At 39.2% G+C, this 144179-nt stretch overlaps 3 pseudogenes; 2 read left to right on the top strand and 1 right to left on the bottom strand.

The window, feature by feature from the left end:
- Window positions 1-941: 941 nt before the first annotated feature.
- On the top strand, window positions 942-8741 carry LOC142456097 (E3 ubiquitin-protein ligase RNF138 pseudogene; annotated as a pseudogene).
- Window positions 8742-34327: 25586 nt separating this feature from the next.
- Window positions 34328-104130, bottom strand: LOC142456098 (T-complex protein 1 subunit zeta-like; annotated as a pseudogene).
- Window positions 104131-140700: 36570 nt separating this feature from the next.
- On the top strand, window positions 140701-141254 carry LOC142456099 (AP-3 complex subunit sigma-1-like; annotated as a pseudogene).
- The last annotated feature ends 2925 nt before the right edge of the window (window positions 141255-144179 follow it).

A 144179-nucleotide genomic window follows, 5' to 3' on the forward strand; every position in this document is an offset into this window, starting at 1 on the left:
ATGAGCAATTGGTGGTCTGTTCCACAATAAGTCCATGCCCTGGAGATGGGAGACTCTCTCTCTGCTCACTCCCTGGGAGACATTGCAGCTGAGAAGATACATGAAACTATGCTAGTGCCTGAGCTGGAGAAGCAATGAGGAGACCCTGCCACTGCTGAGATGCTTACGATGCCACTGGATCCAAAAGACTTCTCACCCACTGGCCTGTGATCTTCCATCGTGTTTTTCCTGAGTCTGAAGAGGACTTTATAGTTTGCACTTTATAGTTTATATGTGGGCTAATATCAGACATATGGACTTGATCTGGACTGTGCTGGGATTTTTTTCTCAATATTCAATTGCTCTTGTATATAAACCTCTTTCTTATATACACGAGTGTCTATGAATTTTTTTCTGTAGCCTACCCTGACTTAACACAGATACTAACTGATTTAAAATTAGGAAAATGTATGTCAAGGTTCTATCTCTTCACCATACTTATTTATACTGTATGCTGAAAAAATTACTCAAGAAGCTGCACAATATGAAGAGGAACACAGCAGCTGAATTGTAGGAAGATCATTAACAACCTGTGATAGGAGATAATGTAACCTTGCTTTCTGAAAGTGATCAGTACTTGAAGCTCTTTCTGAGGCTTACAGCTTTCAGTGTAGAACACAATTCAACATGAAGAAAACCCAGACTCTCAAAACTGGGCCAGTAGAACACATCGTTGTGAGAGGAGAGAAGCAAATTTGCAGCACGCATCCTCTTTACAGTGTTGAAGAGCATGGAGGTCACTGTAAGGATTAAGGCAAGTCTGAACCCAAGCCATATTTTTTCAATTGCCTCATCTGCATGTGAAAATTGGACCATGTGTAATAAAGACCATGTGTAATAAAGCATTAACGTATTTGAGGGTTGGTGAAGAGAAACAAACGGGTACATCTTGGACAGCCAGAATGCTCTTTAGACGTGAGCTCGCCAAGACGTTGTCACCTGTGCTTCGGATAGGTTACCAACTTAGTAAAGAGTCAGTGAAATCGGAAGACCCCAGACAGGATGGATCAACAAAGTGTTCACAACAGTAGGCCCAAGCCTAGCACTGATGAAGATGACAACGACAGGGAGGGCAGTGTTTCTTTCGGTTGTACATTGGGTCCTTAGTACTCAGAGCCTACGCTATGAAACCTCACAACAACAACAAACAACAAAGCCCACAGTACAAATCTGCGTATCTTCCATTTTTCTTAACCTTCCACTAGAACAGGCCAGCAAACTCAAGAGTCATATGTGGCTCTGTCAGTACATACATATGGCTCTAAAGTAAAATTGAAAAAAGTAAAATTGAAAAAACAATTTAAAGGCTATTATTCAGGTAGTGGTGATTTCATTTGTTTGTAAATAGATATATTTTTGCTTTGGAATAATTTTTAAATTGCTGTGAAGGACTGGGTTGGCTCTTTTGTCTCAAAAGTTTATCCACACTTGCTCTAGAGGAACTGTCAGTCACCTGCTTTTCTCACTCTTCAATCCGCATCGCCAGGAATAGCTCCTGGCATATAAAACATTTTGTTTGATTTCACTTATTGATAGAGACTCCTGGAAATGCCAAGACTATTCGGACCTTACCCACCCTTCAGGTCTGGAAAGAAATTGACCCCATGTTATATAATCAACCACTTACGGTCAAAAGGGAAGCATTTAAGCAAGGACAAAATTCAGAGGGGGAGAAAGAAAGAAGAAATAGAAAAGAGAAACAGGGAGGAAATGGGATCAGGATGGTGCACGGAAGGAATCACAATAGATTGAGTGAAACAAATTTGTAGGAATTGTTGGATATAAAATTGATGATCTGCTTTGTCAACTTTTACCCAATTCCCAATAAAAGAAAAAAAATGTTAATTTCTGTGTCAGAAAAAATAGAATTTATAGAAGATCTAAAGATATTAAATATTTGTATCTGCTCAACAGTGTAAAGAACTTTGCAAAGTTTCTAGGAGAAATATATCACTGCCGGCAAAGATGGAATGCCAGGCATGGTGCCAAGCAGGTTCTGGAGTACTTGGGAGAAGCTGATCCTCTCGGTCCTTTCCAAACCAAGGGGCTATACTTTTCTCTCACAGAAAGAATTTCAATTCTTGGTGTCTGTTTCTCAACATTAGGATTAATAGGAACACTCAGAAATAAATTTGGATCATTGGGAACTATAAGATAGGCACATAGATGACTAAACATTGATTTTCTTTCCTAAAGTAAAAGTGTTTTCATAAAAGAATAAATAAAATCCTTTGAGAATAATTTAGAGATGAAATTGTGAAACTGGCTTGTTCTAAACCATATATTGATTTGATGCTTATAAACATTTTTGCTTGTCAATGCAGTGTGGTCACTACTCAATCTTTATGAAACTACTAAAGAACATAACTAAGCAATTAAATTTAAGTGGAATCCTGTTTGTGCTTGATAAGCGTTGTGAGGCAGGCATTTTTGTAAAGTGGGAATTCAGAAGTCATGTCTAGACATTTATTCTAGCGCTAGCTCAGATAAATCTCATGAAAGTGGAAGGATTTGATATTACACAAGTTAATCAATTTTATTAATTTTACCAAGGCTGATGTTAGTTATAGTATGAGAAAAAATTGGCTTATATAAAGACAATCTAAATTTAGCACAAGCAAGAGGGAAATAATATTAAACACATTTGGGATTTATGTAAAACAATTGCTTTATGGAACACACTCCTTGAAGTGTTTCTATATACCTTATTTGAAACATAAATTTAATGAGAACTTATATTTAATTTTATAAAGTCAATAATTTTACTCTTAAGAGCATATTCCATACATCTCAAGTCATAGAAAAATTTAAAGTTCATTTAAAAGTTAACGATAGAGTAGAATATAATACTATAATACTGTAGTGTGCTTTCTGTCCTTCCTTTACACCCTATGTAACTGATGGATAGATTTCTCTGAAACTTTTAAACTTTGTTTCTCTGCTGCCCACTGCATGTTCTTAGCTGGAAAGGAAAGGCTCTCAGGAAGCTCATCTTGATAATCCTCCTCTCATCCGTTGTCGAAGGATGCTCACAGATATATGGACCCAAACTCCACAGAGTCTTTGCCACTGTGTCGAATCTGACTCCTCGTGGCCGCTATAGGATAGAACAGAACTGCCACTGTGGGTGTGGTGGGACTGTAAATAACAGATGGGAGGAGAAAGCCTGATCTTTCCAGTGAACAGTTGTTGCTTTCAAATTGCTAACCTTGCACATCCCATTATGCCACCATGGATTTGTGGACATCTGCATTTATTCTTTAGGCAGTAACTCAGAGATCTATGATGCCTTTCAGTCCTTTCTGGTATGTCTAACAGACCCAATCATGTTATTAAAACTAGACTCTGAAACAAGGAGGTTTAGTGAAAAGAACCACGTCTAAGAGATTAAGAGTGGGCTAAGCTCGGAAGTATTTCATACTGAAGATAAGTCACTTGAACTTTATCCATAATGAAATTATCGAAGATAATTGGAACTAATGTAAATAAATTTAAGAAAACACCAGATCAGACCTACTTTTAGAATTAATTAGAAATATAATTCAGGAATATTTACTTGGATATCTTCTTTGAAAGTGCACATTGAAACTGAGATGGTTTTACAATGTAATTATATGTGAATGTATTCCTAGGGTCATAGAAATATTTAAATAGGAAGTATAATGTTGGTTATGATATTCATGAAAATATAAATTTTAATTTAATATGTGAAGCAGATATAAAACATGACACACTCGCATTATATATTGCATAAGTATAATCTTCAGAAATGGCAAGACATTTCAAACCATTAGCAAGGATAGTTTTAGTATGAAGGTTTGAAGTAATGAAGGGAAAAACACTTTACATGTATTTCCAACCATTTCTTGTGCCTTTAAGTAGTTTTGTGATATTAAAGACATGCATACTCCTACTAAGTAATTTACATCATGGTCCCTGTATAAATTGTAGTTATTCATAGAAGGCAATAAAAAAATTCACTAGAAAAAGTGAGAACAGTAAAAAAGACATTTTAAGAAAAGAATGTTTTATGTGTAGTAGGGAATCTTGGTGACACAGTGGTTACATGCTTGTTTACTAACCAGAAGGCCAGCGGGTCAAACCCACCAACCACTCCATGGGAGAAAGACGTGGCAGTCTTGACGCCCTATGGAATGGCTCTGCTCTATTCTGTAAGGTTGTTTGGAGTCAGAATCCACATATGGGCAACAAACTTGATTTGAGATTTTTATATATTTAGGTTACATAATTACTTTTTATAACAAACACATATGCAGAAACAATTAAAAATTTCAATGACAATACATTAAAAGCATTTCTTTTCCTTTATTAAAATCATTTATTGGGCTCTTACATTTCTTATTACAATCCATACATACATATAGTGTGTCAACACCTTTGTACATATTTTGCCATAATCATTTTGAAAGCATTTTCTTTCTACTTCAGCCCTTGTTATCAGCTAATTTCCCCCACCCCTTCCCTCATGAGCCCTTGATAATTTATAAATTATTATTGTTTTCATGTCTTACACTGACCTCTGTCTCCCTTCACCTGATTTTCTGTTTTCCATCCCCCCAAAAGGGGTTACATGTCCATCATTGTGATTGGTTTCCTGACCTCAGTTTCCCCTCCTGGTATCACTACTCTCATTATTGGTCCTGAGAGGTTTATCTGTTCTGGATTCCCTGTGTTGTAAGCTCTTATCTGTTCCAGTGTGCATGCTGTGGTCTAGCTGGATTTGTAAGGTAGAATTGGAGTCATGATAGTGATGGTGGGTTGTGTGTGTGGGGGAGCATTAAAGAACTAGAGGAAAGTTGTATGTTTCATTGGTGCTATACTGAACCCTGACTAGCTCATCTCTTCCTTGTGACCTTTCTGTTAGGGGATGTCAGATTGTCTACAATGGGTTTTGGATCTCCACTAAATACTCCTCTCATTCACATTGATATGATCTTTTCTTCTGGAACTCTGATGCCTAATACCTGATCCCATGACTCCCTGTGATCACACAGGCAGATATGATTCTTCCATGTGGCCTTTGTTGCTTCTCAACTACATGGCCACTTGTTTATCTTCAAGCTTTTAAGACCCTAGATGCTATATCTTTTGATAGCCAGGTACCATCAGTTTCTTTACCACATTTGCTTATGCATCCAGTTTGTCTTCAGTGACCATGTCAGGGAAGATGAGCATTTAAGAGTGGTGGGTCACAGAGCACACAGAAGCAAATGAAGAGGGAAGGAAAGAGTGGATCACATCCTGGTCCCCCAAATCCTGAGGATGATATTCCAGCTCAGAGCAGTCAATGCACAGAGAGTACAATAGGGCCAGCCCCACCGTGAGACACAGTGTCCCTCACTGACCCATAACACTATGAGGAACAACACTGGAGATACAGTGAGGGAATTGTGCCAAATCTGACCCCACCACACCAGGGCAAAACACTAAGGGCAAGCAACAGAGCAGCAAGGTGAACAAAGCAATGAAGACTGAGGAATACCAAAAATGGACTTTGGGGCCAGGGCATGGCACCCATCTGACTCAACCGGAACACTCTTAAAAGGATAACAACCGGAACACTCTTAAAGGATGGGGCCAGGGCATGGCACCCACCTAACTCAACTGGAACACTCTTAAAGGAACTATTTATAGGCTTTTATTTTGTTGTTGTTGTTTTGTTTAATAACAACAGACCTGATGAGCTGTGGGAGGCCATCAAGACCATCATCCATGAGAAAGTAGAAGATCATTAAAAAGACAGTAAAGATAGAAAGACATCCGAAGAGACTGTGAAATCTGCCCTCAATCATAGAGTAGCTAAAGCAAATGGAAGAAAGGATGAAATCAAGGAGCTGAATAGCAGATTTCAAAGGTAGCTCAAGAAAACAAAGCCATGTATTATAATGAAATGTACAAAGATCTAGAATTAGAAAACCAAGAAGGGAAGAACACACACAGCATATCTGAAACGGAAAGAACTCAAGAAAATATTTAAGCCTTGAATAGCAATTTAAAAATATTCTATAAGCAAGCTATTGAATGATTCAGGAAACATCAAAGAAAGATGGAAAGAATACACTGTACCAAAAGGAGCTATCTGCCAGTCCCACATTCCAGGGGGTAGCATGTGAGAAAGAACCAATGAAGCAGAGGAAGAAGGTCAGCATACACTGGAATATAAGGCAAAAACAAGGCTCCAGGACATGAGAGAAACCCCACTGAGATGCTTCAGAAAGCCGAAAAGCACTGGAGGCACTCACTCCGTTTTGCCGGAAAATTTGGAAGCAGCTACTTGACCAACAACTGGAAGAAATCCAAAGAAAGGTGACCCATAAGAAGGCTCAAGCTGTAGAATGTTATCACTGATCTTGCACAAAGGTAATATCTGCTTAAGATCAACCAACAACTGTTGCAGTGGCATAGGGCACTGTCAGAAGTCCAACATTCAGGATTCAGAAGAGGACATGGAACAAGGGATATCCTTGCTGATTTCAGATGGATCTTGGTTCAGAGCAGAGAATACCAGAAAGGCACTTCCTTGCGTTTCATTGACTATGCCAAGGCATTCGACTAAGCCCACTACAGTGAACTGTGGAAAACATTGACAAGAATGAGAATTCCAGAACAAATCATTGTGCTCATTCAAAATGTTTACATGCTTCAAGAGGCAATTGTGCTAAGAAAACACATGAATGCGATATGTGTTAAAATCAGGAAAGGTGTGTCAGGGTTACATGCTCTCACCATACTTGATCAGTCTACATGTAGACAATTCATCAGAGGAGTTGGCTTATATGAAGAAGTGTGCGGCATCAGGATTCAAGGAAGGCTTGAAAATGACCTGTGGTATGCAGATGACATAATCTTGCTTACTGAAAGTGAGGAAGACTTGAGGAACTTGCTGATGAGGGTCAGGGGTTATAGACTTCAGTATGACTTACTACTCAAGGTGAATAAGACCAAAATCCACACAAGGTAATATCATGATACATGGAGAGAATGCTCGTATTATCAAGGATATTTATCTTACTTGGATCCACAATCAATGCTCATGGACACAGCAGTCAAGAGATCAAAAGACATGTTACAGACATAGAAGCCAAATGATAACCGATACAAGGTATTACAGAGAATGTAAGGGAGAGGGATGGGCAATAGGAGGGGAAAGGGAGTTTGGGAGTAAATAATGAAAGTGGGAGGTGAGAGGGAGCACTAGAGCTGATGTGATTGTTGATCATGATCAGGATTGGGGGAGAAAATAAACCATGGGGGCAGGAATACTCTAGGATGGATGTGGTGGTGATTGTACACTCCCCCCTTGATATGTTTGAAAGATTGGATTATTCAATTTTAGGATATGTAAATTATGTGCCAATAAAATTGTTGAAAAAATAATTTGCAATATTATTGGAGATGCTTTTTTTCAATAACACAAATGGCATTTATACATGTGTATCCCATAAAATAGAAATGCACAAAAATCAATTTTGTTACATCTGTTTAAAGATATGATGGAGAAACTCAATAGCATCAGTCAGAACAAGATCATTGCTCTCTGAAATTGCTTACATTCAACTTCAAATTAAAGCTGAAGAACAATAAATATAAACCTTCCAGTGTCAAAGTACACCCTTGAATACATCTCACCTTAATTCAGAAACTGTCTTGAAAATTGATTTGATACATCCAACAATGACGACTAAAGACCAGCCAAGATGTGGAATGATATCAAAGACACACAATGAAAGCAAAAGGTCATTCAAAAGTTGAGAAAGAAAGAAAATGCCAAAATGAAATCAAAAGAGACTCTGGACCACTGTCACTTTGGAGGCAGCAGCCATAGCCTTAACCCCTCCCCCCCCTCCCCCCCACCCCCCAGTGGGAGGAAGCTCTTCCTGGCCACATCCTGCACTAAATTCCTGCCACATCAGGAGGTGACAAAAATGCCTGTGAGGACCAACTGCGCCTGTCAGCATGCTTGCTGCGGACAATGTTTCCTGACTGCAATGGGAGAAAGTGGAATTCATGATCCCCTCTGTCATGGAACCGTGATTAGGAGAGAGAGAGAGAGAGAGAGAGAGAGAGAGAGAGAGAGAGAGAGAGAGAGAGAGAGAGAGAGAGAGAGAGAGAGAGAGAGAGAGAGAGAGAGAGAGACTGACTTTCTGGAATGAGCTTTTGACCTTGAAGAGATCAGGAGGAAAGGAAGCCCCTGGTAGGTGTTGATGCTGTGCAAACCAGATTAGATTCCATCCCCTGAGACATCATTACAAACCTTGAAAGAAGTATCAGGATAAATATGGTGCTTCTTCTAACCCTCCAAACTTTCAGATCCCCCAAGATTCAGTAGGGACAGTAATAGGAGTGCAATATCCACATCTGATAACACAGAAACCTCCCACGAGAACACCAGTTCTCCCCCCCACCCCCACCTTTAAGTGCCCATTGGGTCAAGAATCACATTTTACCAGACAGTGTTTACTAGATCCCTGACACAGTAATCACATGTTTCCCATCGTTGCTGCCACATGTCCTATTTGTGTGTCTCTTCCTTAGGGTGATCATAAGCAGATTACTAGAAACTGTGTTAGTCGTCTCAATCAGAGGTGCAGTCTGACTATAGAGAATTTGTGAATCTTCAGCTAGCTGAGGAAACCTGATATCAAGCTGCCGTTGAAGAAACTTTTGAAGTGAGTTCATGAACTCCGTAGCCCTCTGGGCATCTCTGTACCTCCGAGTGCAATCTTCAAGGGGAAAACACATGTAGGCTTGTTTTCAATAACTTGTTATATATATTAATAAAAGTGATTCAGTCTACTGTTTTAGTTTAATTGAAACATAATTGTGGGTCATCTAAATACTTCATCTTACTAAATTAAAAAATGAAAGTTATGACAGTTTTAGAAACCTAAAACAGAATCTACTTCACAAATGTAATCTTGAAGAGGAAATTCCTGTTGCACCTCTTTTATGTTTCATTTTGAATTTTTCAATATTATGTTGCTTTTGAAATTTGATGCTGTCTCTTTCATTTGCTTTATTGTACACGGGTGCTAATAACACAGCAGCAGTACTTTCTACAGGTGTGTTTGAAAATAAAACAGAGCAGCACTTTCTACAGGTATGAGGATTGATAACAACCTAACAAATTGGTGACAGTTGTCACATTACAGAGTGGAAGTTTGAAGCACTAAATGGAACCATCCCAAGCACACTTTTAAAGTACAGTTTCTAGCTGAAGATTTCCTTTTGCAGAAAATTGTATTTATATAACTTCTGGTATTTTTGAAGGCTAGTGATATTCCTTTAATAATTTAACTCCTTAAAAGCAAAAGATCATTGTAAAGATGCTTCCTTTTTATTTTAGAAGGACATGACAAAAAAAAAGTTGTATGCAAAGATAAAGCTCTGCACTTTCTGTGTGCATACAGTTTGCCAGATCACTTAAAATTTCTAGTAAGGATTTTACAAATGGTAAATGTAGGATTTAAAGGTTTGTCTCATTTGATTAAATTTTGTATGTCACTAAATAAAAACAACAATCAAATAAGTCCTCAATTGGCTGCTATTATTCCTTAAAAGTTGAGTTTATGCGTGCAGACACATATGTTTATCTGGTGCTCATTTGTTCTCAAAAATAATGTGTGAGTGTGAAATGGTAGGGCAGATTCTACTGGCCAATCATGTTCAACTACTTTTTAGTCAACCCTGGCTTCTTAGTATTCATTAAGGAGAATGGCAACGTTCCCAAGTAGCAGAACAAAGGATGAAGAACGGATTAGCTGACATTCCATGCCAAATGGACATCATGTATGCTTTCTTTAAAGGAAAGAATTAAAAGAACATGAGAGGAAATCTCAGACGTAGTTTGCTGCTAAATATGTGCATATAGTGTGTATAAGGCTGGACTGGTTTTCTGAAAACCCTTGTTGACTTTTCTAAAGTGAGAATGTTTTAACTTGATTTAATAAAAGTGTTAATTTTGGAAGTAGTGTGTTGTAAAAATCTTTTAAAAATCTAACACTAAAGACTTTAGTTAGGGGTGTTAATAATCATACAAAAAGCTGTACATCTAAGTGAACATATGCCTTTGGGTTGTCATTCTTAAGTGGTATTTTCTATGTTGAACCTTTTTTCTGAAGTAATATGAATTAATTTTTAAGAATAATTAATAAATTTAAAAAAATAGTTTGACCATAATTTTTGGTATAAAACAATAGCATTAATAGTTTTAATTCCAATATTTAATACTTTCAATATGTCAAGTCAAGTCATTCTGGGAGGTGAGAACTTGTTGAAAAAATAACTTACCTATGGTAAAACTCACATTAATGGTGTTGTGCTTTGAAATATTGTGAATAAGTTTAATATCATTATTGTTTTTTTACTGTGAGACTCTGAAACATTCTCTGGATTATAGACTTGTTAAAGAAAATGAAAGACATGATGAATAAAAGAGCTCACAGCAGTGTGAAAAGACCTGGAGTTAGAAATCAAAGGGCATGAAAATGCTTGACTGAAAAAAAAATGAAGAAAAATTCAAGTATTGACTTGAAAAATTAAAGGATTTTATTTCAAAACTTCTCTGGTATCAAGTTGATTCTCATTTGTAGTGACCTTATAGGACAGAGTAGACCTGTCCCGTGAGTTTCTGGGATTGTAAATCTTGCCGGAACTAGAGAGCCTTGTGTTTCTCCCGCAGAGGGACTAGAGGTTTCAAACTGCTGAAATCACAGATGGCAGCCAAATGTGCAAAGACCTGAAGTTGGAAAATCACAAATGAAGAACAGCTCTGTATTTAGCAAGCTAAAATAACTGAATAAAAAAAATCAAGGTTTAATTGAATAGTGATAGATTCTATGGGGAAAACAGTAAATGATGAAGGAAATTTTTTTTTAAGATGGAAAGAATGCAGTCATCATACCAACAATAACGGGTAGAGATTCAACCATTTTATAAGATAGCTTAGCATCAAGAACCAATGATATTGAATGAAGAATTCTAAGTCAAACTGAAGTCATTAGTGTAAAATAAGACCCCAGATACTGACAGAATATTAATTGAAATGTTTCAACAAGCTGATAAAGCACAAGAAACACTCATCTAAGCCAAGAAAATGTGAACGCCAAACAAACTTGCCAAACAACTGAAGAGATCCATCTTTACACCCATTTCATAGGAAGATGACCCTACAGAAGATTGAAATTATGGAACAATATTCTCAATATCACATGCAAGTAAAAATTTGCTGAAGATCAATACAGACAGGGAATTGTCCACAATTCAGGACAGATTCAGAAGAGGACCTGGCACTGTGAGTACAGTCTGAAAGCAAAGAATACCAGAAAGATGTCTGCTTCTGTTTGTTGACTATACAAAGGCATCCAACTGTATGAACCCTACCAAACTATTGATAGTCTTGAGAAGAACGGGAATTTCAGAACATTTCATTGTGTTCATTGAGAATATTTAGATGGATCAAGAAACCATTCAAGAACATACAGCATGGTTTAAAATCAGGAAAGGTGTACGTCAGCGTTACATCGTCTCACCATACTCGTTCAATCCTCATGCTGACAAATCATCAGACAAGCTGGCTTCTATGAAGAAGAGTGTGGCATCAAGATTGGAGGAAGGTTTATTAATGACCTGCAGTAGGCAGATGACACAATCTTGCTTGCTGAAAGTCAGGAGGACTTGCAGCCCTTGCTGATGAAGACTGAAGGACTGCAGCCTTCCGTAAAGACTACAACTCCATCTTAAAAACACGCAAAAATCAAGCTCATTACAACTTGACATAAAGATAGCACCAAGCGAATAAAGAAAGGATCGAAGCAGTCAAGGCTTTCATCTTTCTTGGATTAACAATCAATGCTCATGGAAGCAGCAGTCAGAGAATCCAATCACACATTGCATGACGTAAATCCATTGCCCTAGACCTCATTACGTTTTCAAGAACAAGGATGTAACTTTGAGTGAGGACTAAGGTGTGCTTAACCAAAGCCATGCTATAGCCATTCACCTCATGTGCATGTGTAAGTTGGACATTGAATAAGGAAGATGGCAGAATAATAAATGCATTTAATTATGCTGCTGGCAAAAATATTGATTGTATCATGGACTGGCCGAACAATACATCTGATATTGAAGAAGTACAGCCAGAATGCTCCTTAGAAACAAGGATGGTGAAACTTCATCTCATGTACCTTGGTCATATTATCAACAGAGAGCACTCCCTAGAAAGAGACAGCATGCTTGATAAAGTAGAAGAGCAGTGAAAGAGAGAGGCGGTTACTAGATGGACTGAAACAGTGGCTGCCCCGATGGGCTCCACTGTGTAGCAATGACTCCAGGATGCCAGAGGACAGGGCCGTGCTTCCTTCTGTTGTCATAGGTTCCTGGGAGTAAAAACAGACTTGACAGAATCTAACAACAACGTGTGTGGAAAAGTGCAACATGTAGGAAGCAACAATTGCAGATACAGTCACCGAATCAAGAAGATCTAGGCAAGATGAAAACATTTTGGGAGTTAGCATACAACTCAGATCTGATGCTATTTGAGACAGGAGTTCACCTTGAACTGACAGTATTGGCTGAAAACAAGAATCTAGTAAAAGATATTATATCATTTGGAACATTTCAACAAAGAGATGTGGACCCAGCAAAGGAAGTATTCAATGTGTATGCCAAGACATTTGGAAGATGCTAACCGGAAATCTGACCAACCTCCTGGAAATGATCCATATACATGCCTATTACAAAGAAATTATCAAACAGGATCATCAATAATACATGTAAACAAATTTACACTGAATAATGAGAATCAGTGGCTGCGGTCAGAGACTTAGTCATGGAAAATGGCACCTACGGCAAGCACTGCTAATGGCGCCTTCTAAATGTAAGACATCGCTTTCAAGTCACTTCATCCTCCGAGCATCACCGTGGCCCTGTAGGACAGGGTAGAACTGCCATGGTGCGTTCCCAAGAGGGAATTGAAGGCAGAGCAGCCAGTGGTTGGAGCTGCGGCAGACCTCGCAGGTGAAGCCCAGTGCTCACTGTGCCACCAGGATTTCTCAAGTCACCATTGACTCAATGGCAGTGAATTTGGCACTTAAAAAAAAACACCATAACGTTAGTTCAAAACTACATGTAAAACTCATTAATCTGTTACCTAACACATGAAGGTGCCGCACTGAAATTGTAAGGGTACCTCCTTTCTTTTCACTGATGAAAATTGAGGGGTGACATGCTTGGTAATTTGTTTTTCAGTTTCTTCTCTTACTACCCTCAGCAGAGCATTATCACAGTGCCTGCCAGGATCCATGGACAATTTCAAATATACAAGTTGATTTCTCTTTGTGTATAATTGGTTTCTCACAGTTGGCTATGGAGACTGCCAGGGTTAATACACCCAGGTCAGTGTTGTCCACCTTCATGCAACAGTTGTCAAGGCTGCCATGGCATGGCTTCTCCTCTGGAAGCAGAACATCCAGAGGAAGCTGTGGCCGTCAAGTCTAGCCAGAGTTAGTAGATAACTTGAACAGGAGCAAACCCTTGCCGATGTCTGGTGGACATTGGCTGAAGTCAGAGAATATGAGAAAGATGTGTACCTGTATGTATGTTATTGACCAAACAAAGACATAATATTGCTAAAAATGGGAATTTCAGACACTTGATTTATGTGGAATCTGTACACAGACCAAGAGATATTTGTTCAAATGGAAGCTTAAAGCCAAAAAGGCATACATCAAGATGTTATCCATTTACTACACTTGTATGCTGCATAAGTGATCTCTCTGTTTACTTTTCATAATTACATACGAAAATTTTAAAATTAAGAAGTAAATACAGGATTTTTACCTTAAAGCAAGCAATTTAGACTCATGTAAAACATTAATAATGATGTTATCCTTTAAATGAAGAACTTTTTCATTGAGAACTTGGTAGAGAAGATCAACTGGCTTTACATACTCAGCTTGAGGTGTATTTACATTATAGTTAGTTTCAGCTGTGTGATAAGCGTCAATTAGAACTTTTCAATTAATCTTCCTCTTAGAATTTTAAACTTTAAAATTTCACTTGAAAAAAAAAAGTGTGCTTAATCACAGGAAGAAGAAATCAGAATTAAAAGTAGTTAGCTTATCTGCTGGAAACATTCAGTAGAACTTTTCAATTCTAAAAGAACACTAACTGCAAAAATGAAAAGAGAAAATGTGCATGGTTTAACAATCATTTTTTAGAAACAAATTTGAGATATTAAAAGGGTATAAAGGAAAATATTGAGTCAAAAATTTATTACACTTTTTAGTGTGTGTGCTCTCAGTTAAGCTCTTTCTGTAAATTTATGTTGAAATTTACTTTTTCATTTTGCTTATAACGTGACACCTTACACGTGTAATCTATTTCATATTCAATAATTTAAAGGTCAAATCCCTGTATCTCATGAACAAATTGCTTAATTCAACTCCTCCTAGTTCAACATCAAAGTCTGCTTGAAATAAGAGCCTGTGATATGTTTGAAAGCAACTTGAAAGCTCTCATTATTTTAGCATGATGTTCTTCACCTGTATATTCATAACTTTGAAAAGTATATATGCTGATATTACAAAAGAGAAAATTAATATTCTACGGCTTTTATGAGAGTTTAAAATCCCAAGTTAATCTGGTTTTCTTTTTTCCTCAATGACGGTTTTGAAAATAAATTTTACCCTTAAAACATGCTATTAGGTTCTGTCTAGCCAGTTCTGCCTCACAATAGAAGGAAATATGTACCTGCTCCCACAACGTCCTCACAATTTTTTTGTAACTGTGCACATTTTATTGCAATATTTTCCTCTCTTCTTGAGCTGACCGTTGCAATTTTCTGTTCCCCTCTCTGACTTCATCACTTCTTATGTTTAAGAGCAAGAGTCAGAGTTTCTCCTGGTACCTGCTTTGACCTTTTCTTTCTCCCCGGACGTTTTGCTTTCACCTATGATGTTCTTGATGTCACCTCCCTATTTATCAGCTCTGTCACTAATGTTCAGTGCGCCAAAGCTGTTCTTCAGATTGATTTTTCCTAATTAATGTCTTCTTCAATGACTACCGAGAACTCAGAGTAAAACTTCATGATGAAAAGTTTTATGAAGGAAGTTAAGTCCTAACGTTAGTGAGAAATGCTCCAGACTGAGTTCTTTAATCAGGACAAATGAAAAGCTCTTCCAAGTCTGCTAGCACGTCTAAAGGGCTTAAAAGTACTATGCTATAAACCTCAATCTGAGGGAATTCAGTTTAAGCTCCTTCGGTTAGCAAACTCAGCTCCCTGAATTAAGGGCTCAGAGGCACCGGCTCCAATAAGCCTGAGTCCCAGAGCACTCAGCTCCACTTCCATAGGTCAGCACGTCCCACTCTGGAAGGTGCCAGAGGCTCCTCATTCACAAGTCAGTGTCCTGCACCAAAGGACTCCACCTTACTAGCTCCATGAGGTTGAAAGCCTGTCATGCTCTTCGGTGCTCTGGCTCCTCATCCTGCTGTTGCCCCTCTGATGCTACCGCTCTCTGCTGGATCCAGGAGTTTCATTAGGCAAGTCTTTCAGTTGCTAAGGAGATGCTCCATCCACTACTGGCCCTTGCTGGTAAGGAGATCCCTCCTCCTGCTTCTCTGAGGGTCCCTTTGCTACACAGCAGAATGTCACACTAGCACATCCAAGTCACCGTTACTCACAGGTGAATCCCATCAGTATTTCCCCCCACCTTTTTAGGAGACCCATGCAGGGAAAGGTCCTTTGGTGGGAATTAAAGACTTTGGCTAGAAGAGTCACATTAAATAATTCATTGTCCCTGCCCAGATGTTCTTGAAATTCAGATAGGATATACTCAAGGTTGTAATTTAACTCATAGATTTATTGTAATTTTCTTCCACTTCAACCTGAACTTGTATGTGAGCAATCACCCATTCAACAGTTGGCCTCTGTCCTGGTTTTAACTAACATTGACCTTCACAATCATCCTTTCCCAAAGATGTAATAAGTTTGATTTCTGTGAATTCCATCTGGAAAAATCCATGTTTTATAATCTGCTTTCGTGTTGTTGAAAACAGACTTGCAATGAAGAAATTGTCTACCTTGCAAAATGTATGCGATCTCGTGCTTTGGCTACGGCCTTCCATCCCCAAGGCTGCATTTTCCTACCACTGAACTTTGTTTCCCTCCACTTCAAATGCATTGCCGTCGTGTCAATGATGATTCACAGTGAACCTCTCAGGCCGAGTAGAACTGCCTCTGTGGGTTTCTAAGACTGCACCTCTTCAGGGGACTTGACAATCTCGTTTTTCTCTTATGGAGCACCTGGCGGGTTCAAACTGCTGACCTTGCAATTAGTGGCCCAAAGCAGAACCCCTACACCCTCAGGTCATCTCTTTCGCCCCACTTGCCAACAATTACCAATACATCTTGATTGCATGCTTGGTCCATTTCAAATTGAAGACTTGGGTAAAGTTCTTCAATTTCTTCATCACTATGTGTAATGTCTAGTGCATCAATTTGAAAAATAGTTACATTGACTGGATTGCCCTGTATTTGCATAGATATTATCCTATCACAGATAGAATTGCACTTCAAGATAGATCTTGAAACGTCCTTTTGGGTGATTAGTGAGAAGCCATTCCTCTTGAATTAGTGAATTATTCATTACTGCCATCATAGCCTGTATGGTTACCTGCTTCAGAACAGCACATACCAGTCCATTTCAGCTCACGGGTGCCTCGGATATTCTGTTTCCTGTGACCCATTTGATTTTCATGACTTCTAATTATTCTACATTCGTGATACACATGTCCCAAGTTCCAGACAGAAGAATTGTTCGCAGCTCTTTCTTCTCAGTTTGCATCATGCCCCCGCAGCAAATGGAGGTCCCAAGCCTTCACGCCAACCATGGCATTAGGTGGACTTGACTTTGAGAAGGCACCTTTGCCTCAGTTATATTCTGAGATCCTCCCAACCTGTGGGCTTCACCTTCTGGTATTACATCTGACAATGTCCTGCTGCTGTGGGTGAGGTTTTTCAGCATCTGACAATGTTTTGCTGACATTCAGAGGTTTTCATTTATTAATTCCTCAGAAGTAGACATCCTATTCCTTCTTTGTAGTTTGTTTTCAGTCTAGAAGCTCTGCTGAAACCTGTTCACTTTGTGTGAGCCTGCTGATATTTGAATTCCCTTGACATTGCTTATTGCATTACAAGTCCCCACAGAATAATGAACAGACAAGTGGTGGCCCTTAAAATATATTAATATTAAAAATAAGAATAAGTAAAATCCAACTAGAGTATGGAGTTCTTTCTCTGCCCTTTAAACTAGAGTAGATCCACTTAATACATTATCATCCACTAAGCAAAGCTGAAGGTCAGGGGCTAAAAAAGATTGTGGTACCATTAAATGTTTCACTGGGGTGTTAGAAGCTTGAAAAATATTACAAAGCATTATGTTCACCATTATCCATAATAATGTATAGTCATTCTGTTCTATAAGAATAAATCTTTACTGTAATTGAATGGCCACTGTCCTTCTACCTAGATTTATAGTATCTCCTTGCAACACAGGTGATCTTGTTTGAAACCACATTGCCTCTTTCAAATTGGTAGGTGTGTCGCTAGAATTTAAACTTTTCTGGGTGCAAAGCTAAGGGTGTGTTCATTTTGTGATTGTAGAAAACCAAAGGGCAATCTCATTTCTCATTCTGTATTTCTGGAAATACAAATACTGATACAGGTGGGTGTCTAAGAATAAATTGTCTAGAGAAAGAAAATGACAACGGTACTAGGAAAACTCTTACATAAGTTTAGTTTTCAAAGTGGAAAATTCTAATAGAAACAAGGTGTCTTCTTCCACGGATTGTATTTCATGAGTAAAAAGTACAAGCAGCTATGACATGTGGTAAAGTGGAGTAGTCTGGTATTACTTACAAACCTGGTGATTTGTCTTTGAGATCTGGACACATGTCTATAGATTGTAAGGGCTGTAGTAAAGCCACCCATCCTTAAGAAATAACATCCTAAGAATGAATCAGAAGTCAGACTACTTGGCCTTAAATCCTAGCGCTAGCCTACTTTTACATCAGTGACTTCATGTGTAAAAGAAGGATAATATTAATAGCTATCTGACAAGGTATTGAGAAGATTACGTCAATAGATACTAGAGAGTCAAATAAAGGATCTGAAAGTAAAACTCCCTGAAACTATCGTGATTTTATTTTGATATTATCTTACTATCTGAATAAATTTGTGTACTGACATCTATCCACCTCAGCTAATAGAATACATGTGAAAGTATTTTTCACACTATAAAACATTCTTGAGATATAAACGAGCTGGCAGAGGAAAGGTCGGGGACGACAGAGGAAAGTACGAAGATAATTAGTCTAGCTTAGAAGCGGCCTCTCTTAAAGAATAATAGCAGTCGGGAAAGTAAAATGGAGATGGACGTAGCGACACAGTGGACCCTGACTGCGTGGTCAGCAGTTCCAGACCGCTGGCTGCTCTGTGAAGAACGGCGGGGCTTTGGATTCAGGTAAAATTAGACTCTGACACAGGGTCAGTTCGACGCTGCCCTATAAGGTTGTTATGAGTCTGCATTGACTCAGTAATAGTGAATTTGTTTTGTTTTTTAATGTCTGTAGGAGAACAGCTCAAAGCCTCCACGTTGCCAAAGCGGGAACATTAGTAACTACCATGCAAGAGTGAAAAAATTAGTCACTGACACTCTTATGAAAGCAATGGAGCCTGCCCGGGGGTCGTGGGGAAGATAAGCCCCTCTGAATGAAAGACACTCAAAATATGACTGGAAAGAGCCGCCTCCTCAAAGCAGGGTTTGCTGTAATGAGATGACATGAACAAACCTTTTGGGACCTTTGCTGACGTGGCACAGCTCAAAATGAAAAATATACTGCGGGTGGGAATGTAATTATGCGAACCTACTGTAGAAAACTATATGGTACAATTTCAAACAACTGGGAATCAAAATTGCATACGATCCAGCAACCCCCCTGCTTGGCATATGTCTGCAACAAGTAGGAGTGATAGCAAGAACATATATATGAACATGGATACACACACACAATGAAACCCTACTGTGAATGCGGTTGCTCGATGCCTTTGCGTCTGTTCCGACCCATAGCAATTCCATGCACACGGTACAAAACCCTGCATGGTCCTGACATAATCCCAATTGTTCTCATTGGAGCCCAGAGAGGGGTTGCTGTGTCAACTCATTTTCACTTCTTTTTGAAAAGATAGGGCTCCTATTTGATGCAAAGACACAGCTAAACTGACTAAAGATCCCATTTAAATACCAGTCCTCTCAAACACCAGATTTTCTTTTAGTACCAATTCTTAATTTAAAAGGATACCTGTACCAAATATTACTCATTATAAAATACACTTTAACTTTTTATTGCAACTGTAGAACTGTATGCATTGGGGCATTTAATTTAATTTATGTTAAAAGAATTACAATAATCAGCTAGGAATCGGTTAAGGAACAAAAGATAGATATGATCATATGTAGCTATAACTTTATCAAGAATTATTAATGAAAAACAAATCCCAATTTTTTTCCAGGACAAAACAGAAAGGTCTCAATCATTGAAATACTTGAGGAATTATGTTTGACAATATTTGAAGGAGGGGAATAGAATAAGATATACTTAATTTTTGAGATATTAAAAAAAGTTATATTTGTAGGGATGTGATGTCCTAGAGCTTCATACTAATGAGGTGTTACTTAAGTTTGATTTAAGTGAATGCTGAAAGAAGAGGGTGAACATTTAAGTATTTTGTTTTCTTTAAGTTACCCTTGAATAGCCAGAAATTTTTATTTCTTTCTTCCCCAGAAATCAAATTAGAAAATCTGTTCATTTCTAAATATAGCTTCAGTAGGTATCTTTCCTGTTCTCTGAAAGATGGAAATTGGGGCGGGGGGTGGCTGGGATAGAACAACAACTCACATATTTTCTCGTGTAGGTGTATATACTACATCATTTAAGACTTTGATATGTGTTATTGTGCAATAAGGAGGCTGCCTTGGAGTATGTGGATGTGATATGAGAAGCAGATTTGGAGAAATAATTGGAGAAAGTAATATGCAAAGCAGATCTGAATCGCTGGCTTTGTGGTTAGCGCACCAGACAGTGTTGCCAGAGCTCGAGCACATAGGGTGGTGCTTACTGCTGCTGCCAGATGTCATCGAGCTGACTTCTGTCGATAATAGCCATGGGTGACATTGCGGAACAGGCCCCCTTGGGGTTTCTAGGCTGGAAATCTTTTGGAAGTAGATCGACTGGACTTTCCCCTGGGGAGCCACTGGGTAGATTTGAACCACGGACTCTTTAGTTAGCAGTTGTCCTACAAGGGTTCCTTATATAGGAGGTTCTTTATATTTTATAAATAACTTATAAAGGTTTTGTGGGTTTTTTCCGACAAGGACATTGCTTGAGTCCAATCATGGCAACTGTGCCGTGGACTATTAAATCTAAAGTGCCCAAGCCTAAATGCCTCTGCTGTTTCTAAGTTAATAGAGATACTAACTCAACAATTCTCAAACGCACATATGTGTAAAAATGATTTGCCGTGTCTATTTAAAAACCATATTTCTGTGCTCCACCTCCAGAGATTGTAACTTTTAAATCTATAGAGGGCTCCAAGAATCTGCACTTTTAAAAGCGGCCCAGATTATTCCGGTACAAGTGGGCTACAAGTCACAGTTTTAATAACACTGGCACAGGGGATATGGCTTTTCTCTGGCATAAGTGTCATTTATTTTTATTAGTTCTATTTCATGTTTTTATATAAGTAATCTATATCGAACTCTTCCAATTATCTCTTCCCGGTGGGTCCTTAGTTGAAAGAGCACTGATAAGATTCAAAGCCTTTTACACATAATTATGAGTTAATATATTTAATTCATATTTGAATATGAATGCCTGGTATTTAAGATGTATGTTTCCAATGTTATCTGCTATTGGCTCCTAGCATATGCTCTTAAAAGGAAGGGTGCCGTGATTAAACAGGTTTGGATGTAATAAGCCTTTATCTTCCATCACACACGCATGCACAGCCCCCACACTTGCTCAGCTTGTCTAAGCAGGATCTGCATAAGGTCCTGGCTCTGGAATCCCCATAATAAGAGACAGCTGTTAATATCTTGTTGTTGCTGTTGTTAGATGCTATCGAGTTGATTCTGACTCAAAGTGATCTTCTGCATAACAAAAAGAAGCACTGCCCAGCCCGGCACCACCCTCCCAATTGTATTTATGTGTGAGCCCTTAGTTGAAGCTACTGTATCAATCCAGCTAAGGTTGTCAAGTGGCTAACACCTCAGAAGTAGACAACCTTCTGTAGTCTGCTCATCGCCTGGAAGCTCTACTGTAATCTGTTCAGCGTGGAAGGCCCTGCTGGTGTGTAAAATAGCACTAACCCAGTTTCCAGCATCACGGCAACATGCAATCCAACACAGTGCGACAAACTGGCAGTAAGTGGTGGGCTGTTATCTTGCTCTCTTCCTAAAACCAGTGTCTTTTCAAGAATCCACAATTCTGCTTTGTTCTAAATGTTCTTTCATTGACATGCTTAAAGACTATTTGGAGTAAGATGAGTTAGTTACCAGAGTCAACAGCAGTTGAGAGGACAATGGCTTCCAAACCAAATCCCTTTACAGTGCCTGAAGGATTTCATACGGCTAAAGATCCCTCCGTGACAGGTACAGGCAGGGGAGGATGCTTCTCTCAAACCTCTTCTTTTCAAATAAATAATCCAACACACTGGAGAAAACTAGCAATATGTAAAGCAAGATTTCATCATTTCTAAGAAGTACTTCTCATCATAAGGAAAGCAAAACACAAATCATTGATGTCGAACCTATCTGAACTCTTAGCGACCCTATTGGACAGAACAGAACCAGAGGGTTTCCGCGCCTGTAACCTTTGGAAGTGAACCGCCGCGTCTTTCCCCCGTGGGGCTGCAGGAGGGAACAAGGGCCACATTTTCACAATTAAGCTGAAGGCTTAATTACTGTGCTACCAGGCCTTGAATTTTCATCATAGAGGTCTAGGTATTAACGATCAGGAGACACGTCTGAATGCACACAGCACTGGACAGGACTCAGATATCTGATGGCATATCAAGTACAAAACCGCGTTGCAAGGAGATATTCTTTATGGGCAAGAGTGTATCGGCCTGAGAAGCAGGTGGAAGGACCGGAGTCCCTGGCAGTGGTGTTTGGATGATAAGCAAGCTTCCTGTTTCTTTTCCACGACCTCTACCTTGGAGAAACCATGCCTTGAACATGGAAAGTGTGCGTTCTAGTTAGAAGAAAGTCATAATTTTCCAAAATATATGAAAGAATCCAGTAGTATTCGATTCTACATTTCAGTTTTTCTTGAATTTCCTTTAGAGTAGGTTAGCATTCCTGACTGAGTCTAGTAGAATTCTAGGACACGTGTGACATTTTTGTGTGTGAGGAGTTGTTGTTATTAGGTACCATCAACATGTTGTTGTTAGATTTCAACCCATAGCGACCCTCTGCACAACAGAAGGGCACTCCTCACGGTCCTGCTCCATCATCACAGCTGTTCCTCTACCTGATCCCATCGTTGCAGCCACAGTGATAACCCATCCCATTGAGGCCCTTCTTTGACCCTGACACTCCACTTTACCATGCATGACATCCTTTGAAAAGAATTGATGGATCTGAATTGTGGTGCTGGAGAAGAATATTGAAATTACCATGGACCGCTAAGAGGACAGATCAATCTGTCCTGGAAGAAGTGAGGCCAGAGTGCTCCTTAGAGCCAAGGATGGCAAGACTTCATCCTACATACCTTGGACATTTTGTGAGGAAAGAGTATTCCCTGGAAAGGGACATGATGCTTGTGGGGAGGAGCGGCAAAAAAGTTCAAGACAAACCCTAGAATGTAATGAAGTTACCACATAAATAGTTACATTGGAAAACAGTTTCTAGCAATCAAACAAAATATATTGTAATCAAAATCCTATTTGTTCTCTTAAAAATGCAACCCATTAAGAAAAATATTTGCATGAAAACAGTATCATTGTTTCTAATGAACATATTCTTGTAGTTTGAGAAGAAACACATTTTTATTTCACACCACCCTCTGGTAGATTAGCAGGTCCTACAGAAGGAATGAACAGACTGATAGTGCTGTCAGGTATTGCTAGACACAAGGTCTGTAGTCCAAACCCACCAGTTGCTCCTATGGAGAGAGATGAGGCTATAGTTTACGTAAAGATTTAGTTTCAGAAATGCTATGTAGGGTTGCTATAAGTCAGAATCAACTCCATGGCAGCTAGTTTCTTCTCCCTACCCCCTTTCTCCTCCTCCTCCTTCTTCTTCCTCTTGTTTATAGAAGGAATTATGAAGTCCTTGTCATGCCGTCGACTAGATATTGGGTGTTTAAGCAGCAAACCCGAGCCACTCCAAGGGAGAACTAGGAGCGACTCTGCTCCTACAGAGATTTTCAGTCTTGGAAAGCCTAGGTAGGGCGCTGTGAGTTGAAATCAATGTGATGACACGGAGTTGTTGTTGTTGACGTTTACAGGATTATTCACTTGAGAATTCGTGTTTTCCTTTTTAGACTTTTCTCAGAACAATAGTAAGAGAATGAGAACAAAAATACTTGAATTTAGCAAATATCTTCTGTTGTATTCTTATATCTAGTAAATAGAATTCCCAGTTCTCCTTATCTGTAACCACTGGATAAACGGGGCTCATTCACGCAGGTTCAGCTGACCCTGTTGGGACGTCGCATAGCCGTGTGACTAATTGAGAAGTTCTTCATTCTCTGCTTTTCATTCAGGGCAAAGGGATGCAGTTATTACAGACTATTTTAATGTGAATTAAATTGTGCATAATTTTAATATCTTCAATAGCTATCTCTTCCATGGTGATTTCCTAAGTGAGTTCAGAGGCTTTTCCCACATTTTCCCTCTATCCCATTATTTCATATATTAGAATTTTTAACACATGTCTCAAAATATTAACCCTTTATGTCTTGTGCGGATTAATGAAAACTCCTCATGTAGAACTATGTAACAATCTAAAGTCTGTCTTTATCCTCTTGAAGGAATGGCATGGGGGGAGGTGTCTCCCTCCTCTGACTACATAAGCAGAAAAGATAATTGAAATGCACGCTTGTCCCCACCCTCTATCTTTCTGTATTCTGACACCAGTCGTCTCTCCCCTGGGACTCTGCTTCATTGCTGGTTTTGATCATCTGTCTCAATGGCCACAAGAATTCAAGAGCATGGGGTTTATTCAGGAGATTAACAGGTTACATGTAGGGATCAAAAAGCATTATGGTTCGAAACCTTGAAGCTGAAGGTCACTCCTTTGATGGGCTGGGAAACCTGCTGCTCTGCCACCTTGGCTCCTTCCTTGTTGCCTCTGCTGCCTCTGCTTCTCCAAATAGGGAACTTGGCTGAGCCTGACCCCTCTTTTTCGCCAGTTATGAGAATTCTCCCTGCTTCTGGGAAGCCTCACTTTATACCAGGCAGCATGGGAAGCCTGTCCAATCCCTTGCTAGAGTCCCCCACACCTTATTGCATGATCCCACCAGTTATTTCGTGGGAATTACAAAGCAATTTTATTTCAACACACCTCTAGTTTATTTCCATTCGACTGTCTCACAGTTCATTGGTCAGGGGCCATGCAATTCATATTGTGGCTCTTCTAGCCAAAGTCTCTAATCCCAATCAAATGACCTTTCCTGCGTGGTCTGGTTATAAGAGGGGGGGGGGAGGCGGAGAGTGACTGTGAATTGGTTCCCTGCAATGCTATCCTGCTGCCTTAAAATGAACCTTCTCAGCAGCAGGAGGAGGGGTCATATTGCCTGCAAGAGCCAGGGGTTAAGCATGTTCTCTGGCCCCGAGGTCCCTGTCCAGCGAACCTCCACATCCAGAAGGCGGCTATACCCTGAGAGGCGCAGCAGCAGAACCAGAAGTCAACGTGTGGAGCAGAGTTGGGACTTCACACCCCCTGGAACCAGTAAAGCTCAGTGCTCTTGGACAGCAGGGTGGTTTGTGGAGTGGGGTGTCTCTGGGCAGTTATTGGGGCAAGTTGGGCTTGCTGACTCACAGGACTGACAGGGCTTACTGACCAGGGTGCCTCTGGGCAGTTAATTTAGGGATCTGAGGATGCTGGCCCATGTAGCCTGAGCTGATTGCCTTCCCGTTGAGGCTTCCAACAGTTTGGTGTGCCCCTTTGGGTATTAATTGGTAGACCTGAAAGAACTTTGTCGTGAGTCCTGATAAACAATGCAACCCTGAATATTTCTCACTGGCATTACAATGTGTTGACTTCCTTAATAAACACTTTAATCATGGATTTTGTGAATTCATTGTGGTCATTGCAATGAATATTAGAACCCAGAGAGGTGAAATTGAGAACACTAATTAAGCCAACATGCAGTTATATATACTTAATCTTTCTTTTCTCCATATTTTATATTGCATTCTGAATACAATTGGAAATAAATTTTAGATATCAAAAATTAGGGGCAATGGATTCTATGTTCTCTATATTACCTGAGTTCAAGGTAAATGTTGTGGAGTGCTAATTAGTATGAAGAGCAGTGACATTTTTCTACCGAGTATTCTGAATGCACTTGTGTCCTGTAAGTCGTTCTCATGTGATCATTAGAAGAACTTGCAGTCACTAGCATGCAGGAACCCTGCCCATTTCCTTCTACTCTCTTCTTATTTTCTGGGAAAATACTTTGCTTTATTTCGGGTCAAAATGAAGATTCATTGTTTTTTTTAAATGCCATATTATAATCAACTGAATTTGAGTGATAAATGGAAATTGATGTTTCATGAGGTCACACCTACTTAAGTACTTATTCACAAACAGATGAAGGAAAAACAGACAACACAGAAATGGATAAGGAGCCATCTGCTACCTTCAAAGTGCAAGGCCAGGCTTGCAGATGGAAACGGGGCTGCCACTTCAAGGTGGCTGCTGAGTTTTCCTTCCATTTGATTGATTCAACCTGGTTTGGGAGGCTGAGAATTATCACCAGAGTTCTGACAGCGTTAGCTGGCCCTCTTGTGCGTGGATATTTCTTTGTAGGGGGTAGGTCCACGGGACTGCCTCCTCTGTTGTCTCGGTAATGCCTCTCCTGTTGTTCCACATACATTCTTATATGAGACTTCTTGTAGACGTAGTTCTATCTTCTTTCAGTTCAACTTTTCATTCTTGAGAGTCAATGTGTCAGTCTGATACCAAAATAGCTGTGTCGTCAACTGATATTTGAATATAGAATCAACTAAAAATAGATAAAAGTAGTTGAGGGAGGACAAATTGTAATGCATGGACTTTATCGCAGTGATGGAAACAGAGCAAAGTAAATATAATTGTGGAATACTAGAGGAGGAAATCAACTGCAGTTGAGGGGAGGGAGATAAACTCATTGTGCTTCAGGCATGAGTAAATGGATGACAGTGGTATGATTTACTCAGGTGTAGGGTACTGTAGGACCACCAGGTTTAGGGGGAAATTCACCCGATTTTGGCTATATTCAATTGATGTAACTTTTCTTTCTCTTGCTACTGATTTGTGATGATTCCTATAATGTCAGGATCAAATGCAGGATCATTTTCCTAAGCATCAGATCTGACTTACAGTTCTCCGTTTATACTCTTCACCCTTTCCTTGAATTAAATTTATAAACAGACATCTGCACTTAGAGTTTACTCTTAAAATGACATCTTAGACCAACATTGATATTTCTTTAAAGTGCTACTGAATATTGAAAATATACCATGAAATCATACTTATCTACGTATATGCAATTTATGGCCTGTGAAAGAGGTCATGACACTTTTAAGGCACAAGAAAATGAATTATTGTAATGAGATGATATAAGACATAATTAGGATAAATGAGGGATGTAATATACTGAAATATTTCCACAGATGATATCACTTTGGGAAATGCTTGAGTTCAGGTCCATCCATTTAAGATAGTTAATGTAATGTAGTCACCAGTACTAAACTTTTAATCAAACACGAACAATAATTACAAATTCATGTTGATGTTTGTATAGATTAAAATGTTTCATGCAATACAGTAACATTGTTTTTAAAATACTTTTTAAAGGTTTTCTAATTTGAATTTTACTTTAAAATAATATGGTTATTTAATATCAATGAGGATTCTAATCCAGCTGATTTTAGGCATGACTTTGGCCAGCAAAGCCATTGCAAGTTGGCAATCTTTCAGTCAAGACAACAGTATTTTAAACAATGATGCGTATGTTATGATAACAAAAGGAATTAAGATGCTCTCTCTCTATGTACATGTGTCTGAAAGGGACCCATACAAGCCATTTAATCTTTTAAACATGATTTTGTTACCTGAAGTTTTATAAATACTGAGGAAAAACAATTCAGAGTCTCGTTGGTAATCCCTAATCTCATGTTATATTAGCTAACATGGTTCTGTAAAATAATACGGGCTGTCATTAAAATGTAGTTAAAGATTCACAGTTCGTGCTAAGCTGTCAACAAGCCTCATTTTCCTTAATTACGTGCAGGTTTCCAGACCACCTGTGTTCAGGAGGGTTTTGCATTTCCAGGAGGCCAACGAAGGGACAAACAAACTGGAGATTTTGCCAGCTGCCTTTCCTAGAGTTCTTGGATTAGGGATTCCTGTCTGGCCATGGGGGGGTTTGGCTGTCAGTTGCAAAATTTAGCCTATATAGAAGAAGGGCAGGATAAAAAAGGAGATTTATTTTTAAAGTATGATTTAAATAGCTTATATGTGCTAATAGTAATTTCATCTTTCAGCCCACTCAGGCTCTATAAGTCCTTCTTAACTAAGTTAAATGGAGCATTTATTCACTATTGACTCATTGTTTCCTACTTATTAATGCTAAATTCAGGAATATATAAATTTTTATTAGAAAGATTATATTAATTTTCTAATAGAACTTATGGCTATATTTATATAAAATGATTTTAAATATAAAGAATATTAAATGGATTATTATTATTTACAAATTATTACATCGAAAGATGGTATCTGGCTTACATAAAAATATTTATTCTTTCAGGACTGAGTAGTTTGAAGGTATTTTTGATTTTGCTTTTTAGTGCATTTAGAGATTCACTGGTATTCAGAATGTAAATATTTATAAAATATTAAATTATGCATTATAATTTTTCTTTTAATGTTAAAAAATGTGTTCACTTTTTATGAAGATTCATTTTAGGAAAGTGATTAAGATTCAGGCTCTAGAGTCAAGATGCCCGGGTTTGAATCCTAACATTATCATTTACTGAAATGACGTTGGGCAAGTTTCTACTCTCTGTGATACAATTTCCTCATCAAAACAAATAAAGAGAAGAACACCAGCTATTTTATAAAGTTGTTATGAAGATTATGGCAAAATATTACTTCTGATAAGAGATGTAGTCTTGAACTAAGACAGTAAATTAGGAATAAAAGAAATCAGATATTTGTACACTGGTACAGATAGGAACTGGAAACGCAGGGAACCCAGGGTGGATGATCCCTTCAGAGCCAGTGGTGTGAGTGGCGATATTGGAAGCGTAGAGGGAGGGTGGTTTGGAAAGAGGAAACCGATTACAAGGATCTACATGTGACCTCCTCCCTGGTGGACAGACAGCAGAAAAGTGGGTGAAGGAAGACGTAGGACAGGGCAAGATATGACAAAATAATAATTTATAAATTATCAAGGATTCATGAGGGAGAGGGTAGGGGAAAATGAGGAACTGATGCCAGGGGCTTAGGTGGAGAGCAAATGTTTTGAGAATGATGAGGACAATGAATGTACAAATGTGCTTCACACATTGATGTATGTATGGATTGTGTTAAGAGTTGCATGAGCCCCTAATAAAATGATTTTAAAAAAGAAATCAGATACTGTAGCAATTTATGTTTTATGAGAGAAATTGACAGGTCTTCCTGAAGTATTAAGATCAGATTAATTTCAGCTGTCAGTTAATTGAAGCTCCGTATCATGACACCTTCCCATTCGACTTGGGGATATATATGATATCACTGACAATACAGACCCGTAGCACATCACAACCTGTTGTCTTCATCGACACGCGTGGTAAAGTAACCTATGTTCACTTCCTTCATGCCGTCTCTATGGAATTTTTATAACTCACTGCATTGCTCAGAGGCAAATATGGTGGATTCTGATGTTCCTCAGAAGTCCAGATAACCTGAGAATATTCTCTTATTTGCCTGTCCGTGACCAAAAAGCTAGTTCCTGCCATTTGGTTGATCAGTAGAGCTATCCTGAGGATGTCCAAGACTGAAAGAGCCCTAATGTTCAGTTAGCTTGCCTGTAGTCAACGACTGTTTCTCATGATCATCCTGAAAGCTGAGTTAATATAAGACATCTGTATGTGACTCCCCAGTGTGTGAATTTCAAAGTAAAAGTATATATATTCTCTATTGACTCTCATTTAAAATGGGATGCCATTAAGACGGCCTAGATTTCTGTCAGTGTCCCTGGTTGGCTAAAATTTGTAAAATAAACTTCTCTTTTTCTAATTTGACCCAAACCTCTAGTTCTCCGTTGTGCATTTGCTTAAGTCTCACAGGCGTGTCTGCACAGTTGCCCTTGATCCATGTGTAAGATCCATGTGAGCACAATGAAGTGTTCTGGAGTTCCCGTTCTGCTCAAGGTCCTCCCCAACTTATGATGACCCCCACGGGGAATGCCTTTGTATCGTAAGCAACCTTCCAGTGTTCCTTGCTTTGAGCCGGTCGCCATTGAACACCAGCAGCTATGGCTCTGATTCCACATCCTCTCGGAAACCGGCCTGAACTCCCAGGAGTTCCCTGTCCATACCCTGCTGCGACTGTTGTCGGATGATCTTACGCAAAATTTTGCTTGTGTGATATCAATGATATGGTTCTTTAGTTTGAGCATTCTATTAGGTCTCCTTCCTTTGAAATAAACACTAATATGGAGAATATGTGGAAAACTAGGATAAACTAAGCCTTATAATTTTTAAGACTACAGTTCAGAGACCTTAACTACATTCACAACTCAGTGCAACCATCACCACCATCTAGTTGCAAACTTGTATCCCTGAAGTTCACCTTGACTCCATTAAGAAGTCCCTCCTGGTTTTCTCCTTCTTGCACACCTGGACATCACAAATTTGCATTTTGTTTCTGTTGATTTGTCTTTCTTGGATAGTTAATATCAGTGGAATATTTTTATATGTGGTGTTTGGATTTGGTCTCTCTTCTTCTCATAATGTTTTTAAGATCCATTCATTTTGTAGCATGTTTCAATACTCCTCTGCTTTTTTATGGCTGGCTAATATTTCACTGTATAGATTGGATGGTGCATGTTTTCTCTCTCCACGTATCCACTGATGAACACTGGGTTATTTTCACACTTGGGCTCTTGAGCATGATGTCGGTTTCATCTGTGTCCAAATTTGTGTGGTTTTTAAAAAAAATAGACATTTGCTTTGAATGCTTTTGATTCAGTGCCTGTGAGTAGAAGTTCTAAAAAAAGAAGAAAGAAATGCTGAGCCTCACCACAATTCTGTTCAACTTTGAATAACTCCCAAACTCTCCCACAGCTACTAGACACAAATATGCAGATATTGGTAAAACACATATTTTATCATTTTATTTCTCTACATTAAATCTTTCAGTGGCTCTCTACTGTGGTTAGAATAAAGTGTACTTTCCTATTCAAACCTATAAAACATGCTCTGTCCACCCAACAGTAAAATATGTATTTTTATAATCTAATTTCTTTCTCCCTGTCTTTTTGTTTTCAATTCTCCTTGATTTATATGTGATAGCCTGGCTGTTATTTTAATTTCTAAAGTCGTTTGTACAAATTCCTTCCCAGCTCACTTATCCTCACCCCCTTCTTCATTGCAGCCCTGGAATTTATATAGCAGCGGCTGAGATTGCTCCCTCAGCCCTCTTTAAACCCATTTCCCCACCCATATGTTCCACTACAGAAAACGGTGATTTTCTTCATATCCTTAATCATGATTATAGGGTCACTGTGAGTCAGAATGAACCCAGAGGCACTGCGATTGCTTTTGTTGTGGCTATCTGGTTTGTAACTTTCCCCCTGTATCTTATTTGTTTGTTATCTGTATTCTTCAGAAGGCTAAATTTCTGCAAACTTAAGACAGTACCCCCTTCACATTGTCCCCTGCTGCCTAGCATTTGAGATGCTCAATCACATTTACTGACAGAGTTAATGCTCTCATCACAAATCTATTTCTAGCTTTGTGTGGGTGAATTTTTGTATGTGTTAGTGATCTAAGTGGAGTGCTACTTAAAGAGAAACATCCATCAGAATGTTCGTCCTGCTTCTATTGTGTTCATCAGAGTCGCTATAAGCCAAGCATTGTCTCGATTCTAAAATGCCATATGCTTTTAGTGTTCTTTAAATACTGTACCTAACTCAAGTTCTATTGAGAGTATATTTTGTAAAACTACCGAGTGAATGTAAGTGTCCACGCAATGGCCTGAGTCTGGCTGCTATTCGATCCTAAGAAGACTTTCACTGTACTTGAAATCACTTGGGATGTACATTCAAAGTCACAGCCATTCAGGGCTTGCTGTGGCAGTATTTAAAACTGTAAACAATACGGAGAACAGAATCACAGCCAGAAACAAGAAACTTCAAATCCACCCCGCCAGCATAACTTTTGGAAATTGTGCCCCTGAAGAAAGCAGATGCTCAGGAACAGAAATTGGTTATCAGAACAGATTTGTTGTAAAACACATGTACAAGTGTATTTGCATACACTTAGATGTACAAACAAACATAAACAAATTAACCAGCTTAAATATGTCAGAAACCAATTTCTGTAGATATTCAACATTTTAATATAATATGATGAAATTTCTAGTGCCATAAAGATATAATGTTTGCAGGCCATTTTTTCATATATTGCACAAAGGTGAAATGGAATAATTTTCTCTTAAATCAATTCACCAAAACAACTGGCTCATCTGGAGAGTGCTTCCTTCTCAATGAATCGAGTTAATGATGACTCCTTGTGACCTGCCCTGTGGGTTCCAAGGCTGTAACTCTTTATTAGAATAGACAGCCTCATCTTTCTCTTCTGAAGTGGTTGGTGGTTTTGAACCTCTGGCCTGGGTTCCTGGACAATACAGTACAATAAATAATATCTTAAAATACTAATAAAGATTAACCAACAATGGATATCTGTTGTTGTTAGGTACTACTAAAGCTGTTTAACCCATAACAAGCTTACACACAACCGAAGGCAACACTCCCTAGCGCTGCTCCATCTTTATAATCACTGCTGTTTGAGCCTGTTGTTGCAGCCGCTGTGCCAGTCAACATATTGCTTTCCCATGTGTTGCTGACTGTCTACTTTAACAAGCATAATTCCCTTCCCCAGGGATTGGTCCTTTCTGATAGCATATTCAAACTTTCTGAGTTGGAGTCCCACCCTCTTTACTGCTAAAGTTCATTCTGACTACACTTCACCAGGACAAATTCGTTCTTGAAAGTTCTGTTCCTGAACTGTTCTGGCATCCCAGGTATATTCAGTATTCTTCTCCCACACTGTAATACAAATGCTCTGATAGTCTTTATTTATTGTTCAGCTTTAGCATGGCCATCAAGTTTTCAATATGTCTGGGAAGCAAAAAAGGGAATGCACTTATTTTGATTTAAATTTTTATCCACATATTTTTAGTGTGTGGCCTGGTGAATATATATGAGCCAAAAGTGAAAAAAGTTGTCTGCATTTGGTTCAATATTCTTTCCTTCAAATAAATATTGCTCACAAACTAGTTTGCAATACTCCTGTGGTCTTAAATCTATCTTGTAAACTCAGAATAAATCTCCTATAGTGTATAATGCTTTCTTGAAATTCCAGTGCAGAGTTAGCATTCATATCTCTGGATCTCAATATAATTTTTGAAGGCTTATTTGTTAACAAGGTAGATAACGTGTGCATATCTGACTTGTACTTCAGGCTCCTGCCAGCTAAAGGAAAACCACACTTTCCGAGTAAAAAGGAAGAACTCTGTATGTCAATGCTATAACCATTATTTAAATAATACTGTCAGTCACAAATTAAGAACTGCCAGAACTTAGGTGATCGTGATCTCCTACTTCAATATGGGAACAGAACATCTTTGAGCATCATGTTTAGCCTGGACAAAAACCCATTGGCATGTTCTTAGGATCACTCTGTAGAATGTTCCGTGGTTCAGGGTACAGGAGGCATGCTGCAATCAGTCCTCGGAGAAGACCTCCATCTCGCATGATGTCAGCCACCAGAAGCAGGTTGGTGGGAGTCCCAGGGCAGGGGTGTCGACGCTGTTTCTTTGCACGGTACTTGTCCTAGATGCTGGCTTTTGCTCCTCCCATCGGCTCACTTGTGTTTCAGTTTGCGCCTGCACACTTTCCCGATTCTGAATGCTTGGCTTGAATCTCTGCTCATGTTTCTTGAATGTCAACTCCGTCGTTCTGAGCAAGAACCTTGGTTATGGCAAGCAGCACATGTTTGGATGCCAAATGGGGCCCTGCCCTTGATGTTTGGCTTGCATTTCAACAGAGCCTCCATCATGGCTACATCCACTTTCCCAGCCCCTAGAACCACACAGCCACCACAGTGTCATGAGCGGCGCGATCAATAATTACTTAACGCTCTTAGACATTTTCGAATGCTCAGTTTATTCACTGCAAACACATGAAACAATCTAAAAATAACTCAAACCACTAAGGATAAGAGTATTTGGGCAAGCATGAGCATAAGGGCATACTAACAGCACTCTTCACACATATGATTCTAGCATCAAAGTCCCAACATGTATTGCCTGCAGTGGTGCACTCACCCCGGGTAGAGTTGGAGAGAGCAGGAGTGGACGTCCTTGGTTCCTAGCTCTCTGCAAAGTCAACGTCTCTACCAGGTTTAAGTGACAGCTTGGCTGGCTCTTTGACGTCTTCACAGTCCCAGTCAAGTCCTATCGGGTTTCTCCACATTTTAGGTGGCTTGGCTGGCTTTTGGGCATCAGTCAGGTTCAGCTAAGTCTTATCAGGGTTCCCCACACTTTTGCGATGGATCCTTGAATCAGCTGTTGATTCTTGGCAATGGTCCAATTTCTTGGCTGGGCCCTGATGTCACACTTTATTTCTTCTCTAAAGTGGAGTTTCTTGTGCTTGTTTCTTTGAGGTGGCTCAAACATCTTGCAAGGTCAACATCTTGCAAGGAAGTTCAACATCTTGCAAGGAAGTTCTATGGTACACTCATCACATAGATATCAGTTTTGATGAACTTCAAGCCCTCTCAATTGGCGTCTTTCATTTGAGTGAGGATGGGTTTATCTGGTCCTTCAGACAGCAGCATGGTTGAGGTGGGTTACTGCTCTTCTCGATGAAGGTGAACTCTATGACCAAGGCATCCCCAGAGGCGAGGCCTGTGTATCCCAGACAGCCAGATGTAGGTTTTCTACAGAACTGGACACTACACAGCCCCAGGCAAGCGTCAGCCTCTCCATGTTTCTCTGCTTGGCTCAGCACAGGGTCACGATGCAGATGTCTTCCTTGGCCGTAAATGCCATACTTGTCTAAACAAAAGGGATCAATTCCCTTTCATTTAATAGCCACAAATCCTATATTGGAATCGCCATTAACTTTCTTCTTCAGTTCTATTCTTTTCTTCACTCGGTCTTCAGTGAATTTTCTTTCAGCTTTTATAATATTCTCCCTCTTTACACTTGTAAAATAAGCCTCTGTTTCTGCATATTTCAAAAATACATTGCAGGAGCTCAGGTAGCATCATTGCTAGTGCTGGGCTGCTCACCTCAAGAGCCACAGAAAGACAAGGCTCTCTATTCCATGACAAATTCATCTTGGGAAACTCTCAGGGCCAGTTCTACCTTGTCTGTCCTTCGGGTCTCTATCAAGCATTGACTTGACGGCAGTACGAAGGCCGCACTGCTAGTGTGGACCTTCACATCTTCTATTCCTTTCTTCCCGTCAGGATCCCAACCACATGGTTCAAAACCAGCCCTCGGATTAAGTTTGTATCCACTTCTGATTTCTCTCTCATCTCTATGCTTTTGACCGAGAAGAGGTCAAAGGGCTCATCTCGCCTTTTAATGGCAAGAACGGCGCTCACTACAACCTCTGTGAGAGTTCACGTGGACTTTCCTGTGCAGCGAAATCCTGTCCCCATCTGTCAGGGCTTCTTTGTCCATCGCTTTGCTGACTTTGCTGTGTCCACAAATTGAAGGCCCTTTTTCTTCATGACTTCCAAGTCTGTCATTCTTAAGTGGGGAGACAGGCCTTCAAAACTACAGAAGGTGACCTGCTGAAGGATCGGGACCTAGACAGGATGCCATCTCCAGTTATGTCATCCATGGCTGTTGTAACTTTCGATATTAAGGAGGCTCTGGGGGTTGACTTCGCATTTCATGGAAGAGCACTCTGCCATCTTTGATAAGCTCAATGTCTCCAGCACCAGAAACAAGCATTTGCATGGTGCTCCTGGACCCAACATTGGTCCTCAGAACATCCTGTAGCCCCTGGGATGTGTGGACATTGACCAACAGAGCTGCCTGGGCTTGGAACACCTGACCTTGTGTTTCGGGGTCTTCACAGCTGACATGGTGTGGGCAACAGAGGGAGGATGAGAGCTGGCTGACAGAAACCTACAGAACAGTCCAGCATGGCCGGGGCCCAACCCCTCAAGAGGATGTTGAGGTCTCATTTTGATCGGGAGTCACTGGAAGGCTTGGTGCTCGACAGCTAGTCAAAAAGTTGGCAGTTTGAAGTCACCAGTGAGCACAGAGGACACACCTGAAGATCATTGAAAAGTCGCAGACTTGACACCTCTGGGGTCACCGTGAGCGGAATCGACTCAACAGTTTCACTACCTTTGTTAGCCTTTTCTTTCCTTCAAAAAACTCAACACTGAGAAAACGATGTTTTAATCAGGAATTGTTGTCAGGGGCAGGTGGGGGGTTGTTTTCTTTTTCCCTGCAGGGCATTCCACATCTAGGATAATACAGGTACCAACATTTAAAATTGTGATGTAATGAATGGACAAATAGCATTTCCACTAACATGTGTTTTACTTTAAAATATTTCCTTTTCCCCATCAACATATAAAATTTATATAAGTGTACTATATTTATGAATTAGGCAAGACATTGAAATTGGGAAACTCTAAATAGGTGAGTCAGTCAGTCACAATGAAGCATTGGTTTCGTAGTGGTTATGCTTGGGACTCTGAGAATCTATGAGCCTCTGGGAGAGAAAGATGAGGCTTTCTGTTCCTATAAAGGTGTCCAGCCATGGAATCTCATGGGGGCAGGTTCCACTCTGTCCTAAAGGGTCACTATGAATCAGAGTCCACTGGATGACTGTCAGTTTAGAGTAAAAAGCACCAAGGATGAGAAAATTCATAAAATGAAGACAATAAAATATAGAGTAATGAGTGCATATATGTGCATGCCTGTGTGTATGTTGCATATGTATTATCTACCAAAGGGTTAGTTTGATCTTTTTTGATAAAAATATATGTAAGGGGGAATATAGTGAAAGTAGCATTTCCATAGCCTGTTAGAAGGATTATAGATTTTTTTTACCCATTTTGATAGTAATTGGAGTCATGGAATAAATAGTAGTCAGAGATAAAGCCCCAAAGCAAAGTGTTGGAGGACAGCCGTAGTGGTGGTAAAATTTTCTTTAGTAAGAATGACAAAGAATCAGAGATTGAAGATGTCCCAAATATTCAACTCTTCCAAGATGCTGCTGTGCTCCATCTCCATCTCCCCCGATTCTGCAGTTCTCAGCAACACCCCACAGAAACTCAGGAAATGTTGAGAAAAGGCCTCACTTGGTGGTGATGTAGTTCAGTTCAAAAGCCAAGGGTCTGGCAGAGACTAATCAAATAGAGCCACAAGCGAAAAATGTCTGACTGCCACAGCAGGTATGCCTGCTTCCCCCAACGCTGTCTGCAAAGAGAGGTTTGGCTTTTCCTGTGAGGTAACATGTGCTAAAACCAGCATTTATACACCACAAAAGATGGTGTTTCAAGTTACACCCTCTGGCAAGGTAAAATTCAAAATGCCCCCAAGGAACCAAAGGGTGTGGCTGGGTTCAGACTCTACCAATGTGAGGTCTTAAAGATGTCCCAAGGTAACAAAGATGTGGCTTGGCCCACACACTCCACCAAATGCAAATCTCAACCCCACTCCGTTTGCTGATAGGACATGCCTCCAAATGAGAAGAAGCAGTTGTAAACATGAGTTAATAAGTGGAATTTGAAACACTGGAAGCCATGAAAATGAAATGGAACTCATAAGGACCCATTTCCTGGCATCCGTGAGCTGAACGGACTGGTATTTGCCACATTGAAGGAAACAGTCATGAGATTGGCTAGCCTGAGAATGACACTTCCAGGAGAACGGTGTCGAATTCATGGAGAAAATGGACAATTGGGGATTTATGTGGAAGTACAATACTGTCTATCACAGGCTATTTACTCAATCTGTATGCTGGCAAACAGAAAGCAGATTATATAGTGTGGAATGCCGCATCAGGATTGGAGGAAAGCGTGTTAGCAAACTTCGGTATCCAGACCAAACAACCTGGCTTGTCTACAGTGAGGAGGACTTGAAGCACTTGCTGATGAAACTCAAGGATTGCATCTTTCAATATGGATTACAACTCAGTTTAAAGAGAATCAAAGTCCGCACAACTGTACCAAGAGGTAATATATCCTAATAAATGGAAAATATATTGATGATGGCAAGGATTTCACCTAGCTTTGATCCCCAATCAGTGCTTTTGGAAGCAGCAGTCAAGAAATTAGACAAACTGCTTTGGCTAACTACGGTGTGCTGGGTCTTTTAAAGTGTCGAAGAGTAAGGATATTGTTTTGAGGAATAAGGAGAGCCTGATCCAAGTCACGGTGTTTGCACCCGTGCTCTTTTGAACCACATCTTATGTGTGTGAAAGTTGAGCATCCAATGAGGAAGACTGAACCAGAATCTAAGGGATGTACTTGATTTATGGCGCTGGTGAAGACTACAGAAAGTACCACAGAGGGCCAAGAACCATCACAAACCACACAAACCGATCTGTCTTGAAGAGGTACAGACAGCAAGGCTCCACCTCAGGCACTGCGGGCAGGTTGTCAGGGCGATCGGTGCCTGGGTAGGACACTGGGCGAGGTAAAGCAGAAGAGCAGCAAGAAAGAGGAAATGTCCTGATGAGATGGGTGGACACAGTGGTTGCAGCAACAGCATTAAACGTAACAACAATGGCGCACGTGGCGCACAACCCGCAGCGCTTTTCTTCCATTCTATTAGGGTTGTTATGGTCTTGAACTCTCTGAATGGCACTTCCCCACAGCAAACAGCAGACTTCTCATGGTCCCACTATTGAGTTGTGTTCCAAGAAGTAGTGTTCTTTCATCACATTATTACAAGGAGGCGTAATAGCAAATTATTTATGATTGCTAATATTGAACTTGCTCACAAGGCTGAGATACTCTATGCCACGTGTCTACACCATTCAATTCAATTCCCTCTTGTTCTCGGAAGACTCCGCCCTGTACAGGGACCACTGTGGTCTGTGTTGGGGAAACTTGCCAGTGGAAAGGTATGCTCACCTTCCAATAGGTGGTGCACCCAAGTTCCTTCAGCAATTAGAAATGATTTGACCTTTCCTTTGTGATCTAAACTATGATTAATACTGTGACCAATAATGTACTGATTTTCAATGTATGTGTGTGTGTGCATTTGTGTGTGTGTCTGTTTTGCTGCTTTATAAAATCTGGAGCTCATTTGGCTTCTTACTCCTTTATTAGAAGCAAACCTAATCTTCATGGTTGCTATAGATGTCGTTGCTAATGCTCCTTTGATCTTTCTGCAACGTTTCTTTCACTCCTCGAACCTGGCCTTCTACTCTTGTTATGACAGTGGGTGAATTTAATTACATTAAATTATGATTGATATCTTACCACTTTTCATTGATTCTGGCTTCTATGTTTTCTCATCAATTATTATTCACAAAAAAGTCGATGCTCATTGTTGCTGCACTTTTGGAATTTTTGTGTACTTGAAATTGCTAACACTCGTTTAAGGGCAATGTAGAATGAGTTTAGAATTGCATTCATCACAGTTTCTCTATCTACTGCCTTAAGCCTCCTGCCTGGCCTGTGATGTGCCCACAATAACAATGTTCTGAGAAAGAAAGGTAGCTCTTTTCACAAGGAGCATCTAGCAGGTCTTTTGGAAAATAATAACATTTCCCCTAGCTCTTGCTACCCAACTGTATTTTGGGTGTCATTGATTGAAATTGTGTCACATACCCATTTCTGAACCAGTAGGTGTTGCCAGAAGGGGACCAGGTGCGAATTGCCTATAACTGATTTACTGAAGTGATTACCGATTACTGAGAAGTAATAACATTGGCTTCCACTGGTGCTTGGGGGAAGTGATGTCTTTGGAGAAATTCAGATACCATTTGGAAATGGGAGAAAGGAGCAATAACACACGTGGTATGAATTTTCTTTTTATTATAACCGTTTTGAAAGAGGCCCATTGGCTCCATGCCTGCTATACTCAAAATAGATTGCTAGAGGCCCGGGGACTCTGCAGTCAACATGCAGTGACATCTAAATTGAGTGTCCTAATCGTGTTGCTTTTGCTGGGTACGCTGCCTGACAAACTCTCTCGCCTTTTTTTAGCCCTTTGAGTTCGGTGTCAATTTTATTGGCACCCTGTGGAGTGATGGTATGTATACATGTGCGTTTTGCTCCAGCATTAATTTCTATTCAGTCACTGTCATTTCCAACAGAATTGGTTGCCACTTTGGTCTTGCTGGTCACCTCTGTCATATGAACACTGTGCTCCTGAAAGGGGGTGTGTCCTAATCTCTGTTCAGCTTCAAGCCTCTGCCTGCCTCTCATGAGGAATTTGGTCAGGGATAGTCCTAAGCCTGCACTGTATGCTAAGATCTTGGTCTTGAAAGTAAATAATTGCTGGCTTGGCAATTCTTTTAGGTACAAAGTTGAGAATGGGACTATCATTTTGACAATTAAGCCTTGTACGGCATTCCCCCAGCCCCTGGGAGTTTATGTTGTCACTAAGAAACCCAGTTACCTCTATTAAGTCCAATTTAAATGATGAGCATACCGTTACTAAATTATGACTCTCCCACATTTCCTGTAATCACAACCTAACACATCTAAGTCAGACCAGTGCATCTACAATAGTGGCACATGGACACGGCCCAGCTGCTTTCTGTTTCACGTAGGGAAACTTGATTGCAGACACTACAGAGGATGTGTTCTATGGGATGACATACTGATTTCTGCTAAACACCAAGTATTTCCAAAGGAGATTATAAAAATATATTTCATAGTCTAATAAAAATCTTAAAAAGTAAATAATTATGCATGTAATAATTCAGGTGTTTTTCCAAAAGTGAAATGAGCCAATTGGGAGTAACTAAAGGAAATTAATTTTTTAAAATGCTTCGTGAAAATAACTCTAGGAAAAACCAGATATATCAAACCATATTTTTAAGTGATAGTGTTAGAAGTGTATGAGAAGAGGTGTAAAAATAAAGGAAGGGTTATTTTATAAAATTTGGATGGCTTTTACTAAGGGATAATATTATCTTATATAAATGTTAAATTTTGAAATTTTAAAGGCATTTGACTATATTATATTATAAAATGGTACACATGATTAACAAAGGAGGTCTTAACTATGTCATTCTGTTTTGCTCTTTTCTTTAGTAGCTTCATCTACCAGAACTTGCATATTTTCTTAGATAAATATTTATCAAGAAAAAACTTAGGGAACATACTTGGATTAGATGATGTTAAATAGTCATGCCATGTACTCTGTCGAATCAAACACGTGTGTCATTAAAGACAAGACACTGTTTAAACTGAGGGTAAACTGGAGCTGTTCTGGAGTTCCCCGGATCCAGAACCAGCAAGAGAACATGCTGGTTGGTTTACCAATAATTTGTTAAAGTCAAAGGTGGGTGAGCAAAAATGGGGAGTTTACTGGGCAAGCACAACATATGTGGGTTATCTGCTGAGTTCAGTGTACATAAACGCAAGTACACTTGCTCTGGTCACAAGACAAGCACAGAAAAGCTCCTCTGGGATCATGGTACACAGTTGCTTTTCAAATGTGTCTTTCCCCAGAGGCCCATTGTGAAGATGTTTTGAGAATGCTGGGCATCAAGACCCTCCAGGCATAGGTGACTGACTCCTTGCATCTGCTTGGCCAGAAAGCAAAGACCCTCAGGGAACAAGCTGCCAACACCCTGCATCACGAGAAACAAAACAAGACAAACATGTCCTTTGGGGTATGAAATACAGGAGAGAAATATCACTGTTAGAAAAGGCAATCTTGAAATTTCACCTGGATTCCAGACTCATGTCAAGACTGACGATGGAGTTAAACCTGTGGTTTCATTGCATGCAATGACTTACATGAGACTGTCTGTCAGGGTCACAGAATGGAAAATTTACTGCCAAAGTTCACATTGAAAACACACACACAAGCTAATATTTGATCAACATAAATATTAAAGACACAAGGCGGCACATTTATTCTAGAATTTGGCTTTGCTGAAGCACATAGGACATGGTAGAACTGCCTCAGTTCCCGAGACTGTAGCTGGTGATGTGAATAGAAAGCCTTGTCTGTGTCCCATGAAGCGGCTGGGCGGGTGGTGTCCACCTGATGGTCTTGGGGATCCCAGCCCAACATATAAACACTAGAGTGGGCTTTCTACTCCCTTAAGCAGTTCCAGTTTCGGAAACCCACGGGGTCACCATGACTCAGCATGCTTCAGTAACTAACTGACGCTTCCTTAGGGCCTTCTACTGCAGGCATAAAATAGCTTTAGGTACAAAGGCTACGTAATAACAAGTTAAATGCCAAGGCCTTATATACACGGTGAGGCATATTTCTCATTTAAGTATGACAACAAATGATTCATGTCTTGTTAGATCTTTCTATAATAATTCATTTGTAGCGTCATGATAAAGAGTGTGGGTGTACATATGTGTTTAGATTCTTGGTAATATATTACTTTTCAAGTCAACATAAATAGAAGAAGATATGTTCTATAAGCACACATGTTTTGTGACTTTGAAAAGTTCATAATTGCTGTTATTTTATATTTGTGGTATTTTATTGCAGCAGATTTTTCTCATAAATGAGTTAAGCATTAATGATATTCTAATTTTCCCAAAGAATTGCCAGTTATTGATACATAAATGATCACTTAAGTCTATAAGTAGATTGTCGGTCATACCTTTCTATGGTGGAGTTGTATGGACATGTTATTTTAAGAAAAGTAAAAGGTAGAAACTCCTTTGTGTTCTACAATTTTATTTTCTAAGAAAATGCGGGCCTAGACTCTGAATGAAAGTCTATTTAACAGTGCTTCATGAATGGCAACAAAACAGATGCATTCTGTTTTTCGTCGTCTCTCTAAATTGTCATTATTAGAAACCTGTTTTTTTTCTGTTTCAAGAACAGGTTTGCAGTCACCTACACGTTCCTGAATATAGTCAGAGAATAATTTTCCTGAACCTTTGACCAAAAGAAAATGCCTGAACTACACCCGTGTTTCCACCACGTTCAGCAGAATTGAAACTGAAGTTCACAATGCCAGGCCTTTAGGTTCATTATCTGGCTAGCAACCATGGGTAACTAGGGAGATATTTTCCCTGCAGTCAAGCTGAAAGAATGTCAATAAACTATTTCTCAAGGTCTACCAATACCTTTGTTATCAGATGGCCTGAGAAAATCTTTAGTTCATGATAAAGATGCAGAAACAATGTCTCAGGCAGGTCTGCATCATCCTTATCTGAGTTGTTTCCCTGGCTCCACTGACAAGGGACGTTTCACTTGAGAAAACTAAATAAGAGAAACATGCTCTGGGACCAGATTCCTCTAAGAAGCCACCTTATGTTGATCTAAATTTGTTGCCTCTAATCCAGTGGTTCTCAGCCCAGGGGTCGCATCCCCTTTGGAGGTCAAACGACCTTTGCATAGGGGTCACCTAAGACCATATTTCGGATGGTCTTTGGAACCAACACACTGCATCTCTATCCATCTCCTGGCTGGTCTGCCCACGTGCACATATGCACGCATGTGGGGTCACCACAACAGGAGGAACTGTATTAAAGGGTCACGGTATTAGGAAAGTTGAGAACCACAGGCAAATGCTATAACTTAAGTTCTTTGTTTAACTGCTTACATAGGTGTCCATGGCGCCTCCATTTTGTATTCATTGATTTTACTTTGGTTTTACTATGGTGCGGCCCACGGCCCCTGTTTAAACAGCACTTACGGCCAGAATCAGTCTTCTGGATTATCATTTGAAGGTGTGTGTGGTTTCTTACTACATTATCTTTGGTGCTTGTCTGGGATCTGAATGCTGCTCTTCTCTTCAGTAAACTTTGAAGGATTGGTGAGTTCAAGTTGGCCACCAAGGTAATGATCTATGGTTGCGTTTTGGTTGTTCTCCTCTGCAAGACCTTGGGACCACGGTTTCGGAGGAGCGACTCGCTTGGTTTGCAGCTTTCACTACCCTATGCTGAGCTTCTCTGAAGACGTAGTTGGTTTCTGTATTATTATCTTCACCTTTACAATGCTGTGCTCTAAGCCTGTGGATGGTTTTATGTTCATTGCCTCGAATTGATAAATTAAGTAGCTACCTTTGGTTATCCTCTACTGGATTTTTAGAAGGTAATCGGGTTGGTCTATTTTTCTTCTCTTTCTTTAAAACACATTAGTCTTCAACCCTCTGTTTTATATGCATGTTATTTCCTTAGTGAAATGAAGCAGGGCTTTTCAGAAGACTGTCAGAACACCTGACACTAGAAGAGGGATGCTTTCATCCCGCATGTCTGGAAGGGGTCTCAGCGCTGGCGCAGTTGGTATCTAGGTAGAAGAACAGATCGTAAATTAGAATTGGTGGTCTTCTCAACTAAAACCACCTCAGTTAAATGCCAGTCTTTGATTTTATGTATCTGAATTTTTGTGTGAACTAACACACCTGTGTTAAAACAGTTACCACTTGCCTAAACTCCTCTTGCAGTGCGCCCCTATGGACTGAGTGTCTGGCGACTCCCCTCTGCCCCCAGTCTAGGGATGTGACCAGTCTTGGGGGACACTGAGAGCATGGGACGCACATTTTAACAGCTGCAGGCAGGGTGGAAGGCAGCACCTTGTCATTTTGTTTCTCTTCAGATGAAACAAATTAGTCTACTTTTAAAATATTTTCTGCTTCCTTTCCGATTGAGATTTTTCTCTGTTTTATTTGGTAATTAATGTTGGGTCCCTTTTGGTTTTCTAACTTTGTACATTTTTCTGTATGGGGAAATCAGGATGGATGGATATATGGAAAATAGTAACTGGATTAATAATTCCCTAGGGTTATTAGAAGTCGAGGGGTTTGGTGGGAATAAGGGGTTGACAGCAATGGATATAAGAAGGAGTCAAATATTATAATTAAATGTTATCTATTAAATATTATAGAAATATTAACGTATCCTAATTAGTATACAGTTATTGACGACATAACCTCTGATGGGACAATATAATATGACACAGGTGCCCATGGTCCACTAAGTCCCCAAGATTTTGCGCCCCTCAACCTATTCCCACTTAGCATTCAGAAAAGAATTATGGGTGTGCAGAGCTGGACAGCTTTATTGAAGTGTGGATCGGCAGTCGCCCTCCCTCTGGAGCCGTACCTTACACTGATACCCCCTCCAGCCCTGCTCAGGCGTCCTATCCACTTCCACTAGGCCAGGGAGCCTCTGGTGCAGAAGGAGCTGTGACTTGTGCTCAGAAACCTTGCCACGGGTACTGCAGGCAAAGGACATCTCACTCCGGTGAGTTTATAGGTTCCAGGAGGAGGGGGCGTGCTGCACGTATTTTACCACACAAAGGGCACTAGTTGGGCTTCTTGCTTTTGTGAAAGTTTCATGTGCAACGAGCACAAAGCTCCAGATGAAGGTCATACCACACTGGCTATAGGTTTAGTGTTTCTTACCTATGTGCCGCAGCTGGTGCCACGCTCTTGTTCTGAGGCGACACGGAGTCCACTCTGACTCATGGCAATGGAATGAAACACTGCCCAACTCCAAACCTGCCTCATAATGGTTCTTATCTTTGGGCCTGTTCTTGGAGCCACGAGGTCAATCCATCCCAAGGACCATCCTCTTTTTCACTGCTATACCTTCTCCAGGGACTAGTTTCTCCTGATGGCATCTCCAAAATAAGTGAGAAGTGTCCACATCCTTGCCTCTGAGGAGCATCTTGGCTGGACTACTTCCAAGCTATATGTGTTTGTTTTTTTGGTAGTCCTTGACACCTTCAGTATTCTTTGCCAGCATCAAAATTCAAATCCATCTATTTTTCTTTGGTCTTTCATATTTAATGTCTAATTTTCACATGCACACGAGGAAGCTAAAAATACCGTAGCTTTGTCAGACACAACTCCATCCTCAAAGTAGCACCCTTGCTTTACAGCGCTTCAAAGAGCGGGGGCTTTTGTAGCAGATTTGCTCAATGCAATGTTTTATTGCTTGATATCCTGACTACTGCTTCCATGAATACTGATTGTGGATACAAGCAACACAAACTTCTTGACATGTCAAATTTTCTCCATTCATCATTGCATTACCGAATGGCACAGTCGTGAGGCTGTGGTTTTCTTTGTGTTGAATTGTGATCCCAGTAAAAGCTGCAATCTTTGGTCTGCATCAGTGAGTACTGCAGGTCCTTCTTACATTTAGCAAGAAAGGCTGTGTCTTCTGCATAGAGAACACTGGCAGTGAGCCTTCCTCCAATTCCAATGCCACGTTCTTCTTCATATAACCCAGCTTCTCTGATTACTTGTTCAGCATACACATTGAATAAGTATGGTGAGAGGATATAAACCTTTCGTGAATTTAAACCATGCAATATTCACCTCCCCGCCGTTTCTATAACTGTCTCCTGATTGATGTACAAGTCTGACATGAACACAATGAAGTGTTCTGGAATTCCCATTCTTGCCAGGATTGGTTTTGATCCACATAGTCAAAGTCTTGTCATAGTCAATATAGCACAAGTAAACATCTTCTGATGATCTCTTATTAGACCCAAGATCCAGCTGACATCAGCAATGATATCCCTTGCTATGGGTCCCCTTCGGCATCTGACCTCAAATTCTGGTGTTTCCCTCTGGCATGTCAACATATTGCTGATGAAGCACTGGAGGTGCCCACTTGAATATGCCAAGAAACTTGGAAGACAGCTACCTGGCCAACCAACTGAAAGAGATTCAAATATGTACCCGTTCCACAAGAAGGTAACCCAACAGAATGTGGAAATTATTAGACAATATCATGAATCTCATAATCAAATAAAAATGTGTTGTTGATCTTTCAACAATGGCCCCTGCAGTACAATGCCAGGAAGATGCCATAAATCCAAGCTGGCCTCAAAAGAAGAATAGAAAAAGGGTGATCATCGGTAGAAGATAACAGAGAGTAGAAAATAAGAGGAAACCTGCTTCCCTGTGGTGAGCTGACTATGCAAAGGCGTTTGGCTGTGTGGTTGATAATGAACTAGAAGATTGGGAATTCCAGAACACTTGGTTGTGCTCATGTGGAAGCTGTACGTGGATCAAGAGACAGTTGTGTGAACAATATAAATCTTAAAAAGCAAGAACAGAACGTTGTGACCACTGTGCATCCTCTCATCATACATATTCAGTCTGTGTGATGCACCAGCAACCACAGAAGCTGGACTATATGAAGAATAACAGCATCAGGACTGGAGGGCAGCTTACTAACAACCTGAGATACGCAATGAATGCAGCCTCGTTTGCTGATAGTGAGGACGACTTGAAGCATTTACTGGTATAGAGCAAGGGTTACAGCCTTCAGTGAGTATTGCAGCTTAATAGAATGAACACCCAAACCCTCACACCTGAACTCTTAAATAACATCATGATAAATCGCTAACATATTGATGTTGTCAGTTGTGTGTGGCTCCATAATAAATACTCACAGAAGCAGTCAAAAACTCAAAGGACACATTGTATTGGATAAATCTGCCACACAAGAGCTCTCTAAAGGGTGGAAGCACAAGGATGTCATTTTCAGGACTAAGGTGTTCCTGATCTAAGCCATATTATTTTTAATTACTTCATATACTTGTGAAAGTTGGACATTGAATAAGGAAGACTCAAGAAAAATCAAGGCATTTGAATCATGTTCAGGTGAGAAATATTACAAGTACTATTGACTTCCAAAAGAGCAAACAAATCTGTGCTAGAAGAAGTACAGCCAGAAGGATCCTTGGAAATTAGGCCAGCAAGACTTCATCTCAAATAATTTGGACGTGTAATCAGGAGAGTCGGTTAGAAAAAGCCATCGTACTTGGTAAAGTAGAAGGGTAGTGAAAAATAGAGAGACCCTCAGTGATGTAGACTGACAATATAGCAACCATCTTGAGGATGGTGGACTGGACAGTGTTTCCTTCTGTTTTACATTGAGCTTCTATGACTGACCTGACTGAATTAACAACTACATAACAATGTCTTGTGTTCATTCATGCATACATATACAGATACAAATTAAGTCTGCTGACAAGTCTTTTCAGAATCATTAAAGAGTTATACAAAAGACAAAGTTAAAAATATTTATTCAAATAAGGATATATTTAATATGCTCTAATTTTCTTTTCTATCTGGCTAAAAGTCTAGATTAACTTATAAAGCTGTTAAAACATTGAGTGTCAAGTAAAGAGCTTGTATTAGTCCAGGTAGACTAGAAAAACAAATCCATGGGCACTCATATGTGTGTAAGATAGTGTTTTATATCAAAGTGTACTTGTACAATAAGAAAACATCCCAGCCCAGTCCACAACAAGTCCATAAATTTGATATTACCCCATATATCTGATATCAATGTATAAAGTCCTCTTCAGACTCATGAAACTTACGCAATGACACCAAATGCAGGAAGATCACAGGCCAGTGGGTGGGAAGTCCTGTGGATCCAGTGGCATTGTAAGCATCTCAGCGCTGGCACGGGTCTCCATGTGGCTTCTTTAGCTATAAAACTCTGATTGCCTCAGGGTAGCTTCATGTGAATTCTCCTCAGAAATGTCTCGAAGGGGAGGGTGGGCTGGAAAGGGGGAACTGATTGCAAGGATCTACATGTAACCTCCTCCTTGAGGGACAGTCAGCAGAGGAGTGGGTGAGGGGAGATGTCGGACGGTGCAGGATGTGACAAAATAATAATAATTTATACATTATCAAGGGTTCATGAGGGAGGCGGGGGAGTATGGAGGGAGGGGAAATTGAGGAGCTGATGCCAAGAGCTTAAGCGGAGAGTGGATGTTTTGAGAATGATGAAGGCAATGAATGTACAAGTGTGCTTTACACAATTGACATTATGTATGTATTCTGATAAGAGTTGTATGAGCCCCTAAGAAAATGATTTTTAAAAAAAGAAAAGAAATGTCTTGAAGGGAGTGAGCTGAGAGAGAGAGAAAGAGAGAGAGAGAGAGAGAGAGAGAGAGAGAGAGAGAGAGAGAGAGAGAGAGACCTCACTCCATGGAGGAAATACTGCAGTTCCCAGAATCCTTAGGAGGCCATACCCACACAGAAGCCTCATTGACAGGCTAAACCCCACCCCTACTCTCTTAATCCTCCAATTGACACCAGATTATGTAACTACCACAGAACTCAGCATTTATTAGCTAAGAGAATAACCTCGTATGAAGTTCTCCTCATTGCAGCATCTCAGGTTCCCCTGCACATATCCAACACTTCCTTGCACACACTACAAAACATAAAAAACATAAAAACTTTGTTAGAACACATGAGGTTTATTAATTTCTGGGAAGGAGCCCGGGCAGGGATCCACAAAGTCAACATTTGAGACCACTAGCCTTCTCTGAGGGCGAAAGATGGGGCCTTCTTCTGTCGTAAACCATAATCTCAGAAACTCCCCGGGCAGTTCGTTCTACCCTGCTCACGATGAGTTACATTCGCTGGATGGCAGTTTGTTTCTTAGTTTTTATTAATGTCTGGTAACTCTTTACGTCACATTACACTACAGCTCTTCATGACTATATTTATTTGATGGATCAGCTATTTACCTCAAAGCAAAATTTTTAGCACAATCTTCATGAACCTAATGTAATTCTATTTGTACAGAGGTCATACTTAAAGCCAAATCCTTCTGCTTCTCATTATCAGAGCGAAAGTCTCTTCCCTGATTGCTTTGTGACTTCTGCTCGACATGTTGAACTGTTTGCTCATGAAGGGCTTGCAACTGGCCTCAGGCCAATCAGAACCAGATACATGGACACAAGTTAATGGATTTTAATTGTTCTGGTTTTAGAATGTTATATAAACGGAAAGTGTTCCTGACATCTTCAGGGACATGCATTAAAAATGGCCTTTGCTCTCCAACATTCTAAGGGCGTTCTTGCTCCTTTCGGCTGTCCCGGTAGTCAAAGACTCAGATGCACCAGCATGATTCCCAGATGCAGGAAGTCAAGGGTAATGCTTTAGCTGATATGAATGATAAACAGACTACATCACAATTCATTTGAAACATCTTCCACCATGAGCAGAATGAAGAGGGTATAAAGCAAGTATGCCCTTTGAAATCGCCAAATTATAATGCTAATTTTCAAAGACATCAGGGCATATTAAATTAAAGCAAGATAAACTGAGTTTATGCAGCTTTAATTTCTTTTTATCCAAATTTCTGACTTCTTCATAACTTTCTAACCACTTGACTCTGAGGAAAGGGTGAGCAACTGGGTATAGAATGACTGTGGCCATCTAGCTTGGAAGCAACAAAGCCCACAGAGAAGGAGCACACAGCCTAAGTGAATACAAGGTGTTGAACGGACCAGGTAGCAGACACCAAAGAACAAAAACCATCATTGTTTGATCACCTTCCTCACATAAACGCTAAAGATGAATGTGTACATAAGCAAGTGTGGCGAAGAAGGCTGATGGTGCCCGGCTATTGAGAGATATAGTGTCTGGGGACTTAAAGGCTGAAAGGTAAACAAGCGGCCATCTAGCCCAGAAACAACAAAGTCCACATGGTAGCAGCAAACCAACATGTGTGATCATGAAGGGCAGAGGGGACCAGGTTTCAAGCAACAAAGGCGGGGGGTGTGGGGGAATCACATCACTATGAATGAGGGGAGTGTGTGATGGGGACCCAATGCCCATCTGTAGACAGCTGGACATCCATTGCAGAGGGTTAGCAGGGAGGAGACGAGTCACTCAGGGTTCAGTGTAGCAACAATGAAACTCAAAACCTTCCTCTAGTTCTTGAACGCTTCCTCCCCTCCAAATTATAATGATCCCTTACAAACCTGGTTAGACCAGAGGATGCACAGTGGTGCAGTAGGGATCTGGAAACACTGGGAATCTAGGACGGATGAAACCTTCAGGACCAGAGGTGAGAGTGGCAACACCGGGAGGGAAGGGGGTGTAGAAAGGGAGAACTGATCCTGGGGATCTATATGCAACCTCCTCTCTGGGGGATGGGCAACAGGAAGGTGGGTGAGGGGAGACTCCGGGCAGGTAAGGTAAGATAAAATAATAATTTATAAACTATTAAGGGTTCATGAGGGAGAGGGAGCAGGGAGGGAGAGGGACGGGGAGGGAAAAAAGGAAAATGAGCTGATTCCAGGAACCCAAGTGGAAGGTGAATTTTGAGAATGACAGACCAATGAATGTATAAGGATGCTTTACTCAATCGATGTATGTATGGATTATGATAAGAGTTGTATGAGCCCCAATAAAATGATTTATTTAAAACAAAAAAGAATGAATGTGGCCAGGACCATTTTACACATTTATTGATGGGCCTGAGTAATAAGCCCATTTTTCTTGTTGGTTTTCATGGTCCCCTGTTTAAAAATGACAAGATCTAGCTATTTATCTAGAATAGTGCTTGATTCCCCTTCTGATAGCATGGCTCCAACAGAACCTCTGCGGCCAGTGCCATCTTTGCCACGGTTGCCTATCAGACTTATATTACATGAACTAATGATTGATAAACATCAGGAATTACCCTATGATCTAGCATGATGAGACTGAAACTCCTGAATTCAAGAAGGAGGTAGAGACAAGAAAAAGCTATATTTTAACAAAGATTTTTATGGGAAGGGCCTGATACCCCCGAACATGTCCCTTTTTTTATCGTATTTCAAGAGGAGAGACACTTGTTTAGAAATATGATCATAAGCATAGTTGAAAAATATTTGGGGGACACTTTTGGAATTTGCAGGTCACACAGTCAGGCAATGTTCAATCTGTTCAGAATTTGAAACAAGCAAACCTTATTAATCCTCACCTGCAAAGTATCGCTTGCCAACTTTTCTTACCAGGAAATTAGGTTTTATTGAGTTAACACCTACCAATGACTATAAATTTATTTTGTTATTATTTATAGGTATTCATATTGGATTAACATTATTATTGCCATAAATCTATGGCTGCCGTTTTAACTAAAACGTTTAAATTATTATTCTCATGTGTGGAGTTTTAGACAACCTCTGTAGCAACATTTTATGAGCCAAGTAAACACCACTAGAATTTCCCCCATTTTTAGAGAATCCATTTCCCTTATTCTCCCCCGTGTTCTGGGCTTGGGGAAACATCTAATGGAATTATAAAGCTTCAGTTGGCAGCACTCACACAATACTTGGATTAATTTGGCTACAAGCCTTCCCCTTATTTTTGACAAATTTAAGAATTACTGTTTGGGGCCCTCATGAGTTAACTCTTCTGATGTTTTAAAAGATAAACCATGAACTTACCCTGTCCATTACCTTTTGCTGACAAAACTCTAATGCACAAAATTAAAATATTGTCAATATTGATTCACTATGCTAAAGAACAGATTAATTTTCAAAGAAGACGTCAGACGTGAAGTGACCGAAGGGTTTCTTGTTTGACCCCTCTTGCCTAGGGATTATGTCCAGTGGAAAAATACAGAATTGCCTTAAAACTCTACAGAAGGAATATTACTTGATCTTGCTCATTAATCCATGTGCTGCAAATTTTCAAGGATTAAAGCTTAGACCCATATGTTCATTTTGAAGAAAACTCCAATTCCTGAATGCATTGTGGAACCTGCTGAAGGAGTTACGTGCAAATTTAAATGTTGCAAGAGTGAGGAATAAGCCCACATCTAGGCAAATGACATCTGTCTAAAGCTTAAAGACCTGATTTGAAATGCCTGTGCAAGTCGAAGTAACATTGAAATGATTTGGGTCTAGAAAACTGCTATCTTGAACATTTCTATATCTAATTAGATAGGATTTCTGAAATAAGTAGTTAAATAAAACCTTTAACCCTTTTCAATTTTTCCTAGTTACTCTGAATCATGATCTTCAGTTAGGGGTATTTCTATGATTTTGATGTTTTAAATATTATTTGAGTTATTGTTATCCAAATTATTTGAATTTCATTATTCCAATTTAATGATTGAACTTATCTGTGGTACCAGCTTTAGATAGTCATTTGAATGTATAACTTGTAAGGGGTCCTGCTGGTACTGTGCATTCGGTATTGGGCTGCTAACCTCAATGTTGGTAATTCAATTATCCACGGGGGCGAGATAAGGCTGCCTGCTCTCAGAAAGATTTACAATCTTGGGAGCACTGCACAGGGCCACCATGAGCTCAAATAGACTCAATAAAATGAGTATAGACATTTTAGAATTAGTAGCTCTTTGTATAATTCCTTTGGCTTTGAAGTAGCTTTTGTTTTGTAAACTTGAATTTCTACACTGGTAAAATGGTGAACATAGATGTCTTTACATACATACTACTTTTAGAGAATAAGTATATCCCTTATGATCCACCTAAGTTTAGAATTCATTTAGCTCTCTTGTTTCAAGGTTGTATGCATTTTTGTAATTACTTCCACCTTTCATGTTTTATTAATCCTGTGCTACTAATTCCTGCCATAGATTAAAACACATACATTTTGAAATAACTTTATAAAATTTTTGGTCTTAACATTTTCATTATATTTATTCTTTTTTGGTTAGTTGCTTTCTTACTATCTTTTATGACCTTTGTGAACACGGTCTGTTTAGCAATCATTTGTCAATATTGTTGTTAAGTGTTACTGAGTCTGATTTGTAGGACCCTGTATAAAACAGAAGGACACACTGCCTGGTCCTGCACTGTCCTCGCCAACATTCTTATGTGTAAGCCCAACGTTGCAGTGATTGTGTCAATCCATCTCATTGAGGGTCTTCTATTTTTTTTCCAGACCCTCTGCTCTACCAAAGACAATGTTCTTCTCCAGAGACCATCCCCCAAGGATCACATATCCAAGGTACGTGAGACTAAGTCTCTCCACCCTCACTTTTAAGGAGCCTTCTTGTACTTATTTCTTCTGGCAGTCTATAGTATATTTAATATTCTTCTCCATCACCATAATTTAAACATAAATTCTACTGTAGTCTTCCTTATTCATTGTTGAGCAATCACATGAGTATGAAGCAACTGAAAATATCATAGTTGGAATATTTCTTCTGGCCCGTGTTACTCTGTTATGATGCTTTTGTTGCGCGTTCTATTTCTGCTACTGCTCCTTCAGCCTTTATGAACTCCACGAGTAAAACTTCGTTTGTTGCACAAGCTCAAGCAGTCACTAGAGCAACAACGTTGCCGATTGCTGGATATTCCAGATAGTCCTTTGATATGTTCCCCAAACTCAGAACCAGTGGGACCTCGTGCATGTGATTATTCCCATGAACTCCTTACTGGGATCAACCAAATGGTTTTTCTTATGAAGGCCATTTGTGAAAGTCTGTGGCACCCCTCTGGCCTTAAAGTGGAAACCATAGATTCTCTGTTTTCATTTAAACCAGACTGAAGTTGAGGTTATGGATAAATTCATCTGGATAAGAGACAACTTACATATGAAAAAGTATCTTACATAATTCCCACGACTACCTTGGTAGGTCTGGAAACATTATGACTCAATTACTGTGGTCACAAAAAGAGAACCTGTTTGATGGAGTCCAAAGTCAGTGGTTTGTACAATATCTCCTCACCTCAGGACAAAACTCTAGAATCCATTTAAGAAAGGGCAAAAACCCACCTATTATAATCATCTAACAGATGTGGCTTGAACAAGCCAATCAAGCCATCCAATTTTCTCATAATTATACAGGGAAGAAAATTTTCATGTTCCATTTGGTTATAGTTTCTTTAGTGGCAGATAAGGGTACTCCAAAGAAAAGAAAACCGTATTGTCATTCGGATGTCACTCCTGCATTCTGCTTTTCTAAGGTGGCTGGAGGATGGTGGGACAGTGCACCCTTGACAACATTGAAGTCTCTTAGATATCCTTAGATATGTTGGCCTTCATTGCCATTCAGCACCGGACTGGAATGTATGGCTAGAAAGACTGGACAGAAAGAGGATGAAAGGAGGCTTAGGTTATGGATAGAAAACTATAACTATATAATGTTAGAGTGAGATTAACATTTGTAATAGCTAGTATGATGTTAATTTTTTAATTTAAATCGCAGTATTAGAAACCTGTCAGACATAATGGAATAAATCAGCAATGGTATTTGTTTATGCCTTGATTGCCCATGAAAAATCTCTAAATGAGTTAGGAAAGATGATCACTGATACGACTATTGCTTTAGACTGCATTCTTCTCAAGGAAGGTGGCATCTACTTCATTCCCAATATCTTTTGCTGCTTCTGGATAAATATCTCTGAGGAAGTTGAACATGACGTAGATAAAATTCACCTGCTTACATGTATCCAAATAGAGCATTGAAACACTTCACAATTTTTTCAGCTAGTTGCCTAATGGAATATTTTTGTAGTTAGGTGCCATTGGGCCAGTTCCGACTCATAGTGACCCTATGTCCAATGGAAAAACCACTACCCGCTCCTGCTCCATCCTCATCAGTGTTATTACATTGGAGCCCAGCTTGCAGGCACTGTGTTAATCCATCTGGACTAGGCCTTCCCTCTATGTGATGTCCCTCTACTCTTCCAAGCATGATGTTCCTCTCACCATCTTTGCTTTTAAGGAGCATTTGGCTGGACTTCTAAGACATAATTTTTTGTTCTTTTAGTAGTATATAGTACTTTAAATATCCTTTACCACCACCATAATTTACTGCATTGATTTTTCCTCATGCTTCTTTATCCACTGTCCAGTTTTCACATACATATGGGGCAATAAAAATTCCACAGATTGATTCAGGCGCTCCATAGTCCACAAAGTAACATCCTTTCAACACTTCAAAGAGGTCTTATACAGCAGATTTATTTAATGCACTGCATCATTTCATTCCTTGACTTCTGCTTCCATGAACATTGATTCTGGGTTCAAGCAAGTGAAAATCCTTGGCAAAATCAATCTTTTCTCCATCTATCATGATATCACCTGTGGGTTCAGCTGGGAAGATTTTGATCATCTTTACAGTGAACTGCAATCTAAACTATCCTTAGTTTACTTTAGCAAGTGCTTCAAGACCTCCTCGCTTTCAGCAAGCCAGATTGTGTCCACTGTATATTGTAGGTTATTAATAAACCTTTCTGTAAACCTGATGATGCAGTATTCTTCATATAATCCATCTTCTGGGGTGATTTGTTAAGCATACAAACTGCATAAGTATGCTGAGAAGATGCAACCTTGATTCACAGCTTTCTTGCTTTTAAATCCTGCAGCTTTCCCTTGTTCTGTTAACACAACTGCCTCTTGATTCGTGGACAGGTTCTGCATGAGTAAATGGATGTGTTCTAGAATTCCCATTCTGCTCAAGGCTAGCCACAGTTTCTGGTGGTACACGCAGTTGAGTACCTTTCCAGAGCCAATAAAGCACAAGCAAACATCTTGCTGGTATTCTCTGCTTTCAGTTAAGATCCATTTATAATTAGCAATGTAGACTCCTGGATATGATTTATTTTTGCTTAATGGAATTAGGTCATAGTGGTCACAGTCATTAAAATTATAATAATTGAATTTTATATGCAGAATACCATTAACGCCAGAGAAACAACATGCTTCCCATGCAGATGTTGGTATATGTGCAAGTTGTATTCATTCCCAACAAATTTCAGAAGAACTCAAAATTTTTCATTTGAAATGGTCAATAGATATTCAAGGCCATGTCACCCTCCCATTCATCCTTGAAAAAGACAGTAATAATATGGTGAAGCAACATGAAGCCATCCTATTGCCAGAAACACCTTGCAGGAGTGGAATGGATCCTTTGTGGGTGACATGTGAACACCTTACCCTGAGGATAAGAATTCCCTTAATGTAAGGCAACAAGACGTAGTGGTGTTTCTGCCACAGGGCATTAGGGATCGTACATACTTGCTGGTTGCAGCAGCACCTACAGAGCCAAGCCCACAAAAAATAAACTGGAATGTTCAATATACTCTTGATCAAAAGGAGGAAATTATAAGAAAAAAAATTTCTTGAACCTTGTACCAAAATAAAATGACTGAACTAAACACTGATGCTCCATTCAGCACAATTGCAACCAAAGTGAACACTGTCCAATCTTGAGACTAATTACATGGCTAGCAACTATGAGTAACTAGGGACATAGTTTCTCTCAGACCAACCTGAAAGAACGTCAATAAATATCTTCCTTGACTTTGTCTCAGGGAATCTCTCCTCCATGATAAAGAGGGAGAAACCAGGTCTGAGTTTTCCTGGGATCCAGTACAAGAGAGACTTCAGTTGCGCAAACTCAATACGGTTTCACGTGAATGAGCTATTTCTAAGAGAAGAATGTCCTGTAACTTCTTAGTCCTGCTGTATCTTGACCCAAGTTGTAACCTCCAAGTTGTGTAACTTTTGTTCTTTGCTGGGCTTATTAAATATGTGCTCACGCTTCCTCTTTTTGTAGTCACCAGTTTCACATTGGTCAAACCCAGGCTCAGAATTCAAATAGATTATTTAAGCTGAGTAAATCCTCCAAGTTTTATTTTAAGGTTTGAGTTTTGTCACACATTAGACTTGCTGATGTAATAGGCAATGAGTCGGACTGCCAACCCCAAGGCCAGCAGTGTGTGTGTTTGTGTGTGTGTGTGTGTGTGTACATATAGCCACATATGTGTGCATACTTATATAGGTATATATCTTTGTATCTGTATAGATCAAGAAATTGGCTTTTGTGGCTGTGAAATCTGACAAGTTTCAAGTCCTGGGTCAGATTTCAAGCTGGAGTCTTGTCTTGACCCCCTTGCTGTAGGGATTGCTGAATCCAAGATATGAAACCCAGAAGGTCGGCAGCTGGTGGGGGCGGGGGGGGGGTCCAGTGAGTCTCAGGTCAGCAAAGAAAATGGTAGGCTGCTGGCTCACAGGCACTGAGACTAATGAATCCGACAGTCAGCAGGCTACAGAGAAACTGGTGACACAACTCTTACGAACCAGAGGGAAGAAGATTATGAGCCAGATGTAGGATCCAGATCCAGTGAAAAGCAAAAGTGCTTTGCCAGAACACCCATGTAAGGAGAGGGTTACCCACCTCCTGACAAAAACAAAAAACAAAAACAGATTTTTTTCCAAAGTTTTGTAATTAAGATTTTTTTTGTTTTTACAAAACAATCTTGTCACCTTCAAAGTACTCTCCATTATTCTCAATACATTTGTCAAATCTGCAATTCCATTCTTGGAAACATGTTTCAAACTCACCTGTTTGGATGACTGACAGCACCTCAGTGGTTGTTTTTTTCCCCCCGTTCACCTCTTCTACATCATCAAATTGCTGCCCTTTCATGTCCCTCTTCATTTGCAGAAACAAAAAGAAGTCTCACAGAGTGAGGCCAGGTGAATAAGGTGCATGGGGCAAGAGATAAATGCTGTGTTTTGCCAAAAACTGGCGCACCGAGACAGCTACATGAGAAGGTAGGTGCATTGTCATGGTGGCAAAACCAGTCCCTCCTCTGCCACAAATCAGGCCTCTTTTTGTGGCACACTGTTGCACAATCTCTTCAGAACCTCTAAATAGAAAGCTTGACTAACAGTCTAACCTGGTCAGACCTTGTGGAACAAACTAAAAATGCACTAGGACAATGACCATGTGTTAGCAAGCAGCATGTTAGGTGTGGTATGTAATATGGGGGACAACCTGTGGACTAAACTTCCTGTATCCCAATGCATGGCCCTTTAATACAGTTCTTCATGTTGTGGTGCACTCCCAACCATAGAGGCAAGAATGATGGGACTGTTGTAAAGATGGCATACTTCTGGGCAGTGTTCTGTCCTGCTGTACATAGCGAGGCTATGAGTTGGAACAAACTCTAAGACACTTAAAATATAGGAATCTGAAGGTTTTATTCTCATGTAGAAGTAAATGTTATTTTTGTGACCTCACATCTTGAGTAAAACCCAGTCTGAGTTGTATAGAAAACATATCAGAGTTCAGTGTTAGGACATTGTTCTGAAACTCATGGTAATTGAAGAAATATGAATAGACAGATAGTTCCAACATGAAATAAACTTTGGAGTGGGTGACCACCCCTGTCACAGGAAACCTGTTTTGTCGTGTTAAAGCTGCCAAGAGGAATCGAAGGGGTCGTGCCCGCTAAGCAATGCTGAATACTGCTTTGCAAACACAAGGACAAAAGCCTCCGGAAACAATGGAGGCTGGACTAATTGCTGGACAATCTCCATGGTTGCTGTGTACGCTTTATCCTTCCAGCCACTGTAACTGACTGCTCACCCTCAGATACATTCTGATCATTCATCCCTGTGGAAGTGCAATAGGCTACCGAGTGTCAAAGCTACAATTTCTATGACTTTGTTACGCTTGCAGTCTTGGATGAATGGTCACAGAACTCTTGGGACTATTTCAATAGAAAAGCTCACTAGAATTGAAGAAATCATTATTCAATATCAAACTGATATAGATTTAAGTGGACCACTGGTGGGATGGGGCCAACGTGATCATGGCATGGTAGATCAGAAGATTTTATTTTAGACTAGATTGAAAATCCTGGTTTCTGAACCCATATTATATTCTCTTCCCAAAATCTGTTCTTTTCTCGTCTGTGCAGCTCTTACGTGTCAGGTGAAACTGTTTCCATCCTGCATTCTGAGAAAAACCTTGCCATTGAGTGGATTCTCACACATAGTGACTCTATAGATCAGAGTAGAACTACACCATTCAGTCTCTGGCACTTTAAATCTTTACAACTATAAATAGCTTCATATTTTCCTGGGGAGCAGTTGGTTGTTTTGAACAGCTGGCCTTTCAGTCAGCAGCCCTGTAAGTAACCCTCTGTGCCACCAGCTCTCAGAGTGGGCTGACTGTGAGTGTCTGCCTAGTGACTGACTGGGGCAATTGGGCTGAAGGAGGTACATGTGGCAATGCCCCATGGCTGTGTGGCCCATTGGAGAACAGGAAAAACTGACAGTGCAGAGGGGCTTTTGAGAAAAGATTTTCTTCCTTTTAAGAGAGAATGTGCGGAAGAGGTGACTCCCTGGCTCAGCCTCGGCTTGCGTGGTCATTGTTGAGGAATAAGAAACGCGTCAAAGACAGAGAAGCTGCGGTTCAGCAATTTCTCAGGGCCTCACATGCCCGTGTCTGAGCCAGCCACGGGAGCTCCTGGTTGATGGGGCCATGTTGAATCAGATTTTTGTGGTACTTTAGGAAACCAGAATTTTTCCTTTGTAAAACTGGGTTTTTAAAATTATTTGATTTTTATTGTTAAGATTAAGTTGTTATGGTCAATTCATAAGGCCTGCCTAGCCACAATTCCTTATATGATCTAATTCGGGACTTCATACAGTGGTGGCTCTAGTCACATTTTTTAGGGAATTCTCTACTAAGGAATGGGAAGAGGATGGGATTAAGACTTGACCTCAGTAAAGGGTGTGAATTGGGCCATACTCCTTATTTCCTTGAGGACATCTATAAGATCCTACTTATGAACCAAGACATGTGCTTTGGTTCCTTGTTGATAGCTTTCAGATTCCACCTCAGGACCCGGCATGAACCAGTCTATATTTGTATTCCTTGGTGCTGCCATACAATTCCATATAATCATTACCTTACTGGAAAAGCCAAATCTGTTCTCCTGACTGAGCTTTGGCAGAAGCAAGAAGACCCGCTATAGCTTTGGAACGTTTTTGGATTCTGGCTCTGGACCCTTCATTTGGCTTGCTTCCACCTGACTCGGATTTTAGACCCCATAGCATCCACCATGACGTGAGATATATCCCCAAAGCTTGTGGGTTTCTGTGGTACATTGCAGTGAATTACAGAACACAGGGAACTGGGGGAATATATTCAAGAAGGAGTGGGGACAAATGGAGCAAAGTAGGACTTGGGAAGAACTGTACATTTGTGACATCTTGAATCTCCTACTCCTTAGAACTAGTCTGGCATCAGTTCTCACAAAGGAAATTATTGCCCCAAAGATATGCAGCACTACAGACAGCAATTCAACAATCTCTGCATGCACAGTCCAGGGACACTGATTACATCGTCCGAGTTGTCCAACATTCTGAGCTGATTCTCTCATATTGATATAAACTCACTGCTCCAAAAGTTTCCCATAGTATGTTCCATGTCCTTCCTGTCACTTTGATCACATACAGATCATTTATAAAAGCATGATGATCCAAGGTAGACATTAAAAAAAAACTAAGCTAAATTATTATTTGATTTCAAGAAGAATTCAGGGGATAATTCTGGATTTATATCTAAAAATTACTATGACACAGTAATTTCAGGGGTTGATATAGCTTCTATAACTCCAGAAACTCAGAGTCTTTGAAGAATAGAAATTCTCTTATCTTTCACCTACTCCTTTTGATTAAGTTTCTTCTGTGGAAGGTTTAGTGGAAATCCTCAGTAATGGTAGCCAGATCTCACTCGTTTATTCTGGCCTCATGGCAGGGAAAGCAGTTGATCATGCAAGCCAACAGCAGGTTATTACTTCTCCTCCCACACTTGGTCCTCCTCTGTTAATCCAAATATGTAGTGACTAGTTGTTAGATATTCCATTTCACCTTATTTTCAAATTATATTTAGTTTATTTTATTAAAAATACATAGTGGAGGGGTGTCATAAATGTTATTTTTAATTAAAATGTTAAAAAGTTCCTTTTACCAATTCTTGAATTTTTTTCTCATATAATTTTTCTCTTAAAACCCCTTTTGAAAATATTATGCTCCTTGGCATATTGATAGAATATCTATCCATACTTGTATTATGCTGGGTTTACTAGAGAAACAAATTCATAGACATTCATATGTGTATAAGAAAGAGCTTTATATAACAGAGTAATTGTATGTTAAGAAAGCATCCCAGCCTAGCCTGGATCAAGTCCGTATGTCTGATAGTAGCCCACATGTCCAATACCAGTCTGTCAATCCTCCACATGTCCAATACCAGTCTGTCAATCCTCTTCAGACCCACTCCATACATGCAATGATGCTGAACGCAGGAAGAGCACAGAACAGTGCTTGTGGATCCAGTGGCATCTCAGCACTGATGAGTCTCCATGTGGCTCCTCCAGAACCAAGGGTCTGGCTGCCATCAGCGTAACTTCATGTGTCTTGTCAGCAGGAATGTCTCACAGGGAGAGGAAACAGAGAGTCTCTCTAACCTCCATTGAGCTATTTAGCTCCTTCACACCTCCAAATGAGGTCATCAAGCTGCAACCTGATTGACTGCTAGACTCCACTCCTTCACAAGTTGAAAGGAGATTATAAAATGGCCACAATATTGAAAAATGGAAATTTACCTTTTCTATTTGGTATAGTTATTTGGTTTATAATTTAACTCTGATTATTTTCCCAAGGTTCTTCCATTTCCCATTTTGTATTCTCTTATTCTAAATTTTGTATTTTTATTTTTCATATTTTTAACACTTTGTTTTGTTAATATATCATATCTACCATTTCTTTTAAAATTATCTTTTGGAGTGTGTGTGCAGAAATCCTGATTCGTGGCAGGCTTTTTCTTTGCCAGTATTTGATTTCTGGAAAACGTTTGGTCTTCAAATTTAGTTTTTAATATTTCTAGTGTGGATGCTGTGGCTTGGGTTTTTGTTCATGTTCAAATTGGTATTATATCCTGAAATTAACCCTAGGGGATGTTCCTCTTTTGGGAGGTGGAGATATGTTTGGCAGATGGCTTTTCTGATTCCTCATTTTAAGGGTTCTGCTTCTGTTGCCATAGTAAATAGCATCTTAAAATATATATGAAATTTTATTTGGTAATAGTGAGCTAGTTTGCATTTGTTTCATATTTTATTCTGCTTCAGTAGAATGCTTGTCATCTGCTTCAGTTTTTCCTTCCTTTAAAATTGAATGTTGAATCTAAATAAAATTATTGCTTCCCAAATAACAAAAATAATTGCTGGATCTAATCAGATTCCAAGAGGATAGTCAGGTCAAGCTGGATAAAGGTAACAGTTATGCTGAAGCTAGAATCTTTTTAAAAGGTTGGCATTCATTGAGAGGTCCTACACTTAAAAGTTCAGGTACTAGATATGTATCTCAGTCACACTGGACATGCTTCATGTCAGATTTTGATCCGCAAAACCTATGCACTGTATGGCTTCACCACAACCAAGATATGTTTACTGGTTGACTTTTTAAATCCCATTAGCCGAGTAGTTGAATTTAGGTTTTGAAACTAGTTAAACCAGGTGTTACCAAGATTTTCCACATTTTCATTGACTCAATAAGCTAGCGTAGCACATCTCCACGAGAGTTTCAGAGTTGTATACAGTAGACTGTGCACTGATGGGCACTGGGACCCAGACAAGCTTCAAATCATTCCTGTCCTTCCACAACTTTCTTCAAGAAGGCTCTTCATTTTGTTCCTGTGATCTACAAGCATAACTGCTTCCGGTAGTTTCCACTATAGTCTGAGTTCTCTCCTTAAGTAGGATGTGTCGTTAACCTTCCTGATACTTTCTGAAACGATCACTGCTGTCCACAGGCATACTAGTGTGCAGCTGCCTCAAGAAGCCACCGACACGTATGGGTATTGGTAGAAATGTGGTCTCGATTGCTTATTTCGTATTTTATTTATAAAAAGGGATTTATGATACATGCTGTTCTCTGGCTATGTTGTGTGATAGGTGTTTGAATACAACCTTTATTTTAATTTTTATCATGTTACGGATGAGCTAGAGAGAGATTGGAATCTTTGGAAACTTCATGAACCTAAGGAGGCCCTCTGCATAACATTTTTAAAGCCTTCAGGACCACATGCTAACTCAGTGACAGGAGAAGTATTCTTTTGTGGCATATTTTTCCTGTTGCAGTGGGATATGCCAGTCATACTTATTTCCTCCTACTTTTGCTACTTTATTGAGCTGGTTCAGAAAATGTTAAAATTGAAAGTGCTTTCTTAATGGTTTCTTTTCTATCACCACCCATTCAGGTCTAGACTACTATATTTACTCCCTATATTTAATTTTAGGCTCTACTATTAGTTTTCCTAAAATGTACTCTCAGATTCTACACTGGATGTTTTCTATGGGAAAACATATTAATTTGATGGATCTATTTTCTTGTGTAAATTATCCATTAATTGACCAAAAGATGACAAGTCAGTGTGCCAGCCAGAAGCCACCTTCTAGATCAACATCTCATCGAGATAATTTTGAACATGAATGGTCTGCCATGATTCCCATAATGGCCTCTCTTAGCTTTCTTCTAACTTCTCTTAGAAAAGTAACTCCACAAATGCCCGCACCTATTACCTCAAGCTACAAGCCCTACTTGCCCCTTGTTCTACAGAGGCTCCCTTGCTTTGAAGTTAAAAAAAAGTGATGTTACAGTGTCCTATGCCTCTCTTTGAATACCTTAAAATGGGTTTAGATCAGCAGTTCTCAGCCTGTGGGTCGTGACCCCTTGAATAGTTTCTCAATTCAACTGTAATTCTGCTACTGTTATGAATTGGATGACCTTGTGAAAGGTTTGTTTGACCCCCAAAGATTGATGTAATTCAGTTTGGATGAATTTTAAGGGGTTGGAAATATCACAGTATTAAACATTATATTAACAACTCTCATTTCTGGTCTAACCTGCTAAATAACTTATGAAACTATCCAAGTACTATCTTTCCTAATTACTCAAGGAAGGTCTCCTCCAAACTGCTTTCAGTTTTCTCAAAGGCATCTTGTTTCATTTCCTGTTTTCAAACTAGCATGGCTAAAGTTGAGACTATGAGGTCTTTCCATTTTTAGTCTCTTAAAATGATAGTGTAGTCACTCATTGTCCTGCCCCCCCCCAGTTTTAACCAATTTGTGCTAGCCAATTGGATAGAAATATTCCTCCTAAAAACTCCCATTTCCCAGAATGTCCTCCATTATAATCAACTTTGCTTCTGTCATAACACCTGTATTAACTATAAATAATGTGTTTAAAATCAATCTCGTCTCTGCCTTAGAAATATTCAGGGCTAGCAAAAAATTGTCTGACATTTTAATATTTCCTTCATAGCATTATCATAATTCCACCTTTTAAAATCTCAATCCAAGATTACTTACCTAATATATTTTAAGGGTCAAGAGATCTGTTTAGTTGTTCATTGATTAAAGATTTACATCTCATGCATGGTTAACCTATGGTCCCTATTTCTGAAATTTACAATGATGGTCAAGGTTTACGGGCAGAGTTCATTTGAATGGAGATATTGAGTAATAGGCAAGGTTAACTCTAGGAATTTGAGGACAGCCCTCATGAATCAAAGAAGTACATTGAACTACATTCACTCCTTAGTCTTGGATAGTATTTAAAGCCTGATAGAGAAAAATGGGCTTCTGATCACATGTAATATTAAAAAGGTAGTGTGGCAATTTAATTCTCTTCTGAATTCCCCAGCCTCTTGTCCTGGCTAGTTTAAAAATGGGGGCAATGTTCCCTTGTCTCAGAAAACGACAGAAAGAGCCTACAGAATGAAGCTCGAGTTGGTGAAACTATGGCTGGCTTTATCGTGACCCCTAAATGCTCAGTGTAGAGGTTTAAAGTCCCTTGAGAAAGCAAGCTACTACTTTTAAGTATCTTAGTTCTTACTAATTGGGTGATCTGTTGAAGACTAGAAGTCTCAGAAAAGTCTGTTTGTTTTTAATCCCTATGATAAGCCTTTTACTCATTATTTTGTTTTACCTGCTAAGTGAAAGTTAGTCTCTCATTTGAATACCAGAAAAAATATTGCTTAGTACTCCAGAAAAGTACACCTCTCTTGCTAAATTTTGTCTCTATTTAAATTAGATTGTATGACTACATTAAGAAAGACTCAGGGTCTTCAGATGTACTTTGGTCTCTACATCTCCTCTTGGGCCTTTCTCATGCTGCAGGATACGTGTTACACTGCTGAGTGCCAGGCGAATGACTCCAGCCCACAAGCTGCTCCTCATGAAGCTGTCTGCTCCCGTAAAGATGTACAGCATCGGAAACCCTAAACAGTGTCTCTGTGAGGCAGGATCAACTTGATGCCAGTAGAGTTTAGAACCTACAAAAACATAAGGGCTATTTGGTCATTGTTGTTCCCATAGCACCTAAAACAGGGATTGACATATTAGACGTTCTGTGAATGAATAGTCAAAGAATTACCGTATATACTCGTGTATAAGCTGAGTTTTTCAGCACAAAAAAATGTGCTCAAAAAACTGGGGTTCAGCTTATACATGGGTCAGTGGTACCCCAGTGAGGTGTAACATCTCACTGCCCCCCCCAAGGTAACGGAACGAGTGCCCGTTATCTCGAGGGTGATTGCCATTTCTCTGCTGTTCATTCAAAGCCCCACTGACAATGCAGGGCTTTGAATGCTTGTTTACTCACATCTAACCAATCAGAGCCATCCTATGACATGTATCTTTGAATAAGCCTTTCAAAGACCATGTGCAAAGGATGTGGCATGAATGGATGTCATCTGGTCAAGCCTGACTAACAAAAGGAGGAAATCTCATGAAGCCTGACATGGAGCTAATAGCAAATTGGAGTCGAGATGCATGGGAAGACATTCCAGAAGACATGGTGCGACGTGCCTACCAGAAATGTAGTATTAGTAATGCTATGGATGGCAGTGAAGACTGCACTTTGTATGAAATGACAGCAGTGATGGTGATGATGGCGATCTCAGTGAGGACAGCATCTATGATGACCTCACACCAACTGACGCTCTGCATTGGGATATGGATGATGATGAGGAATCCAGTTTTAAAGGATTTTAACGCTTTACATGTTAGCTTGGTTGCTGACTGAGCTCAGGGAATAATACTCTTAAGGTATCATTGTTGATACCTTATTGTTTTTATTGAACCCATTTTCCACTTACTGTGCTGATTTGCTAATGTTATATGACTTGTCCTTTTATTTATGTTTTTTATTTAAAATAAATACTAATTACATTACCCCACTGATGTCTCAAATTTTAGTAATTTTATTTTCATTTGTTTTGATTATTGAAACTCACCTATAGCTTCTGTATTTTCCACCCAAGACTTATACTCGAGTCAATCAATTTTTCTAGTTTCCCAAGTAATAATTAGGTGCCTCGGCTTATACTCGGGTTGGCTTATTCGAGTATATACCAGTGTGTCCCTTGATGCATTAATTATAGTTGAATATATAGTTTTTATTGTAAGTAAAGTTACTTTGATGAAAGCTGAGCAATGTAGGAAGAGTGACCTTTAAAACTAGACTGATGACTGTTAGTCACCATCTCAACAAGCAGGTGATTTCCTTCTTCTTTCATAGGAAAAGTTCATGATTGCGGTGGGGGATAGGACCAGACACGATTGTATTTCGTTAGAGGTAATGGAACAAAAGTTTTTATTTCTCTATTTAAATCAACAAACAAACAGAAGCTGGGAAGTAGTATGCTAACTCTTGTCAGATACATTTTAAACTTTCAAATAGACTAGTCACATGCAGTTATTTGGCGGGTTAGACTATAGTGAGAGTTTTTAGTATAATCTTTAACGCTGTGATATTTCCAACCCCTTAAAATTTATCCCCAAAAATTTCATCCAAACTGAATTATATCAATATGATTAAACAGATTTTAAAAATAGGTTTTTTTAAACATTAAATTAGGGGCTCATACAACTCTTATCATAATCCATACATATACATACATCAATTATATAAAGCACATCTGTACATTCTTTGCCCTAATCATTTTCAAAGCATTTGCTCTCCACTTAAGCCCTTTGCATCAAGTCCTCTTTTCCCCTCCCTCCCTGCTCCCCCCTCCCTCATGAGCCCTTGATAATTTATAGATTATTATTTTGTCATATCTTGCCCTATCCAGCGTCTCTCTTCACCCCCTTCTCTGTTGTTTGTCCCCCAGGGAGGAGGTCACATGTAGATCCTTGTAATCGGTTCCCCTTTTCCAACCCACTCCCCCTCTACTCTCCCAGTATCGCCCCTCACACCCCTGGTCCTGAAGGTATCATCCACCCTGGATTCCCTGTGCCTCCAGCTCCTATCTGCACCAGTGTACAACCTCTGCTCTATCCAGTCTTGCAAGGTAGAATTCAGATTGACATATATTTAATATATCACGAAATTCATAAGCTTAGAATTTTTATAACAAAGTTATAGCACTATTTCCTCTGTTTAAAAAGAATAATTTCTTAAAATGAAACAAGGCTATAAATGGTTTTTAAGAGAATATAATATTTTGGTATAACAACATAAATTTCTAAACCCAAACATCTCTGTTCTTTTGTTAAATACTATTTTATTGGCATATCTTACTCCTCCCAACATATCCATTCACATGTAGTTCGATGTTCAGTCCCATCAAGTGGGGTAGTACAATCATTAGTGTTATCAACTGCCCCCACCCCCACCCCGCCCCTCACTTCCCGTGCCCTCAGGGAGTCATTATTTCTGTCCCTGGCTCTGAGGGTCATCTATCTTGACTGCCATGTGCTTAGCAATCTTAAATATACAAATGAACAAATGCAAATCTAACGTATTAATGAGGCATAACACATAAAGACCTCACTAGGAATCTGAGGAAACCTTACAGGACTAGAGGCTGCTTATTTGGTTTATCAGTGCCGGACCGCACATCAGATTTATCATCTGTTCAGTGTGGTCCTTCTGAGAGGGACTATTCGATTGTCTTGCCTCTCTCTCTTTGATGTAAGGAAAAATAACAGGTAAAAGACCATAGCTATTAAAGGAAAACATCATTTTAAATCTGCATATACTCATATAAATAAAGGTTCCATTTTTAGTTATGAAAATGGAATTAAAATTATGTGCTCAGTATTACACCTCCTGCTACTGAAAGGACAACAACACTTTTTCCCCCGTGTGTCAGCCTCAGATGGCTTCGCCTTCCTCCTGCTCCTGCCATTATCTGTCACTTCCACTGTATTCCTTAGAATTTCCTGCTCCGAACCTGGCAATAGTCATTTCCCTAAAATGCCTCCTTGTTTTAGTAGTAAATATTATTTAAATAATAAAGTACAAAGTGTAGAGGAGTTATTGTTCCTGGTATTATCCTAAATTTCACTACGTTTCATAGAGTAGACCCAGAAAATGACTCATACTGACTGAATAACTTCCCGAATCAAAATCAGAACTACTTGATTCACTTCAAATCACATTAATTTATTTTCATCTATGCTAAAAATATCTATTCCCAACTATTCTACCATACTACCGTTCTATCATTCTGATTTATTTGATTTACCTGACATTACACAAAAGGTAGGTTCAGAATAACTATACCAATATGATCCCAGTAGCCATTATAATAATTACAGAAATAAATCTGTGATTTTTGTAGCTGTTCTTTGCTTCCCGTTAGATTACAGCCCCACCAGGGATGCACAAAAACATTGAAATGTTTTAAACTCAAGAATAAAGCTCTCTGTGATTTTCATAACATATTTATGATTATGTGCTTGATGTTGCTTATGATTTTTGGAATTTCTTTTTAAATTTTAATTTATTTTTATAACTAAGTAAAATGCTTATAAGTGCCCTCAAAACTAATAGTCAATGTAATCTTATTTCTGACCTTATATCCTCCCTACTGTCTTCTTTGCGTAGAGCACAATTAGAAATGTATTTTATTCTACGACATCTGCATTTCTTGTCTCTACATCGTCAGGTCATGTTGCTGCTAGATGCCCTTATGTGGGTTCCACAGAGGGAAGCGGTGTCCGGCTCTGTTCTATTTTCACAACTGCTGCTCTCTGCGCCCATTGTTATAACCACTATGTCAGTTTATCTCCTTGAAGGTGTCACTCCGCTTATACCAAGTCTGATATCCGCTTCCAGGAACAAGTCTCCCCTGAGAACATGGCCAACGTATGTCTGACAAACTCTTGCCATCACAGATTTTCTTAGGGGCTTCTGGCTGTACTTCTTCCAAGATTTCTTATCCAAGAAAAATGGTAGCCCATGGCACTTTCAATATTCTTAGCCGAAGCTATGATTTAAATTCATCAGTTCTTTTGCAGTCAATTCTTATTCATTGTCCAACTTTCACGTGCATATGAGGAGGTTAAAAATACCATGGTTTGTATAACGAACACCTTAGATTTCGTGTCCTTCAAAATTTTAAAGAAGCTTTGTTCAATACATTTTCCCAATGAAAGATATCATATTTTCTTGACTGCTGCTTCCATGAACTTTAATTTTTGATCCAAGAAAAATTAAATCCTTGACAAAGGCTTGCTGTTTTCTATTGGTCCAGTTGTGAAGGTTTTGATTTCTTAACACTGAGTTGCAATCCATACGGAAGGCTTCAGTCTCTGATTTTCATCAGCAAGTACTTTAAGTCCTTCTAGCTTTAAGTAAGGAAGGTTGTTTCATCTGCATACTAAAAAGCCTTATTAAAAAGTCTTCCTCCAGTCCCAATGTTGAATTTTTCTTCATTTAGTCCAATGTACTGGTTTACTTGCTCAACGTACAGATGGAATAATGATAGTGAAAAGATACAATCCAACACAAACATTTTCTGATTTTAAGCCATGAAGATTTCCTTTGTTCTAATGGAATAAGTGTCTTTTGTCCATATATTGGTTCCATATGCGAGGGGGTATCCCCCCCCAAAACAGAATTGTGCTGGGCAGAGCTGAGCTTGTGTAGTATGAATATTCCCTGCTAGGTGAGCATCTAGCAACTCGCTCTGAGTTCTTGCACCCAGTGGCATCCCCTGGGAAGGTTCTTTCTGGCCATAATGAATTTTTTTCGTAAAAGTAGTTTTACTCATTTATTTGTGAGGACTGATATAAGAGAACTGCATGCAGTTGTGAAATTTTGTTTCCTGCTCAAGAAATATGCTACAGAAACTATTATGATGTTGAACACAGCTTACAAGGACAAGGCTATGGGAAAAATTCAAGTGTATGAGTGGTTTTCTTGTTTCAAAAAAGGTGAAATGTCAATGGTTGACAAACCTCATTCTGGACTTCTGTCCACTTCCTGAATGGACGAAAATGTCAGTTCAGCATGCATTTGAAGTTCGTTTCCCCAGGTCGGACTGTTAGTCAAGCTTTCTATCTGGATTGTAAAACCATGTGCAGCAGAAGTGGCCTGAAAATGCACCTGCTCACGCAGCCATCTCAGTGCGCCAGCTTTTGGCAAAAAAAACAGCATGCCTCTCTTGCCCCATGCACCTTACTTACATGACCTCACTCTGAGACTTCTGTTTTTGCAAATGAAGAGGGACATGAAAGGACAGTAATTTGACAACATAGAAGAGGTGAGGAAGAAAAAATTGAGGGAGGTGCTGTCAGCCATCCAAACTGATGAGTTCAAAAAATGTTTCCAGTAATTGCAGATTTAAGTGTAATGGGGAGTACTTTGAAGGTAATAAGGTTATTTTGTAAAAAAAAATTAAATTAAATACATAGTTTTGAAAAAAATTCTGGTTTTCAGGGGGTGGTATCTTCTTGTAGATATGTCAGGATTACAACTATTGCATTCTATTCTTCTTTCATTTATATCATTAATTCTGACATGACTAGGTAATTATTTTTCCTCCTTAACACTAGTCTTTATCCTTATTAGTAGCCATATTATTTGCCTGAGTTTTTTCCTTCAATAGATTCATTGGAAAGGGCTTATTTATGAAAACATTTTCCTGATTTGTTCCATACGCTAATGCATAGCTTACAACCTTTAATCTTGAGCCTCAATTTGGCTAAGTCTGAAACTTGGCTACATGGTGTTTTTTGGTATCTTGAGCTTATTGCTCTATTATTTTGGCATAATGCGTAGATGAAGGTTATATTTTCTTACCATTAATAGGTGATTGTGTTATTTTACTTAGTGGCCCAGAGTCTCTTTGTCTGGAAACACCATAGTTAGAACATTTTTCTGACTGATTTGCGGATTTATTTTCCCAGGAACACAGTATTTCTCTCAATGTGCACTTTCAAAATGTTTTAAAATGATGTTTACATGAATTATAATTTTTAATATTTTTCCTTTCCATTCTTTGACTATTTTATATATATCACTTTCTATCACATTCCTATAACTTTCTTCATCCTTTTGTATTTATAAATGTCCATCAATCTTATGATAATATAATTTCTAAGAACTTTTCTGAATTAAACATGTTTCCTTTGCTGCATCATTCTAGTTTTTGTGTCAGCTGTTGAAGTAAACCTCAATATTTCTCTTTGTATTTATTCTGTGGGGAAAAATATCACTTCCTCCTTCACTGAATACTAATAGTCATTGAACCACCTGAGGGAATCCTCTCAGAAAAGGCAAAGTTAAGAGGACTATAATATCTCTCTCTGTTAAATTTAGTATTTCTGATGATTATGTATTAGGTTTTGTGCTTTAAAATATATAAAACATTAAAAAATATAAAGTTGATATTAATAAATTAGAAATATTTGACCAAATGCTGTTTTAAGACATGCTATATTTTCCCTACTATAGCTATTGGAGCAATTAAATATATATATATATTAAATAGTGTTGATTTCTTAATTCCAAAATGTTTTAATATTTTGTAAAATCAACTGATAGAATATATTTGTTATGGAAGTTAAATAGATTTTCCCTCACAAGTGAAATAATGTAAGCTTGCATCAGTAATCTTGCCTTGGTGTCAGGTACCAGCCCCACAATCCAATAGGTCCAAGGGGCAGTTGTGTAATTGAGGGGTAAAATTAAAGAGACATCCAACAAGATAAAGCATGCAGTTGCTCACCTCTAGGATGGCCATGATCTCAGCAGCCGATGTGCACAAGGAGAGAAAATATATTTTCAATCACAGCTTAAATACACTTGGGGGACATGCAAGCCGCTGCAATTACATCACAACAGGAAGTGGTTGTACCATAGGCATAGGTGCAGTGGCGGGGGGTGTGAGCTAGGGGTGTATAAGCATTAGGAAGGGAAGGCACTGGGGTATCCATGTGACCAGATGGGCAGATTCTAAAGTCAAGGTGGCAGTCCAAACTTGATCTTCTTTGAGTTGGCTAGACCTTGTCTCAGGGCTCTCCTTCAGGGGAACAATATACTGTCTTATCAGCAGGGAGTGGGCCCTACCTAGGGAGGGACAAACTCTAGAATCTGATTGCTAGATGGCTGATAACCCTCGGGGAGATAACTTTTAAGCGGTTAACTGCCAACTGTATAGCCAATGACCATGTGTTAGGTTTGCCATATAATATGGGGGGACAACCTGGGGACTAAACTTTCTGTACCCCACACCCTGGTACTCACTTTTATTAACTGATGATGATACAATGGGATATACAGTTCCCAGTGGACAGCAGAACTTAGTCCCTGGGCATGTGTGCTTCCTACGGTCTTTCTTTTCTCCTTCCCCGCTTGCTTCATTCTTTCCCCACATCCTTCCTCCTTTGAATGTCATTGGTTCAATCTTAAAACCCAAATACTACAAAAATATTATTTCAGACATGATGTGAGGTGTCTGCAATCCTGAAAATGTGACTTCAATAAATGCTTTGCCGCTTTCTTCAAATTCAGTTTCAAAGAGAAGTTTTCACATCCTTGAACTAACCAGATGCATTTTAAATACATTTTATAGTAGTATAAAAATATTCAGGAGAAATGTTACATCAAAGCACAGGCAATCATAGTATAATAGAGAAATGTACAAGGAGTGAATGTACAGGACATCTTAAAAGTGTAGCAAGTTAGTCAACTATTAGAAATCAGACAAAATAAAATGTCAATGACTTCAAAGCTTCAGACCGCAGTGAGTAAGAACATCAAAGGACAACATAAGTGGCTGTGCTTATTGACAAGAAGTCAAAGCGTACTTGGGACTAAAATAAAATGATCATATTATCCAAAATATACATGTTCCTCTTTCAATTGATTCATACTAAGGAACTACAGATTAATTTTCATATTAACCAAATCAAACTCACCGCCAACCAGTCCGTCGACTCGACCCCTCGAGCTCCGGTGGGTTTGTAACGCTGCACCTCTTCCTGGGAGTAGAAAGCCTGTCTCTCTCCTGCAGAGCAGCTGAGGGTTTCAAACTGTGGATCCTTAAATAGCAATTCTTGGGAAAACTGTATAATCAGAGATTATTGTGCTATTGGTACCGTATGTCATACAAAGAATCCCAGGTAGATTATGTATTTATGTCTTTTTTTAAATGTAGAATATTTTTCAATTATTGTGACCATAACAGCTATAACAAATTTAACTAAACTATTTCTATAAGAATAAATGGCAAAATGGATATTTAATACATATCAAGGATTAAAGGAAAATATTATCAACCCATGTAACAGATAGCAAATTAATTCAAAATATATCATTAGGATCTATGGAAATTTTTTTTAAAAAAGAGCAGAGGGTAAATGGCACCTAATAGCCAAAAATATAAAATGATTAATCTCAATAGTCAGTAATGTGAGAGGAAATAGAGCAGCAGATGACATCCGATGTAATAGTAATGGCCAATGATATAAACTACTTAATCTTGCTGATCATGTGACTTGTAATAGACTCAATGCTATTTAAAGCAAATGGCAAGGAAAAGATAGAAGATAAATGATAAATGGAAGAAACCTACTTTCTAATCTTGTACAATTGCACCTACCAATATTGAATATAAATTCGGGAAAATGGACACAATTATTTCTCACTAACTGGTGTAAGTTGGCCTCCTCCTATTCCTTGTTATGTTTGTTGTGCTGTGGCTTTTAAAGAGTGTTGTGCTGTTTGCTTTTACCTCTACCGTGCCTCAGGCTTTATTGCTTTTCCTGGTCTCCAGGGATATAAACAAAAATTGGGGAAATAGAGATCATTTTGATTTTGCAAAATCACAGTAAGATTTTCTTCAATAATTATGAGCATTTATTTTATTTTCTAAATTGTGATTTGGGTGGACGTTCACAGAGCAAAGTGGTTTCCAGACACCAGACCTTTCAGTAGTTCAGTCAGACAGCGAGTTCACACACACTGGTGGCTCTGATGGCAATCCCTACACTGTACCTGCCCGCACCCCACACCTTCTTCCTGCGTTTATGATGTTCCTTCCTCGTTTTCTCCTATGACGTCCTGTCAAAAAGCTTGCCTCCCTGGACAATTGCTTCCTTTTGCATTTCATGTAGTTCATTGTTCTACCAAGTGCTCGCCTCTCGTTACAATCATTGTTTATCTTTAGGCATGTCTGCCATTTAGCTGACAGTGGAGTCATGGAAGGTATGTCAATTTCATGCTGGATGGGTGACTAAGGACCATAGTCTCAGGGGTTCCACTAAACTCTGTCAGATTAGCAAGCCTGTTTGGTTTTTGTTTCTTATGATTTTGAGCGCGACTTCCCCTTCACACACATATTTTTTCTCACTGTCCAAGATCTACTTTGTAATCCCTTTAAGCATGATCAGCAGTATAAGCTAAGTACCATCTAGCTCTTTTGATCTCTGGCTTGTGGAGTCTGGGGTTCAGGTGCCCCATTAGTCCCATTGATGAATTATTTGCTTGCATCTTTGATTTTCTACTGCTCTCCTTTGCTACAGAGAAATATCAATACTGCATGTTAAACAGCAGCTCATAGGCTCTTTTAATTATTTATTTCTTTATTAAATACTTTAATCGAGGGCTCTTACATCTCTTATCACAATCCATACATTCATCCATTGTGTCAAACACATTTGTACATAGGCTGCCATCAGCATTTTCAAAGCATTTTCTTTCTACTTGAGCCCTTGATATCAGCTCCTCATTGCTACTCCTCTCCCCAGGGGTAATATGTTGATCCTTGTGATTGATTCCACTTTTCTCCCCCAATCTTCCCCTTATCCTCCTGGTATCTCTATGCTCATTGTTGGTCCTGAGGGGTTTATTATCCTGGATTCCCAGTGTTTTGGGCTCTTATCTGTAGCAGTGTGCATGTTCTGGTCTAATCCAATTTGTGAGATAGAATTGGCGTCATGATAGTGGGGAGAAGGAAGCATTAAAGAACTAGAGGAAAGTTGTGTGTTTCATCGGTGCTATATGGCACCCTGACTGACTCATCTTTTCCTTGTGACCCTTTTGTGAGAGGTTGTCCAATTGTCTACCTATGGGCTTTGGGTTTCCACTCCACACACCACACCACACCACCACCCCCTGCCCATTCACATTGTGTATGAATTTGTTTTGGGTCTTAGATGCCTGATACCTGATCCCATCGATAGCTCATGATCATACAGGCTGGTGTGCTTCTTCCATGTGGGCTCTGTTGCTTCTCAGCTAGATGGTCACTTGTTTATCTTCAAACCTTTAAGACCTCAGATGCTATATCTTTTGATAGGTGGGCGCCATCAGCTTTCTTCACCACATTCGCTTATGCACCCATTTTGTTTTCAGTGATCCTGTCGGGAAGGTGAGCATCACAGAATGCAGATTATTAGAACAAACTATTCTTGCATTGAGGGAGTACTTGAGTCGAGGCCCAATTACCATCTGCAACATTAATTCTTAGCATATAGATATAAGCACATAGATTTATTCCCTTCTCATACATGCATCTATTTACATATGTATATATACATTATACATATACACACACACATTTTACATATTTGTGGGTTTAGTTGCATTCAGCTTCTCACCCAGTTTAGCCTAAGGGTCTATCTTTGCATATTTGTTGCCGATATTGTGAGATCAGGTATGTAATAGTACTGATCTTTGTTTTCTTTAATTCTTTTGAGTCACTCAGTGCCTTCTACTGCCTTGATCATTTTGTGTTTACCTCCATTTTATTGTGTATTGCCTTTCCCTTCACCCAATTGAATATCTGTCATCTTCTAGTTGGAGCCCTGCTCATCATAAGATCAGCAGTTCAAACACACCCACTACTCCATGGGGAAAATACAAAACTATCTGCTCCCATAAAGATTTAGTCTTGGGAATCGGAGGGAGCTGTTCTCTGCCCCGCAGCACTCCGAGCTCACTCTATGGCAACGGGTTTAGTTTGTCTTCCACTAGTGATTTATCCTTCATTCCCCACCCACCCCTGTAACGTCCACGAATATTTCTTTCCGTGTTTTTCAACCTTTTCTTTACTTTTGCAAGAGTGGGCTTAGGTAATAGTCTTCCTTTTGTGGCCGACTTTACTCAGTGTACTGTCCTCTAGTTTCAGTCATGTTATGAAGCATTTCTGCAATCATCATTAGTATTCCACTTTGTGTATGATTTATAGTTCACTTCTCAGTTTATCTTCTCTTATCCACTAGTTTTTAAACAAGATGTTACTAAGTTCCATGTATTTTATCTTTTCCCCTTGATCTCCCTTTATTGACTTCTAGTTTAATAGCATTGTGATAGGTGAAGATGGTTAATGGCATACCAATATTTCCGTCTTCCAACGATTTGGTTCTACTCTTTTGTGCTCTTTCCATGTGTTATCTATTTCTATGGATCCTTTGGATTTCTCTTTGTTGTTTTTGTATGGCTTTTAATTTTCTATTTATTTAGTTAATCTGTTCTTGTATTTTGAATTCTTTTAGAGTTTATCTATGTGATTTGTTTTTGCTTTTGTTGCTTAACAACTCCCCTCCCCCATTGGTTTCCTTGAACTTTCTCTCAATCTGTTGATGGTAGAGGCTTGCATAGCCACCCAGAAGGTAGGGATGGAAGGCGGGGCCACTCCTCAAGTCACCTGGAAGAGTTGTTCGAGGGGAGAGGTCACATCTCTCTGGTGGTCATTCACTAAGGTGAGTGTTTTGCTGTCTTGGGAAGGCAGAGTCATTGCAATAACTTAAGATAGCCACATTGTATGGACTGGCAATTTACCACTTCTTGTTTACTGTTTTTGTTTAGTCTGTTCCTTTTTTTTGCTATGACTTACTTCTTTATCTTTCCTTTCAAAGTTCTGAGGAGGTTATCTGTAACCTTTTTACTAGATGTTTGAACTCTTTGTTGTAGAAGATATAGATAGATTCATCATGTTGAATCCTCTTACTATAAATTTATTTTCTAATTGAAAATTCCATTTTCTTATTTAAAACTTCTAGATTTAATGTAAAAGTTTTAAACAATATCTACAAGGAAGAATGTGCATGGAAATTAAATCTGACCTACCCTATTTTATTTTCTGGAAGAATACATCTCAAGTACTTAAAGCACCATCAAACTCTTCACAGAACTCTTCCAAATAGTAAGGGGGGGCAGGGATTAAGGATACACATATTTAAGACTCTGAGAGTGAAAGTGAAAGATTGTTTTATCAAGCATGCAGAAATTCAGATATTAGATAAGTTTTCTCCATATGCTGTGACCAAAAAAAAGTCTATGCAAACAGAAATAAATTACAGAAATTCTTTAATCACAAAGATTGTGTTTTATGAACAGGATCATGGAGGATTGTAAGGCAGGTTTTCTCAGAACTGTTCAGCGCAACACCATCTTTTACAGATGAGAACACTGACTCCTGGAGAGATGAAGTGACAGTTCTCAAATACTCTACTGGCTGTGGCAGAATTAAGACTCAAATTTAGGGAGTTTAACTTACAAACTCAAGGCCCATTCATGACAGGAGGGGATGAAATTGCTCTTGCCTCTGTGCCAGGACTTTTCTTTCTGCGGTACTCTGCAAGCACTTGCGGGATCTTGTGCTTGATTTACAACCTCTTTTTCTTTCTATGGACATGTCATTAGCTCTCTTTCCCAAGCACTTAACTGTCTTTCCTATTTCCCATATGGCAGCAGAATGAATTTGTTTTTCAGATAGGAAGGAAATGGCTCTCTAATTTAACACTTGTCTTTTAAGCAAAAGCATGCTTGTGAAGATGATGCTGACCCATTTATTCGTCATGCCCTGTAGTCATTTCCACTCATAAGAAATATCCCTAAATTCAATAAGGAGGAATTTTACTTAGCATCTGGATGAACTAAACAATCAAGGTAATACAATGCTGACATCAGATGATTTAGATGTTCTATAATTCCTGTATACAGGAAATAGTATCATTTCTATGTGTAGGGTGGAGACGCATGGCAATCTGTTGTGGCTGCCTGTATTTACAACCTGTGTTGTTTCTTATTCTGGAGTCTGAGCTGCTTCTAAGCAAGGCATAGTGGCAGAAGGGACCCTGCCTGTTTCGGGTGTATGCTTTAAGAGGATTGAGAACGTCTGCACTGGAGCTCAGGAGCAATGTGCCATCAGGCAAGAAACGGGAATACCGTGATTCTGTCTTGCTGTGCGGCACCCCATCTAGCCACATGGAGAGCTTACCTGGAGAACTGATACCTCATTCAGTAGGTAGTTGCAGCGGAGCTTTCCGCCAATAGTATCAACTCGGGCACATTGTCAGGCAATTTACTAATTGACACTCGGCCATGGAAAGAGACCAGTTGATTCTATGTGGGGGAAAGATGAGCCTTTTCCAGTAAACCCCGTCAACATTGCAGAATTTCCAGACAAATAAATAAACAATTTATGTTTTTATCCTTTGGTGTCTCTTGTTGATTACCAAGAAATGGTAAGCCATTTAAGCTACTATTATAACCCTACTGAGTGATCAGGGAGATGAGAATAGGCCCACAGCTAGTGCTTTGAAGATGCCCAGTGGATGGTGGCCTGCCACTACCATGTAATTCTTATTTTAGGGCCCTTTTGGCTTTCTTATGGCATGTATTAATATTGTAGCCATGGTTCTGCCTTTGTTAATGCGTGTTATTGAAATTTTTTTTTGCTCTATCTTCAACTCACATGGTTTGTGTAAATAATGTCCATTTCTTAGGCGTTTAATTTGTATGTCAACGATTCATATATTGTAGTCTGAATCTGGCCTATACTTGTATGATTTCCTTTTCTCAACAGTATTTTAAATTATATGTTACTGGTTAAATTAATGATACTATCAATAGACTTACCTTGTGCTCCAGGAGGCTGATGTGTACTGTTTCTGTAATAAAATGCTAATGCATAATGTATAAACCATAGATATAATAATGGCTCACATTTAATTCTAACCCTAATCTAATAGCAACTTGCTCTTATAACATGGCCCTGCTCAATGTATGACCTCAGCAATAGATCACTGAAGATATGCGTGCTATAACAAAGTGTGATGAAGAAACCATTTGGTGCCCAGCTATTAAAAATATATATATCGTGTCTGGGGTTTAAAAAAACATGTGTTAAAACAAGCATCCATCTAAGTGAGATATCAAGTAAATCCACATGGAAGAAGCATGCCAACTTGTGTGGTACAAGGATTATAAATAATAAAACTCTAATCCAAAGGAGGGAGTTATATCAGAGATAAAATTGTGAACATTCAGTTTGTAGAAGTCTGTAGATGGCAATGGAAGCCGGAAAACTATTTGTAGGGTTCCCAGATGGATGGGGTATCCAGAGAATTCTCTCTGATCACAGTTGAGGGATTTTAATAGCCTGTTTATGGCACAGGGAGCATTGTAAAATCGATTATGGCAGATGTAAATAGGTTAAAATACTCTATCATTTGTGCTCCCTTTTGGCCCATTTTAAAGTTGTTTCCGTTGATATTTTTTGCTTTCTCTTTGAGGTTTTTCTATGTAGTTTTCTAACCTAGTCAGTCATTGATTTGTTGTTGTTTGTGTGATTTTGTTGTTTTGTATGATTTGCTGTATATAAAATCCAGACTAGGTAGCTCGATAGAGACAGTAACTGGAAAGGGGCATGGCAGGGGAGACGGGGGAAAGGGGTAGTTTACAATTATCATGAGAAGAAAATGTTCTGATTGTGGTGAAGGCTGAAAAAATTAATTGTAGTGAACACTGCCCAAATAGTAATATGACTGAATGATTAGATTGCATAATAGGTAAAGTATATGCCAATAAATCTATTTTTGCAAAGATTAGATAATCACTGACTTGAAGTCACCCAGACTGAGGGATAGGACTGCTTACTTTTTACTTGCAGAAATTTATAGCTTGTTAGTTTATGTAACACAGATAAGGACATGTCCACTTCAGAGTGAAAGTGAAACTATTACTGTGCTTTGTGATGTGTTAAATTTCATCCCCATTTTGCTATTTTAAAAAAAAGAAGAAAAAAATTTGTCTCATGACCTCCAATTTATGTTTCCTTTTGAGATGGAAAATGGAGCTATTACTCCATCGGAGTCCTCAGAGGAGCCGGAGTCACTAACCTTGCAAGGTATTTCATTAGCGCGCAGTCAGAGCTAACAGGGTTGGATCCTTTGCATGGTTAGCACACGGCAGTAGCAAGTTACTTGGGTTTAAAATCTTGCAATAACAATGAATTTATTGTTTACTAGATTAACAGATGTCATGATATAGCATAATAGACTATCCCCAACACTATCACAATGTCTATTAAACTCCCTTACAGCATATTTAGAAATAACCCAGCATGCTTTTCATCAGCTTCACAGATGAGTTTGCCCTAAAATAACCACATGCATTGAACAGTTTTTGTTATCTATACCTCCTTGAGTTTCTAGCAAATTCAGCTAACAGCAACTATTTTAAACAGTTGCTGTGAAGTATAGTGCTATTAACTGTTGGATTGCAACATGCACTTACGTAAAGAAGTTTTGGGCAGAATTATTATTCCTTTTATTTTGGTTGATGGGTATTGATCTGAGGTTTTATTAAAGTATGTATTTACATAACATTTTATTTAGTCACAACTGGAGTGTGTTTGACCAGTGAAGAGTCTGCTCCTTTGCTTAAATCCTTTTGCAAACAGCCCTCTGTCTTCCCCAAAGTACTTGTTTTCAAAGTGAGGTTCCTACAGTAACCCTCCTTGGGATATGGAGAATGGTCCATCAAACATCTGACTTAAGAGTTGCTTCAGTGTCTTTTCCCCGAGTTTGTAATGAAGGTTATGAAATGAAAAAGTCATACAATGACATTGATGTTGAAATGGCCCTTTGAAATCAATTTTAAAATAAAATCAATCAAAAGCATAGTTCAGTAGTTTAATAAATCGATTTTGCATTTCCTGTTGGAATACAATTTTACTACAATTCTGTCATAGACTGATTTCTCTAGAGAAGCAAAACCACTGATATAGCTATATGTGGTGGTATAGATGTATGTGGGGGTATCCCCCCCCCAAATATCAGCCTTTTGTAGTATGAATTTTTCCCACTAGGAGAGCATTGAGCTACTCTCTGTGAGTTAGTGCACCCAGTGGTGTCACCTGGGAAGGTTCTCTTTTTCGTCACAGTGAATTTTTTTTATAAAAGCATTTTTGCTTGAACCTCATTTTTTGTGATGGCCAATTTAAGAGACCAGCATGTGCCTGTGAAATTTTGTTTCCTGATCAGGAAAAATGCTGCAGAATCTGTTATGATGTTGAACACAGCTGACAAGGACAGCACTACAAGAAAATGAAGTGTACGAGTGGTTTTCTCATTTCAAACAGATGAGTTTGGAAAACGCTCCAAAAATGGAATCATGGATTTGACAAATGTTTAAAGTGTAATGGAGAGTAATTTGAAGGTTGTAAGGTGTTTTTTTAAAAAATTTTTTTAAATACATAGCTTTGAAAAAAATACGGTTTGGGGCAGTTACCTCCTCATATGTGTGCTTATATAAGTGTGTGTGTGTGTGTGTGTGTCTGTGTGTGTATACTTATATATGTGTGTGCTCTGGGAGGATGATGATGGGCAGGAAAACCACAGGCAGATGGTTGAAGAAAAGAAAGAATCCAAGGGCAACAGATCAGGCTTGTGCCCACAGAGGTGATGAAACCAATGTTGGCACACCAGATTGCTGGTTACAGACTGCTCCCAGGATCAATGGACAATATGGCAGGCAGTTGGCTCAAGTCCAAAATACAGAAAGTCAATAATCCAAATGTAGGTCCAGATCCAGCATAAAGCAAACATATTTCCCAATGCATCCACGTAGCTTGGAAGCAGGTCACATGCCTAAAGCAACTAATGGCATCAATTTGGTGACCTGAGTAAGTGTGTTGCATTGCATTCTAATCTTGTCCCATTGTGAAGGCTAAATACTGATTGGCTGTGATTATACTGTGAGGTTGTCATAGGGGATTACTAGAAGTTAACTATAAACAACTGAGAAACATGAACCGGAGATGCTGACACAAAACCTTAACCATCACAGTTTCTAACAGATGTTCAGAATGGTCAGAATATAATGCATGGAGTGCAGATATACATATATCTGGAAAAATAGATCAACTTAATGTCTTCAGCCACTCTAGTTTTTAGGGTTAAAGTATTTCCACCCATACATAAATTCATAATCTCACAATGATGCTTTGGTAAAAAGTCTCAGGCAAAACTTAGAAGAGAGGACATGCGTACAACTAAAATCTCAAGAAACATGTTTAAAACCCACTTTCAATTAAGCATTAAAAGATAAAGATTTAGAGCTCATAGTAAGATTAAATATTCATTATAATTTTCATTAAAATTATAAAGAGTGGTGGGAAATAGAAATGGTAGATGTAAGGAATGGAGATGTATTAAGAGATGCTATACATTTCTCCACCTTAAAACTTCCTCAGAATTGGAATTATTTGACCTGAGACAGGCAAAGTAGACCACAACTTATTTTAGACTTATTTAATCAGGTATTATAGAAAATGTATCCTAATTCTGGAAATATTAATTAATATTTCTATAAAACTTCGGATACATTTGTTGTGCTCTGTATGTATGACATTATGCATAGAAATAACTACTTAAGTAAAAGTAGAAATATATTTATTTTTGAATCAGGCATCTTCCTGGAACACACATAGAAATAACTGTATTTAAGGTGTTGATAAAAATTTCCAAATCATCTTCATCATATATTACTAAAAGCTACTTAACATTTATTAATAATTTTTCTTAGACTTTTCAAATATAAACTATAAATAATTATGTAAATATTAAGCTATACATTTCCCACAATTTGGAAAAATAAATTAATTCAATGATATTCCACTAAAAAATACAATTTGATAAAATATTGTTAAAGCATTTTAAAACGTAATGTTGGATTTCTAAGATATTAGAAACTAACTCATCCTAAGGGTGTTTGCTGAGATCCTGATCTTGAATTAATATAATTCAATTTTTGTTACTTAGATGTAGGGGTAAAAGAGAATTCCCAGGAAACTTTCTCCTTACAGGGGATAGACATTTAAAAGGTAAGCCATCTTTTGTAAGGTTGAAGGCTAAAAAGCAATCGCCTTGCAAATAAAAATAATAATTAGAAATAAACCTATTTACCTAAGAATGTACGTGCTGATTGTAGATTCCAAATAAAAACAAGAGCTCCCCTGAAAACCACAATCCTGTCTTCTAATGGAGTATCAGTATCTAAGTGGGCTTAGATCAACACACACAAACAACTTCATATAGGAGTGTTAGTTGAAAGTAATGTAGAGTAACTGTAGGGACCAAGGCGCAAATAATTTCAGGTCCTCTTTAAAGAAACCGCTCTTCAAATCAAGTGTCAAATATTTTTCACAGAAAATGTCTCAAAGTTTAGAAATCCCAAAGAAGGATGGTCCAACAGAATGTGGGTGATACCAATCAAATAATATTATTAATATCAAACACAAATACAATTTTGCCAAAATAATTAGGAAATTACTCTATCAATGCATCCCTACTGAAAGCTGCCAGGAATTCAAGTCAGATTCAGAAGAGGATATGGAACTAGGGATATCATTACTGATATCAGATGAATCATGACTAAAAGGAGGGAATACCAAAAATATGTGGATCTGTGTTTTCTTGCCTCTGCAAAGGCACTAAACTGGGCGGGTCATAACAAGCTGTGGATGACATTTCAAAGAAAGGAAATTCTAAAAGGCTTAATTGTGTTCCCAGAGATTCTATACTTAGACCAGGAGGCAGTTATTCAAACATAACAAGGCAGTGCTACGTTTTCCAAATTTAGAAATAGTGTGAGTATTGTATCCTTTCATGATGTTTAATCAAGTTATATGCTAAGCAAATAATCAAAAAAGCAATTACATGAAGACGAATTCTGCATCTGGAATAGAGGAAGGCCCATTAATAATCTGCTATATGTAGATGAGGAAAACTAACTTGCTGAAAGAAAAGATGACAAAGTGCTTACTGATGAAGATCTAAGAATACAGCTTTAGTATGGATTGGACTTCAATGTAAAATAAATAAAAAATAATCGTAATTGAGCCAATAAGAAACCCCATGATAAAATGGAAAAATGTTGAGTTTATCAAAGATTTCTGTTTACTTGATCACAATCAACAACCTTAAAGCAGGAGTCAAAATAAATAAATAAAAAGATGTATTTAACTAGAAAAATCTGCTTGGAAACATCTCTTTAATTTAAAATGTAATTCCATTCCCTTCTCTACTGTTTCTAGTCCTGGAGTCAAACAGGCGGGTGTGATTTAGCATGCGCCCTCTGTTGACGCCTTATGTAGATGAAGGCTAGTTGACAGACAAGGCTTTCAGAATCCAGGCACTATCCTTTTTGATATTTGGGGACCATTGGATATCTTCACCACACTTTCTATAGAAGCCATATCTTATAGTCATCTACTTGAATACTGGATAGGGCCATGTCATAAGAACTAATTTTTCTTAGATTAGTCCTAAGATTAAGTGTGAGCCATGACCATTCATATAGCCCTGGTTTCCATGTGTCCCTGGTTTGTGTTGGAGAGCAGTACCATTTTCCTTCAGCCATAGTACAGAGATGTGAATAGCTTAAAGACAATAGAGAGAGCCTTGTAAAATTCACTATGGCAGGTGCAGTGAGGTTTAAAATATAACACCTTATCGTTTGATCTCTCATTGGATCCACTTGACATTTGTTCCAATGTGTAATATTTCATGCTTTTTTATCAATGAGGTTTTTTGGTTTTATTTTGTCATTTGTTTTATTTTTATTTGTGTCTTGATTTTACTTTGTACATTTCTTCAGTATATAGAATTCAGGATAAGTAAATCTATAGAATTAGTATCTGGATCATTGTTAGCCTCCCATTTCCCCCCAACCCTTTCACTGTATTCCTAGTAACTAAATTGTTACTTCATTGATATCCTGTATTATGATGTCCTGCATGAATATTCTTGCTTCATTTTTTCTTGTTCAGTTTCTAAAACTAGTTGCAGTGATGATTGCATAATCTCCTTAATATGTCTGAATTATATGATGTATGAATTATATGCCAATACATATTAGTTAATAGCAGAGCAGTGAAGTCCCCAGGGATATATGTGGTGCCAGGGCATGGCACCCCATCAGACTCGACTGGAAAGCACTTGTGAAGGACAACAAATAGACACTGAAAAATGTATTCATTTTGTGTGTGTGCTGTTGTTGTAGTAGCTATTGTTTTACTTTCTATTGTTGTTTCATTGTACTCAGTCTTGTAATGGCACATAGAATGTCTACCTGGAAGGGATAGGCAGGATAAACAACCCAGAAGAAAGAACAATGGGATGATAGTTCCGGGGGGACATGGGAGAAGGGGAGGCAGGGGAAAGGAAGTGGGTGTTAGCAAATCCAGGGACAAGGGAACAACAAGTGATCCAAAATCAGTGACAAGAAGGGTGTAAGAGGTCTGGCAGGGCTGGATCAAAGGCAATGTAATCAAGAGGAATTCCTAAAACCCAAATGAAGGCTGAATACGGTAGTACAAAGAAATAGAGGAAAGAACTAGGAGGCAAAAGGTAGTCATAGAGATTTAAATACAAGCATATACAGATGTAAATATATTTATATATGACGAGGGGGGAATATATCTATGGACATATATTTATAGGTTTAGTATTAAGAAAACAGATAGACAGTGTGCCCCTGCTCAAGTACTCCCTCAACATAAGAACACTTTGTTCTAGCAATTCGGCAGTCTAAGATATCCACCTTCCTGGCACCGTTGCTGAAGACAATGGGTTCACAAACAAAAGTGGTGAAGAAAGCTGATGGTGCCCGGCTATCAAAAGATATAGCATCTGGGGTCTTAATGGCTTGAAGATAAACAGGCAGCCATCTATCTAAGAAACAACAAAACCCACCTGGAAGAAGCACAACAGCCTACCCCGACACGATAGCTGAAGACAAAGCAGGTGCATAAGCAAATGCAGTGAAGAAAGCTGATGGTGTCCAACTGTCAAAAATATAGAATCTGGGGTCCTATATGCTGAAAGATAAACAAGGGGCCATCTCACTGAGAAACAACAAAGCCCACATGGAAGAAGCACACCAGCCTGTGAACATCTTGTGAAATCACAAGATGTTGAAGGGATCAGGTATCAGGCATCAAAAACAAACAAACAAAAAAATCAATCATAGCATTGTGAATGAGGGGGAGTGCAGAGTGGGAACCCAGGGCCCATCTGTGGGAAATTGGACATCCCCTTGCAGAAGGGCTGCTGGGAGGAGATAAGCCAGTCAGGGTACAGTCTAGCAATGATGAAATATACAATTTTCCTCTAGTTCTGGAATTCTTCCTCCCCCCCACTATCATAATCCCAATTCTAATTTACAAATCTGGGTGGACCGGAGGATGTACACTGGCACAGATAGGAACTGGAAATACAGGGAATCCAGGACAGATGAACCCCTCAGGACCAGTGGTGAGAGTGGTGATATCGGGAGGGTGGAGAGAAGGTGAGGGAGAAAGGGGGAACAGATTACAAGGTCTATATATAACCTCCTCCCTGCGGGACGGACTGCAGAGAAGTGGGTAAAGGGAGATGTTGGATGGTGTAAGATATGACAAAATAATAATAATTTATAAATTATAAAGGGTTCATAGAGGAGGGGGGAGCAGGGAGGAGGGAAAAATGAGGAGCTGATACCAAGGGCTCAAGTAGAAAGCAAATGTTTTGAGAATGATGATGGCAACAAATGTACAAATGTACTTGACACAGTGGATGGATGTATGGATTGTGATAAGAGTTGTATAAGCCCTCTATAAAATGATAAAAAATAACTAGTAGAAAACTACCTCCTTAAAATGTTAAAAAGCCAAGCTGTCACTTCAAGGATGAAGATAATCTTGACCCAAACCATGCCACTTTCAATTGCTTCATATATATGTGGTGCTGCACAGCAAATAAGAAATATAGAAAATGTGCATGCCTCTGAATTAGGTTGTTGGAGAAGAATGTAGCACATACCATGCCCTGGAAGAATAATTAGAATTCTGTCTGGAAAAAAGCAACAACAGGTGTAATGCTCTTTAACAGCAAGGATGGGAGGCTTCCTTTCATGTACGTGGGACATATTATCAGAAGGAGCCAGTTGCTAGACAGGATACCATGCTTGGTAAGGTAGACGGTCAGTTATCAAAGAAGACCATCAAGTAGGAGGATGGGCACCATGGCTACAACAGAGAGCTCAAGTGTAACCCTCAGTGTGGAGATGGCACAGGGCCCATTACTGCTTCCTTCTTGCATTCATAGGGTTGCTTGTTTGGCATTGGCTTAACAGTATTTAAAACCACAAACTACAATACATTTGTCAATATGTTATAATGTTATATCTCTAAAATTTCAACTGAAATCTCAATAGCATGAAATTGATATTCTTCTCTAATTTTCTAATTAAAAATGTGCGCCTCTAGCCAGTTAAGAAACTTATAGAGGACTTTTGCTTCTGGCAATTGGATAGGTGAGATTTTACCCAGGTATTCAGATGGCCAAAAGGAAACTCTTCATCCTTACACATTACAGATTTGGGGGCTTGGTTCCAAATATTGCCACAGCTATATTTTTAATGAAAATAATTTCAATTCTTATCTATCCAAGATGGTATAACAGGTACTGAATTTAACCTGACTAGAAATCACTAAAAGAAACCTAGCAAGAAAAAAAATGAGGTGAGAATTTTCACACAGGACACCGCTAGACAGGAAATCAATAGAATAAGCCCCAATATAGTCTAAGCTTACTCCTAGAAGTGAGTTGTTAGGCTTTGTGACAGAAAAGGAAACTCAAGAAGAGCCTGGAAGTCACTCTGGGCTAAAGGGATTGAGTTGAGTATCTTAGAAGCCCGAACTAGAATTCAGTGGACAGAATATCAGAGAAAAATACAGAGATGATAATTCTGGGGATTTGCAATGGATACTCCTATTCATGGACTGTGCACAAAGAATTCAGTGAGAAATAAACTATAGAAGGAGCAACAAAAGAAAAAACGCCACCAACAACAAACACACAATTCCTGGAGCTCACACAAGGCTTGGAATAGTTTATATTATCCACAGCCAGACAACAATGTAAAATTTACAATGTAAGACAACCAGTAGAAATGACCAGTAGACAGGCAATATAATCCACAGTGAAGTAGAGAAATCCATCAATAGAAAGGACTAATGGTGATAGAATGAGTAGAGAAAGAATTGCACAATGATATTTTATATGCCTAAGAGGATAGACAGATTGAATAAGTTAGGTAGTGATATTAAAGATGTAAACAAAACAAACCAGGAGGGCAAAGTGGGTCACACATTGGGCTTTTAAACACAAGATCAGCTGATTTCACCTGCCAGAGAACACAGGCTTTCTGTTTCTGTAAAGGTTTATAACTTTTGAAAACCACAGGTCTTGTTGTGAGTCAGAATTGGCTCAGTGGCAGTGATTTGAGTTCAATAACACATGACAGGTCAGACCATCATTAATTGAGAAAAAAAAAAAGTTCCCTTTCCCCTAATATAATGAAACTGGGAAGTTATCCCCTTTTCCATTTTCTCATGATACCAGTGGATGACTATTACCCAACCAAAACAAATCAGTTATTGAGCAGATTCTGATTCATCGCAATCCTACATAAAATTTCTGGGTTTGTACATCTTTATGTGATCAAAACCTTACCGTTCTCTTGTAGAGTAGTTGGTAGATATGAACCACTGACCTTCAGTTTAACAGTCTAATTCCTAATCTACAGGTCAACAGTGTTCTTCATTTACCTATTCTGGAAAACCCACTCACCACTTATCTGTCAGTATCGTGTGCTGTGTTGGCCCGTGTGTTGCTGCAATGCTGGAAGCTATGTCACTGGTGTTTCAATTGCCAGAGGAGTCATCCAAAGTGGACAGGGTTCAGTGGAGCTTCCAGACAACCATGAAGGACTCGCTCCCCACTTCAAAGGAAGGTGCCGCTCAAAAACTTGTAATAGCTTCACAACATTGTCAGGAGGCCTAATGAATGGGAGCCAAATAGTGTCAGGATAGTGCCAGGCACATCCGCTGAGGTGGGACTGCAGAGGAGCCGATTTCTCAGAGTGGATCTACTACGTGGACATGAGCCAGGTGAAGTTTGTGGGAATGGAGCCTTTGGGGTCTTCATTTGCTGATGGGGCACCCCTCAAGACAAGGAGAAACAGCTGCAAAAATCTTCTAATGGCTGGAACACGGAATGGAACTCAGAAGGTGCCATGTATGAATCCAGGAAAATTGGAAGTTGTCAAAAGTGAAAGTGAATACACAAAATTTAGTGAATACACAAAACTGTCTGTCCTAGGACTATGTCTGTCTGCTTTGAAAGAAATCCAATCAATGCAAATATTATTCATGTTATGCCCCAACCACAAAAACTAGTAATAAAGAAATAGAAGAATTCTACCAATGACTTCAGTCAGAAATAGTCAAACATGCCATCAAAATTCATTGGTAATTATCGATGATTGTAATGCAAAAATTGGGAGGAATACTAGGGGAAAATATGGACTTGATGATAGAAAAGAAGCTAGAGATTACATGATAAACTTTGCAAACTAACAACTTGTTCATGTGAAATACAATTTTTCAATTACACAAGAAGTGATTAGACACGTGAACTTCTCCAGAAGGAATACACAGAAACCACAATGAGCACACCTGTGGTCAGAGATTGTGGACAAGCTCAACATCAGTAGCTAAAATGAGGCCAGAGTCTGACTTTGGGACACAAGATCAATTTGTAAGTTCAGGATAAAGCTGGAGGAAATTAAACCACGTCCACAAGAGTCAAAATACAGGCTTGAGTCTATCCCACCTGAATTGAATAAACATCCCAAGAGCATGCTTTATGAAAACATCTCAAGAACAGATTTTATGCATTGAACATTAATGACATAAGACCTGATAAGCTATGGGAGGACATCAGGAACACTATTCATGAAAAAAGTAAAAGATAAGCTATTGGAAATGGAAGAAATGATAAAGTCAAAGAGATGAGTAGAGAATTTAAATTTTCTCTTAGTGAAGCTCGAGAAGACCAAGTGAAATATTATAATGAAATGTGTCAAGAATAGAATTAGAAAAATATTGTCAGCATATCTTAAACAAACAACTCAAGAAAATATTCAAACCTGAAGGTGCAGTATTGGAAGATTCTGTGGACTAAATATTGAATGATGCATGAAGCGTCAAAAGAAGTTGAAAAGAACACACAGAGTCCCTCTACCAAAAATTACCAGCCAACATTTCACCATTTCAAGATGAGCAAAACTAACGGTGCTGAAGGAAGGAAATCAAGCTGTACTGAAAGCATTAGCCAGAAATGAGGCTCTAGAAATTGATGGAATACCAACTGAAATGTTTCAACTGGATGATGAAGCACTAGAAGCAATCACTTGTTTATGTCAGAAAATTGGAAGGCAGCTACTTGACCAATTGACTGGAAGAGGTCCATATGTTTGTCCTTTGCAAAGGGAGGTGACACAATAGATTGTTCAAACTATAGAACAATATCAGTGATATCACATACATGTAAAATTTTGCTCATGATCCTCCAACAATGGTTGTAGCAGAACATTGACAGGGAACTGCCAGAGGTTCGGGGTGATCACTGTGTGGATTAAACAAACTATGGACAGTCTTGAGAAGAATGGGAATTCCAGAATACTTCATTGTGCTCATGAAAAATTTGTGCGTGGAACAATAGGCAGTTGTATGAACAGAACAAGGAAAGAATGCCTGGTTTAAAATCAGGAAATATGTGCATCAGGGTTGTATCTTCTCACCATCCGTGTTCAATCTGTCTGCTGAGTGAATCGTCAGAGAAACTGGCTTATATCAAGAGTAATGTGGCATCCTTTGGAGGAAGGCTTATTAACAACCTGCAATATGAAAATGACACAACCTAGCTTGTTGGACGAGGAGGACTTGAAGCACTTGCTGATGAAAATCAAGGATTGTTGCCTTCAGTGTGGTTTGCAACACAATGTAGAGAAGACCAAGTCCTCACAGCTGAACCGCTATGCAATACCATGATCTATAGAGAAAAGTTTTAAATTGTCAAGGATTTTATCTTGCTTGGCTCCACAATCAGTACTCATGTAATCAGCAGTCAAGAGATCAAAAGATGAATTGCATTAGGTAAATCTTCTGCACAACGCTTCTTTAGAATGTTGAAACACAAGAGAATTACATTGAGGGCTAAGGTATGCCAACCCAAGCCATGTTATTTTCTATTGCCTCATCTGCATATGCAAGTTGAACATTGCATAAAGAAGATGGAAGAAGAATTCATGCATTTGAATTGTGGTGCTGGAGTAAAATGCCGAATGTACCATGCTAAAAGCACAAACCGTTTGTCTTGGAAAAAGTAAAGAGTGCTCCTTAGAAGCAAGAGTGGTGAGACTTTGTCTGAAGCACTTTGGAAATGTCAGGAGAGACGAGTACCTGGAGAAGGATATTGTCTGGAGTGAACATGAAAAATGCCCTCCAGGAGCTAGAGTAATGGACTCATTCACAGGAACAGTTTGCAAATGTACAGGATCCGTCAGTTTTTTCGTTGTGTTGTGCCTCTGGTAGCCATGGAGCAGAACCGACTCGATGCAACCAACAACAGAAAATTCACTGTCATTGCATCTATTCAGACCCGTGGTCCTCTAGTCCTGATGCCTGGTGGTTCCAACCCAGCAACCGGCGCTGCTGAAGAAAGGCCCAGGGATTTGTTTCATGAAAGAATCCAGCCAAGCATATCCTGCCGAGCATATTTGATTCAATAGCAATAGACTTGCTTCCGTTTGGGGAGTTTTATCATATGTGTTATCTAACGCTTGCATGTAGCATGATTTCATGGAGCCTGACAAAAGACACAAATCTCCCAAGTTCGGGACACAGGACTTCCTTGTACACAGCAATAGCAATGGTCAGAGTAGCAAAGGTTTCCCAGAGCCCCAACACCAGAGTCCAAGATGAAGATGTCACCTGTAGTACTCTGTATTAAAGAAGAGGAGCCCCATTATCGAAAATTAAATCTCTTATTCTATGCAATAAGCCTGCTTAACCTTTGCCTGTGAGCAAAACAATATCTTTACCATGCTAGACAGTAAATAAATTTGCCCTTCTCCAGAGTGGTATTCCGTGTCTACGAAAACTGTCCTTTGCAAATATGCCTGAAAAGACAGTTGGAAACAAAACACTTTGTGCCTCTGCTGGAAAGATGTGCAAAACCAAGAAGGTTCCGGAGAGCATCTCCCAGTAGGAACAGTATGATTCAGTCTCAAAGGAAGTGTTGTAAGAAACCTAGACAAAGGGAAGTGCATATACTACATAGCCTTATGTTTTATAACATTATGGAAATTACAAACTACTATACAATACCAGATAGCAAGTGTGACTGCGGATGGGAAGGAGAGGAGGGTGCAGAATGCAGAGGTTGCAAAGGGGCAGAAGAACCCTTGTGGGTGAAGCACAGGATAGATGTCTTTTTGATTGTGGGAATTCGTGAGTGTATACATGTTTTAGAATTTACTAAATTGAATCATTTATAGAGAGTAAATTATACATTGATAAAACTGTAAATGAATAAATAAAAAGTAACTCAGCTTTTCTCCTTTAAAATTTTTTTTCCAATTTGGGGGGAGCTCCTTCAACTATTATAGCAACTCAGAATCCAATTAGATCCAGCATGTTGTACAGTGTTTGCTAACATCCTTTTCAAAACATTTTCTTTCTTCTTGCACTCTTTGGTGTCAGCTCCCTTTTATCCCTGTCCACCCCACCCTGCCCTCCAAGAACCCTTGCTATTATATTAAATATCACTATTCCCTTTTAACCCCTATCTTATACCCTCTGATGCATACGTTCACCTGCCATACTGTTACTCCTTCCCCTCGAGTGGCTTCCGCATTTGTGAAATTAAGCAGCTCTAAAATTCTGTGAGTCTGCAATCGGGCTGATGTAGAAATCTACACTCGTGTATGTACACTGTAGATTAATTCTCACTTCTCTTTATTAAGATATGGGTTTGCAAACTAGATGAAATTAGGTAGTTTATGGTGGAGTTTCTGGATTTGAAGCTGCATGTGCCTGAAGCAGATTTCTTGCCTTCCATTGACCCTGTGTTGTTTGAAGTCTCTAAACTTTCTTTGGATAATTTACGGGAAAAGCTGATCTTAAAGGTGGTAATGAAAGCACACTTGGAAATCACACAGTTTCATTAAAGATAGGTAAAAATTATTTTAGAACTTAACAGTACTTTGCAGAGCCCTGATTTCCCCATTTAGGAAAATGAGACTCGGCACATAGGCATTTGTCCCACAGAAAGGAACTTTCACACAACGAAGATTGTGCTCTGAAAACCTTGATTCTTGGGTCAATATTCTTCCCATTATGTTGTTTCTACTCTTAGCAATTATCAGACGCTTTTCCTTGGGTTGAGGAAAGTATGATTCTGTACCCCTCTCTAAAGTGAAAAAAAGGCAATTAGGTACTTAAAAATATCTCTAATGTAGTATTTTAGAAGAAAATGCCAAGTCAGGAAAGTGTATAGAGCAATTCATTTTTGTAAACAAACAAGAGATTGCAATCCATGTGTTCTCTGGTACCCTGTTTACTTTGGGGACATTAATTGTAAGCAAAGTGAGCAAGATTAAAAGGGATCTGAAAAGAATTTACAGTTATTAATCGGTCAGCAATCCTGTTTGAATGTTTTCTTAGCAATATTCTCAAAAATATCATTGATTCTTGTACAAGCCACATAATTTCCCCCTAGGATGCACTGACCAATGATAGAAGTACACACACACACATAAAAGTGAAAACCCATTTGGTTTTGGATGGCTCTAAAAAATGACCTTACAGTTTGAAGCAGAAAAATGACTTATTGGAAACCCTTGGTTCGGCAGGGTTTTTCCCCTTCAATCAACATGCACCGTGGTGTTGAGTAGACCTCAACAGATGGAGCATCAATAGCAGCAATAGGGGAAAGCAGGAGGGAAAAGCTAAAGAGTCCTGGAGGAAGAAAAAAAATACTGACGACTCTTTGGGGCTTGGGGATTTTTATTACATTTTGTCAACTCTAATTTGCACATCTTATTCTCAGCTGAGCTCAGAATTTCCTAGGAAATTATCAGATACCTGCAGACGCACCTTTTCCTTGTCATGGGAGGTTTCATTGTTTTCCAATCTGATGATAAACCGTACACATGAGTGTTCAGCTTGTTAAGACTACTGAGACCAGTTTCCAGGGATCCGCACACCCCAGCACGTTCCTTATGATTTGGAGTCCTCTGAAGCACGCCATCTGCTCCTGTCCCCAGTAGCCACAGGTTTGTTATGTCTGGGACTCATTCCATTATATACTGTCTCATACTTGTAGTCATTTGTTTCCTCCAACCCTTGAAAGAACAGTTTGCACATTTGAACAAAAGTCTAGACACACACTATCATTTGCTATTATTTAGTCACTTTGGAGCAAACCAGTGATGAATGAGCGAATCTCAGAACTGAATGATACCCATATTGAGGACACTGTACTAAATGTTAATAATGTGCAGATGATTTGGTATAATTATTGAGCAATTAAAATGTAGTTGCATAAAATACCAATGACAACAGAAAGCTTTTTTTAAATCTAAGAGCTGGTTGTTTTTGTTTGTTTGTTGTTGCTGTTATTGTTTGCAATAACATTAAAAACCTAGAACGATATTACAAACACAGTTCAGTCTGCCTTCAAAGTTCAGAAATTGTAAGTTTTTAATAATGTGCTAAATTGAAACTCTCCATACGTAACAAGAAGCAGAAATTATTTTTTTGAGAAAGTTGAGGGTGGTGGTAGGGTGATGAATGCTATGAATCCTAGCCTCCTATTTTAATTTAAGCTTAATAGTGAATAGCCTCTTTATCTTTGCTACAGAGAAATGCATTTTGGCTTTATGAAATACTAGCTATTAAAAACCTTGGGCAGTTAGATGAAGCCACATAGGAATAAAAATAACAATGTGTCCTCTAGTAATGATGATAAGGACATGTAGAATGGGAAATTCCAACACCGCTCGACATTTTTAACCTCAAAATCGACACAGGCCTTCTTCATATAGGTGCAATTATTTAAGATTAGGCAAAAATCTGTGGGGCCTACAAAGGCCTTCTACCTCCTACTGAAAGGCCAAAGACCAGTAGCATGCTTTGCTCTGAATCCATTGCTGCCTAGAATATTAAATCTTTAATAGCGGTTAATGTAATTTCTTAGTGTTCTCTACTTGATCACCAAAATTCAAATACCCATTGCAGTGGTCACACAGTTTTACAGACAAAATTCATGCTTAAAAGGTTTATTAAGGAGGGGACAACACTGGAGACACGGTGTGGGAATTCCGCCCAATAGGATTGCACCACACCAAGGCAAACCACTAAGGGAGTGCAACAGAACAGAACAGCAAGTGGAACAGAGCAACAAGTCCCCAGGGAAAACCAAAAATAGACTTTGGGGCTAGGGCTTCGCACCCCATCAGACTCGACCAGAAAACACTCCTAAAGGCCAACAAACAGTCCTTGAACTAACTCCAAAAAAAACAACAAAAAAAAGGTTTATTAAGGAAATTAACAAATTGTCATGCCAGTGGGAAAAGCTCAGGATAGTTATTAGGACATGTTACAAAGTTCTTCCAAGTCTACTAATAATTGCTCAAAGGACTATACCACTCTGCTAGGCAACTCCACCCAATGGCATCCCAGCTCCACAGCCATGGGTCAGCAAGCCCAGCTTCCTCCATTAAGTACCCAGAGGTACTCCACTTTGCAAAGCAGCCTCATGCACAAAAGCACTCCGCTGTTTACATGCTCGGTGGGTTGGGAAGTTTATGTTTTGCCCCATGCTCTGGCTCCTGGTTCTGCTGCTGCTCCTTTGATGTTACAGCTGTCTACTGGAGTCGGGAGCTCACTGTGCAGGCATCTCAGGTCCGAAGTCACACTCACTCGTGCTCTTTCTGGTAATGAGATCCCTTTCATACACGGCAGGATGGCTTTGTAAGGAAGCCTGTTCACAATTACAGATAAATCCTATCAGTATTTCCCCCTCCCTAATTCACACCTTCTCACCAGACCCATGCAGGAAAAGGTTGTTGAGTAGAAGTTGTGGAATTTGCCTAGAAAAGCCACATTAAATATTATCCTATCACAGATAGCATACTTCAAAAAAAACTTAATATTTTTGGACAATGAACACAAGTGCATTCTTCTTTAATTTTCCTTCACAGCATAATAAATCACATGACTGATTCAAAATGGCCAGTATCAGGCCACTTCAGCTCACAAATACCTAGAATATTGATGCTCATGCTGTCTGCTTCATTTCTGATGGCCTCTAGTTTTCCTAGATTCATACTTTGTACCTTCCACATTCTAATTGTGAATAGGTGTTTGTAGTTGTTTCTTCTCATTTTCAGTCATGGTCCCTTAGTAAATGGAGCTCTGGAGGAAGACTTTATTCCATCCACGTCATTAGCGCAGACTCACCCTGAGAAGGAAACTCTTCCAACATAAGGGGCTTATCTTTTTGGCAATATAACTGACAATGTTCTGTTGCTATTCATAAGTCTTTCGGAGGCTAATTTCTCAGACATAGACAGCCTATTCCTATATCATAGTCTGTTCTTAATCTAGAAGCTCTACTGAAATCTTTTCACTTTAGGGGACCCTAGTATTTGAAATAGTAGTGGCATAGCTTACAGATCTCTAGCAACACACAAGATAGCACAATATGATAGACTGACAGACAAATCGTGGATATTAATAGTGACATCAAATTATTACATGTGAAACGTGGCTTCTATTTGTAATTTACTAATCTAATGGAACTTGGTAGGGGAATAAATATTTGTATTTAAGGTAAAACTATAACATCTTTAATATCATATTAGAGTACTTTGATCATTTCAATGTATTTAGTCAACATAAAATAGAGGGTCAGAGGAAAAGAGGAAGAAGCCCAATAAGATAGATCGACGCTGACCACAACTATAGACTTGTTTGTGAGGATGGCATGCAATCCGTCTGTTTCCTTGGGTTGTGCGTTGTGTAGTTGTGAGTCAGAACCAATTTGATTGCACTTAACAATAACAATTTGTATTTAGTATCATTAGAGAGCAAGACCGATTCTCTTTCTAAATCTTAGTCACCAGTGGAAAATAACCATTGTAGGTAAAAATGCAGATGAGATGTTTCTTTAAATACTTGTCATTTGAAGACATATTTCTCCTAGCATAGCTTTCCTTTAAATAAAAAAAGGATTATAAACCCCCTGGTTTTGTTCAGCTCATTAATTGTGGCTAATTTGCCATTCTGACTACTTCCACTTTCTGGAAACAAAGTAAATTCTTCCCTCTAACAATGTGCAACACAGTAGAAAAGCTAGCTGACCATGTAGGCTCTTCCAAAAATTTCCCCACAAGCATAATTTAGACAATTTAAAATTAAATCTTCCAGGCCAAGTCACACAATGATGTCTCTAAATAGTAAAATGAGATCAATCTAGTGGTATAATGATATTGCAGGAAGGACAAAAGTCTTGTCATGCCTGGTTTATTGCATACATCAATTCAAGTTTATTTTTCCCACTTGGAGAACTCATTCCCTCTTAACATATGTTCCTGATTTAGCTCTATCATCTCACTGACCACATCAATGGCATCGTCACTGATGCTTTACAGGATATTAAAAATCAAGGTTCTATCTACCACCACTTCATAAACAAGGTAACAGTGAATTTTATCAGCAATAATCATTTATTAAGTAAATACTTAATGCTAGACAACAAGTAAAGCGAACCTAAGATGATTGACATATTTGAATCATGTTGTTGTTGTTGAAGAATATTGAATATACCATGGACGTTCAGGAAAACAAACTTTTCTAGGAAGAAGGTCTGAATAAGTGAAGATGGAGAAACTTTGTTTCACAAACTTTGGACATGTTACGATGAGGGATCAGTCTCTGTAGAAGGACACTATGCTTCATAGAGGAACAGCCAAAAGAAGTTCCCCAGTAGGATGATTGATACAATGGCTGCAACTATGGGCTGAAGTATCGCAAGGACTGTGTGGAAAGAATGAATGGGTGAAGAGCTCAGGTGCTACACCATTTCATTGTTAGGTGTAATGGTGCTATGACTCAGGATCAAGTCACTAGCCCTAAACACCAACCACAACACTACAAGCCGTGCCTTATTACAGAGACCTCTGTCTTTGCACTTGGAAGAAGTCAACCGTGTCTTACAAAACATGATTCCAAGCATTTCCATTTAACGGATCAGGAACTTTGTCAAGTAGATGCAAGTTGTCACCAACAGCCATTTTGCAAAACCATATCCACATGCATATATTTTTCTGTGTTAGTCTGGGTAGAGCAGACAAACAAATTCATAGACACTTATATGTGTATAAAACAACCTTTATATATAGGAGTAATCAAATGTTAAGAAAACATCGCAGCCTAGTACAGATCAAGTCCATAATTCTGATATTAGCCCATATGTCTCATACCGATCTATAAATTCCTCTTCAGACTCACAAAACACATGCAATGATGCTAATGCAAGATCACAGGTCAGTGGGTACAAAGTCTTGTGGATCCAGTGGCTGTGAAGGCATCTTAGTAGTGGCAGGGGTCTCCACGTGGCTCCTCCGGTTCCAGGGCTCTGGTGTAGCTTCATGTGTCTTGTCAGCAAGCATGTCTCGCAGGGGTGAGCATGTGTCCCACTCAAATCTCAAATTGACAACAGATTATGTAACTACCACCAGGGCCTTCGAGAAATGAAGTGATCCATTTGTTCTTTCGTCCATGGTTGCTATTGTTAGATGCAGTCAAGTCTGCCTGCATAGTGATCCTACATAGCAGAGTAGACTTGCTCGTTGGTGTTTCCTGGGCTGAAGCCTCTATGGAAGCAGACCACTAGATCTTTTACCTGTGTGGCTGCAGTGTGAGTTTGAACCACTCGCATTTCGATTAGCAGTTTAACAGATAATCATTGTGTGTCCAGGACTCCTTTACATCACAACGTACTGGAGGAGTCCTGAAACCGCCCTGCTTTTAATTAGCAGGACACTGACACCTCTTCATCCCTAAAGAATGTAGCAAATGTGCTCAGTAGATAAAATAGCACATTCCTCCTCTTTCAAGGACATGCTGGACTTTTGTTTATTTATTTTTTCCTAGACTGCTGCTATTGTTACTTGGTTGATAAAATAAATGCGTTTATGGTCCAGAGAGATTATCAATATCGATATCGAACTCAAATTCTAAGACAAATCAGGTCTTACCTTACTCCTTTATGAAGATAAACCAAAATTATTCCAAACTGTTCCAAAAACAATTGTGATATCAATATACAGTTCTCACAAATATACACTGACAGGCAAATTAGACTCCCCCATAATTGAACTGAGCGATGATACATTTTCATACTAATTTATAAGATTTATTAAATGCCACAAGCACTAATGTTATTAAAGGAAATGAGAAGTACTAGAACTATTTTGTTAAAGGAGAGAAAAATATCTCTCCAAAGTAAATCTAGAATCCTTATTTATTAAATCAATAAAGCACATGAAAGATAACCAGGATGCATACTCATTAATTCTACAGGATAAACTACACATGTGGCTTACATTAAAATCTCTATTAAAAATAAACAATTTATTATTTCTATCACCATGATAGGTATATTTAAACTATAAATTACTTTTTAATAGTTCTTAATATTTTTATAATGTGAGATTATTCATGCATAGTGGAGAATTATGATGTAAATTCTGGAATGCTTAACCAAGCACATGGAAAATTAGATGTCAGATAGCCCCATACATGAGAAATGTTTGCTTTTGTCATGTACTGGTTTAAGCACATGGAATACTTAGGCTCTTCCTCAGGGGTATCACATCCTCCTATTCCACATGCTAGCTTGTGGCCTGAGTTCAAAGATAGGGCTTGACATTGCTATTCTCTTTTCTGTCGAAAGCATGTATTCCAGAATAACCTTCAGGTATCACCACTCAGTAAGGCAATCATGTTAGTTCTCTTTTTTTAAAAAAATTATAATACAGCTTAAAATTTGCTTCCAGGTATATATCTCATTCAATCCAATCCCCTCAAATTACAAGAACATATACTGAGACCTAGAAGAAGCAAACTAGTTGCCCCAATTTATAAGGCTATCCATAGATTTGTTATTTTGAGTATTTTACTCCAAGATAAATTTCTTCAATTATTTTTCTATTTCTATTACTTCCTATTTATTCTCAGTATACAGAAATGTAACATAAAATAAATCTTCAAGGGAAGTATTGTACAAATAAGTACCTAATACATTCAAAACTCCTTTGCATAATTCTCATATTAGCACTACAAGTTAAATGACTGGTGTCTGTGAAAGAAGAGTCCCAACATTGTGAAAATACAAATAAAATAAGGTGTTCGTATTCTTATTGAGTTTAAAAAGCAATGAGCATTTTAGAATATTTTTGTTGCTGGGCGGTGAGATACACAGCAGAACACTTACCAGTGCATCAATTGCTATATTCAGTTGTGACATAAACTACGTTCTCTGAGTTATAGGACCATTCCCATCCTCCTTTTCTGAGTTGTTCCTCCCCTACTGACATCAAATCACTGCCCCTCAATTCCCTAGGACATCTTTTGAACTGCGGTTGTCACTTTCTTCCCATACCCCCAGATCTTGAAAGAGTATCATTTCACAATTAAGCTAGGCCCCTTTCAGTTTTAAGAATTCAAGGGCTGTTTTTGGTTTAAGGTTTACAGGTATCATTGAATGTGTCCTGCACTTAGATGCTGAGTCTAGGGAACATTTCAGTATTCAATATCAGCATCAGTGTAAGACATATTTTAGTATGCAATATCAAAGAACTCAGAGTATGGTACTGGGTAAAGTTTGCTTTCTCAAACACTGTGTTCTCAAAGTGTAGTCCATGAACTATCAGCATCCTCATCACTGGGGGGCTTGTAGAAAATCAGATTCTCAGGCCTCATCCACGCAGGACAGCATCAGGAACTGTGGACATGGCTCAGGAGCCTTTCCAGTGATCCTAACGCTCACTTCAACCTGAAAAAGAATGCAAACATCCAACCCATCACCATACGGTCAATTGTAAATCACAGAGATACTACACAGGAACAAGTACAAATGCCGCATTGTTCTCCCGAGGCTGTACATCGTTACAGAGGTTGACTGACACTTCTTTTTCAGCAGAACAATTGTGGGTCTGAACTACCGGCACTTGAGTTATCAGTTGAGCACTTCACCACTTTCACCCCGAGGACCCTCCCAAGTCTGAGAACTAATATTCAGTTAGATGAGATTTTCTTTTCCCCCTGGAAGACTGCAGGGCAAAGGGCTTCTGGCAGACACACAAAGCTAGAATTCATGTACTTTCGATGAAAGTAAATAGATTTCTCTCAATCACAACTGGACCAAGGGAGACATGAATATGAAAACCTTATTAACAGAAATCTTATCCAACAAATATTTGCAGAAAATAAATAGCTTGTCAAAGAATAGGAGCAGCTTGTTAAAACCTCTTTTAAAAATTTTGCCTTGAAAGAATTATTTAAGATTGGAAATATTTTGTGTTAAAGAAGATAATTAACAATATCTCACCTTCCCTCCCTGCCTCTACTTGTGTAAGGTGTAAGAAATTCTCTGAAATGAGTTGGTGATTTTTTTGTTGTTATGGATCTTCTCTCAGGACCGGAAGTAAAAACAACCCCAAAAGGATGGTTTGTGGTATCATTTTTCTTCTTAAACTTCTCCTCACAGAAAGCAATTAGACAATCATCAAGACAAAGTGCTTCTCTTCTTATGCTACCAAAAAGTTATCCCTCAAAAAATAAAAGAAAAAAACAATGGGGGGGGGCGAGAGAGAACAATTCAACAAACCAAAGCAAAGAAATTAAAGTGTGAGTATCCATAGGGTACTTATAATTTTTTTAGAAAGAAAATTTAAGTCTTCCACAGGTTCAGAAGTATTAGCTTGGACTTCATCTTTAAGTTCCTGTGGGTCTAAAGTTGAGTTGGGTAAAATTAGGAACCCAAAGGTCAATCCCATTGAGTTTGGTGGCGGATGTGGATGCCCAAAGGAATTGCTGGGACCTCTCAATTTCCAGACACTGAGAAGAAACCTCTCCTCAATCTCAATGGGTCTCTGGGCCTTTCTGTGGAAAAAGCAAAATCTTACACTATATTCTCAAAAGTCTTCCTGAATCAGTCGTAAACTCACTACATACTTAAGGAGATGATTTAGTTCAGGTTTAGATAGCACATCTGAAGGGTCTCCCATACCGTGTTTCTTTTGAGCCGAGTTTTAAATCTGCATTTGGGGCTATCTTCATTCTTAAAAGAACAACGGGTAGGAGCTTAATCCACGATCCTTGGGTTTCTTGACATAATTTAGCCAATGCCCTTTTTAGAGTGATTGATCCTTTCCACCTTTCCTGATAGCAGGGGGTACCAGGCCATATATAATTGATATCCTATTTCTAAGTTGGTGGAAAGGGTTTGCATTATTTACATTACAAATGATAGATCACTGTCTGATTATAAAAAAATTAGGTTAACCCTTATTTTGGGATGATTGAGTATAGCCTCTCCCACTTCTACTGCCTTTCTATGCCAGTGGGGAAGACCTCTAGCCAGCCAGTAAACCTTATCTATGGACACCAAGATGGAAATTGCCATGTGCCTAAATCCTGTCATGCATGACATGGGAGTAAAGTCTAGGTTTCAGTGTCAGACAGGTTTCACTGAAAGAGGTAGTATTAGGCACTTTGTGAGGTATTCTTCAAACAGGTTTAAAAAATACTCATAATCAGTTTTTACTATTCTCTGCAGTTTCTTTCCCTTGATACACCCATAGCATAACTTCAGGAAGCTGGCCCTCAGCTAAGCTCCATGGGCGATTGTCCAGCGGGGGAACCAGGATGCTGAGTGGGGAAGCAGGGGCATATCACTTTAGCTGTGCTGCAACCCTGAGCTCTTTGTTGATCTGGTACTTCCTGCGGAGCACGCACTGTCTGCAGCCTGGGACCAGGAGACACTAGGCAGCATAACACTTTGGCCTGTGGTTCCCTCTGTGGCCAGGGCCTGTCCATTGTTCACCCACGGCTTTTTCTGTGGAGGCCCCCTCTCCCCTAATGTCTGACCTGGTTTTCGCGGCCACAATCAGCCTGCCCACTGCCTGCCCACGTATACTTTAGCCACAGCCGAAGCCCACCCGCAGTCTGCCCGTGGCTTCTCCCACAGTTGGACCCCTCCTTACCACTCGATCACTGACTTTGCCGTGGTGAATGAAACCCCCGCTGCGGGTTTTCCAGCTGTGGTAGGAGCCAGTCCACCGTCTGCCTGCGGCTTTTTCCATGGCTAGACCCCTGCTCATCATCTTGATGATGCGACCAGAGCCTGCCCGCAGCTCTCTTGCATCGCTTAAGACACAGCCAAAGACTGCTACGTCCACCCGCAGATTTTACCACGGTGATTTGAATCTGCCTGCCGCCCACTCATGGTGCTTACTTTCATGTCTGGACCTAGCCCACCATCCAGCCGTAGCTGTTTCAATTGTGACCAGACCTCCCTCACCTGCTGTTGGCCCACAGCTCTAGCTGCCAGCCTGCCCCAGCCACGTGGTTCACCTGCCAGACTGCCTCACCATGAGACTCCCCACGGTCCACCCTGGCCCTGTGAACTCTGGCCAAATCAGCTCAGACCTGCAAGCCCCTGCCGGTCAGTCTTAACCCTGCCGCCCCACTGTCAGCCAAGCCCAACCCATGCCAGCCAGTTCCAGGTCTGTGGCTCCCCTGCCAGCCTGGCCCCACCACCTTCTCACTGGCTAGCATAAGCCCCGTGAAACCCCTTCTCACCTCGCCTAGAATCATGACCCCTAAACCGGCCAGCCTGGACCCACAGCTCTCCTTCCAGTCCAGACTTAACCCACACCTACCCCATGGCCTGCCCCAGTCTATACCCAAGGCTACCTCAGTGACCCACACAGGCCCGGCTCCATGAACTTCCTACTTCTGCCAACCACAATCCACCTGCAGCAGTTCCTCATCATCACTGGTCCCCATACTGTTGCGGCTACCTGAGCAATTACCCTGCACTGCTCTGTCCTTGCTACCTGCAACAGCCCCACCCATGTTCCACGAGAGGGCTACCTGCCCTGCCCTCCAAAGAGGCAAAACTGGCTGTCTAATGAAACCATAGTGACATAAAGCAGTAGCCAGATCCCCCAGTGCTGTCAGTGACAGGTAGCTCCTGGATCCACTAACATTAGTTTCACAGAGAGAAAATTCAGGGCTCTTTGACACTCAGAAAATGGCACTGAGCTCCTCCAAAATGACCCACAGAGAGCAACATGCATCAATACCCTATACAAGAAAAGAAGAGAAACAAAAATGCTATGTTGGGGAAAGTCCTGAACCTAACAATATTCATAAGCAGATATTGATCCACCACAGAAGGAAATCTTCAGTATGCTGCTTGGAGTCATACAGGATATGAGGGCATCAATTCAGAAAAAGGATGAAATAAAAGAGAAGATAGAGTCCACATACCAAAGGGCAATACAAGGGTTAAGGGACAAGGCAACTGAATCAAAGAACAAGATAAAAGACCTGGCCAATAAAGTAGAAGAAGCAGAAACAGTATCAGTGATCTAGAAAGTAGCCATGCAGAGCTTAGCCAAACTCTGGGAAAGGCAGTCAAACAAGACTATCCAAGAAGCTGAAGAAAATCTGGGAACAGTGAGGGAGGATAAGAACAGCATTCAAGTAATTTGGATACCAGAACTGGACACAACAAAGAAATCAGCAAAAACAGGAAGGGAATTCCTGGAAGAAAAATGCCCCAACGTAATGAAGGAGAAACAGAAAATCATTCAGGAAGCAGAGAGAGGATAGCAATGAGTGGGAACCCCAGGAAGAATTCACCAAGGCAAATAATCAAATTTTCCAATTTTCATGAGAAAGAGAAAATCATAAGAGCAGCTAGAGAAAAAGAGGCGGTCGCCTACAAGGATACTCAGATAAGAATATGCTCAGATATTTCAGCAGGTACCATGAAGAAGAAAAGAGAGTGGAGTAGCATCTTCTGAAAGCTGAAAGAGAATAAATTCAACCCGAGAATCCTCTAACCCACCAAACTATCTGTCAAAATAGACAGAGAGGTAGAGTTTTCCTAGACAAGGAAAAATTCAGAGAATACATTAAAAGAAACTCAGAACTAAAAAAAAAAATTCTTGCCAACTCACTTTGGACAGAAGACCAACAATTACCAAGTAAAATCAGGAGACCACCACATAGCAGAACTCCAGCCAGAATTCAACACATCGAAAACAACCCCCAAGATAACAGTTCCCCAAAGGTGAAAAGAAGGCAAGAATGAATCCTCATACACAAATACACAACATACTGATGAGAAGGGATGTAGGTAAATACCTAACACAAAGGTACGAGAGCACAGCAAAGAATCCACAGATAGATATAATAACTCTCAATGTCAATGATCTGAAGTCACCCATTAAAAGACAGGCTAGCAGACTGCATTAGAAAACATAACCCATCAACCTTTTGACTGCAAGCAACACATCTTTAACTCACAGACAAAAATAGGTTGACAATCAAAGGCTGGCAGAAAGTAAGTACATCAAATGACAATCTAAAAAAAAGCAGGAGTTGAAATCCTGTTCTCTGATGAAATTGATTTCAAGGTGTAAGTCTTAACAAGAAATAAGGATGAGGACTAAATAATACCTGAGGGATCAGTAGACGAAGAGCCTGTGAACATGATAAATATATATGCACCCAGTGAGAGGACCATGAAATTGGTCAACCAAATTCTTCAAAAGATGAAAAAAGAGATCATAGGTTCAACAATCATAGTAGGTAACTTTAATGCATGCCTCTCTGAGAAATATAGATTAATGGAATAGACGCTTAATACGGAGGATGCAGAACTACACTCTACACTTAGGTAATTCAACACATTTAGAGCTCTTCACCCAAATGCCAAAACAAACAAACAAACACATTCTTTTCAATGGCACATGGCATGTATGTGAAAATAGACCACATGCTGCTACACAAGTTAAGCCAGAGTAAATTCCAACATATAGCAGTCACTCAGTCTTTCTTTTCTAACCTCTATGCCATAAAACTGGAAATCAGTAAAAGGAAGATAAAAAAAAAATCAAGAACAAACACTTGGAGGATGAACAACATTCAGTTTTCAAAATGAATGGGTACTGGCCCAAATTAGAGACAAAATTGGGATGTTTTTAGAAATGAGAATGAGAGTACAATATACCCAGATTTATGGGATACAGCAAAAACAGTTTTCAGAGGATGTTTGATAGCGATAAATACACATATGAAAAAAAGAAGAGAGACTTATAGTAGATGCACTATTTCAAACCTCCAACAATTAGGACAGAGTCAATAGAATAATCCATTTAATACTAAAAGAAAATAAATAATAGAAATCTGGGTGGAGATAAATGAGTGCGAAAACAAAACAACAACAACAACAACAAACCTCAAAAAAAATCTACAAAGTAAAAAGCTGGTTCTTTGAAAGGATTAATAGATTGAAAGAACATTGGCAAACCTAACCAAACAAAGGAAGGAGCAGACATCAATAGTCAGGATGAGGGATGAAATGGAAAATTGCAACAGCCCCAATGAAATTAAAAGATTAAATACACAGTGCTACAAAGGTCTATAATCAATACAATAGCTTGGAAGGCATGGATAATTACTTGGGAAAACAAACCCTACCCAGGTTATTCCACAAAGATATCAAGAACTTGAATAGACTCATATCAAAAGAAGAAATAGATAAGGTTATCAAGGAACTAGCAACTAAAAAAGCTCCCAGTCCTGACATCTTCACAGGAGAATTCTACCAAGCATTCAGGGAAGAGCTGACACCAATTCCTCACAAGCTCTTCCAAAACACGTGAAAAGGAGAGAAAATGCCCAGACTCATTCTATGACTTGACACCAAAGTCAGGCAAGGATCCAATAAGAATAGAGAACAGCAGACCAATATCTCTAATGAACACTGATTCAAAACTCCTTAACTAAATTCTGGTCAATAGAATACAAAAGTATATGAAATGAATAATTCACCATGATCAAATGGGATTCAGGGAAGGTTCAACATCCAAAAGTCTTTTAACATCATCACATTGGCAAGAAAATGGAGAAGAATCACATATCAATAGATGCAGAAAAAGCATCTGGCAACATTCAACACCCATTCCTCATTAAAACACTCAAGAAGGTAGGTTTGGAAATAAAGTACCACAATATAATTGAAGTTATATATGAAAAACCAACTGCCAATGTTTTTGACAATGAAGACAAGTTGAAAGCAATAGCACTGAAAAAGCATGCCCCTTGTCCCTACTTTTTTTTTCAACCTTGTTCTGGAGATATTAGCTAATAATATGTCAGTGGAAGGACATCAAATGTTTTGCCTGGGGAAAGAAGAAATAAAATTATCCTTATTTGTAGATGACATGATCCTATATATTGAAAACCAAAATCTCTCCACTGGGAGTGCTGGAAGCAATAGAGGAATTTGGTGGAGTGGCAGTGTGTTAGTCTTGGAAGACTAGAGAAACAACTTCATAGATACTCATATGTGTATAAAGACCTTTATATACAAGAGCAATTAAAGATTATGCAAACACCTTAGCCCAGTTCAGTTCACGTCCACAAGTCTGATATTAGCCCACATGTCCAATACCAATCTATAAAGTCTTCTTCAGACTCATGAACACATGCAATGTTGCCAAATGCAGGAGGATCACAAGCCAGTGAATAGGAAGTCTTGTCAATCCAGTGGTGTTGTAAGTATCTCAGTGCTAACAAGGATCTCCACATGGGTTCTCTGGCTCCATCAGCCTCTCTCCATGTGTCTTCTCTACAGGGATATCTTGCAGGGAGTGAGGAGTGAGGAGACAGAGAGATAGAGAGAGAGAGAGAGAGAAACTCCTGTTTCCAAGGAGGAAATCCAGGAGTTCCCATAATTCTTAGGAGAAAGCCATGACCACACAGAGGCCTCATTGGCCATGACCCGATTAATAGACTAGACTCCACCCCTTCACTCTTAATCCTCTCAAGTCCCAAATTGACTCCAAATCATACAAGATCAACAAACAGAAGTCAATTGTATTACTGTTTCTATCAGATAAGATCACAGAAATGGAGACCAAGAAAGTAGTGCCCTTCACAATAGCCAAGCATAAACAGATATCTAAGGATATAACTAACCAAAAAAACCCACAAAAGATCTTTACAAGGAAAAAATACAGAACATTAGTACAAGAAACCAAAAGTGACCTTCACAAATGAACGAATACCCCATGCTCATGGATCAGAAGACTCAATATGGTAAAGATGTCAATACTACCCAAGGCACTACATAAAGTCAATGAGATTTGATACAAATACCACCATCTTTCTTCAAAGAAATGAAAAAAAAACTGACAGCTAACTTCATATGGAAAGGGAAGAAGGCCAGAATTAGCAAAGAATTCCTCAAGAAGAATAAAGTTGGAGGACTTGTATTACCTGACTTTAAAACCTACTAAACAGCCAAAGTTGTCAAAAAAAAAAAAAAAAAAAGCTTGGTATTGATATAATGACAGGTACTCGGATCAATGGAAAGGAACAGTAAACCCAGAAATAAAATCAATAGCATACAGGCAACTCATCTTTGAAAGGGGACCAAAAAGCATCAAATGGATCTAGATGCCTTCTTTAACAAATGGTGCTATATCTAGCTCTAGACAAATATAGCAAGATCTTGACCTCACTCCATACACAAGAACAAATTCAAGGTGGATCATAGACCTCAAGGAAAAACCACAAACTATTAGGACCCTCAAAGAGAAAATTAGGGAAGACCTAAGAACCTTGGCATAGGGGGTACATAGGCTATCAGAAATAGGGAATGATACACACACAGAAGAAGCTAAAACAGACCAGTGGAATACACTGAGGATAATACACTTGTGTTCAATGAAGGACTTCATCAAGAGAGTAATAAGAGTGCCCACAGGTGGGGAAAAGATATTCAGTAATAACATATCAGACAAAGGATTTATTACTAAAGTCTGTAGATGTCCTATAAGTCTATGATTAAAAAAAAGAACTGCCCATTGAGGAGGTGGGCAAAAGACCCAAACAGATGGTTCACAAATGAGGAACACTGGATGGCCAACAAACATATGAGACAATTGATATTCAAGAAATGCAAATTAATACAACTATGAGATGCCCCTAATGCCTTTAAATATAAGCCAATTCAAAAAAATCAGAAAACAGCAAATGTTGGAGGGGGTGTGGTGAGATGGGAACTCTCATATACTGCTTATGGTCCTGTAGAAAAATACAGCCACTGTGGAAAGAGATTTGGTGACACCAAAAACAAATGGAAATTGAATTACCTACAACCCACAATCCCCACACTGGGTATATATCCAGAAGAGGTAGGAAACAGACCACAACCAGACCTCTGTGCTCCAATGTTCATAGCGGCACTGTTCACAATTGCAAAAAATTGGAAACAACTTACATTTCTATCAATAGACAAATGGATTAAAAAACTCTGATATATATACATGATAGCGTATTATGCATCCCCAAAAAGCAGTGAAGAAGAAATGAAGCATATCATCTCGAGGAAAGAGTTGGAGGAAATGATACTGAGCGAACTTAGCCGAGCACAATAGGATGAGTACAGCATGAGCCATTGAGCCATTGAGATCAATTCAAATAGTACACCGGTATAGAGATAAAAGATCCCATCACATCGTTTCCGGAGTAAGGACCAGGTACTCTAGCAGGGGTCACACCAGACCCAAGGATGCATATGGCATCCCAGACAGAAAGAAAAAAAAAGGAGTATTATTTTTTTAAAAGGTGGGGGGCGCAGATGGCACTGAGGCTGAAAGACATCTTTTCTTCCTCCCTTATGCCTTTAAGACAGAGAGGGAAGAGAAAAGAGGCACTGGGGAGCAGGGCATGAATCCACTCATTCTGGTGCCCCAATCCTGGAGTGCGACATACTGGCCTAGAGCTGCCGATTAACAGAGGACTGCAAGTCCCGCCCCAGTTTGAGTCATGATGTCCTTTTCTCTAAATAACAGTGATACAGAAGACAGTACTGAGGATACAGTTTGGCCCTTTGGGGAAAGCAGCCGGCCTGTCCCTCTCACATGGGAACAAACTAAGAGGGAAAGAAAGGGAGACAATAGACCTCATTCTGATACACTGAGCCCTGAGGGCAACAATCCTGCTCAGAGCAGCTAGTTCACAGAGCGGTCTGCAGAGACAACGGAGGTCAGTACTGATGACACAGTGCGGGGAGTCCGGGTGATCTGAGCTCCTCATATGTGGGCAAACCAAGAGGGGAGCACAAGAGTTCAGAAATAAAAACAAAGCCATGAGGTCTCAGAGGAAGCTCAAAAGTAGACCCTGAGTCTGAGGGCAGCGCTTGGTACCTGATCTGAACAGATTGGGGGATGTTCACAAAGGTCAGCAGGTAGACCAGAACTTTTTATATGTTTTAATCTAATTTAGTTATTATTATTTTCCCTTTCTTTTTGATGTCTACTTATATGATATACAGGGCAAGGAATCTCAAGGAGATAACAACAATGGGATCCATGTCGATTGGAATAGGTATCAGAAGTTCAAAAATAAGTTCTCAGATTGACAGGAAGGAAGGTAGGCAAGGTGGAGACCCAAAGCCTGTAATATAGTGGGATACTCCTTCACAGAAGGGCATTACAGAGGGAAGATATACTGAGAGTGCAGTAGAGCGCTGATGGAACACATAGCTATCCTCTAGTTCTTTAAAATTTCCTCGTGCCATTATTATGGCCTTAGTTTTACCCCACTAACCTTGCCAGACCTGTCTGTGTACTTTGATACAATCAAGATCTATGGATGCATAACAGTCAAGATAGATAAACCCTTCAGAAACAGTAAGGGGAGTAATGATGATCTGAGGATACAGGAAGAGGTTGGGGAGGGGAGGGGGAACTGTTAAATGATTTGATATATGGGGTGGTGGAAGTTATGACCAAAAAAGAAATAATAATAATATTAAATATATTGAGGATTCAGTGGGTGGGGGGACAGGAGGGAGGCAATTAAGGGGAGCTCATATCAAGGAGTTCAAGAAGAAAAGAAAATGTATTGAAAATGATGATGGCAGCAACTGTACAATTATTCTTGATATAACAGAACTAGGGATTGTAATAATATGTAAGAGCTTCTAATAAAATGTTAAAAATAAATAAGTAAAATAACATAAAAGGCCATCCCTCCAATGGGTATTTTCATGAAAAACTTTAGCAATTTTTCAAAGCATGTGTTCACAAACATCCTGTCTCTCAACATCTTCTACTGTTGTAGTGACTGAGTTTGATAATGCATGACAACGGCCACAGGGAACTCACAGACAATTACCCAGGGTTATGGACTTCATTATGGAAATTTGATAGGTTAAAAAGTCAAGTGGAAATGCTCAGGATAGAGTTGTTCAGTCAGTTCATGTTACAAAGTTCTTTCAGGGACGCTAACAAATGCTCCAGTGCATTGTAAGCCTCAACCTAAAGTCACCCAATTCTAGCTCCATGGGTAACTGAATCCAGATCCATGGATTAAGTGCCACGGGCATTCCGCTTCTGCATGACTCAGCCTGAAGGCACTAGCTTCAGCTTTGTGGGTCAGCAAGTCCAGACCACTAATTGAGTGTCCAGAGGCACCCCAGTCCACAAACTAGCCTCCTGCCCCAAAGCTCTCAGCTTTACTTGCTCTGCAGACTGGCAAGTCTACTACTCTGACTCATGTTGTGGCTCAGGTTGTGCTGCTGCTGTTGCTCCTCTGTTGTTTGTGGGATGTCACAGCTATCTTCAGGATCACGGAGATTCAGCGGATGTACTCCACTCATGGCTATTTCTGGAAGTAAGATTTTCACAATCCTGCTTCTAAGAGGGCTTATTATATATACAATAGGATGACAATCTCAATGAATCCTGTTAATAAGCACCCAAATTGAATCCTATCAGTATCTTCCCCCACCTCCATCAACCTAGACTCATCAGGAAAAATGTCATGTGCTGGGAGTAACAGAGATTATGGCTGGAAGTTATACACACCAAAAAAATTCCATGGCTATGCAGTTACATATGATATTCCATTTTTTGCTATCCATCCATTCTTCCTTCACAGTAACTTGTCCCCTCCTTAAAACTCTCAGAGGACACCATACATCCTGCTGTCAGGTATGGGTGGTCCAGGAGGATCCTGATTTTAAGTATTTTGCTCTAGGACATTGGGGACTTTCCAAAGGCATCTCTTTTTATAGTACCTGCATGAGTCAGGGTTTATGCTCACCAGCTAGGAGCCCTTGTGGGTTAGTGGTAATGCATTGGGCTGTGATCCTCATGGTCTCTAGTTCAAAACCACCAGTCGTTGTGCAGAAAAATGTCTGGGTTTTCTACTCCCATAAACAGTTACAGTCTCAGAGACTTACATGGGTTCACTTGTGACTTGCTGGCAATGAGAGAACCTGGTGGTCTTATGGTGGTCTACGTCCAGATAGAGTTATCTGTGATCTAATCTGTTTACCTAGAGACAACTCTGCCAGATATCTGCTGTTGGAAGTTTTAAAGAAATTCTCTACCAGACATGAGTGCATAATGCAGGGTCCTAGACTTTGTTTATGTGATTTTCTCCTATTGGCTCATGCAAATTGAGCGATAGAGTGCAAAGCCACGAGGGCCCTGCTCTATACCTGGGGTTGCAGTGGGCCTCTTGAACCCAGACCAAAGATTCAATCCCTATCTTCAAGTTGACTCCAACTCAGTAACCAACAGTAGAACTGCCCGTGGGCACCCAAGACTGTCTGTAATCCCAAGAGTAGAAACTCTCTCATTTCACCTGCCGAGCTGCTGGTGATTTCAAACTGCCAACCCTTTTGGTTAGGCAGCTGTCCAAGGCACAACCACTACCCAACAACCACCATCCCAGTCTGAGGTTAGTCTTTCTTTCTCTTTTCTTTAGGATCTTTAAGTTTGCACTTGACTTTCAAGTCTGGGTCTTATCCAGGACTATGAAGGGAATTTCTCCCCATTTTTCTTGTCGTTGGCAAAGCAAATCAGCAAAACCTAGTGCCTCATTTGTAGGTTATTGACTTCTCCTGTTTCCCACGTTTGTATCCGGTCCAGGCAATGTTTCCCCTTTTTGACCGAGTTTATGATATGTCTGTAAAAGACACTGCAAAGGGGAATTTTTGGAATTTGGTTTTCTGTTCTCCCCCCCTACGTCTTGTTTCCTGTGCTTCAACATCTAATTGAGGGTGCCAATTGTGATTTCTGACTCTTCTGTCTATAAATTATTTCCTAAAAAAGAAAAGGTTTCAAAACCCACAGGATGTCTCCCAAAGACAGCTCGAGTAAAGGGGAAGCAGTCATATCCCTGTTCTGATAGTGGATGTGGAACAAACAGTGCCCCAAATAAGATCGTGACGTGCAGGGGTGAGGGCTTCTGAGAGCGTTTCTGACTTTTCTCTCCAGATGCTCAGGTCTTAGACTTGTACACAGGTCTCTAGTTACAGTTTTACTCCGGTGTTCTTACCAACAGGTGATTTTAGCTGTCACTCCTAGGAGCTAATGGGGCCCTAACAGAGGCTCAGGGCACTTCTCCCATGGTGGGGCTCAGGAGGACTCAAAGGGCTCTGGTCAAGTTCTAGTTGCCTCTTTTTCTTTGATTGCGCAAATTGAAATTTTTAAAGTTGTTGTCTTGGCAACTATATAATTTCTGAAGCTAATATCAAGGGACTATCAATGGGGCAGAATTTTGTTGTGTTCTTCATCTTCAACTTAGTAACGAAGAAGATTCTGTTATGCTTACACCGAAAAATTCATTCCTTTGTTCTATGTGCTATTTGACATTAAGCTTCTTAAGATCTTTCTTATGAAACCTTCAGTTGCAAATAAACCAAAACCATGATTGTATCAAGGAAGTATTTTTAACGAAGATTTTAATGTTCCCAATCTTCTTTATACCACCATTTTAAAAGAAAATATTTTCTTTCACTCAACTGTACATACGCATTATTTTATTTTTCTTTGTGGCTTAAATTCAGCCTCTTGTTAAACCCCTTTCTGACCTTTTCACAACTTATTTTGTAGCTTCAATTTAGCCTTTATGGTCTTTCATAGTATGACATAACCAGGTATTCCATTTCAAAACAAAATGTCCTTTTCCCTTGAAATTTCACATGGTGCTTTATATTTCTATGTGATTCCTTTCAGACTTTGTCAGAAGTCAATTTTCTTTGTATTCTGAAACGACTGGCTATGCTTTTGAAATTTCTTCTAATAAACTACTTCAGGTTTTTCAAGACACACACACACACACACACACACACCAGACACACACCAGACTGAAACAGCTTGTTCAACACCCAGGAAGACATACGCACCGAAATGGCAGCAAAAGTCTGCGAGACCTCCCAGTCTATGTAAAGAGAAAGCGGGACAAGCAGATCTCTCTCACAGGAACTCCTTCACCACCAAGGAGGGGACAATCCTTTGGAGGCCCCTCGAGACATAGAAGGTCTTGTCTTTGTAAACATCCGCTAAAGGAGGACATAGATGCTAAAAGTACCAAGCAGGGGTTCTGCTGGCAATGCAATTGCCCTGCTCGGAAATGTTGGCAGCAGGGACAGAGCTGGCTCCCTAGGCAGCAGAAGACAGGGAAGCCTTTGAACTGGAGTCGGGTACCAAGTGCTAATCCAGCTGGACTCCCAAAAGCAACCAGGAGAATCACCTGGGCAGCAGTTCACACTTGAAAATCAACAAGAATCCCTGTACGCCAGGTCTCTGCGGGTGAGAACGGATTTCACAAAAGTGATAGGCAGCTGAAAAAACTCATATCGGACCAAAAACCCAAAGTGAAAGTTGGATTTCTCAAAGACAAAGAGGAAAGGACCGATGGAAAAGAACGGAATGGGTTGCTGTCCCTTAGAAATGTAGCTGACGCTTCCAAATTAATCATTCTAAACACAATTGTAGTAATTCCACACATCCTCTAGTCCCTAGAGTGGGCCCGTTTGAGCTGAGAGTCTGAGTCTCAAGATGCAGAGATCGCCCTCCTTGTGAGACTCTGGAATGGCTGGTCCAGGCAAGGGGTGTTTCAGCAGGACTTGAACGAGTATCTATTGAGCCAACTCGATGCCAAGTCAATCACTAACGTCAGAGGGAAAAACAGAATGGAAAGAAGCAGACCTTTGCTCTTAGGAATGACAGGGCGGGGGGAGAGTTCTCCCGGTGGTCAGATGATTCCCCAGAGCTGGAGTGGCTCAGCAGCTGCTGTGTCTCTCCCACCGGTCCTGGCCGTCTCCTCCTCGGGGGTGTCGAATCCCAGGAAAGAGCCTTAAGGGTCTCTGGATGATCACCAGCAACTGTCACCAGGGGATGTTCTCCATCAAACCAAAACCAACTCATTGCCAACAAATCAATTTGCATTCATTGTGACCCTATGGGGCAGAATAGAATGTAGAGTGGCACCTGTGCGAACAGGTGTGCAATGTCTCATTCCCTGCCCCACCTCCCCGCCGCCTACCCCCCGGGGAAGTAGCTGATGGCTTTGAACTATGGTCAGAAGCCCAATGAATAACACATTATGCCACCGGCCCTTCTTTGCTGGTTCCTAGCCAACATAAACAAGGGCCCTTGCCTTGAACTGAAGAACAATCAGGGGAGGTCAGGAGTTTGCCACAGAGCCAAGGTGTGGCTAGAAGAAATCAGCGCAATAGCAGTGTTAATGGAGACAAGGCGGGCATGTGCAATGCTAACCCTCCTCTCTGAAATGAAGGAGCTTACAACATACATTCATTTTCTTATGCTAAGGGCCTTGTATATTTTTTCATTGAAATGGAGGGGGAAAGTGGGGGTTTCCTGGAGTAGACTGGAGTATGTTAATGAGTTGAGTGAGCGATTGTTCTCGAAGTTGGGGTCTATGACAAGGGCTTCTGAGGTCAGAGAGGAGGATTTATTCCGGGATGTTGGCCTGCACACTGTAGTGGAGCTCATGCCACCAGGCAGAATGACTCAGTCAGAATTAGTTCTTTCTGAAAAAGAGTTCAAGGAAAAGTTTATCTCCTTTATTTAGCACCCAGAGAGGTGGGTGCCATGGTGTGCAAGAGTGTGAGTTCATCTGGCTGGAGCCTTTGCTTCTTTAAGGCAAGCAGTCCCCTTCGTACCAGCTCCTGGTTTTTCCCATTCGATCAGCATCCCCTCCCTTTTTGCTTTCTGCTCTTCAAAAGTGTTATGAGAATGAGTCCTTTGAGAGGTTTTTCAAGGGACCCTCTGTCCCCTGTCTCCGAGATTCGTTCACTTTCTGAGGATATTTTATATCCATGTTTGCAGTTGCACTTGCCCTTGCTGCTGCTTGCTCTTGTTGAGGAGACTCTGAACTCACCGTGAGACAAGCACAATGTACTAAACCATACTGAACCACTCATAGCTTTGAATGAAAGGAATGCTCCTCATATGTGGTGTGTACTTGACATGGTATTTTGTCAAGTCAAAATCAAGACTAATAAACCTTAAAATAGTTTTTAAAATTTTTCAAGTTAACCAGAAAAAAATGTAAATACTGAAACACCATGGTAGTCAGTTGGAAAGGTATTATTGCATAAAAATAGCATGCATTATTAATTTCAATACTTGTAATAATTCTTTTCTCTTTACTTTCACTTGCGTAGCCACACAATAGCACTTCGACATCTAGAGTGCACAGAGGCAATGAACTCTTCACAGAGTGAGATGAACCACATTCTTGACTTAACTAGCTTGCTTTCTCAGAAAATATTTTTCCTAACTCCTTGGTCATAGTTTTGACACATTCCACTTTTTCTCCTGCTCTTCTACAATCTTCACACAGCTGTAAAAATATATTTTAAATGACACATTTAATATGCTCCCTCTGATGATTTAACCAAACAAACACAATTATTTACAAAAAACTATCATATAATTTGGGATTAAATGTACACATTCAACAATATTAACCACGTTTTTATATTGGATGAGAGTACGTTTTCCAATTTTTTTTAACTTTCACATACAGGGATTCAAAAAACTTTTAAAGATAGAAGTGGAAAGCCTTTATTAAAGCAAGCAGTTTTCTCTTTGCTAAACAATATTGACTAGTAATGTAACAATCATCTTTTTACTAAGCCCATATAAACCTAATATCAAACCCATTACTAATGAGTCAATTCTCATGCATAGCAACCCTACGCAGAATTTCCAAGACTGTAAATCTTCATGGGAGTAGATAGCCTCCCCTTTATCCCATGAAGTGATTGTGGAGTTTGAACCACTGAAATATCTGTTAGCAGCCCAGACCCTACATGGAAATAACCCCAGGAATCTAGGATGGGAAATTTCTGCTAAGTTAAAGAAATAAAGGTAAGGGCCAGAGGAGTCATCCCACTTCTTCCATCATCAAGTTTTGAAGTTATAGAAGTCACTAAATATTTTCACTATTGCTTCATCTATAAAATAAGAAAAGTATAATATCTCCTTATTTTATGGCCAATGGAACAAAGGAGACCATGGTACATCGAAGAACTGGAGGGTGCCCATCTATCATGGCTGAATTAAGATTTAATCAAAGGGTCTACAAAATAATTCTGATTAAAAGTGGGGAGAATATAGAACATAATATTACATCATCAAGGAAATTCAATTTTTGGAATCCTTGAGGTTTGTTGATCTCCCTAAGCTATTATCATGATGTTTCAATTTTAAACATAAAACCAAAGTATCGCACAAAGTCTTCTTTGAACCTCAAAATATCTTATTTGAATTAGCAAAGTACATCTACTTTTGACACTGCCCTCTTTTAAAGAGATTAACTTGACCACTGCTAATGGAAAGGGTAGGTAGGAAGATCAGGGGCCAGTGCGTTGAGGATGCTGGTGGTAGAATGATGTGGAAAAGGACAGTGATGATGGTAGCACACGTAAAGCATATAATCCATGTCCATGGATTCTGTATAGGCATAGTTAAACTGTGAATATATCTGGCTATGTGTACTCCCCCTGAACCCCCAAGAAAAAAGAAAAGAACATATGCTTGGTGCATATTGGTAGAATGTTGACTATTGCTTTTTTTTAATTAGCCCAAAAAATCAATCTGTCATAATTTAAACTGAAAGCAACTCTAGAGATCAAACAACTGTATAGAGTGTCCTTAAGTAACTCTCAAAACAGTCCTCAATCTGAGTGATTTTCGTTTCTGAGGGACATTTAGCAACATATTCAGACGTTTCTGATTTCGAGAGAGCTATAAGAATGTGGAGAAGGAGGTGATTTCCTCCGGTAGAGACTCTTGATGCTGCCAAACACCCTAGAAGATACAAAAGAGCACACAGCAGGGACCTGTCAGGCTGAAAACGTCACTAGGATTTTAGGTTGACTAATTCTGTAGTATAACCTAATTTGTTTCTAAACTCTACAGTGCTTTTTGAAAATTCTTGTTGCGTTGATTAAAATAGCATATAGTTCAATAGTTAGCAATTGGATTTCAACAAATATAAAGCTGTTAAATGATTTAATGACATCTGTTATTTATGAAACTTCCTTTGAGTAGAGATGGTGAGGAAAACACATAGTTTATATCATGCCTTCAAGTGGTTTAGCCATCATTATTTAAATTTAAGATTTGGTTCCACGGTTAGGGGCAGAGATTTAAGTTCTAATTTATGAATTTCAAAACAGCAAGACTCTTTCCCACCTGTAATATCAGAATTTGATACCAGAAAGTTATGTTCATCATACAAATAATCCTACTGAGTGAATGCATTTTTCCAATGTCTAGTTTCATAATATAATGGGGAGGAAAGGCCACTAAGAATTCTTGACTCCTTTCTTCCTCTACTAGTTCACATTCCAGATGTCAGCAAATCCTGCAGTCTCCATGCTCCACATGAAATCACTCATCCACAACTTCTGTCTTGACCACCTTCGCCCTAGCCTTGTCTCCTAATGTCTCCAGTCTCTGTCATGGCTTCTCTGCAGACTCCTCCAAGGGATAAGTTCTGCTTGAAGTGCTTACGCTGTACTAAGAAAGGCAGAGCAGAGCAGAGAAGGGTGAGGTGCCTACAAGGTGCCCCCGATCCACTTCCCCCCAACCTCTCAGACTTTGTTCCTTGCCAGGCCCCAGCCTCTGACCAGCTGCTATTTTTGCACAATTCATTTATGGAGCATGGCTTTTTCCTTCGACTTTCACACGCTTCCTGAATGTCACAGGACTTGACCCATGCCACCTCTGTGTTCTTTGTGGTTTCACCAACAAACCAAACTTTAAAAGATCATCGGGCTTCTCACAATTTCCCCCACAGAGTGCAGGCATTTATCATTGTGGTTTTATTGCGATGGTCATTGGTGGATTTTACATTGCTTTAAATAATTGTTGGCCGTTGCTCATTACAATAGGCAGGCCCATTTCACGCTGCAAGGGAGTTCAAATGAGCATGTACACCAAAAAAGTGTCTTATTTGTTTAGATTCATTTAGGAGCAGATGGAAATAGAATGATTGCAGCCTGCATGGAGCTGAAGAATCCTCTGACAGAAAATGCTCTCCATTGAGAACAGTGTGAAAGTCATTTTAAAAAGAAGAGTAGATTTCCCATTCCTGTTTCCCCATAGGGGAAGAGGGCTTGTGATAGCTGTACTTACTATGTTTTATTTTTGATTCAATAACTCCCAGTTTTTCCTCCTAAAGATGACAACTGCAAGTACTATTTTGCTAGAGATCATTCAATAATGGTTGTAGCAGGACATTGACTGGGTGCTGTCTGAGGTGGAGGCCAGATTCAGAGGCTGTGGAACAAGGGGGATCCTGGCTGATGTCAGATGGATCCAGGTTGAGAGCAAAGAATACAAGACATAGGTTTGTTTGTGCTTCATTGAGTATTCTAAAGCATCAAATTGTGTGGACTACAACAAACTATGGATAACCTTGAGAAGGGGCCTGCAGAACCTTAGATTGTCTCTAGCAGAACTTGTGCATGGACCAAGAGGCAATTGTGGGAACAGAATCAGGAAATACTAGTACTGCGTGGTTTAAAATCAGGAAAGGTGTGTGTCAAAGTTGTATCCTCTCATGATATTTGTTCACTCTGTATGCTAAATGAATCCTCAGAGAAAATGGCTCAAATGAAGAAGATTGTGGTATCAGGATCAGGATTGGAGGAAGGCTTATTAACAACCTGCAATATGCTAATGACTCAAATTTGCCAGCTGGAGGTAAGGAGGACTTAAAGCACTTGGTGATGAAGATGAGGATTGTGGTCCTCAGTATGCACTGCAGTTCACTCTAAAGGAAAACAATATCATCACAATTCGACTGGTAGTTAACAGGATGGAAAACAGAGACAAGAATGAAGTTGTCAAGGACTGTTTTGTCTTGCTGGGATCCTCAGTCACTGCTCAGGGAAGCAGCAGGCAAGTGATCAAACGATGAACTGCACTGGGAAATCTGCTGCATCTCTTTAAAGCATTTTAAACCAGCACGGAGGTTACTCTGAGGACTAAAGAACTGACCCAACGCAGGCTATTTTAATTGCATTAAATGCCTGGCATTGAATAAGAAGACTGGAGAAAACCTGATGCACTTCAAGTACCATGTACCATCAACAGAACAAATGAATCTTTCTTGGAAGAAGTAGAGCCGGAATGATCCTTAGAGGCAAGGCTGGGGAGGCTTCCCTCCCGTTCTTTGGACACGTTGTCCAGAGAAACCATTCCCTGGAGAAGGACATCACACTTGGCACCAGAAAAGAGGAAGACTTCAACAAGACAGAGCGACCCAGTGGCTGACTGAACGCGCTCAGCCACAAGAGCCACTGAGGTGGTGGGAGATTGGGCAGTGCGCTGCTCTGTTGTAGGTAAGGTCACTGTGACTCAGAGTCCACTCAAGGCCACCTCACAACAACAGCATCACGTCATTAGTAAGTGTTCCAGTGAAATAGAATGATGATGATTATAAAAATCTAACTCTCAATCATGTGCTCATTTACTCATCTTAGATTTTTATGTATTTTCTTTAATACTTACTATATTGACAAATATGCAAGGAAGAAAGTAAGTAATGGCATTAAAAACATTCATCAAATCTTTTTACATTTTAAATAATATATTCTATCATTCATGCACCTACATACACACAATAAATGAAAATACAATGTTTAGTGAACTATTTTATTTTGAGCATATCAACACTTGAGTCAGAAAACTCTGTATTAATATTGTATTAATATAATTTACTCTTGGTAAATAGGTTTCCAAGATATTAACCCATAATTCTTAATAATAATAAATATTATTTTTTAATTAATATCATTGCGAAAAAGTTACATTTTAATTATTTTAATGGCATATCAGTTTCCAAATTAAAATTGATTTTAAAGCATTTTATAACATCCATGTAATTCTGATGACTTCTGGATCATGTCTTACATATTTTTCAAAAGTACATATATATGGATATATAAAGTACTTTGTATATGTACTATAAAATTTTATATATATATCCCATTTATCATATATATATCCTAGAATAGTACTAAGAGAAAGAAGAGAACAAAGGTACACAAATATAAATTTAAATTTAGTCAGTAAAAGGCACACTATATGTTTAACCAGTTACTGAAGTAAAAATTAAAATATTTTATTCCTTTTACTTTAGCTATCTCTCAGCTAATTGTTGACTATATTTTTGGTCGGAACTAAGTTAAACTCTGGAGAACAATGACACACAAACAACTCTGTCCACATAGACTTTGCAACCTTGTAAGACAGAAGATTGACGTAAACATTGATTTATATAATGATGATTTTTATAAAACCGGGCAAAGTGCTCTGACAACATATGACAGGAGAGTGTGATGTTAATTAGGGCATCAGGGCACATATCTCAGCAGTAGTGGCCTTTGGTCAGCAAGCTGAGCATTAGAGTAGTTAATCAGATGAGGGATGAAATGCAGAGTAGGGGAGAGAAGAATGTTTGAGGCTGCGGGATTGCTGTGTAGAAACATGTTGTGTCGAAAGAGCATGAGGCATTGTAAGATGCTGTGTCATGTGGAGTGACAGAATTGGGTTGTGAACATATCCCTTTGGATAGACCAGGAAAGCCAGTGTGAGAATGTAGCGACCACTTGAAAGGCTGTCACTTGTCTTATGCAAGGAATGCATCAGTACAGACGAGAGTGGTGGCACACCTGGAAAGTACCAAATAGGTTCAAGGAACCAGTGAGAGAGATATGGGCGATGTAAGCATAATTGTGCCTTAGAATTTAGGCTTTGTAACGGAATGAATGGACGTGTCATTCAGTATGTATATGAATTAACTATTGTTCCTCATGTTAAAGATCAGATTTTTTAAATTGCACTAATAGAGTTTTCTTTTAAGTCCTGCTGAATGTTAAATGTTATCACTTAACCTTCAAACATATATTTAAATGATCATTTAAAAATTATCTTTGTTGATAAAATTACAAGATTATCATCTATGGTTCAATTGTGATTATGTCACAGCTGGTTGCTATATATAATATATATGTGTATATACAATATAATATCACACACTTATAAAAACATCTCCCTAAAACAAAAGAATTCTTTTGCTGTTGATAAGCTATCGTGTTGCTGGCTCTGATATGGGCATTCAGAGTATCACTAAGGACTTAGCTCCTTTGCATTTTTCAATTGCATCATTTTTTTGTACGTTGGCTTTAGTTTTCATAATTGTTTCCTGTATCCACAAGATGACAGCAACATCTTCAGCCCTCACTTTTCTGTGTCTGACAAGGAGGGTAAGGAAAAGTGGAGGGAGGTTAGTCAAGTATCTGTCGAGCAGATCGTTCACAGAAATCCTCCCAGCATACTTATGTTTCTCTTTGTCTACAAGTAGGTCATGTAGCCAGCTGAGCCAGAGAAGAAACTGGGCACATCGTTTTTGGAAACAGTTCTTTCAGAAGGGAGAAGAAATACTATTATTGGATATAATTAATACATTTGCATTCTTAGGATAAAAATCATCTACTGCTATTTATCAACTACTTGTGTATTTCATCAATCCAGAGTTCTCAATTAATGTTCAGTAAGATTTTCTAATTAAACATATTTTTCATGTTTATGTCAAAATTTGTTTCTATATTTTTAAAATGTTCATTTCATCCATATTTTAGGTATGGTGTTTATAACTTTTGTAGTTGCACTTCTTATTTTTATCTCTTTGATTTTTAAGAATGTTCCTCTGTCATTTTAAGATTTTGAACAAAGATCTCTATCATTGTTAGAACCCCTGGTGGTGTAGCAGATAGATTACTGTGTCCAAAGGAGGGGTTGCTAACCAAATGATGGGTAGTTTGAACCTAGCAAGTGCTGCAGAGGAGGAAGATGAGGCTATCTCCTCCTATCCATATTTACAGCTTCAGTAACCTAAAGGGACAGTTCTGCTCTGTCCTACAGGGTCACTATGAGTCAGAGTCAACTTGATAGCAGTGAGTTTGATTTTGGATTTATATCACGATTATAGAATCTTTTAAAAGAAAGATTAATTGTTTTAAAATTCTCCTATACACTTGTTTATGTTTCTAACTTGGTAGGAGAATTAAAAATAACGATAATAACCAAGAGACCCAGGGCCAATTCTTGCGATCATATTGTACAACAAGAAATCTCATGTTATTGTCTGAAAATTAATTTAAACATGTTTTGTGAAATAACCAGATCACAAAAAGAGAAGAAAATTGATCAATGTTTCCTAGCTCCCTAGGGATTCATTTGATCTAAAATAAGTTAGGCCAAAATACTGACAAAAAGACCTGAAGTCTTCCTTTAGTATGTAACTAAGGTTTCTTGAAAAAAATAATGTTTTGCATAATTATCAGAATAAGAACAAGGATTAGTTTATTGCATTCTTTTATATCTCTGACACTTGACTCTTCAGTTGTACAGGAGAGGCCAGAGAAGCAGTTCATGCTGGAAACAAGGCCCATTCCTCTTGAATAGATCTGTGAATCCAGGGTGTAGCCTTCATTGCTCTAAGGCAGTGGTCCTCAGTCTTCCTGATGCTGCAACCCTTTAATACAGTTCCTCGTGTTGTGGTGGCCCCCCAACCATTACATTATTTTCATTGCTACTTCGCAACTGTTATGAATTGGGCGATCCCTCTAAAAGGGTCTTTCGACACCCAAAGGGGTCAGGACCCATAAGTTGAGATCTGCTGCTCTAAGGGGTCAACTGGACTAAGTTTGCTCATCTGATCAGTCAAGTTCTTTGTCAAGCACTAGCTAGGAGAGTTATCTCTTATCTTGTGGAGTCTACCATTTCTTTTCCATAAGTCTATCAAAGCTGCTCCTTCCAGGTGATCATGGCTTAAAGACCTATCGAGGATTAATGCTTGACTGTCTATAGAGTCATCTGCCATTTCTCAAATTCTCTAATCTGGGTTCCCTTGATATTTAAAAACAAAACAAACCCTCACTGTCATTGAATTGATCCTGACTCACAGTGACCCTCCAGTACAGGGTAGAACTGCTCCTGTGGGTTTCCAAGACTGTAACTTTTATGGGAGTAGAAAACCTTCTTTCCCTGCAAGGGAACTTGTGGTTCTGAACTGGTGACCTTGTAGTTAGCAGCCTAAGTGTTCCCAGATAGCCGGCCTGATATAAAGACTTGAGAACAGATAGTTTATTTGAAAAGTGTGGTAGTTCATAATTTCATGTCAACCTGATAAGTAAATATAGGGGTGGAGTCTAGCATGTCAAGCAGCCTGATGATGCCTCCTTGTGGGCATGGCCTTCTCATCATGATTCTGGGAATGTCCTCTCTTTCTGTCTCACCTTTCTTCTGGCAAACTACTTGGAGACCTGCCAGATCCCTGGAGATGCAGCGAACACTGGATCCGCAAGACTTGCACCCATGCTTGTGGCTGCATGAGTCTGAGAAGGGATTTATGAACTAGTATCAGATTTATGGACTTGTTCTGGACTGGCTGTATGTTTTCTCATGCTACCTGGGATAAGTCAAGATCCCAACATGCTAAACTTCCTTTCAGAAACTTCTCTATACCTTCCTGAAGATTTTATTTCATTTACAGTTTTTTTTTTAATTACATTGTTCCTTATTTCCTAGGGCTGCTCTCAAACCATGACTTTTTCTTCATTTAGGGAAGGCAATTATTTAAAAAGGTCTTGCTACCAGCTTTACCAATATCCTATACAACATCTTATACACTCTTTTTTTTCTCATTCAATGTTTTAACATCTGATTCCCATCATTCTATCTAACTCAGCTTCTCATATACTATTATATATTCTGTTATAGTTACATCATATATTTGCAGATGACTGGTCCAATACTCCCAAGTTTTAACTCTTTCATATTCTAACTATCAATGATCTATTCTTCTATTTAATCTCAGCCATTCATTTTGAGCACCAAACAGAGTTTCTTGGCATCATCACAAATAATTCTGTCATAGAAATAGTGCCATATGTTACCAAAACCTTTTTCAGTCTTAGTTTTCTTTAACAAAAACTTTATATAAACACCATAAACCTCATTAAGACTGTCAGTAATTTTTCTCACCACTTCTTTGTGCAATCAGTTGTACAAAAGATTTTTTTAACTTTTACAATTTTATTTTATAGTTGATCTTTATATTCCCTGGCTGGCAATTAATTTGATCACTTTTGTCCTTCCATCCTTTTTTCCCAATTTACATAGGAATTCCAGCATTCTGCAGTCAATCTTTCTAAAACCATGTCTTCAACTATGGGGAGTCAACAACACTGGGGTCATGTTATGTGTATTATCAGCAAAATTAAAAGCAATCCATGAGTTTTTGTAGTATTAGTACACTGTTTAGTAAACTAACTGTTTCCTCTCCATAACATCTCGCATGTTTTAATATTATTATTCTCGTCTATAAACCACATGTTCACTTCAAACATTTTCAATATAGAGATTAAATGTAAAGATTCCTTATATTTCATAGCCCTTATGTGCACTAATTGTATCTGAAAAAGGAACTCTGGTGTAATCGTGAGGTATCTGTTGGGTGGCTGACCACAAGCCAATCCTTGGGAGAAGGATGAGGCCTTGTGGCCCTTACTTTACAACGTCGGACCCCCAAAGGGGGCCTTCTCTTCCACCCGACTGCGAGTTGGAATTGACTTGAAGCCAGTGAGTGTTTTCTTACCTGTATCGGCTTTCTTCTTAAGAACTCTGGACAGAAGGTGTTAACATGTGTGTACTGTCTTCTTTGATAAGAACTGACTAGAAATCATCTTTTGTTGTTGTTAGGCGCTGTGGTCACTTTCAACTCAAAGTGATTAAGGGAAGGAAACACAACCCAGGTCTTCACCCTCAGTCATTGGCACACTTGACACAGCCACTGTGTCAATCGATTGCTCTGAGGGTCTACCCTGGGTTTTGATGGTTTTGAACCTCTACTTTGAAAAGCATGGTGTCCGGTTCTTGGTCCTTCCTAAGATCGCGTCCAAAGTGCTTAGTGTCGGGTCCAAGGTGGCTGACGGAAAATATAAAGAGTGAATTCTCTCCAACCATCGGGAGGAAAGCTTCAAGAAAAAGACAGGGGGGTGCGGGTAGTTCTAGAGAATGACCCAGTGGATACGGAGCTGGAGCCTTCTGAAGTTCCATGATGGTGGGAGTGGGTGGTGGGGGGAAGGTAAATACACCCAAGACACCCAGACCTTCCTTGGGCCTGCCCAGCCGTCTGAACTTTGGCAGACTGTGGGACCACCTCACTTTTCAGCTTATATACCGACCCCCAATTACCCATACACCTTCCTTGTCCCTCCTCTGTCAGTCACTGATCAGGGCTTGGAGAGCCCGAGTGACCACCTCTCTACCTTGCTTCCTGGAGTGCGTGCGCGCGCACACACACACACACACACACACACACACGGCCTCTAAGCTGGTCTGCACCACAGCCCTCCTCCCTCACAACTTCTCATCTCCAGCGAGCACCTCATTTAGACTGCCCAGGTATCCAGGGCACCAGTCATTCCACGGGAAGGCTCAGGCCTCGCGCTCTCCCCCATGGGCCATCCTGAGGGGCCACAGCTCCGCTGCGACATTGCTCAGCTGGGCTCCTCCTCCCTGAGCCGCTCCGGGAGAACCTCCACTCCTGACCTGTGTGAGCCTCACCCTCTGCCCTGGCCTTCCTGCTTGACCTCTTCTCCTCCTGGCCAAGGTGCATCACATCTACTCACCCAAGGACCGCTGTGAGACCACTTCACTTTCTAAACAGAAAGAGCTCTACTCCTTCCACTCCCATCACCCCACGAATCCCTCCAGGCCAGCATCCCTTCTAAGCCTACTCTGGGCTAATCTAAGCACCGACTCCACCGACCTCAGCTTGCAACTGCTCAACTGGTCCTGCCATGTAAACCCCAGCACAGGTCCTGAACCCACCAGGGCAGCTCATCCTTCTCAGGGCGGCACACCTTTCTCTCGTCCACACCAGCCTAGTGTTTCTGGGCCGAGTTTAGATTGGAACCCATCAGTAATAGCGCTTCCTTTATTTTCTTCTTTTTACAATGAAATACTTCACTATTTTTATTCCGTTTAAATTGCTACTACATTTTCTTTCATGCATAATAAAAAGATTATTTCTGCTATTTTGCTTTTCTTAAATTAGTACCATCCATTTCCTTTTTCTCTTTCCTCTATTACATCTTTTCAATTCTTTCTCTCTTTCTGCACTCCTCTATTCTATCTGCCGTCTCTTCTTACTTGTTCTGAAGTTTATATTGCTCCTTTTCTACACCACTCCAGTGGGTGAGTACCCTCATTCAACCCAGCCTTTTGATACCCTTAACAGCTCCTCAAAATTGTATAAGAAACAGCACAGAATGTGAGTCCGTACAGTAACAAACAGGAGAAGCAGGCATAAACCAGTGGATAACATTCAGACCAAAGGAAAAGGCTGATGTTCAACAGGCTACGGAACTAACCGTAAGAGAAGTCAGACGAACGATCAATGGACAGAGAGTTTTAAAGACAGAAAGAAAAGAAGAATAGAAAAGCTAGAATTCTTACTAGAAGCCTTACAGGAAAAACTCCAAACAGAAACCCAAAAGACAAACTAAGATACCATGTGGGGGGAGGTCAGCCGCTTACAGACATCCTCCCCGAGGGCAGTTAGTCACCAGACTACAGGGTAGGCCTCACTCCCTGCTGCTGGGGACAATAAACCATTGCTCCGGGAGGCCTGCGACCAAGCGTTCACACCCTACCAATAATGATCTCTATCAAATGAGTCCGGCAACAGGCCAAACTGACTCTGTGACATCCAAAGTTAAGTTATCCGCCCATCTTATCACATGTACGCTCCCAATCCCTCCTCTTACTGTTGCATATATGTCCCTAGACCACCCCTCTCATTACTGTATTACCTATGGCACAACCCCTCCCTGTGATGTATGTCCTCACCTGTAAGTAGGGGGCTTGCATATCCCCAGAGAATATAAAAAGGCTGGGCTAACATTAAAGAACACTCTCTCTCCCTCCACGTGGACCATCATGCGGGGCAGAGGTGAGATTGCTACCATGAATTGTGTCTGACTCCATTTATTTCAATACTCCACTTCTATCTCTCATGCTCTCTATAACTTTACTATGATCTTTACTTATTATCACTGTACAATTGTGCCTACTGGAACCGTAATGATGTGTTAGGGGCTGGCTTCCCCTGACAATAACACAATTATACAACACGAAAGGACAGCAAACTAGAATTGAAGAAATAGAAACCCAAATTAGTGATCTTGAACACAAACCTTTTGACTCCAATCTACAAGAAGAACGAGCAACAAACTACGGAAAGCAGTCTGAAGAAAGCTAAGAACTACATAGCATACAATCAAGAGGAACAACTTACATTTCTATTGGGATTCCAAAATAGGAAGAAGCCAAAGAATCTACAGAGACAGGAGTATTAGAATCCCTGGAATTTTTGCAACGATTCTTGGAGCAAGAGTTCCCAGCTGCCTACAAGATGGCAAGCTAACTATTCCGGAAGCTCAGAGAACTCCAAACAGGACAGATCTCAAAAGAAAAATAACTTGACATATCAAATTCTCCAATATCAAGGACAAGAAAAGAATTCTGATGGCAATCAGAGAAAAAGAACAATAACATACAAAGGAGCACCAACTACAGCAAGCTTGGAATTTTTTCAGCAGAAACCCTTCAGCAAGGAAACAAATGTTTTGACGTAAATATCTTGAAAAAACAACAACAACAAAACGAACTGCTAACCAAGAATCTTATATCCATCAAAAGTATTACTCAGATAAGGAGAATGAGACTATTCTTAGACAAGGAGAAATTTAAAGAAATTTGTGAACACAAGACCACCATTACAAAAAATACTAAATGGAGTATTATGATTAAATAGTCAACAACAGCAGGCAAATCTGAGATCAACGTACAATTCCACACAAAACCCAATATCCTCAAAGCAGTATCCAAAGCAATATACAAATATAGAAAAAATAACACAAAGAAACATAAGTCCCCACAACCTCAACTCCCCCCACCAAAAAACCACGCACATTGAAATGACCACATACATCATTCACAATGCTGAATGTTAGTCAATTCAATGTACCAATCAAAAGATCGTATAAGAAAACAAAATCCATCAATATGCTGTTTACAAGAAGTGCATCTCGGACACAAAGTCAAAAGTAGACTGAAAAATAAAATGACATAAGGCAAGATCTTGCCATGCACATTTCGGTACAGCATGGTTGTACTTCTAAGAGTTTTGTTTCCTCTGTTGGCCGTCTGTGATATTTTCAATGTCCTTCATCAACACTAGACTATAATTCAAATGCATCAATTCTTCTTTAGTCTTCCTTAGTTACTGCCCAGCTTTCATATGCATAGACGAACAAAAGTACCTTGAACTGGGTCGCACACACCTTAGTTAACAAAGGGACATCGTACTTCTTCCCCTTTTACAGAGATCATTTGAGGCAGATTTTCTCAGTGCAAGATGCTCTTCGGTTTCAGGACTGCAGCTTTCATTGAGGTTGCTTGTGAATCCAAGTAAAATGAAATCTCTGACAGCTGTGATCTTTTCTCCATTTATCATCATGTTGCTCACTGGTCCAGTTCTGAAGGTTTTCATTTTCTTAACTTGAGTCCTAATCCATACAGAAAATTGTATAATCTTTGGTTTTCATCAGAAGTGCTTCAGGTCATCTTTGCTTGGAGGCAACCATGTTGTGTCATTTGCATATCCCAGAATGTAAATGAGCCCCCCTTCACTCGTGAGGCTATGGCCTTCAGATAGTCCACTTGCTCCGATTTTTTGCTCAGCATACAGAGTGAATTAATATTGCCAAAGGATGTCCATTTTCTGGATTTTAAACCAGACAGTATCCCATTTTTCTGTTCACACAACTGCCTGTTTGGCTATGTCCAGGTACCTTGTGAGCACAAGTAAGCTCTTGAATTCCTATTTTTCACAACGTTACCCATAATTTGTGAAATGACTGCATAGTCAATAAAACATAATTTAATGTCTTTCTGGTGTTCTGTGATTTAAACCTAGATTCATTTGACATTAGTCATGTTATGCCTCTTTTCACATCTTCTTCTGAATCCATCTTGAATTTTGAGTTTCTTAACAATGTACTATTCCAACTATTTTTAAATTATATTCATCAAAACTTTACTTGCATATGATACTAATATATTTTGATAATTTCTGTATTCTGTTGCATTACCTTTAATTAATCTGCACCAATTTGTTGGCCAGGTAACTGTCATCCAAATTTCTTGGCAAAGAGAAGTGAGTATTATAAGCATTAACACAGTCGTGGAAACATCTCAGAGAGTGCTGCTGTTCGTGGGTGCCTTCAGCGCAAATTGAATTTCTATCTTCAATACCATTGGTCCTTGTTTTTATGCTAACTCCAGTAACAGTTGACTGTCTACTTATTATTTTGCATATAGTGACTTTGTGTTTTCCTTTTGTCTTATTTTGATATTCTCTGCATTGGTCAATATTTTGCCAATAATCCATTAATATTATAACCCAAGGCTAGTATTTTATTCAGTCATTACTATGTATCTGTCAATTTTCTTCTGGCTGCGTGTCACTTTGATGTTGAAAGTTTTGCCACGTATAAGTTAAACACCAGAAAATCACCCTGGATTGATAGGTTTCAGAAGAGTTTCTAGCCTAAGACAGACTAGGAAGCAGATAGTATGATCTAGTTCTTTTAAAAGTAGCTAGTGAAAACATTAGGAGTAGTAAAAGTGCATTTCTTGATTTTGTTTGATGGGTGCCTTCATTTGTAAGGGACTCAAAATTATAACTGAGGAAGAGCTGCCTCTTCAAACCAGAGTTGACGTTAGTGACATGAATGCAGTAAAACTTTCAGGACATTCATTTGCTGATGTGACATGACTCAAAATGACAACAAAAGTTGAAAGTAATCAGAAGTTTAATAATCAGAAAGAATAATATGTAAAGTATGAATCTAGGAAAATTGGAAATCATAAAAAATGCAGTGAGACATATAAAGGTCATTATCGAAGCATTAGTACATGCTTCAATGGACCGGGATTCGCCGTTGGAATCAGGCGACCACAGGGTGAATTTGGGGGGAAAGGCTTCCCATGCATTGCCATTTGGAATCGGGTGATCATAGGGTGACATCGGGGGGAAAGGCTTCCCATGAAATGCCAAAGAGTATTTCAGGATTTACCCTCCACCACAATGCTGCCAACGACAACGTGTATGCAGTGGGTCATGAGCGAATGAGCATGCCATTGAAATCTGTATCCAATGTGTTTCATAGACAATAACCTGAGGACAAACTTTTCCTCATGGCTCTGACTTTATTTTAATGTTTGTGAATGATCACACAAGTTGATCCATTATCTGCCTTAGAAACATTTTCTATCAGTCACTATTGTTCTCCTTTATGGACTTTTTCGAATTTCAGAACTGAATTTTATAATGGGAAACAATTAATTTGATCTAGAAAATACATTTTGTCAAAACACCACTCTTTGCTCCCAGAACTTAAATGTCAAGATAAAAGAACAGTGTTTGCTAGTGTATTTTCATCTAAGTGAAATATTTGAAGTTAAAGTAAAAGGCTTTAGGTATTTCTATTATTGAAGAAAAATGTCAGAAAAATATTTTGATTAAACTTATGGAAATTTTTTAACAGATGCATTTATTTTTCTTTACCTAATGACATCATCATTAGAAAGAGGTTACCAGTGTTTCTAGAGCTTATATATTTACTTTTTGAGTGAAATAAACATGATTTCAAGGGGAAATTTTCAATTATTTGTTTTATGATCAGTACTATGCCACAATATAATTTTTATACTAGTAGATTTAAGTAGATTAAGTTATTTTATGTTGTTCCACAATTGACAAAGAGCCTGCTAAAATAATGTTTTGAAGAGAGTAGATCCAACCACAACAGGTCTAATGGCCAGATAATGTTAGTGTTTTGGGGAGCAGCAAATTAATTCAATGAACACAGTTAGGAAAAAAGAATAATATAGAATGATTACCTGTCTTTGTCATTTCTTTAATTTTGCCTCATAGTTACCCTACTTGATCTAGTGGAATTGCCCCATAGGACTTCCTAAGCAGTAGCATAGTGGTTATGCGGTAGGCTGTTCTCCAAAAGGTCAGCAGTTGGAAACCACCAGCAGCTCCTCAGGAGAAAGATGGGGCTTTCTACTCCCCTACACAGTTACAATTGAGGAAACTCCTGGGGCAGTTCTAAGTCAGCATCAATTCGATGACAGTGAGGAACTTTATGGAGGCAGAATTCTTGGTCTTTTCTTCAGTGGATTGGCTGATGGTTTTAAACTATTGAGCTTTTCATTAAAATCTGAATACTGAACCGTTTGGCCACATGACTTCTCAGTGCCTACATTATATTTTGCCTTTGATTACTTATCAAGTGTGCACTTACTCATACATTCAAAATCAGTATGAAACCCTGAGAGTTTCATTGTCATTTAACAAATTTAGTGAAAAATCTAAAACTTTTAGAAATTACCAACATACAGGAGAGTTTATTTTTCCTTTTTTAAATGCAAATTTCAATTGTTTTTAGAAATTACTGATCACACTAATATATGTATATAAGATGCATCTAAATATTTTTATCATATCCATGTTATTTTATTTTGCTATCATATAATTTCTCTCCTATAAAGAAATAAGTAACCTAGACCAAACCCAGTGCATATATTTCCCAATTCACACTACATTTTAATGAAGTTTAAAAAGTATTGAATGGAACATAATTTGGGGTGACACATTGTTTCATTAGCTATTTTACATTTTTTAATTTTAACAGCCAAATTTTTACATATATTGGAGACAATAGGGAATACTCTGACAAGTGTTTTTAGGTATTTTATTTGTAATTAAATAATTATATATTTTAGTTATGATACAGAAAGATTTATTACATTTTTAGGCTTTAGAAAAGCAAAATAAAAGATAAAGCAAAAATTTATAATCAAGATTCAAAATCTCTGCTGAATTTGACTGATGTGTTCACCAACATCACTAGCTATTCTATGAAGATTGAAAAGTCTCATTCACTCTCACCACCATCAAGTTGGTTCCCTGGTGGGGTCAAGGGTAACATACTGGAATGCTAACCGTGAGGTTAGCCACCGTTCCTCAGGACAAAGAGGGTTTCTGTACCTTCAACAAGCTACTGCAGCCCATAGAAGCAGTCCACTCTACTATGGGCAAGATTGAGAAGTTGAGAGGATTCAACAACTAATAGTTTCAGATTAGAATGAAGATAGAGTATGGAGGTTACAGGAACATTTCTCTGCCACCTGGATCCTAGATTTATGGCAGAATTGGTAGATAGAAGAGGGCATGGTGGGGGCATCTGAGCTCCTCTAATTTGGGAGGATGAAGGAGAGTCAAGATCAACTACTCAGGGCAGATTCTTACGCGGTAGAGGTTAAACACGCCTCCACCCTCCATCATTTTATCAGTTCTACTAACAACTGTCACAGTGGTCTGGTTTCTTCTGCTGGGTTCAATTATTGGTTGCAGTGGCTACTGAGAGCTCAGAGATAATACTCATACTTAGGAGGTTCATTGAGGAAGTTATAAGCTATGTTACCGTTCAGGAGGAGAGAAGGCTCATTACGATACAGTTCTTTCATCAGGACAGCCTCTTCTCATCAATGCCTTTAGGAATTCTCTCTGCCTCTAAGTTTGTAAGCCCCACAGGCCTTTGGTTTCTCCTCAGTTTGGGTAATGTTCCAGAGTTCCCATACAATATCATGCCAATATCTTTGTTCTTCTACCTCTGTTGCTTTTGTTTCTTTGTCACAATACTTTTTTATCATCTCTTGCTATCTCCGGAATCTTGGACCAAGAGGTTTTCAGTGTTGGGACCAGAGTCCAAAAGATCTGCTCCAGGCATAGCTATTTTTGTTTGGTGGCTATGAAATCCCCCTTTCTGCCTTTGCGATGGCTCATCTTAAGTCTAGCAGGATGATAAAACCGATAAATCCCTATGAACAAGTTTCATATATTTACTTACACGACTCTGCCCCCACAAGGGCACCATGCACAGTATTTGCTTTGTTAGCATATCTAATTCCCTTGGGAGGTCACAAGCACCATGCATTTGCACAGTTTTACTGAGCCATTTGATGGAATTACGAAAGCTCTGCTCTCTGGTAAGCATGGAATTGTTGATCACAAGATCTGTAGTTCTGCCTCTAAAAGTTTTCAGGCTTGGAAACTGATTAAGTGGAAGCAAGTTGGATGGCATGTTTAGAGTGACCATACCATGTAAATCACTGCAACACAGAAAAGCAGCAGGCAGCAGGTTATTTTGTTAGTGAAGGCCACTCCTTAGTGTTCTGATTCTGGATAGATAGCGTCATTGGTCCGTCTTTAAAACAGTAGGAGGACAGGTGTCTACATCAAATTAATTTCAGCAAGGTTAACTGGACTAGTCAAACCATTCTGCTTTCTTTTATATAACTATGTACAGAATCTATTTCAACAGAATAACCAAACCTTATAACATTATCATTTATATCACTTGCAAGTAAAGTTTTGCTGAAGATCATCCAACACCAGTGCAGCAATACATTGACAGGGAGCTGTCGGGGGTTCAGGCCAGATTCAGAAGAGGAAGTGGAGCAAGGGATATCATTGCTGATGTCAGATGGATCTTGGCTCAAAGCGGAGCATACCTGAAAGATGTTTGCTGTGTTTCGTTGACTCTGCAAAGGTATTCGACCGTGTGAACCATAATAAACGGTGAATACACTTGAGAAGGAAGGGAATTCCAGACACTTCCTTGTGGTCATGAGGGACTTGCACGTGGATCAAGAAGCGGTTATGCCACTAGAACAAGGGAATGTGCATGGTTTCAAAATCAGGAAAGGTGTGCGTGGTCAGGGGTGTGTCCTCTCACAATATTGGTTCAATTTGCATTTTGAGCAAATCATCAGAAACGATGGATGATATGAAGAAAAATGCATCATCAGGCTGGGGGGAAGGCTTATTAACAACCTGTAGAATGCAGCTGAGGCAACCTTGCTTGCTGAAAGTAAGGAGGACTTGAAGCCTCTCTGGTGAAGGTGAAGGACTATGGCCTTCAGTACGGATCGCAGCTCAATGTACGGAAAACCCAAATTCCCACTTCTGCTCCAGTAGGTAACATCAGGATAAATGGAGAAAAGAGTGAAGCTATCAAAGATGTTGTCTTATTTGGATCCAAATTAATGCTCACGGAGCAGCTGTCAAGATATGAAAAGGCATATTGCATTAGGTAAATCTGCTGCACAAGACCTCTTTAGAGTTATGCCCTGGTATCCGCCATTGCATCCTAAGGATGTCAAAGCAGACATTGGATAAAGGGGACTGTAGAATAGATGCATTGGAATGGGGTGCTGGAGAAGAATATGGAAAATGCCGTGGACTTCTGAAAGGACACATCGATCCGTGTTGAAAGAAGTCTGGCCAGAGTGCTCCTCACATCAAAGATGGCAAGACTTTGTCTTCCACACTTCGGAAAAATTGTCAGGTGAGACCAGTCTCTGGAGAAGGACATTATGTTTGGTCTGCATAGATATTTCCTCTTAAATTCATTTTATAATTTTTATTGATCTAAATTTTAATATTGTAAAAAAAAGTATAATACCACAGGGATTTCAATTAAGAGGAAACGTGATCCATACGCAAGTCTTGCCTGAAGAACTGCCAGTTAGTCATTAGGTCTCTAGCCTTATCATCTAGAATTGCAGTGGTCCCCCATGCCTGAGGGAGGTGACCCCTTCTGTTCCATTCCTTATTTGGAGTCATGGAACCATCACTGAACTGAGTTATAATATCTCCTCTTAGTTTCTTAAGCTTGATGTGCTTTTACCTCTTCATCATATTGCATGGCTTCCATGTTGCTCTGCCTTTCAGGCTTAAAATCAAATACAGCAAATCAGATGCATAGCTATACTCGTTTACTGCTGTAGCGTGGTACTAATTTTTGGATCCATGAGAAATTTGAAGATTTTCCCATGAATAACTTATAAAATTAGCTTTCAGTTTGACAAAAAGAATTTTGGAAATAACTTATACCTTGTAGAAGCTCCACAAATAATTTTCAGATTGTTAAAGAGGAAAATGTCAAAACTGAAATAAAACTAAATATGTGTGCTCTAAAATCGTGGAAGTAAAGGAAATATAGAATAAATGTATAACCTTGGAGAATGGAGAATTGCTTAAGTCAGTTTTTTTTTTGATGTGCCATAAGTAAGAGATGGATAAATATCTAAAAGGGGCCTTGCCCGGTGCTGCTGTCAAGGTTCTATCGGCTCCATAAAAGGACGTGGGCTGTTTACCCCTGCCCGCTTTTCAGTCTCTAGAACACATTACATTAGATAGAAAAATTTTTGTTCTTGAATTTAAGATAAGAAATTTCAGAGATTCCAGACTTTTGTACTTCCAACATCTTCTGCTTCCTTATTTCATTTTATTTTATTTTTGTAGGGGGAGGGGTGTTGTGAGGGTTTTAAGTGATGGTATTTCTGGGTGGGATGTCAGTAAATCTGCTTTTCTCTTATTTCTTGAGCTTTTTTTTTTTTGCTGTCATCATTTTTATGGACCTACATTTTACTTAGATCCGTTTTAGTTTATGTAACTGTGTGTAGTTGTTTATAAGTCATTGGTCGATAGTAAAATGCGTCTTGTGATTGTCTTCATCTGTATTTTATGTAGTATATCTGTCTCTTCCCCTATTTATAGCAATATTATTAAACATTCCTGATGGTTTTTGTCTATTGTACCACTTTTTCCAGTAACTTTATTTGATTTTATTAATAATATCTTTTGCTTCTTTTTTAATGTCTATTTTAATTTTTATCCTTAATATTTCTTCATTTCTTTAGTTTTACCTTTAAGGACTTTTTCATGATGTTTGTTTAAAATTCATAATTGATTTTGATTCATCCTAATTGTAAAAGCAAACCTTTTTGCTCATTATGATAAATCCAGCAGCATTTGATTTATTAGAAATAATAATATTATAGTCATTCATGATTTCATTCATTCAATATTCATTTAATACATGTTTTCTTAAATTTTGCAATATCCCTCTTTCCTGCTTTATTTCTCCCAGTATTTTAATTTATATATTTTGGAGAACATAGAGTGTCAATTAAAAACAAAAATACAAAAAAATACAGAAACAATAACAACAAAAATCAGGATATTGTATTTGGACTAAATAATCAAAAAAATAAACCAATCTCCTTCTGTAGAAGCATATTGAAACCTAAATTCCTGATTAAGTTGAATATTCACTTACTGCAACATGTAACATGAAACGTTCAGGATATTTGTTCTCGTACTATTACTTTTAGCAGATATGTGTTATATTCAACTTGACTTCATAACTAATGTAAATAAAATTATATCAATTCATAAATCTTTAATTATTGCCATTTCTTCATATAATGAATGATATTCCCAAGGAAAAAGCAGAGCTTGCAGAAGACAAAAGTCCAAGCTATTTCAAAGTTATTTTTTCCAGGCAGAGATAAGGGTTCTGTGCGCTTCTGATAAGTATTAAGTAAAGTAATTTCCCGACACTTCTTCTAAGAGAGCTCCTCAGTTAGGGCGACAAGCTTCCTCATTCATTCCAGTGATGCTGGTATTTATTTGAAGCAGGAGATGAAGGTAAATAAATTTCTTTCAATATTCTGAACTAGTAATCCTTAAATAAAAGCACCACCATATTTTGGAAGGGGAAAAAAGTGCATTTATGTTGCAGAACTATGAATTAGTTTGTTAACATTTAGTATATAAGGAATACTTTAATTAATTTTAAAACCTTTTTTAAAAATTTTAAAACCTAATGGGATTTATATTGGCAATCACTTGAATATTTGCTCATGATGTTTATTGCAGTTCTATAATTTTAGTACTAAAGTTTTACTACAAAAATAGCTTTTTGTAGATAGGCTAATTTTAATTTTTGGTGCATAAAAACATTTGGGGAAAATATTGGATCCCCAAAATTAGTCAAAATTGAAAGTTAAAAATAAACAGTTCTAACTTGAATAATTATCATATAAAATTATAGAAGCTAGCAGGCTCTTAAAATGTACAATATAATATTTTCTTTACTAAATGCTATTTCATGCTTTAACTAAAATATGGGTAACTATACTCATTTGCCCGAATATTTCCAGCCTTTAAAATCCAGATTTCATTGTATAGTATGTCTCCTACTCTCTAAAATCTGATCGAGATACAATATTTTAAAGTCACTTAGTTAAAAATATATTTACTGTTTTTACTACTTCTAGGTTTTTGCTCTTCTGCTCTTTGGTTATAGGGGCTGGTCACCTAGGAGGTTACTCATTGGGCTGCTAACTACAACATCAGCAGTTTGAAACCGGCAACTGCTCCACGGAAAAAAAGATAAAATTTTCTTCCATCCTTAGGTTTCGAAGGGATCAGGGATCAGGCTTCAAAGAGCAAAAAAAAAAAATCATATCATTGTGAATGAGGGGGAGTGCGGAGTGGAGACCCAAAGCCCATCTGTAGGCAACTGGACATCCCCTTACTGAAGGGTCATGGGGAGGAGACCAGGCGGTTAGGGTGCGATGTAGCAATGACGACACATACAATTTTCTTCTAGTTCCTAAATACTTCCTCCCCCCACTATCATGATCCCAATTCTACCTTACAAATCCGGCTAGACCAGAGGATGTACACTGGTACAGAAAGGAACTGGAAACACAGGGAATCCAGGGCAGATGCACTCATCAGGACCATGGTGAGAGTGGCTATACCGGGAGAGTGGATGGAGGGTGGGGTGCAAAGGGGGAATGGATTACAAGGATCTACATATAACCTCCTCCCTGGGGGACGGACAGCAGAGGAGTGGGTGAGGGGAGCCATCGGACAGTGTAAGATATGAAAAAAATGATAATTGATCAATTATGAAGGGTTCATGAGAGGGGGTAGGGAGGGAAAGGGAAAATGAGCTGATACCAAGGGCTCCAGTTGAAAGAAAATGTTTTGAGAATGATGATGGCAACAAATATACAAATGTGCTTGACACAATGAATGTATGTGTGGATTGTGATAAGAGCTGTACGAGCCCCCAATAAAATGATTTTTATTTAAATTAAAAAAAAGACTTTGGGGCAGGAGGTGGGTGGGAAAGGAACACAGACAGGATCCCAAGGCTAGACTCGAGTGCCCTCCCCACCCTGGCCCCCTAGCGCCCACCTGGTCCGCCCAGCCCAGCCATGATCAAGGCTATCCTCATCTTCAACATCGCCAAGTTCTACCAGCGCTACAGTGAAGATACACAATGACAAACCATCAGGGAGACAGTCCATTTGCTGTCGAAGAGAGATGGAAATGTTTGTAATTTCCTAGAAGGGTTGTTAATAGGATGACAACACACTGATATATAGACATTATGGGACATTATATTCTGTCTTCTGTGTAGCTTCTTCAGAAAGTGAACTTGGCATTTTTAGATCTAATTCAAGTACTCGTGGAAACATTCGACAAGTGTTTTGAAAATGTCTGCGAACTGGATTTGATTTTCCATGTAGATAAGGTTCACAGTATTCTTGCAGCAATGGTGATGGGGGAATGGTTTTGGAGACCAACGTGAAGGAGATTGTTACGCACATTGATGCACAAACTAAACTGGCTTTTCTGAGGCAGGCTTAGCAGGAGCCCCAGCCCGTGCCGTGTCACTGGAAAGACGACGAATCTTCCTGAGATCCCAAGAAATATTAACATTGGTGACAACAGTATAAAAGTGCCAGACCTGCCCTCGTTTAACTAACAGCATTAAAGGGCTCCTCGCAGGTAAGATCCTGGGGAAGTCATGCAAGTTACCAAGCAGCTTTTACCAAAAAGAGAGGAGGGGAGTCTTAAGCTTTGCTCTTGGATTTTAGTCAAGGCACTTATTGAAGTTGTACAAATTCAGTATGTGAAATTCAATGGTGCTTTTCTTGCTCCCTGATTTTAAAGAAATTGGATAGTTTTTGTGTTTTTGTTGTTGTGTTTCCTTTTATAAACTGCATTCCTATGCCCACCTAAAAGCATGCCTCCATGTATTGGTTATTCCAATATTTTTTAAATTGTTTGAGATATTTCCCTATTTATTTACAACCCAAAATGTTGGTGTTTTGTATGGATCACAAGTCCAGCATTCCTGAACGCCTTCTGCTAGTTGTCATCATTGTTTTTTAAAAACCGAGTATGAACTGCATGAAAACATTATGACCTTTTCTCTTTGTTGAAGTAAACTCCAAGGTAACTGGACTATTAAAAAATAATAAAAAAGACTTAACAAATGGTCCTTTATATGTTAAAGAACAAAAGCAAAACAACAACAACAAAGAGTTTGTTTGGAACCCACAGATGCAATTCTGCCCTCTCCTATAGAGTTGCTAAGAGTCAGAATTGACTAGGTCGCAGGCTATTTGCAAATTTTGAAAGTGGTAATGGCCAACATCGAATATTATTTTAAATAAGATCAATTCACCTTGAATCTTCATACTGTCATAGGGTTTATTATAAGAAATATATATATGTAACTATAATGCATATCCATATATTTGTATATATGCACTTGAACTACAAATTCTGTTCTAATATTATGTTCCTGTGAATAAATAAATACATTTTCCCCATTCAAGTAGTAAGGAAGTAAAGCTATTTTTAGAAACAACATTTTAATAATGTCATGATGATCCACCCACTTTGAAGAGTAATGTTCCCAAATCCAAAATATGAAAGAAACCTAGATTTGGCTAACACCATTCTGTCAATCTCTGACTGTTCATTTTGTCTGTCTGTAGGTGAGCTAGACAGTTCTATTTTTACTACATTTTTTAATTTAATGCGATAGATACTTTAGAATGTGTGCTTATGATAAATATAAGCAGATCTAAAATAGAGAGGGACACTTGGAAAATGAGTTAATCTTCAGTATAGCAGAAAATATAGACATCCCTAGTTACCATTTAAATTAAAAGGCTCTTTTTAATTATATTTTGAGTAACTGAACAATTATTTTATATTTTTGAACATTATTTAGACTATAGCTGGGAAATCTTTGTCTATTTAAGATGTGTTTAAATTAACTTCAGCAATGAAGTTGTATTATAAGCCATACCTGCCTATCAGTTTTTCATACTATGGTGACCTGTGTGTTACTGTGATGCTGTGAACTAGGTCATTGGTATTTCAAATGCCAGCAGGTGCATAGAAAATGGCAGGCTTAAATGGAGCATCCAGACTAAGAACAGACATTGAAGAAGGAATCAGTCGCATACTGTGGATGAAGCAGCCACTGAAACTTTATGTGTAGTAAGGAAACATTGGCATCTCCTAAAGACCTAATGGAAGCAGAACTTTATCAGAGATAGAACCAGAGAATGGGCCCCTTGAATCAAAAGGCAATCAAAATGTGGCTCCAAAGAAGCTGCATTCTCAGACGAGAGTCAAGCATGGTGAATAGACTGCAATAAAGCCTGTGGTAGAGCCTCAGGATCATCATTTCTGATGAGGCGCAACTCAATGTAAGAAGAAACAGTTACAAAAATATACTAATAATTGGACCTTGGAATATACAAAGTATAAATCTAGGAAAATTGGAATCTGTAAAAAATGAAATTAAATGTATACAGATGGATATCATAGGTATGAGTGAGCTGAAACGGACATGTTTTCGCCATTTCAAATCAGAAAATCATATGATTTACTATGTTGGGAATGACACAATAAAGATAAATGCCTTTGAATTCACTGTCAAAAAGGACATGGAAAAATCAATCACGAAAAACAATGCTGTCTGTGATAAAAACTTTTCTATTCACCTTCAATGAAGTTCTATCAATATAAATATTATTCAAATTTATGCATCAACCTCAAAAGCTAGTGATGAAAAAATTGGAGAATTCTACCAGTCTTCAGTTGGAAATTGGTCATGCATGCGATCAAAATGCATTGATAATTATTGGTGACTTGATGATGGGGATTCAAAGTTGAAATTATTGGTGACTTGGTGACGGGCATTCAAAGACAAAGGAATGGTAGTTGGAAAATATGGACTTGGTTCTAGAAATGAGGCAGGAGTTCACATGATAGAAGTTTGCAAGACCAATGACTTATTTAAAGCAAATACATGTTTTAACACAAAAGGCCCCTATTTGCATGGAATTCTCCAGATGAAATACACAGTCAAATTGACTACATCTATGGGATGAGACAATGCAGAAGCTCAATGTCAGCAGTTACAACCAGGCCCCAGGCCAGGGACTGACTATAGGACAGATTGTCAATTGGTCATGCAAAAGTTCAGGTAGAAGCTGAAGAAAATTTAACCAAGTCCACAAGAGCAAAAACACAAGGTTGAGTCTATGTCACCTGAATTTTGAGAACATCTTAATCACAGATTTGATTCACAGAATACAAATGACAGACGACCTGATGAACCATGTGGATATCAAGAATATTAATTATTAATAAAGCAAAAGGTCATTAAAAAGAAAGAAAATGTCAAAGTAAATGCCAGGAGACATTCTGAAAATTGCTTTTAAAATTTTTTTAAAATAGTTTTATTAGGAGCTCATACAACTCATCACAATGCATACATACATCAATTTTGTAAAGCACATTTGTACATTCATTGCCCTCATCATTCTCAAAATATTTGCTCTCCACTTAAGCCCCTGGCATCAGGTCCTCATGTTTCCCCTCC

The sequence above is a fragment of the Tenrec ecaudatus genome, chromosome 9 (assembly GCF_050624435.1).
Source record: "Tenrec ecaudatus isolate mTenEca1 chromosome 9, mTenEca1.hap1, whole genome shotgun sequence".
NCBI classification, from domain to species: domain Eukaryota; kingdom Metazoa; phylum Chordata; class Mammalia; order Afrosoricida; family Tenrecidae; genus Tenrec; species Tenrec ecaudatus.